The 144,179-nt window shown below is 47.3% G+C and overlaps 3 protein-coding genes across 5 annotated transcripts; 2 read left to right on the top strand and 1 right to left on the bottom strand.

The window, feature by feature from the left end:
• Nucleotides 1-7,865: 7,865 nt before the first annotated feature.
• SEPTIN11 (septin 11) lies at nt 7,866-78,520 on the bottom strand. 3 transcript variants are annotated; one of them, XR_002908112.2, is made up of 11 exons: nt 78,448-78,520; nt 40,901-41,015; nt 35,144-35,339; nt 31,045-31,231; nt 28,743-28,904; nt 25,533-25,629; nt 23,853-24,021; nt 20,069-20,201; nt 17,964-18,151; nt 11,402-13,832; nt 7,866-9,221 (listed from the first exon to the last, which is right to left on the bottom strand). XR_002908112.2 is itself a non-coding variant. In XM_024199920.2 (10 exons), the coding sequence occupies exons 1-10, from the start codon at nt 78,472-78,474 to the stop codon at nt 9,206-9,208; spliced, it is 1,290 nt and encodes a 429-aa protein (XP_024055688.1). In that variant the 5' UTR covers nt 78,475-78,520; the 3' UTR covers nt 7,866-9,205. The 3 variants fall into 3 exon arrangements, 2 of the variants coding, with proteins under 2 accessions (XP_024055688.1, XP_024055687.1); XM_024199920.2 differs by lacking the exon at nt 11,402-13,832; XM_024199919.2 differs by lacking the exon at nt 7,866-9,221 and having other exon boundaries at nt 10,284-13,832.
• An 18,202-nt stretch (nt 78,521-96,722) lies between these two features.
• On the top strand, nt 96,723-98,965 carry SOWAHB (sosondowah ankyrin repeat domain family member B). The gene has a single exon (XM_024199924.3). It carries the CDS (start codon nt 96,723-96,725, stop codon nt 98,658-98,660), a length of 1,938 nt encoding a protein of 645 aa, XP_024055692.2. The 3' UTR covers nt 98,661-98,965.
• A 32,339-nt stretch (nt 98,966-131,304) lies between these two features.
• LOC112106587 (16 kDa beta-galactoside-binding lectin-like) lies at nt 131,305-134,824 on the top strand. The gene is made up of 4 exons (XM_024199925.1): nt 131,305-131,392; nt 133,766-133,845; nt 134,084-134,255; nt 134,629-134,824. The coding sequence occupies exons 1-4, from the start codon at nt 131,384-131,386 to the stop codon at nt 134,773-134,775; spliced, it is 408 nt and encodes a 135-aa protein (XP_024055693.1). The 5' UTR covers nt 131,305-131,383; the 3' UTR covers nt 134,776-134,824.
• Nucleotides 134,825-144,179: the final 9,355 nt, after the last annotated feature.

Genomic DNA, 144,179 nt, shown 5'->3' on the forward strand with positions numbered 1-144,179 from the left:
CTCCCACCTTCTGGTTCCTTTCTCTCCAAATACAAGTGCAATCCTGTCTATTCCATTATTAAACATATATCTCTCCCAACCCCATCTCCCTCTCTTAACTACCATCTTCCCTCTTCTCTTCCCCCCCAAACTCACTGAACAAACTGTTTACAGCTATTGACTCAAGTTTCTCTGTACCAGCTCCAATCTGGATTCTTCTTCCTCCTCTCTATTGAAAATGAGGTTTCTAATAACCTACTCTTGGGCCACATCTCAAGGTCTTTAGTCCATCACTGCTCTCCTAGACTTCTCAGCTGCTTTGGAACTAATGCCCTCCTTCTGGACACATACCCTCTCTGAGCAGGCCTCGCTGGGACAGAGGTAAGAATGCCGGTGGCCAGTCGAGAGGAATGCTCCCATTGGTGGAGCTGCAGCTGTGGGTGAGTTCCCAAAGTCGGCCAGTGTGGATAAGCCCTTACACAGCTGGATGTAATTGTCTTGAGAACCACCAAAAGCATCTTCTTGAGGCTTCCAAAGGAAGTTGCTAGAGAGAAACACGCCGTGCTCTCGCTGTGCCGTGCATTGTCCCTTAAATGCGAGGCTGAGTAGGAGCAGATTCCGTATCAGCATATCTGTCAATACAGCCTTTGGGATTGAGCCTTTGGACACCCTTTCTGTCGATTGGCTTCTCTCGATTTCTTAGCCACCTTGTTCTCTTCCCGTGACCTCGTACTGATTTGTGGATGGAGCCTTGGGGAAATGTTTTACAGATGGAGGACGTGAAGGGGCCGAAAAACACGTGTTGCTGTTTCTCGATGCTGCCGGAAGCTTGACAAATGCCCAACAACCCGGAAAAGGCGATGTGGGGTCCAGAAACCAAATTGACAAGCTAAAGAAGCAGAGGGGTGAGAGAATGCCCCTGGGAGGGCGCCAGGCCCTGCGCAGAGCAGGGAGGGGGAATGCATATTTGTCTACATTGGCGGCACCATGTAGGGTGCGTGTCACTCCGCGCCACAGTGAAAAGCAAAGTAAAAGTAAACTAAAAGAAAAGTAAAAATTGCAGTGTAGATTTGGCAGGCCTTGCTTGAGAGCCATGGCTCTGGTGTGTCTTTACTTGCCTAAGCAATGCCTCACCGTCTACGCTGCTCTTTATACCGGTGCGAGGGGTATGCAGCGTCTGTCGTGTAGATAGTCATAGACTCAGCCCCTTTGAGCCCCTCCCAGTCCCTCTGCGCCCAGCTCTTATGCACTGGCTCATCCGTGTGTGTTAGAATACTGGTAATAAGCAATGCTTTATTTGAATTTGGGTGAATCTTTCAGTCGTTCTGCAGCAATACGATTCAGGCTTTTTCAGTCCGCACCTTTTCTGGCCAAGATTTTCAAATATGGGGGCTTAAAAACCTCGGAAGAGATGGGTTCGGTTCCCAGCTCTGCCACTAGCCTGCTGGGTGACCCTGAGCAAGTCACTGCCTCGCGCCATGCCTCAGTTTCCCCATATGTAAAATAGGGCTGATGGTATTGACCTCCTTTTAAGTGCTTTAAGATCTACTGATGAAAAACGCTATCAATGAGCTAAATTTTATTATTATTGAAGCTACTCAGTGGCCTGATTTTCAAAGGTTCAGAGCACCCAGCAGCTCCAGCCAGAGACCACTGGGGGCACTCAGCACTTTCTGAAAAACAGGGGTACCTCGCTGAACAGCCAAACTTTAGGCTACAATGGCTGGGACTGTTGGAGGAACCTAAGGGAGTTAGGGACATCACTGGGAATTGGGCACCTAATTCTCCTAAACATCTTTGCAAATCCCAGCCCAGACTGGAAAAGCATCTCTCACTGTGGCTATCTCCCTAGGGCTGTGCCATTCACGGCACGATTTTTCAGGATTGTATAATTTTGTTGGAGGGAGTGGCAGGTGAAGCATTGTGTGTTGAAATTGTATATTTAATCACTTAAACGCATTGTTTTATCAAATCTATATGAAAATCTCCCTCAGTCCAGTGATGAGGCTATGGGCCATATGCTCAGATTGGAGAAATTGGCAATGCCCAAAATACTTAAGAATTCTACAAACGTTGATTATTTAAGTAAAAGATCCACTGATGTGTTTTCCTTACAAAAGCATGTTGCCTCAGGCGTTTCTGCTCTTGGGTGACAGAGAACAGTGTTTTCAATATGTAAAAATAAGTATACTCAAGCCAGAAAGTTAATTTTCACAGTGGGGAAGGCAGAATTAAAGTTAGCGGTTAGCAGTGCAGTAGTAGAGTTCTCTGGTTTGCATGTGGAAACCAGTTCTGTGCCTATTGGGCAGGGCAGTTCTGGCCCAGCTAGTCTGAATGACATATTCTGAAAAGACCTACGTTCGTGTCACTCACCAGCAGGGAAATGCAGAGCTAGTGAGCCTCCGGTACTGTGCACAGAGCTGTGTTCGCTATTAACTCCTGAATTCAACTGCCTTGCTTTCTTGGGCGGAGCTCAGATCCCTGTTCTTTCGCTCAAGAGTTTAATGGCCCTGAATCCGTGAAGCAGCTGGGCTGTGACTTTTGAGAAGCACCTAAGTGACTTAGGAGTACAAAGCCCAATGATTGGCAAGGGGACATGTGCTCGTTTGAAAAGCCTGGAAGCACATGCTTAAATAAACCCCACTGACTTCACCAGGCCTTGCAACTGCTGAAGTGTTGCCTCTGGTCTTCTGGCTGAGAACAGGGGATTATCAGGACAAGCTGTCAGTGTTTCATAGGGTTGGACTGTACCCCTATTGGGCCTACTGGCATAGGGGCCAGGAAACTCCAGGAGGTTCCCCTGCTCTCAGGACTCTGGCCCACGAATGCTGCCAGGGTCAGGGTCCGGGCCAGCTCCATGGAGGCCCAGTGCCTCTGCTCAGAGTCCTCCACAGCTTTGCCCCCAGCTCCCTGCCAACGTGGCTGTAGTGAGCTGCACGGCCCGGGATGGCCCTGCCCTGCCAGTTCCCCAGTGCAGAGAAGCCACAGTAAAGCTAATCCAGTCCCATAGCGCTATTCGCTCCCTTCTGCTGTTCCCATGGGGTGCAGCGAGGCTGATGTGTGCTGCCCACGGCCTTGACCATCCTGTCCCCTACTCTGTGTTCTCTGGCTCCATTATCACTGTGATGTGATAGGAAGCATGGAAGAGCAGGGGCTCTCACCCAGCTGCTCAGCCTCTCTGAGCATCAGCGTATTAACATCACTCTCACACCATTGCTAAACAAGCTCCCAGCGTTGAGCCGGATCCTGCAATGCTTCCTCCGATGAAATGTCCCGTTTTTCTTCTCCTCCCCCCCCCCCCTTCCTCCCCGGAACTGGCCAGCTGCATGGTGTGCAGGACTGCGGGGAATGTTTACAGGGCAGTCGGAGTGATGGTAGCTCAGGTAGTCGTGCCCACGGGAGCGTTACTCTAGCTAGCACGCTAAGAATAGTAGCAACGATGCGGAGGTGTGGGCTAAAGTTCCAGGGTCTGGGCAAAATTGTACAGCCCACACCACTGCATCTTTAGGGCTAGCGGCACTGGCTCAATCGGAGTCAGCCTGGGCATGCCTACCTGCGCTGCAATCACACCGCCGATTGCCATGTTCCACATCCCCTGACCCTAGAACAGTGGTTCCCAAACGGGGGTTCATGAAATGTTACAGGGGGTTCTCGGGGGGAGAATTCCCTAATGGCGGATAGAGCTGTCCATAGGGACCCCGGGCAGCACGGGGCCAGCAGCCCCGAGCCCCTGGATTTCCAAGAGCTAAGCAGATCAAAGCAAGCATATCTATCAGGAGATTTAAACTTCAAGACTTCTTTTAAGAAATGGAAAGGGAGGTGGATATTTTTTGCTGTTTTTAAAATTAAAGAGGCTGCTAGTGTTTTTAAATTATGAAGAACAAGTTTAAGCTTTGTTGTAACGTGCGTCGTTTGCCTGGACTGCTCAAGACCTGAATGCTTGTGTAGGAGGAACTCTGAGTTGGCTTCTTAAATACCTTCCTGCTGTTTCACATCTGATACTCCTTAGGAGCGAGAGACGCCAGTACAGGGGGTGGGGGGCGAGGATCACGTGCCACTCCAGCGTTGGCGCCCCCCCCCGCGGGTTCCTCATTTTTTTCTTGGGGCCCCCCCACTTTTCCAGCAGTGCCCCCCCGGCCCTGGGGTGTGTGGGGGCTTTACCCCCACACCCCTTTTTTTCTATTGGCGCCTCGTCTTCTAACAGGCTTAATCAAAAGTGAGATCTTGGAAGAGTTGCTGTTTTCATAATGTAATAAAAATACTGTAGTGATAAATAGTAGTGTGTAATAAGCCTGTCATAAAAACAAATTTTATATTTCCAAGATCACGGCTTTTATAATTCATGCTGAGGTAAGGGAGAAAACGTCTGGAAATATTCATTTTTAGGAGGGGGGGGTCGCGAGACTTGACGTTTTAGCACAAGGGGTTCGCAGGTGGTTAAAGTTTGGGAACCACTGCCCTAGAATAACGGCTCAGAGCGCAGTTAGCTGAGAGTCACATAAGGCGTCTTTTGCAGCCTCTGCCTCCCTCCTGTGGCTGAAGTGGCTGTTACACTCTGTTTTGAATTATTTTAGGGCACGAAAGCCGCAGATTTTGACTTGGCGTGAACGCTTGTTATCCAGAGGGGAAAATAGTGTGGTGCCACTTTAACCATAATTATATGACAGCCCTGCTAGTTTACAAAGCCAAATGCTTCAGGCTGCAAAGGTGCGTGGGAGCTGTCTCAGAATGAAAAGGACAGCTGCTCTCGTACCAAGGAGCTGTCTTGCTAGGGGACTGACCGGGGCTACAGTTGAGTCTGGCGCGGAACATGTGGGTGGAGAGGGAACAGACGATGGTGTCTAGAATTCAGGCCCTGATTCACTGGTGCCCTGCACTCTTTCCCTTTTGATCTGCACCCACTTTGTGCTGATGTAGACAACCCCATGGGTAAATGGCAGGGGTGAGCTGTGTGCATAAAGCAGGCTCTGCCTTTAGGTGATCTGAATCCTAATATTTTAAATAATTCCCTCCAGATGTTTTCCAATTTCCCTCTGCACATATCCACCTCGAGCGACAAAACCAGCCCTTCCCCACAGCTCTCAGCATGCCCCAGGTTCTTAGTCTTGTACAGGCAGCAGCGGAAATGGATGTAAGGGGAAAGCAATTATACTCTAGTCCTTTTCCACTTCTTCAAGGTCTCTAGAGAAATTAGCGTCTCCCTACTTGGATACTCGCCTTTTATTTATTGTGTGAACAGTATAAATTCCTCATTTAAAAACCCAATTCCCTCTCCTTTCATGAAGTTTATCGTCTCTCACAGTGCAGCGGCGTGGTGATATCACACACAATGATGTCAATCAAATTGTGTTATGGGCATGGTTGCTTAGTAAATGATTCACCATCTACTTCCTCCAGCAGACAGGCGTGTCCGCTCCGAACCACACTGGGTGGGCACAAGCCCAACTCGCTTTTCCTGTGGCAATTTGTGTGTGTGTGTAAGTTTATTTTCTTTCTCATCTGCGGCCTGACTCAAAATCTACTGCAGTCAATAGGAGTCTTTACATTGGGCTCAAGGGTCTTTTGACTGAACCCTTAGTGCGGCTGAAAAGTACATTTTTATGCCCTAGAAGTGAGCCAAATCCAAGCTCATGTGTGTCACGCCGACAGGCACGTGTTCAGCAGAGGGACCGTGCCAAATGTCTCGGTACCATCTGCTTCTACTAATGTGCTGCAGCGGCTCCAAAAAAGTAATAATTCTTCTCTTCTAATGGGCAACGGTGCATTGCTTTTTGGTCCAGTCTTCCTCCAGCTCCATCCCCACAGCACAGGAGCAATGAAGCCCTTGCATGCCTGTGACCTGCTGGAGGCAGGGCAGCCCGCTGGAAGCAGGTGCTGCTAACGTGTGAGGCCCAACTTCATCATTTACGTTCTGGGCGGTGGCCTGGCCACACTTCACCACTGTGCATGGAAAAATGGGAGCATTTAAAAGACCACACAAGACCCGACAACCACATTTTTATTATGAATCACACACAGGAGGAAGTGCCTTGTGGACACGGATACAAATGCCTAGAGGAACCTGCACGTTACGTAGAGCTCCTGCCTTGCCAAGCCAGTCACTGGAGTGTCAACCTCACGGCAGCCTGTTGCACTGTTCACCATGAGGTTACCACGTCCAGCTCCTGTTACGACATTGACCTGTCATGCCATGAGTGTTCAGCACCTAGCCCCATGTGGGCCCCATTCTTGGTTGGCCCTTAGGCACGACTGTAATTAACATGATTAATAATTAATGGACAACAAATTAACCATCTTGCCACTTCTTCCTTGCCTTAGGGTTTTTGGCTGCTGAGCTTATCAAGCCTAGGGACTCCAGTACAGCAGAGCACGAGATGGGGGTTACTCTGGAAGAGAACAGGTGAGCAGCTCCTATTTCTGACCCTGTACAGGCTGCTTCACTAGATGGGCTGGCTTGGTGACCTACGCAAACTAAAGGGGAAGCGATATGTAGGGAAGTGTAATCTGTACAAGCATAGCATGGGCAGTCTGAGGCTATCTGTAATGGGTACAAGTCCCACCCTTGGGGGCTTTTAAAGTTAAGACGTTTAAATCCATCGTAAGGGACCTGATTTTCCCAGAGGTGCTGAGAACCTGCAGTGCTGACTGGTTGCAGAATAGCAGACCACTGCAGTTAACCCAAGAGAGCCTGACTCGCCTCTCCCTTCCTATTGCTGAGACTCAAGCGTTGTTACACTGCTTATAAAACCACCGAGAGCAGAGACTCCAGCACCCACTGTTAGATGATGGGGTAAGACTGGTTTCCCGGTGTTTACGTTCTCTCGGCGTTGGTTGTGGTGTAGCAGTGCTTGGGATCCCTGGTCACAGAGCAGGGCCCCATTACCTTTTTATTTTAAAAATACTCAAAACGGATTAGGCTATTGTAGGGACTCAGAGCATGCAGCAGTGAATGAAGGAGAAAAGGAGTGAGGCACAAGCATGGGAGCGGGGGCTAAGTAAATAGAACTGAACTTGTCTGGAAGGCAGGGCCATTATAAACTCCGTGGGTGAGACATCATCCCGTGGATCTGCACCTGTTTCACCAGGGCCTTGATGCTGCAAGGACTTCAGTGCTTTTGAAAACATTACCCTACCCTTTAAGCACATGCATATAGCTTATTGTTAAATGAAGGCTTCAGAGGGAGCTAAGTAATGTCTAAGCCTCTAGCTGACCCTCTGCCCAGGGGTGACTTTCACCTGGGCTCAGCTGTTTCTACTAAAGTCATATAGGCCATGGTCCTGTTCCTATTGAAATGAATGCAAGTTGTGGCATTGGCTTTCAGTGGCAGCACCATGAGAGCCCCGAGACCTATGCTTCATATAGATCAAACCAGTATCCTTCTACCATGGTAACATCACGGCCTGATCAAGCAGTGCTAGAAGATGGGGTTCAACTCTACTAATGGATAAGGCAATGGCTTTCTAAGTCAGAGATTGTGGGTTCAAGTCCCATCTGGGGTGAAAAACTACTTTCTTGGGGGGGAGGGAGAGATAGCTCAGTGGTTTGAGCATTGGCCTGCTTAACCCAGGGTTGTGAGTTCAATCCTTGAGGGGGCCACTAAGGGATCTGGGGCAAAACTGGTCCTGCTAGTGAAGGCAGGGGCCTGGACTTGATGACCTTTCAAGATCCCTTCCAGTTCTATGAGATTAAGAGGTATATCAGTAAAGGTCACATTGTTACCACTTTAGTAAAATCTGTGGAAGTCGTCAAAGAGTGGAGTCAGGCCTTAATCCAGCAATGCACTAACCCTGTGTTTAAACACTTCCCTCATTGAGGCCCGGTGTCCTAAACTTAATACATTTCAAACATTTTCTGAAGGTGGTTTCTTCCGAGCGAGTCTGGTACAGGGCCTTAACGCCATACTCAAGTTTTCTCCCTATCTTTGACTATTGCAAAATTCTTCTCCCACTCCTTCAGGAGGAGAGTACAGTTCACCCAATTAAATTGAATACCAGAAATGGTAAACATAATTTTGTAAGGCTGATCTAAATATTTCCTTGACGTATAAGCACAAATCCACTTAATCAGATTGAAGAAATGGTTGTTTTGTCACTCTAAGCCCAGCCCTCTCTCCAGCAGCAGGAGTCTGAAAAAGCATGTAAGCAAGTTTGGGAACGATGGTGCCTTTTATTCTGTAAACAAGAAAGGAGGCAACATAAAATACTCTGCATTCCCTTTGTCACTCCACACTGAAATGAGGTGTGGTCAGGAGCAATGAACATCCACTGCTGGGCAGCAAGTAATTAGAAAAACTCCCCCCCAATACACCTAAAATGAGGATCATAATGAACAGAGCCCACTGACACTAGAGGGCACTCGACTTGCATGTGTAAAATACGTTACAAGCTTACTTTGTTTTTAGCAAGTTTTTGGCACTTTTCAAGCTCTTCGCTGTTGAATCTGCTTCTGAAGTAAACAAGTGAAAGTTATACACATGTCCCACAGCAAGACAACATCAAGGATGTAAACATTACTGGATGGGCGTCACATAGTTAAAAATAGTCTTCTCCTCAGACAGCGATCTGTGTGGCTGGACTTCATAGTAAAAGATCCCATTTTGCACATGAAGAGGCAGAAGATCAGCTGAAAACAACTGAACAAATTCCATCAACACAACAGTATCAAATAGCAGCTCTCTCTGCTCATGCCACTTAATACTGAAAAATAGTGATCCCTGTCCAAGGAACTGTTTTTAATAAGTGGTTTAAAATGCACAGGAGCATACGCCTCATGACTGCACGGCTTTCAGAGTAGCCAGATCAGGTGGTTTGTCAGAGAGGGTTAGAGTTGGTGCTAGCTTAAGTCTACTACTCAGCAATCATCGCTTATTATTGGACACTCATTCTGTCCGTGGTCAATAAGCTTCTTATTTAATTGACAGCCGTGTGCAGGTGATGGCAAAAGAAAAAAGTTCCCAATGTCATATCTGTGATAGCATCCAAGTTCTCTAGTCCACTTATTCTCTCTCTCTTGGTGGTAACAAAAATCCTGGAGTTGACATACTGGTCAGCCCTGGGGAGCAAACAGACCCTTACAGCTACGTACTTCCCTGACCCACGCTTTAAAGAGCAAGGCGGAGCTCATAGAAGAATGAGGTAACTCTTCTCCCAACGGGTGCGTACATTTCCCGCTGGCTCTTCTAGTGCCCATTAGGAGAAAGGGAGTGGGGGCTTGGCAAGGTGACCGTTACATAAAGAAGAAGCTACAGAAAAAAGAAAAAGAAAAGGTTCAGAATCCAAATGAAAGGAAAAAAGAAAATGAAACATTTTAAAGGAAGTAAGCTGTGAAGGAGAGAGAGAAAGAGTGAGTGTGTGCGCGGGCGTGTGTGCATACGTGAAGGCTTTAATGTAGCAGGAGCAGTGCAAGGATCTGGGCCCATCAAGCTACTGTTTAGTGAATGGGGGAAGAGGAGCAAGGAATGGGGTAAAATGAATGCTGCCACTGTGACCCACCTTGGCACATCCCAGAAGCAATCAACCAAGAACAAGAAATGTCTGCCTCAACATCAAGCAAGCATGAAAACGTCACCCTTGGCGTTCACACATACATTCACTTCCTTTTTTCACCCAACAGCCAGCAACGACAACAAAAGAAAGTTACAAAGGCCACACAAAAACTAGAGTGTTTGGGTAAAAATATATTTCCCCTTTCCCACTTTGTGTGTTGGCACGATTCACATGTGCACCCCAGAGCACATACAAAAAAAAGGAACTGAACTGTGGCGGAAGGCTATGATTCATTTTGAACTTCAGAAATGAAATATTTTGACACCAATAAGACATCTAAGAGTCATACATATATACTTCTGCATTAACACTGGCTGGAGGTATACAGTCATTTGGACAAAAACATGGGTTATTTTCAAAGAGCAAGGTAATAATGTTCTACACCTCTAGTTTAAAGGCCATCAGCATATATTTAAAAATAAGTACACAAAATATTCCTACTGCTGTTCACAGCTTTATTTTCAGTTAGTTTAAAAAAACACCCTTCATATTTGTATAATCCCAGGCTGTCACACCCTGGCCCTTAGGGCCTCCTAGATGATCTATACTGTAAATGCAGTTGGGCTCCTTGGAGAAAGGATGTGACAGGAATAAGCTGTTTCTAACAGCTTGAGAATGGCAAATCACAACATGATTCAAATGGATAGATCTGATAACACACACAAGACATTGCTGTTTTTCATCACAACAGTTTAAAAGTAGAACAAGAACTACTTGAAAAACAAACAAACAAACCCTTGATTGTGTTAAATAAGGGTTTTGTTTGTTTGTTTTTAAAGACACAAATACAAAAGTCTTCTTGACAGGGTTATAAGCAGGTAACATATACAAGGCAGCAAAAGGGTAAGTGATCTTGTATTTAAGAAAACTCCCAGTAGCCCGTAGCTAGGAACACAGAGTCTGGCTTGGCAGCTGAGTGGATGCATTCTGCAGATCAGAACCATGGCCAGTTTTTACTAGCTGTTTCAGATTCCGGCCTGGAGCTGCCACTGAGTGGAATACCTTGTAATTCCCCCTTTCCCATCAGCCACAAAAATGACATGTCACTCTATACTGAAAGATGAGATGGATTATTGGAAGTACTCAGGTAGCCATAGTAACCACTGAGGATAACCACAGTCACAAGGCCCAGGGTAAGAAAGGGCACACTATTTACTTCATTCTTATATAAAACATTATACACAGAGTGGGATTTTTCCAGAGCCCTCAGTGTTGGCCTAACTCTGCTCCTCAAAACTTCAAGGGGAGTTTCCCCATGGATTTAAAGAGGAGCAGTGAGGCCAATATTGAGCACTCTTGAACAATGACCCCTTTATAACCAAGGAGATGTCAAGTCAGTAGAAATAAGGTGCCTAATCTGTGCTTTTGAAAGTCAACCCCCAATACTCACAGCAGTGCATTTTGGAAAAAGTATCAGTCGTCCCCGGCTGGCCAGTGTGTCATTCAGACTTTGCCTATGGGTTTTATTCCACATCCAGGGAGTGCTTTAATGCGCAGATCTGCACTCTCCATTGTTTGTTCCTGCTCATTTAGAACATCCTAAAAAGGGACATCCCAGCACCTCCGGGAAATGCAGCATTATCAGTGACTAGTCGTTGTTTAAACATCCTACCCTTCGCAGATCCTCACAAGCAAGAGTTAGGGTTATGTAGCTGTCATGAAAAAGCGAATGCTACCTTAAGCTGGAATTTTCAAATGAGTTGGGGTCCCTAATAGCCAATAGGAGCTGGTGCCTAACTCCCTTCAGAAATCCCAGCTGAAGATGGTTATTGTTTAATAAAAGTTTTTAAAGAACCCTCAGCATTGCCACTTATAGAAAAGTCAACTTTCATTCATTTCCAAAGTGGGCAGAGAGGTCTCTTGCTGCTGTACTTACATGCAAAGGTGAAAGAAAGCACATCCAACTAGATTTGAGGGGATCACTTATTCCGTGCAGAGCCAGGGACTACTGTGAAAAAAGGCATAGATACAGAAAGGAGAGAAGTGCAGCAGTAACAAGCTAAACATGGCCCAGGGATTCTTAAATCTTAGTGCGCCATTGGGAAAAAAAAAAAAAAATTTGTAAGTTTAAATTTTATTCCCGGCTTCTCCAAAACGATGGTTCTTTGCTAAAAAGGGAAACAAACCAATCCCTCCCCCCAGCATTTAATACATTGGCAACAGCTTTGTGTCCAAAATAAAAACACCTAGTCTCAACTAATTTTCTCTGCCAAGCTTCCCTTGAAAGGGTTTTTAAACTGAGCAGGAGAAACTAATGTTAAAATTAAGTTCTCTTACTTGGCACAACCCCCCCCCCCCCCGTGTTAATTAAAAATAGGACACACACAGACACAGCTGATGGAAGCACGCTACACAAGCTTCAAACTTGAGCATAGTGCATGATCAAATGCAGCCCATGGTTAGGAAACTGGTTTCATGTGTTCAATACCAAGTGAGTTTGTAAGGTTAAGCTGAAGCAAAACTGCAAGGATCTCGGATTTTTACTGCTATTTAACCTGGCTACTGCAACTGTCAGTCCTTCCAATGATTGTGATGTTCACATGACAACTTAGCTTGAATTTCAAAATAGTTTCTTCCCTGCTTTTCCTCTGCTTAAATTTATGCAGTTTGTCCAGCCACCCTTTCCCCTCCCCTAAGAGCCATGTTTACGCCGGGGGGGGGGGGAAGAACACAAAACAACCCCCCACAAACCTGCCTTTGTGAATGTAGTTACATGACCCCTGTGCTTGGGTAGAAACAAGCAAAGTTGGAATGTGTGGGATCAGGTGAAGAGGGTTAATTTCAAGAGTGCTTTAAAGAAAGAAACAGGAGACTACCTAGCTAGGAGCAGAGGGGAAGCTGGCAGAACATCAGCAGTAGAGAAAGAAATCCAGAAGTCAGAGGGTAAACATGGGTCGCCACTTCTTGGAATGTATCAGAAAGGAAAACACTCTGTCCGAAAAGGAATGGCATAGAAAATACAAATTAAACAGTTAGGTCAATTTTCACACCAAGTACGCCCTAAAAAAAGGCCTGGCTTATGCTAGATGTTCAGTCACCGTTTTTAAATGCAAATTATTGTTTGCATCCCAAGCCTTAGCCGGCTGCGCAAAGCTGATCAGTGCATTGATGTTACCTTTATTATGCCTTTGTCAAGCAAGATAAGCTACATCTTAGCCCGGTAAAGAGTGAACAGCCATATTCTCCACTTTAGGAGCACAGAGTAACTGAAGTTAATGGAGTTTTAATTTACTCCTTTAATGGTTCACTGGCACTTACCAACAGAAGACACTATATTCCAAGACTGATCCTGCAACCACATAAGCATGTGCAAACATTTACTCCCATAAGGACTTCTACTAAAGTCAACTGAACTATATTGCATGAGTAAAGTTACGCTTGTACTTATGCGTTTGCTGGATGACTCTTTTACCCAGGCAATCTGTGGAAAGTGTATTCAAGTTTTGGGATGGGTTTCGGTCACCTGGTTAGTTTTTGATGAGGGACTCTTGATTTCAAAGCAATAGAGGGGGGAAAACCTCCTGTCTTGGGAATTTGCAGCTCCTTTTGATGCACACTGTACAGCTTTTAGTGGTTAGCCACAGCACTTAATAGAGAAGAGTTATTGCAAAAATATTTAACCCGTTGGGTGAATAACAAAAAGCCAGGCCAAAAGTCATTATCCATAAGGTAAAAAACTCATGCAAGAATAAGCATGCAAGGTCAGTTGCTCTTTTGTTACCTACACACACAAAAACCTAACAATGGGATTTCTACAGTCTTACAAGTCAGCTATCAAAGAAACACTCATTTAAGTGGACGTCTGGGGTTAGCAATACACTGGGGAGACTCTGGCTAAGTTTGCACTGATCTTATTCACACTGAATAGTAACTCACTTCAGATTTCCATGGCAGTACTTGTGCTATTCAGTGCGAGTAAGGGGACTCTCAGTGTGGCCTGTTGAGAGCAGTGTGTGCAAACGAGTAACAGCAGCAAAACCCTTCCAATCTCTTTAAGTGGCCTTGGATCAAGCCAATGACGCACAAGTCTTGCTCTCAATTCAAAGCCAAGTGGCAGGTCTGATCTATTGTGGCTGTTCTTACCAGAGAGAAATGGCATCAACTTTCCAAACAAAAACACCCCCCGCCCTTCAATTTCCAGATGCTCACTGCTTCACCCACCTTTCTCCCACCCACTCCATTATTAAATGAGTTAATAGTTATTTGTGTTTAAAACAAAACCCAAACAGATGGAAGAGACGCGTTACTGCAAAAGCAGGTGAATGCAGGAACATCCTTGGCTTGCCAGGCTTTATGTGAAGCTTGCACTGCAAGTTAAAAAAAAACAAAAACAAAAAACATTAGAAATAATAGAAACCCAAAAGAAAGAAAGAAAAGAAAGAAAGATGGGAGAGCTGACACCAGCATTCTGCTTCGGTGGACGCCCATGCAAAACGAAATTAAAAAGGAGTGAAACCAATTTTAAAATTGGAGTCAATTCTATTCTATATGACAAGCAAAAGCAAAGAAAAACTGAGTGGAGAAAAACAAACAAACCACATAGTTAGTCCAAACTAGGTTACTGTTTGATAGTGACTTAGGCCAATATTTTCAGAAGTGGCTAGTGATTTTGCATGCCCAACCTAAGGGTACATCCAGAGTACCCGCCGAATCGGCGGGTAGTAATCGATCCCCGAACGTGCTCCCGTCGACTCCGGAACTCCACCAGGGTGAGCGGCGGTAGTGGAGTCGACGGGGGAGCCGCGGCCTTCGATCCCGCACCATGAGGACCCGAGGTAAGTCGAAATAAGATATGTCGACTTCAGCTACGCTATTCCCGTAGCTGAAGTTGCGTATCTTACATCAGGCCCCCCCCCCCCAGTGTAGACCAGCCCTAAGACACCTTAAAAGGGATTCTGATTTTCAGAGAGCAGATGCTTAACATTTTCTGAAAACCAGGCCCCTTTAAGACATCTCAAGTTGGGCACTTTAAGGTCACTCATCACTTTTGAAAACGTAGCCTACCGGTTTGATCCGGATCCCACTGAAATCAGTTGGAGTCTCTCTTCAGTGGGGGTTGTCCCAGGCCCCAACTGAACACCCTGCATGGGGTAGTTTAAGGACTTCTACTAGGACCGAATACGGCCTAGTATATTTGCACCGGTTTGAAAATTCCTTTCATTAAAAGGAAGTTGGAAGCGAAGTTTCTTGTACTGTTTTACAAAGTGACTTTACATTAAAGCAGCCAAACAAAAAAAGAGTTCCAACTCCTGTGCCTGTCTGAGAAATTGTAAGTAAAACAACGCACACTTCTAAGTACGCAGCTGATGACCTATTCAATGGAACAGGCAAGAGCCGAGAAGCATTTCACCGATCTTATTAAAAAGGACCTACTCTGGTTGTGCCATGACCACACTCGTTGCCAGCAACTGCCACTGGAACATGTAGGTATGAAGAAATGCCAAGGCCACAGCTAAGATTATGGGATCAGGATGGGATTTAGGCAAGCACTTAAGCATATGGTTGTACAGCGCCTAGCACACGGGGCCTGGTCTACAAATAGGGCCCCTAGGTGCTGTGGTAATGCAAAAGTTAATAATGATATACCTCTAACTCCAGGGGACTTATGCCCATGCTTAAGTGCTGCCCCCACTCAAAATTCTTTCCTTAACCAGGGCTATCATCAACAAAAAATGTTAGAAAAATGTGTGTGAATTGTAGATCTCATTTCACTCAGGAATCCATCAGAAAAACACAGTAAAAAGGGAGTAATAAGGACAGCTGTTTATTCTCATGGGATGGGACCAAATTCTCTCCAATGGAGTTAGGTGAGGAGAGAATTTGGCCCGGTTTCATCATGCTGGCTTGTGCAGAATTTTGATACGGTCTCAGTGGTCCAAGTTACAGATGTGTAATCCCACCTTTAAAAAGAAGCAGTCCAATAAATTGCATTCTGGGGAGGCTACAAGGGAAATCCAGCTGAGAGCATTTCAGGGATTAGCCTGATTTCCACTGGTAATTGTATAAAACATCACAGTCATGCCACCGCAGTTCAAAAAGAAGAATAAAAACCCTTACCTATTAAAACTGTAGCATTTCCTTAGAGTGCAAGAGGAAATTTAAAGGTTTTAGGAACCAAGATATGCTACAATGCAGATGCATCCGCATTTTCCTTTCCAGCTTCTGTTAGCAATTTTGAACATTATAAAACAATTTGAGCAACTCCCAACAGCTGGTGTGGAAGGATACTGAGAGGCGAGACTATTTTAAAACATATTTACAAAGCAAAGTGCATGTTCCTCATGACTGGATTTCTATGGCAGAATAGAAACCATGTGATTTGTAATGGCAGCTAGAAACAGGACGTATATAATACACCAATCTCATGCAGGTGCCAGAAGAATTCACAGGAACAACTAGTAGCTAACGTCTACTATTGAAAGTTACAAAACCAAACCCCACTGCGTATAGCTTCAGTCTGATACAGAAGAGATGAAGAAACCTATTGCAGATTTTATATAAATATTAAATTAGCAGCGCCATTTAAGAGATTTCTGAGTAGGAAAAGGTCATCAAAAGTTCCAAGTTACTTAGAAAAAGGCAATAATACTAGGGGAACACAATGTGGGAACAGCCATGCCAGGCAGGACCCTTGTTCCAGTCTATCCTATTTACAGAGAGCGCACAAGGGAGAAATCTCAGCATCCTAGGAAGGTTGCTGCCAGATATTATTAGTTCTGTACTGATCTGCTCTTTGGATTATTTAATTAAATGAGTTTCCAGTACACATGAAAATGCTGTATTTTCTCTATGCTGGTTTTTGCGTAAGCTTTCAGAGCCAGATTCTCAGCTAGAGTAAGCCAGCATGGCTCCCTAGGAGCTACATTGATTTACATCAAGTGAGGAACTGGCCCTTCCTTGTTTTAAATGTCTTTGCTGGGCGTGATTTTCAGAGCACTGATCCAGCAGCAGAAACGAGAGACACACACTCCGGCTTCTACTGGTACAAGGATGAGAGCACGGTGCCACTGCCCATTGTAGAAAAATACACTAGTGTACACGAAATAAAGTAGAAGCTCACTAGTCCACTTATGAATAGTTGAAGTTAGTCAATTAGCAAGTAAGGTCTTCCCCACACTTGAGAGTTAATTCAGATTAAGATAGGATGGGAATTTAAAGCACACCAGCCATTCCTGAATAACTCCACATGCAGACAAGCCCTAGGTGACCAAATCAAAAGCAAAAAATGCCACATCATTAATTGCACTTCAACCATTTTTCTTTTGTCAACAACAGCTTAGTGTTAATTATTTATGACTGTATTTCATAGACTACCAGGAAATGCCCTATGTATAATGCAAGACCTTGCAGGAGCATTGGCTATTAAACATTTGCTGAGGTCTGGAGACAACAATGTTTTGTGTGGATTAAAAAGTGTGTTACTCAGTGAGATTCTACAGTATCATTCTCTGTAGAGGGTATGTGATTTCAGTAAAATAAAGGTGTGCTTTTATCTCAGGCAACCTGGGAAAGAATCAAAGAGGAACCCTACCCTATCTGAGATTGGTACTTCTTACCTAAGACTGGCCTTTTAGAATAGATTGTCCTGTTCTGCTATACAGACAATCCATTCTTATTGTACTTCAGCTCTGTCAAACTTGTTTGGTTTCATTGTAAGTCTCCAATCCCGAGACAGTTTTGGGGGTTTTAAAGCAGTGTATGGAACAAAGCCAATAAAGGGACAAATTCTGCCCTTGGATACATTCTGCCATTCGGAAGCCCCGTAAGTATTTGAGTAGAATTGCCTCACAAGTGTAAATACATAATAGTAGAAAATACAATGCCATTTATCTTTTGCTAGATGTATCAGTTGTGCTATCTTATTATGCTGAATTGATACTACATGAATTAAATTAACCTGTAATTATAGGTACCATGGTTTAAAAAAAAAAAAAAAACACCCCAAGTATTCACTTTTTGGCACTAGAATGTTCCATGTCAAAATGACATGGCTGTTAAGCTTTTGGTTTTAAAGGCGTTTATAGCTATAACCGCAATCCTAAAGTATTTAGAATCAGGAACTATATTTAAAGTATAAATGGGGGAAGGAAGTACAAGTAGAGACGCTCTTATTGGGCTCAGGAGAATAAGTCTGACACCTTAGTGTCCCAAAGTTGGTTCCGAATATGCTTGAGAAATCACAGATTAGACCTCCACTTTCTGACTGCTCTCTCAAACCAGGCAGAGGGATAAATTAAACTTTACGGTACCCTTTTAATGAAACCTTAAAATCATCTCCCCGGCCCGCCCCTTGGAGATCATATTTTATTTGATCAGTCTGGTAAAAAGCCCAGTTTCCAGTCTGATGATGGGAAAAAGCAAATACAGACACGCAACAGAAAAAAAAGCCCACACACGCTGGAATAAGGCCACAAGGTTGTAGTGCGACAGCCCCTTACTTTTTCTTGTCCTTGTCTTTCTTGGTTTGTTGGGAACCAGCCTGTTGAGCCTGTGACTGTAGCAGCTGAGCGGCTGCCTTCTTCTTCTGGAAGTTGCTCAGCTCCTCCTCAAGCTCCTTCTTTTTGTCGTCCACTTTTTTCTTCTCTTCTTGGTGTGTCCGCTTGAGATGGTCAAACTTTTCATGGAGCTGCCCAGACAGGGAGGGGATGATAGAGTTGGAGGGGGAGGGGAAAAGAAGATTGCTTTTTCTTATTTGTATGTATTACAGCACTTCCTACAGGGGTCCCACTGGTCTAGGTGCTCTGCACGCACGTAAAGCAGAACTGCAGCGCCTGCCCTGAAGAGCTCCCAATTTGAGCAGACAAGACGGCCAAAGGAAGTATTATGTAACCGAGGCAGAGAAAGAATAAGGGTCAGATTGAAGGTCAGTGGGACTTAGGAGCCTAAATCCCATTTCCAAAATTTCTTATGCATGAAGAAGCCTAAGTCATTGAGGCACTTTTGAAAATTTTTAGCCTAGGTCCCACAGGAAGGCTGTGGTAGAGCTGGGAATTGGAGGCAGATCTTCCCCCTCCAGGGCCTTCACCACAAAACCAAGTTTTACTGATTTTAAAAAGAAATTTTCCTAAAGGGATTTTAAACATTCCTGGTATTCTACAAGGAGGGGCAAAGCATGAAGAGGTATTGCTGGGTGCTTATATACTAGTTATTCTGCCAATGGGCTTCAGGGAGTTAGGATTTCACCTTTCGCTGCAGGAAAGCTACGTGTGAGAACTGCCTTAAACATCTATTTCATTTAAGTACTGACATGGATTTGAGATGACTGCATGAAAGACCCAAGCCAACTAGCATTTCTCCTCCACCATATCTTCAGGCTTTTTGGGGACTGCTAGATAACTCATTCCCAATTCCGAGCACTGGGAAGGTTACCGCGATGTGTCTTGTTCGTTTTAATGAACAGACTCATACAATTTGTGTTTTCATGTGTGTGCAGTGACAAACTGTTGTACATTGGTGACCAGCAAAACTGCTACATGATCACCTGATGAAAAGCCTCCCAGAATCTCTCATAACATTCACAGATATCTGTGCACTTACACACACAGGGTTTGATTCTCCTCGGCCCTGCACCACGTGGAGACAGCTACATTCACACAAAGCGAGTAGACAGTGGGTGCAAAATGCTACCACTCTGACCCGGTGGCATGTTCCACCCCCTTTGCAGAGATACAACGGGACAACACAAGGTGCAAGGAAGCAGGGAATTGGGCCCTCGGCTTTAGACCTCCACAGAGCAGCTCCTGTTCACATGGACCTCTTGGATAACGACAGTTCGGCTGTGCCCTTTGGGGCTGCACTCTGAGAAACCCCGCCCCTGCAGTGGGTGGGAGTCCAGAGAACAGTGCTGAGCTGCTGAAAGGCTCGATGCAGCAGCCAGGTTTCAAAGGACTGTAATGGTTGAAACGTGGCCCCTTCAAAGCCAGAGAGTCTGCAGCGCTGGGTGCCATCCTGCAAAGCCATCAGCTCCCCAGACTGCAGCTATCCCCAGTGCTTTGGGCGAAGGGGAACCACTGAGCTGTATGACCTAGCACGTATGCCCCGTTCATTGGGCAGGAAGGACTCCCATCTGCAGAGCCGGCATTACATGGCGGCTGGGGTTTTACAAAGAAGCCCGAGAGAGTTCTCTGTGCCGACGGTATTTATGTGCCCCCCCGTGTCTGAACCCCTCACAGTCTTCAATGTCCGTATCCTCACAACCACCCTGAGAAGCCAGGAAGTGCGATTAGCCCCACTGTCCGGGCAGGGGAACTGAGGCACAAGGACCTTAGGTCAGGTGCTTAGGTTTCTAACGCCCACTGAAAAAATCAATTTAGGTGCCTAGACACCTTTAAAAATCTGACCCTAAGTGACTTGCCCTATGTCCCACAGGAAGTCTATGGCAGAGCAGGGACTTGAACCCACGCCTCCTAACACCTAGGCACATGCCCTAACCAGTGGGCCATCCTTCCTCTCAGTAGGATCCAAATGCCTAAGCCCTTTAGGCCCCTTTCAAGCTCCCAGTGTAAACCCCTGTGCGTAACCCTTTTGGTTAGCAATCACTCACATCTTTCTCCGCTTCTTTCAACTCCGCTTCTTTCTCCTTCACTCTCATGACGAACATCTGTCTCATTTCTTCCTCCTTCTTCTGCAGCTCACCCAGGAATTCATTCCTCTTCGCTTCATAGGTTTCCTGGAGACTATTACAAATACACAAGGGAAAAAAACAGTCAAGATTACACTTAGTGCATGGACCAGAGATATTTGCCCCAGGCTTTGGGGCTCTTGGCATGTCACCCCTCACTCAGCATTGCCATGGAATTTCAGAGAAGAGACCTGATCACATTGTCCGGATCTCAGTTCCAGTTTTCTGGAAGGCCGGATCTCAGTTCGTTTTCTAGAAGGAACTTCCAGTTTGGGAGGTTATATAACAGATACAGGCTTTCAGAGTCTGCAAGTCACTTAACAGGCAGCAAGAGTGACTCAGCTTCAGACGCAGCTACTGCATATGCATTTACTGCAATCCAGCTGCTATCATAGCCTTCCACCACTGATCAGTTATACATTTCTCTCTGCCCCCAATCTTCTTGCCTCATCTTCTGTTTGTCTGGCATCTAGCCTATGTAGGATCCATGGATCCAGGATTAACAGAACACAGATTCTGGGCTGGTATGTTTCGTAAAGGACTATTATTCTTCCTCTGAATCACCATCTTTTACAGCTTTAAATTCTTCATTCCTCCATCAACACAATGGAATCTGTTTCTTGACACTGATTTACTACCCAGTGAGGAGCTGCTGCAGCAGACCTCTGGGGGATAAAATCGGCCCACACACACCTACACATAGAGCTGCGATTTTCAGAGTCACTCGGGGGATTTGGAAGCCAAATTCCCATTAATTTTATTCCTTTGGTGGCTTTGAAAAATCTCAGTCAAAAGGACAGCTAGAGTTTGCTGGCAACTCTTTCCCCAGGTTGCATTCCTGAGAACAAACAATCCCAACTAAAGCTCCATTGATGTGGATTGTGGGTTTACACACAGGCTACGTTCTATGCATAGGCACAATGAGGAAAATTAAAACTGAGTTAGTGAAACATTTGCTCCTGCTTTGGGCCAGTGCTTTATTCTTCATTGCGTGCCGGGATTTTCTTCGTTAGTCCTTCGCGCAATCCCAATCAGACAGCCTTCAGATTGCTACATCTTGGGTTTAATCCTGCACACAGTGCTGAGCAACCCCAGCTCCCACAGCCCCTTGCAGGAATGGGTCTCTCAGGAGCTGCTCTTCTGCAGTATCAGACAGAGACAGCAGTCTCATGATGCCAGCTGACCTAGCTGGGTTCCCAGCACTTGAATGGTTGAAGTCTCATAAGGTTCAGTTCTTGTGAGATTCTCACCATCTGAGAATGGGAAAATGAAAATGAGCTTCTTTTGGATCTGGACTGGAAACAGTCCCAGACTGGTAATAATAGGTAAAGATCCAGAGAAACGAATCAGAATCTACCTGAAACTCAATTTTAGATAGAAGGTTCTGTTTGTGGCCCATCTCTAATTGAAATCCTTTAAGTGTCCAAGTGTAGGCTCTGGATAACACTACCTTCTTCAAGAAGAACAGGAGTACTTGTGGCACCTTAGAGACTAACAAATTTATTAGAGCATAAGCTTTCGTGGGCTACAACCCACTTCTTCATCAACAGAGCTGCTCCCTGTGCGTGCTTTCAGTTTTATCTGTTCATTTGAGTGAAGATTAGAAACTGCAGTTGCAATATAGTATTCTAGAGAGCAGCAGAACCTTACAAAACCAAACTGAAAGCACTCCATATCCTGCCTTGCGACCCACATCTTGGTAACCAACAAAAGAGCAGGGTGGTGTGGAAGGAGGAAGGCTGGCCAGCTCATGCAGGGTTTTTTCCGTCGACAGACAAAATTACTCATTTTTACTGATATTACCTTACTATTTTAGACTGGGATTTGCAGAAGAGCCTACCAAAGTTAGGCCCTCAACTACAGTTGGAAATCCCACCCTTCATGCGAAACTTTCAAACCACACAAAAGCCAGCAAGCTAAATTGTTTGTTGATGTAATACCACTGACTTCCTTGGAATTTGTTTGGGGCAAATTCTCTGCTGGCAGAACTCCATGACTTCCCCAGAATTCGCCTGGGCCAAATTCTTTGTTGGGGCAACACCGCTGACCTCTCTGCCGTTATTCCAGCGGAGAATTTGGCCCAGCAATTCAAAATTACATATGGAGAACTCACTTCCAGCCTGGAGGAGTATAAAAGCAAGGCCATTTGGGATTTCAGCAAGTTCTTCCAGTCGCAGCTCTCAAGAGACGCTGTAACTTCAGCTAGCAAACAAAGAGGCATAAACCTACATTCCAGAGAAAACTCCCAGAATCTGAACATTCACATCCAATGAAGGAAAACATGTTTCCAAATTACTGTCAATTTAAAAACAAACAAACATTCTAGCTTTTATTTTAAAAATCGATAGGTCAGTTAACAACCCAGAGAGGGAAAGGATTCCACAGAGAGGAGGAAAATGCACGAGAAGCAAGGGGAGTACAATAGTAAAGAGATGCTGTCTGTTTTTTGTGAGGAACAAACCACCTCTTCTCAAACAAAAAGACAAAACCAAAACCTTCTATTAAGGAACACAGACACTTCCTCCTATTTTAGCACCTCTTTGAGCCTACACAAGCAGTGGCCTGCATTCTTGCAATGAGCTTAATTGCACTGATACTGGCCTCTCATTTACATGCTTCCTTTCTGCAACATCCTGTTTAGTGTAAACAGTTTGCTGAGGTCTCCTAGCCAGCTTGGCTTAAGATTAATCGAATGCTTACTGCTCCTGACAGAGTAATGTGAACCAGCTGAGGAACCAGCAGTGCTGCAGACGTGCCCATTGCAGACCACTACTCAGACTCGAGGGAATGCATATTTGCTTGTCTTGGGAGGAATAATGGATACAATCCCTACACGACCGTTTTCTCTCATTTTGGAAATACAACTACTGCAGGAAAGGGAGTGGGCGTACTTTAAACTAGCATCCACCCGATGTATACAATTAGGTACTTTCCCCATTTCCTTTCTACTTATAACTTGGGCAAAAGTGGCCTCAAGTACACAGGAAGCAATGGAAATTCCTTGGATTCCTGAAAGGGAAGGGCTGAGCCCATCTTAAGTCATTGCTCTCTGGAAAGGAAATCAAATAAACTTCACCCTTCAGCTGGTTACAGAGCAGGGGCCCGGCTCCCTCTCACTCATGCCGGTGGAACTTCGCCTAGTCATTGAAGCTTAACACTGGTGTCAGTCTGGCCTTACCTTCCAGACCGGGGGCCTGACTCCTCTCCCCCACGCCACGGAGATCAATGATGTTATGTGAGCATTGGTGAGAGGAGAACAAGGCTGTAGCTTTTACCTCGAGCTATGGAACACACCTAGGTTTGTGTTGCCAAGGAGCAGAGAGAAATCCTGTTTGCATTGATGGGTGCCGGCAGACAATCTATTTGCAATCTCAAGGATTAACATGACTGTTTCCCTTCACAATTAAAACCGTCCCCTCACAATAGGTTACTCACTCTCAGAGGTGACTCAAAACATACACACATCTCAGATTTAGGCGCAGGCTGACTTAGTGGCGTAATAGTGGCAATGCAATCAGAGTCTAATTTTGGATCTCACTCACTCTAGCCAGGACTTGGGGTGCTGAAAAGGCAACATGCTTGGCTGTTTGGATGAGGGGGAAAGAAAGAAAAAAAAAAAAAGGCGAGTGTAGGAGGGTAGAGAAGGAAAAACAACTGCTGTCACTCACACCCACAAAGGAATATGGCCTTTGTTATGCTTTCATACCTGAATGGTTTACTATCAGGGTCAGTGTCTTTGAATCCCATTTCTTCTAGCTTACAGCGCCTGTACAATTCATAGTGCCGGGTGTGCGTCTGCTCTCTCAAGTCCTCCATGTTCACTCGGATCAGCATCTCACGCAGCTTCACAAAGTCACAATGGTTTTCATTTTCAACTGCAAAAGAAACGAAAAGAAAAATGGTCATCAAGGAAGAAAAAAGAAAGTTACATCCAGCATTCAGCAGATTTTCCCCATTGCTCTTTCTTCATGGTTTCAAGTTGCTCGGTGAGCAGCTTGTGTGATCAACAGGAACAGGAGGAAACTGCAGAAAAATGTTCTAACAGCTGACGAATTATTTTGCAAACACTCTTGCAGTTTGTTGTGCTGGGTCACTCACATGCTGCTTTCCAGTCGGATACCTCTACGTTTCCTGCCTGAGTGCGCACCAAGAGCAGGGCATCAGCACTATCCATGCTGGCAGGATTAGACAGTACAGTGGTAAAAATAACCAGGCCCTCTCCATTTCACGCCATCCACCATTACTACCACTTGGGGAGCTGCAGGGGGGTGAATTGCAGGGCGCACGCTTTACCAGTGTCTATACATTCTGGGCTGGTTTTTCAAACATTAAGGGTATGTCTATACTGCACACTAACACAGGGGTCTGACTCAGGTTCGAGTCCAAGCTCCCCTTCTGTCCACACACAATTCAGTCTACCTCGGATCAGCAAGAACTCAGGACCCGGGTCCGTGAACCCTGCCAGGGCAGTGGGTCAGAGCCCAATTCCTGCTGAGACTTGGGTCCAAGCCTGTCATTTTGCAGTGTGGACGCAGCTCAAGCTGCAGATCCGAGTCAGACGGTCTGAGTAGTGCAGCATGGACGCACACAGCCTGAGGACCCGGGGCCAGCAGTTGTAAGCCCAGGTTTACAATGCAGTGTGGACACTCAAGTGTGGGTGTGGAGGCACCAATTCCACAAGCCCGACTCCCACACACCCAGGCTTAGCATGCAGTGTAGACATGCCCCCAGAGACAAGTTCTATTCGCAGGTAGACGTGGGGCTTCCAATGACTTCCAGAGGGACCAGCACATCCAAGGGGAGAATTTGGCCTTTTTTGGCATTTTGTTAGAATTTCTGGATGAGAGTTTCACAAGCACTCAGCATTTGCTTAACTCCGATCCCATTTCAATCAATGAGAAAACTCCCATTGACTTTCATCAGAGAAGAGTGAGGCAAGTGCTGCATTCCTTGAAAATCCCACCATGTGCGAGCAAGAGAGAGAGAGAAAATAAAGCAAACCATTCAACTGGCTGACCATTCCCTGTTATTCAGAGTTAGTTTGCTGGCACTGAAATGCCAGGCACATAAGAAGAGACCATTTAAAAAAGAAAAATAAGTGACACATGAAATATTTGCTAACGTCTCTGAATTCTAACCTGCTCTTCCCCAGATCAGTCAGGTTGTAGGCTCACGCTTTTCACAAGTGACCAAGAGACAAAACTCAACTTTAAGAAGTGCTTACGAAACCCTGTTTTGTTTTGCTTTTTAAATGGCCTTTTTGACCACTGCCAAGTTCTTACTGCCCAAGGGCAGAAATTGGCCAAGCAGCCTCCACAGATCAGCAATTTTTGTTTTTAAACTGGATGGCATAAAACAAGGAGTTTTTGTTTCTCTTTGGACATACCCTGCACAACCCCCCATGGATACTGCCTGGCCTTGCTCGTCTTATTGCCAATCTTCACTTCTTCAGTGCTGCCAACAACAGCAAATGGAAGATGGACCTACAAAAGCAAAGAGACAAAGAGATTAGCGATTTCCTGTGTTGCTTTGCCAGGGAGTGTTTTTGAAGAAAACTCTATTTACTATAGCAGCTGTGATTTTTTATTTCAAGTTTCTAAAATGCCTTTGCAATCCAGCTGGTGTCTTTGGATGATCAATGGAGGCTCTAGAGCAGAGGCATGCTCTGACTTCAGATAGGAAAAATCTAAAGCAAATGAGCCACCTCCCACAAAAAAGTCCTAGTAAACCACAGCACTTGCATTTCGTTACAACATGGACTTGATATTTAAAGGTCAGTGCGCTTCACTGCAGCTTAATACCCAACATGTTCATTTTCATAACAAATTTAACCCCTCTGTTGTTTGAGATGGGACAGAGATGAAATCCTGCAAATAGGAGAGTCATTAATTTTCTTTTCTCTGTGTGTCTATCGGAGGACCATACGAATGTTAAACCCGGTACGGGTGTCCTTTGCACAAGGCAATCAAAATGGAAACAGATTTGAATGTTAAAAAAAAAAAAAAAAAAATCAAATGCCACACAGTAAAAACAACTGTGCTTCTCAAAAGAAGGGGCCAAGTTAAAAATTAAATGTTTGCCGAAGCCTTTTAATTCAGCCATTTGCAGTAGCTAGAAGTAACGGTTAGATCTTCCGGGCAAAGGGCTAGGCTGTGACTGCAGACACAGCCCTAAGCAAGAGGTGGTGTGTAAACTGCACCATCCCTGGAGGCAGCCTTCCTCACAATTCATCCCTGGCTTCCTACCGGGTAGGTGTGTGTTAATTTGCAGCAGCAGCACACTTGGGACCCGCTATGGCCAGTTGTGCTAGCCAGTAAGGAGCGCGCCAGAGATCATGCCTGAGTATGAGTGGGGAGAAGGTAGGGGGAGGACATTTCCCACCACCCAGTTGCTCTGGGAGAAGGGAGGAGAGAGACCAGGACGAAGGCAGCTGATCAAAGCCCTGAAAGGGGATTTCAGACAGTCCCGGCAGCTGGAAGAGATGCACAAAACCCCTGCCAAGAGGAAGCTGGGCCTGCACGCCAGCCTCGGGAGAGCTTGGCCAGGTGGTATTTTCATAGTCTGTCCTTTGAAAGGGCTGGTATGGACCAAGGGGCGAGTCCAGAGACCAGTGCCTGGGCAGCCAAGCCAAGAACGGGGCAGATGAATGGAAGGAGAAATTCTCCCTGCCTGGCCATGGAGCAGCTGCAGCTCCCTCGCTAAAACAAACTCCCACTGGCCTTTCCGCTCAGCCCCAAAGGGGTGCAAGTTAGAGAAGCAGGATGTGCTTCTCCTCCCCAGGCGCCTGCCTCTCCCCTCCCTTCCTCGCTGCCATGCGGACTGATTGCAGGGCTGGGCTCTGCACTGTGCCAGGCATGCACCCACTGGGATTTTGCGCCCCCTTCCCTCTCGGAGTTTTGCTGCCCCAGGGACACAGGGGCTAGATTTCACTCTGCTCACCCACTCCTGCTTTCCTGGAGCATCCAAACTCTCAGGCTACATCCACACTGCAGCCACGAGAGTGCTTCCCAGCCCGGACCGACAGACATACGCTAGCTCAGCAGCAGCGTAGGCAGCAGCTCAGGCTAGCCACCCGAGTACGTACCCAGGGCTGCGGGCTCGTACGTACTTGGCCAGCTAGCCCAAGTCGCTGCCCATGCTACCCCTGAGCTCCAGCAAAGCTAGTGCATGTCGGTCTACCCTGTGCTGGGATGCTTGCTCCCAGCTGCAGAGAAGACATAGCCTCAGTCACTTCACTGTGCAACTCCATGACCAGAGCTCCGGGACGGAGCCACAGAGGACAACTTGCAGTTTAGCGCTGGCACCACAGACAGCAAGGACAGCCTTCTGTTTAAGGCACTGCCCAGGTTCAGCTTGTGGCTCTGGGAAGGCAGCTAGACACAACATAGCCCTTAAGGTTTGTGAGGCGCTGTTAATACAGCAGTGGGCACCAGAGAAATTCCCAAGAAACAAACTTCAATATATTTTTTTTTAAATATAACAAAATAGAAATAGTTTTCTTGCACTAAGTGTGGCTAGAAACATACTCTCAGCCAAGCACAGCTAACGTGATTCTAGGCCGCCCGGGTTGTAACCATGAGCTAAGTTGTTAGAATGGCAAAAATGGCCGATCTCCTCAAGACAATGGTTCTAATTGCCAAAAAACAGAACAAATAAAATCTGTGTTCCAGGATACCAAGCAGCCAGTCAGCCCTGGGCTTCACCTGAGGAAGAGCAGTGGGGGAGTGTTGAACTTTTGCTCTCACCAAAGAATAACTGGGTTCAAAAAAGAACTAGATAAATTCATGGAGGATAGGTGCATCAATGGCTATTAGCCAGGATAGGCAGGGATGCAACCCCATGGCTCTGGGCGTCCCTACCCTCGGACAGCCGGATCACTATGCGTATGTACAGTTCCTAGCACGATGGGGCCCTGATCTTGGTTGGGGGCCTCTATGAGCTACTGTAATACTGTTAGAGGCAAAGGGCTTAGATTCCTCCTTTGCTTTTGCAAACAAGCCTCCCAGGGTGCACTTCATCTCTCCCTGCATAACGCTTGTGTAAAGGCCTGGCTACGCTAGCTTTATTTCCCTAAATCTCTCTTATCGCTACCACTGGTGCAGTTCGTGCTAGCACAGGTCAGTTGCCAGCAGTCCCCACCACTTTAACCACCGCACCACCCAGAACTGCTCCACACGGGACCAGAGCACCAGCTGCCTGATTCTAGTCCTCCTCCAGAAACTGAATCAAAGGAAGGTGAAGCGGATCACCCAGCAACAAGCCGCGAGTGGGAATAGGAGGCCTCACTCCAAGTCCTCTCCCTTGACCACTACATCACTCTGCCCCCCGGGGATAGGAATATTTAGTAAGGGGAAAGGCACATGGGAAAGGACACGATCAGCAGAGAAGAAATATTTTTTCAAGATTTTTAAAATAAATATCAGTGCCCAATCCCACCCCGTTCCATTAAGTCCTGCAGACCAGAGTGGAGAGGGGCTTCCATCAAACTATTTATTGGCTCATCTTTGAGTTTCAATGGGAAAAGCAAAAGGATGCAGCATTCCTCCTCCCTGGGGGTGGGGGATGGATGGGTTCAGAAAAAAAACACAATACTTACGCTCATTGTAGCATTTATCTCAGCCACTGTCTCTTCATCTGTCGGGAACTGATAGATCTGGACACCATTGCTGACCAGCTCGCTCATGATTTTACTCTTGAATTTATGCAACTCGTTTTTTGCAATCGTATCAGCTTTGGCTATTATAGGGATAATGTTAACCTGCAAGGCAAAGAGAGCGCTGGCATTTTACTTTGCCAATGGCCTCATAAAGGACACCTCCCTCAATATATTCAACCCGAAGAGGACAAAGAACATGGCACATAAAAGCAGTCATGCAATACAAACTTTCTACTAGAACAGGAATTGCCGGTCCATCCAATTCTTTTGATGTTTTTGGGGGTGTGGTGTGAAGCAAGCAACATTGGCTGAGACAGGATTGCGCCAATCGCGTTTCATGTGTAGAGAAGAGCTCCATTCAAAGTCAAATGCAATTTGGCAACACTTATTTCCTCTTCTGTAGCAGTGGTTTACTTTTTTAAATAGGGCGGAGAGAAAATGCTGTGTCACAGACTATCCAAACAGTTCCAAAGGAAATTACCATCTAGGCACTCATCCTCTTCAGACCTGTAGCAGACTTAACTACTCTAGGGCTCACCTTCAGAAAACAGCCTAGAGATTGATCCTTGAGCACCTCTACAGCCTAGTGTAGAAAGGAAATGTTCAGATCAGATGAACAAGGTGTAGGGATTGGACAGAGATGAATTGTCCCTGTATTGCATTGGCCTGAAATGAGCAACCTTGTCCCTCTCCCCCATTAAAGAAGCTTGCACCCCCTATATACTGCCTAGGGGAGTGGCACCAAATCTGGCAAACTTCAAGTACATACAGGGACAAACTGGACACAGAGCCAGATCCTCAGATGGAGCTAAACTGACTTACATTGGCTGAGGACCATGGGGCGATAGGAATCAGGGGGGCTTCATGCAGGCCACAGCTCTGCTGTGACAAATGAAGATCATCTGTGTATCCTTTCTTGGTCACTCTCTTGCCCTAGATTGCTGGCTGTTGTAACTTGCTTACAGTCCCCCAAGGGTCTGGCCGATCCAGCTCACCACAGCCATAGGTTAATGTAGCTCTTGCTACACAGTGCCTTTTAAACCAGCTCTGAAAAGACCATACTGCGAGGTGTGATCTAGGGCTGATTAGTAGCCTTCCTTCAGTCATTCTGCCCTGTGGCAATATAAAATGCTGCTACAGTAAGGAAGTCGTTAATATTGACCTATGTGGAGACATTTTAACTACAGTGCTTGAAAATCCTCTTCAATTACAGAAACTAATTCCTTTCTGAGGATGGCCCTGTAACAGCAACTAATCCCTGTCCAGGGAAAAGTTAAGACTAGTGCCAATTACAGGCAAATTCTCCGCAAATCTCTGCAACTACAGAACAAGCAGACTCCAAGCTTTACCCACATCATCAGGCAACCTGTTAGGAATTCTTCAAGGCTCTCGGGCACCAGAGTCACTCAATAGACGTGGAACATTCTACGCATATGAAATGAAGAGCTACCTGCTTTACTGTCCTGCACGAATTTCAAACCAGAATGCAAGCAGTTGACCATGTCACAGTGCTGGTGGGCAGAGGGCACTTAAGTATTTAGGAATACCAGCTTCCTTTCAAGTGGGCTTGGGTTTTCATCTAACTTTTCAATACTAAAAGATGCTCTTGAACATGAAACATTTGAACATGAGCTTCTCTTTACCCATCTGTGGGCTAAATCAGCGCCCCCCCCCACCCACCGCTCGATCCACTGGCTGCATCATCAGTAAGGATTGTTTAGCCTGCAGTGCAGAATTGCTGATCAACTATATCAAATAGTGTTTGGCTTTGAGGGGGGCATTTGCAGCAAAGCACAGGGGAGTTTTGACCCCCAAATGCCAAAAATGTGGCTCTATCAGTATGAAAGGAGGGCCGTCCTTGAGAGCAGACACTACAGCTTCATTTGCAGCAGCCTGTTTCAGGATTGCTGCTCATTTGCAGCTGGTGTGGAATAAAGTGGGTGATGTTATCATTCTAACTGGACATGATGGACCAGTTTGGATGAAAAAGAACCCAGATTTTTGCCCAATTTTTTTTGCACCATTTTATGGTGAGAGCCTTTAGAAATTCATTAGTGCTAACCTGCTCTTGCTGTCTAGAGATCTGACAAGCTCTTTTAAGCCTTCTCTGCACTCTTATCCATTCACAGCTGCTAGAGAGAATGGGTATTTTCCACACACCGTTTGTTAGATCCTTGGCAAGGTCGCCAAATTAAGTGGCAGCAGGAGAGCATTACAGGGGCATGACATGGGTAGTGCGTACCTTACTGTCGAGCTTCTTCATAGTGACCAGGTCTAGAGACTTCAGCGAGTGTCCCGTTGGTGCGATGAAATATAGGCAGGCGTGAATCCTTGTGTCATGGTAATTAAACAGGGAACGCTTGATCTTCAGCTCCTCCTGCAGATAGGCTTCAAACTGAGTGTCGATATATTCGACTATGGGCTTATAGCTGAAAATTTGGAAGGAACAGTTCTTTTCAGATTAGGGCATTCACTATTGGTAAGTTACAGTCTAACTGGCAGACACACATGAAATCTCCTTGCTTTTTTGGGGGGCGGAGGGAGGGGAAAAGAGTCTCATTTTAAGACACTGCCGTCAACCACCCTCATGGTCACCACGAGATTTTCTACTGGAGCCAAGCCCCATCCCCAGCCCACACGCCTTTCTGAATGACCATGTGTTTTACCTTAGACCACAAGAAAACGCATCATGCAAGAGCTCAGCTATGGTGGATTGAAGAGATCCTGGGCTTTCAAATCACTGAGGCCACAACACCCATCTACCCCAGAGAAGAACACACTTCCTCGACACACCCTACAGCACAAACCCTTTGCTTGTCTGCATCATCAAGAGAGACCAGATACGTGTGATGCCAAAAAAATACCAGCTGTTCCAAACTCCAGGCTGGTATTTTAGAGGGAAGAGAGACTTACCTGGGATAACTGCTTCTCGGGAGTTTAGATCTCAGAGCAAAGCTAATAGTAGTTTTTTGTTGTTGACAGCTTTACTGGAGATGCCGTCACGGTGCAATGCGATCTGATTCGTTAACTGACTGCGCTTTCAGAGAAGGGTATCATGGTCCCAGCTCTGTAGTTAGTGCTGTTCAAACCGCTTGTTGCTGAGGGCTAGCCACCACCCGCCTAAAGCTGAACTCGATAGGTTCGGGACTGATCCTTTGAGGTTCTGAGCACCCCTAGCTCCCAATAAAGACGACAAAAGTTGGCAACCCACAGCATATTGCAGGATCAGGCCCTTGAATAGCAGGCATTCGTTGGATTCCTCCTCCCCCAAACAGTGCATGCTAAGAGAGAGCAATTGTCCAAATTCTTATCCGCTGGTTAGAAAACTTTAAATGAAGTCAATTAAACAATCTTTCCTGCAGCTAATGTGCACTCACTCACTCAGTCAGTTGGACACAGTGGAGTAAATCCTTAGCTGCTGTAAATCAGCGACTTCAACAGAATGAGGCCAATTTACACCAGCTGAAGTTCTGGGCCTCATTTGCCAGACTGCAGCAAAAATAATGGCTCCGCCTACTTTCACACCCTCCCCCTTCCCTGGTTGGCTCCCTCCCGGGCTTTAAAAGCTATGGCCCATTAGCAGGTCCCCGATTTGAACACACTTACATTCACAGGAAATATTGCTTCAAAATCCCTGCTTTATAAAATCCCACATTTTAGAGCTCCTTCGAGACTGAAATTAGAGTCAGCCATTTAGAAGACACTGCCCAGATTAAAAGGAGCAGACCCTTGTACCTTGTTAAATGTTCTGCTGTTTAACCTGCCTTGGGACCAGAGAGCAATGCAAGGAATGGGTGTTTGTTCTGTTAAGTGGAGTTGCATTGAAATTCTGCTGCTTTCCTGCCATCTCATCTCCCTGCAGTCTCGGGCCCAAGAAAACACACTCCAAGAAGCGACGGGAGCACAAAGCCGAGAGATGTTCCTGACACTGCGGTCTCATAGCAGCCTCATGATGATAACAGCTGAAGGGATGAAGGTGAGCCCATTAGGGGTCACAGGCAGAGGAGCTGAAAACATTCCCTGCGCAGATAGCCAGAAATGCATCTTGTATCTGAATCCAGAGCAGGGAACCACGTCCGGCTCCAGATTGCAGGGCAGCTGTTTGAAGGCTGTATGCAGCAGTGCATGATTGGATTTGCGATACACCACATTCCTCCCTGGTTTACCTCTTGGAGTGGAGATTGGTGCAGAATATGGCCCAGGTGATCTAACAACCACCTGCGCAGGGCGCACTGTGATCAGCACTGTTAACCACATGGCTACAAAACAGCTGTCAAACATCTCACTAGGAATGCTCAGAACCCAGTCCTCCCTCCAGTCTCCATCCCCTGGGTAACACTGTCTGAGTGTTGATCCCCAAAGGATCCAAGGAGGCCTCAGACAATAGCGTATTGTAAAATTGGTTGTGGCTGTCTGCTTGGGGCCTGTCGTGGTCCGAAATTAGAGAAGACGCTGTACAAAAGGGTCACCAGAATGGTCTGGAAGGCCCTAATCTGGTAGCCCCCGTTGCTGTAGTCACGGGCGACATGTCTCGGATTGTGCTGCGGCAGAGTTAGAACAATGGCTTTCCTATGCCCGTCACACCATGGCTGCCTCTCTAAAGGAGCTCTGGAGAGTGAAGTCTGAGGGACTCCAGTCACAATACTGCCTGCTCTTGCTGTCTGTTCAATGAATCCAATGCAAAGTGACCCAGCAGTAACGAGCTGCCGTGTTCCCATGCTGAACACCTGCTCCTTCTCTGACTTGCCTTCCTTCTAGCTTGAGAGCATATGGCATCGCTCAAAGCACAGAGCTGCCTACAGTCAACACACACTTCACTTTTCATTTCTCCTTTGCAGGAAGGCACACGGTGCGTTAGTTAAAAGCTGCTGCAGAGCAGGAGGAGCGAAGCTTGGATAGTACACAACACACACACACAGCATTTTGGTGCACTCGCAGCCAATCGGGATGCTTTTAAAAACGGCAATGGCTTTCCAAAACCAAAAATAACCAACCAATGCCAAGAATCTCGAGAAGTTTTCCATCAAGGGATAGAAATATTAAGACGAGCCCAACAATCTTAAAATACTGACTGGGATTAGGAGATCCCAGGAGAAGGCAGACGTGTTTTTAAGTGTATGAATGTCTATTCGGACAGCGCAGTTGGGCATCCTGGAAATACTAAACAATAGTCTACGTAGTATGTTGGAACGTACATGCAGAACGTTTACTTCTAGTCTGAAACGGGAAAATCTGCATCCAAACTAAAACCCATCCTCATCCCAACATGGCCTTAAGAACCATGTGATCGGTGAGTTCTCTCTTGCTGAGGTCTGGAGGAACGAACACCGAGTCAGGAATGCCTAAATTCTAGTCCCAGCTTTGTCACTGACTTGAATGACCTTTTGACAAGTCACTTCACTCACCATATCAGGTTCCCATCCATCAAAGAGTGATAGTATCTACCTGCTTTACACGGCTGTGGCGTGGATTCCCTACTTGATGACTAAACAGTGCTTTCACCATGCAAAGCATTATCTAATTAAGTAATATTATTTAATACAAATTAAAATTATATACAATTAGATCAAATTAATTTACACTAAACTGCACAATTTAATACGCTCATCTGTGAAACCAACAGTTTTCAGAAGCAACTGGACTTTTGCTTGGCACAATAAATCTCCACAATCCAGTGCATTATTATTCTGCATTATTATTCCTATTACAGCAGTGACTAGAGGCCCCCCCAATCAGAATCAGGGCTTCATTATACTTGGCACTACACATGCACATAAGAAGATACAGTCTCCGCCCTGAAGAGCTTACATTCTAAATAGACCAGACTGATGAAGGATGGGAGGAGATAGAGGCTTAGGGTGTGTCTACACAGCAACTAGACACCCAGGGCTGGCCTGTGCCAACCGACTCGAGCTCACGGGGCTGTTTCATTGCTCCCACCTCACAGGGTCCCAGAGCCCAGGCTCCAGCTGAGCACAGAAGTCTACAAAGCAATTAAACAGCCCCGCAGCCTGAGCCCGAGTCGGCTGGCGGGCTAGCTGCGGGTTTTTCTTTGATGTGTAGACATACCCATAGACAGCTGAAGGGACTCACGCAAGGTCACACAGCAGGTCAGGGAATAGAACTCAAGTCTCCTGAGTCCCGGTCCAGCATTCTATCTGCTGGACTACGCCGTTTCCTTAAATCAGTGTGCCACTAAACCCAACTACAGCACCAGGTTTGACGCTGCAGTCCTCAAGGGCATTGGATACTAAATACCATTCCTGTAGTAGTACGTTCAAGCCCTTCCGGCCTGAGGATGGATCAGTGCGAGCCCCCCTTCCTATGTAAAAGCAACTTACCTGTCATCTTTATTAATCTGATCTCCAAATCCAACTGTGTCAACAATGGTCAGCTTCAGACGGACGTTGCTCTCCTGGAGTTCATAGCTTCTTGCTTTCAACCTCACACCGGGCTCGTTGTGGGTGGCTGGGTCACTTTCAAACTTTGTGTTAAACAGAGTGTCCATTAAGGTTGACTTGCCAATGCCAGTTTCACCTGAGCAGACAGAGAATGTGTTAGAGCTAGAGATCACTCCGCTCCCCTACCATTCTGTCCAAAGCTCTCTTTAGAGCAGAGAGACAGACAGACAGACAGACAGGACAGACAGAGTTACTTCTGTAGCACCAAAAACACAGCAGATGGTTCTCAGACAGCGAGATAAGCTCTTCAGGCCTAGATGCCTTATAAGATGGCTGCCATCTTGGTCAGCCACCGGGGATTGAACTGGGGACTTTCAGAGCTAAAAGCATGGGCTGCGACAGCTTGAGCTTTTGCTGGGGTTGTAACAGACTCATTTCCCCTGAAGATCAGGCAGTGAGGAGGATCTGTAAGATACGCTCATCATTGGACTACCTACATCTTCTGATCAAAGGAAGCTCGGCCCAAGCCAGCGCCCCAATCCACTATGCGATGGCCGCCAGTTTGGCAGACACCAGGTACCTCTAGACTAGAGCTACACGTATGAATTTCTACCGCTTGAGCCAGGCTCTGTGGCTGAGACCTGTAACCAACTCCCATTTCTGTATGGATCGGGCCCAGAGGGGAGCACCACACACACACTCACACTTACCACTGGGTTACGTTTACAGTTATAGACAATGTACAGACAAAGGATGGGATACCACAAATACTTAGGTAACCAGCCAACAGCATGGAGCACAATGATGTTTCATCATTTTTGGGAGGGGCAAAGGGTTAATATACTTTCCTGACAACAATTTTGTTAACACCCCTCTTCGGGGGGTGGAGAGGGTGAATTAGGCTTTATAGGCCTCCTGGACTAGGTATACTTAGAGAAGAGATTGGAAGTGTGGTGGGCTGAGTAGGATGCCGAAATGTGCAGCATCGGTCAACGGACCAGGTGAGTTTTCTAGGTGGGGCAAAGCAAGGGTCGCCTTCCGCTGAAGGAGCAGGAATCAGCCATTGCTGGAAGCAGGTTATTAGACTTGCTAGACCCAAGATGTAAATATGGCAAATCCTACATTCCTAAGTACGCTTTTCCTTTGTGTTTTCTTCTGCCATTGCTGATTATTTTTACACTAGACTGATTGGCTATGTAATATCCTCTCTACTGACTCATGAAGAAGTTAATTCTTTCCCCAGACACTCCTCACACACTGTTTATATGACATGTGCGTCCCATGGAGGGAGGTGTATATCGCTGGTCTAAGTCCTGTTGTGGCAATCAAATCAAAGCAGGCAAACCCCCGCATCCACGTAGATCCCCACAGAAATCAGTAATTATATGTTGTTTGAAGTCAATGGGGCTCTGCGTAGGTTCAGAGTCTGGATGTAGATCTAACTGCAGGATTGAGGCATTCATGACGAAGCCAACATATAGATATATAGAAAAGCAAATTATTTCTTAAAAGGTAACTTAAAAGGCAAATGATTATAATATTAAAAATCGGGCGTGTGCAGTTTTAGATAATTTATGGTTAGGCCTGGCAGAATTCAATTTTTTTTATTTATAATTTTGATGGATAAGATAGATGTTTATTTAAGCATCGTTTTCATTTTTCATCTATTTTAATTTTCACAGTTCCGCAAAGTTACGGGAGGGGGGCAGACAACAATTATTTAACGACAGCAGACGTTAAGATTAAAAAAAATAAAGTTTTTCAACCATTAAACACACAAATTGCCTACACTGCATGTCAAAATATACAAATTAAATAACCTTAAATCAAACAAGTTCTGAAGCAGCATTTTTCTTACTTTGCCTAGCTGTAAATTTCAATGGTCATCAATGGAAATATTTTTTCGCAAGGGGGGGGGGGGGGGGGGGGTGCGTGCGTGCGTGTGTGTCATTCACCAATAAAAATCTAATTCTTCCAAGCCTGATGTTTACAGAAGGACAAGGTTGGGGTTTGTTTGTTTTTTGTTCTTGAAACTGTTTTTCTACTTGCTTTTTAAACTTAAAGGGGACAAGAATAGCAAAACTTGGTCTTCTCTAGTTTTGCTGGAGGGCTTCAAAACCTGCTCATTGTGAGCACTAACACACTGGTAAAGAATCAACACTCCCTTCCGTTAAAGAATTCCTTTAACCAAAATGTTAGTCATGGAAGTTAACAGTAAGTAGGTATTGACAAAACTAAACTAAAAACAAACCACAGAAACCAGGAATTTAAAAAAAAAAAAAAAGATTCTGACTACCAATCTCTTCTCTCAAATGCTCAACTTTCACTCTTGTGACCTCATCATTGCACTGGTTATCACAGAGCATTCCAGGGCAGACTAGACCTGAATTTCTAATGTAAACACACGAGCAGGAAAGGGAGAAAAATTGTTAAAATCAAGACCATTCATTTTTAATATATTAAAGAAGCAAAAAGGGAATGTGTGGGCCCAATTTGTTTTCAGGTCACCACTAAGATACCTTGATGGAAGGCAGTACAGAGGAATGGTGTCTTCACAAAAACAACAGTGGTAATGTGAGACCTCCTTGTAAGAGTCGCCAGCAGCAAAGAGTAACACGTCTGTGATGGCTGTTTCCATTTAATAACCAAAGATGATCAGCCTATTTTTAAGTTAAGGACCTGTTTATTTGCCATGGTCCACTCCTTTCACATTTAGTGATACAGTGTCCCCTTTAAATAAAAAAAGAAGATCATGGTCTCTATTTGGCATGGACTATGGAAAGAAAGATTGGGTTCCATGAGAACAGGGTGTGTTGAACCGACACTCAAACTGAGTCACAGAGGGTCCGTCCAGACTACAATCACGGACTGTGACTGCAGCTACGGCCGACATACCTGAACCAGATTTCATCTGGCTAGCTTGGATACTGGAGCAGTGATGCCACAACAGTGTGGGCTAACCCCACGCGCAATTACCCAGTGACCCAGATGGGTTTGTACAGCCTGCACTGAAGCATGCCATAGCTTCACAGCACTGGGAACCGAGCGAGCTAGATTAAAGCTAGCTTGGGGTTTGCTGGCTCCGGTGGCAATCGCACCCAGCCATTGCACGCTAGACACACCCAGGGTCTCTGCCCATTCAGCGCTAGCACTGGACAGCCCGCATTCCAGGAGCCTGCCCAACACTAAGGATATGTCTATACTTACCTCCGGGTCCGGCGGTAAGCAATCGATCTTCTGGGATCGATTTATCGCGTCTTGTCTAGACGCGATAAATCGATCCCGGATGTGCTCGCCGTCGACGCCGGTACTCCTGCTCTGCGAGAGGAGTACGCAGAGTCGACGGGGGAGCCTGCCTGCCGCGTCTGGACCCGCGGTAAGTTCGAACTAAGGTACTTCGACTTCAGCTACGTTATTAACGTAGCTGAAGTTGCGTATCTTAGTTCGAAGTGGGGGGTTAGTGTGGACCAGGCCTAATACTTGAGAGCCTACTCTCTAAGCAGCTGATCCTCGCCTCCTCGCTATGCTCTAAGGAAGGGTCCCAACTTGCAGAGCTGCTCCTGGTAGGAATCACACCACCCCGCTGAACCCAGACTTGTACACCTTGGGTTTCATTCTAGCCCTCAGAAGGCTGTTTTGGGCATGCTCAGCTTTCTAGCTGAACCATTTGCTCCTAGCCATAATCCTTCCACCAAGGGAGCCTAAGATCTCTACACCTATTCATTATTGTTCTCTCATTGGAATAATACCACAACTCCTGCTTTTCTTGCATTGACTCACAGGCCATATGAATAAGTTTTGGTGCTTGCAAAGATATACAGGCAGGGAATGAAACACTGGTTTTGGGCCTAAAACTTGCAATATTTAAACGAGGACCCGTGTCCAAAAGCCCACTCCTAGCTTGAGGGATCAATCATCATTTGAAGGGGCCAGTAACCATCGAGGCTAGAAATGCTGGGATTTACAGATTTTCAAGGCGGTCCTATCCTGGAAAGTTGCAAGATATACAGGAAGCCTTAAAATCATGTCATTCTCATAGCCATCTGGCTTTCCCTTTTGCTTCTCTCCCTGCCTGGTTTTAGCTGCCAGTTTCTCAAACTGTTACGGCTGGAAAGCAATACTTTCTCCAAACCAAGAGCAGCTTGGAATCTCAGCTCGCAAAGCTCAAAGCAATAAGGCTTTTAAGAATATGTATCTATATCATAGCCACAAATCAGCTCAATGTGGTCCCCCTGAGGAATGCACAGTGCATGGAATTACTATTATTAAACAGTTCTATTGTAAATCACTAGAGCGGTGTTTGATGGCGAGCTGCTAAAGCAAACATAGTCATCATTGCATACTGTTCTCTGTGGCTCAAGACATGCTACATTTAGAAGCGTTACGTCACCATGCAGGAGCCAATTGTGCGCTTTCCCTCAAAGAGCTGCCAATTTTTTTTCTCCTTCCTTTGGACAATAGCAGCAACGTGTGTGTGAAATTTCTATTTGGAGCTTAACAAAAGTTGACCGGCACATTTTGAAAAAGAAAAAACGTGGAGCAAATTGCTACGTTAATGAAGACAAATTGAGTCATGCTAGGCTAGGAATGTTTACTGCACAAGGAAAAAAAGCAAGCAATTTATGCCATTTTGATCATCCAAGTGCTGGCTAATCGGGAAGCTCTCTGCTGAATTTTAAACAGCTTCATGCTGCTAAGGGACTCATGCAATGGTCGGTTGCTCTGGTCATATTTCCCCATGCTCATTCTCCTGTCTAGCTCCTGAACCCCTAATGCTGCGAGTACAGTCTAGTCTGGCTAGCCAGATGTGGATTCAGATAGCTGAAACTGCACTGTGGACAATATTCTAAACAGGACATGAAAGCCCCAGTCAAAGCATTTAAAAAAAAATAAACCTAAAGTCGTTAATCAGAAAAGAGAAAACATTTTGCTTCAACACATGAGCAATGGAAATAGATAGTTTATGGAACGTTCTGCCAAGCTAAGGGTTTTGTTTGTGCACAGAAGTGCATTCAATGTTTGAGCAACTTTAGATGATATTTTGAAGACGACCGAGATGTTAAAACTATTTTGCCACATGGTTGATTAAAATCAAGGCTTTCCACTTAGTGGAAAATCAATCCTCCCTGGTTCCCTTTTATAATGCTCACCCTATTGGTTTATGTCTCATCCATGTTACTGAATTGTAGGAATGTGTTGCTCCCTAATTATAAGCCTTGAAGAACGGCAAACTGTTCCCTTGGCAATAAGGCGGGAGTGACCTTGTTCTAGCGCCTATGTTTGGAAAACTTATTGGCAACAATGATATCATCTTTGCAGCTGGCTGTCCACGCGCTTAAGAGATGGGTTTGTAATCTCATGCTCATGTATACTGCCTGCCTTCTGAATGGGCAAGAATGTAACCACTCAGATAAGTTGTAAACAAAGTAAAGAGAAGAATAAAAACCCCAGGAAAGGTTTTTTCCTGAGAGGCTTTTTGCTTGAGGCTTTTGAAGCTCTCTGGCTACCAACAAACCTGGCGTTCTGTTTCCTTTCCTGCGTCGTCACCACAGCACTGAATGGAAGGGTTTTTTGTGTTTATTTACTCTCTCTCACACTCACAGACACACCCCCCCTCTTTGTTTAAATTAATAATTTTCTTGTCACATGATGCCTTGTTGTGAAAAACCATTTGCTCAGCAGTGCAGCATCACTTACCAACACAAAGAATGTTGAAGCAGAACCCTTGAGAGGTTGATTTGTTGACCAGCTGATCTGGAAGACTGTCAAAGCCCACATGACCGGAGAGGGACAGGTTTCGAAGCTCGTCATTCTGAAAATCCCAAACAGAAATATTTGTAACCAAGATGTAGAGCACCAAGGTACGCAGGTGAAAGTTACAGGAATACCAATCACTCTCAAAGGAGAGCAGAATAATCTCTCCCTGGGACCCCTTTTAGTCAAGGTGGTTGAGGGCAGGAGTGAAGGGAGAGAGTAGATTCTCAATTTCCTTCCCAATCCTCAGATGTCTTCCTTCCCTACTGTGGGGTTAGCTATCTACAATGCCCCCAAACCAAGTAGGCAGTTCTTCTGTGCCCGTGACTGGCAGATCAGCAAACATTAGCAAATTGCAGAAGATAAAACTGAAGTCCTGTGCCCCAAGTTTCCAACGTTCCTGTAGCCATAGGAGAAAAAAGTTAGGAGGTGACATACACAGTCAGACAACTAGGTACTGCAGGACTTCACTCAGAGTAGTACATCACCTGCCACGGACAGTACCAGTAGGCGTGAGCCAAAGTGATATCTTTCTCCCACTATGAGAAAGGGATCAAGTGACCTTCTCCGTTGGATCATATGAACTGGAACCATAAACTCCCTGAACATTAAATCTCACCAAATGAGGGTCAATCCATCCTCCTCATCATATCCACTCATTATACCCCACACCCGAACATAGCCACTCTATGAACTTCATACCCTCATATCTCAATGCCTGTACTTTGACGCATCAACCTTTTACCCCCAATTGGGGATATTGCAGATTATGTATTCCTTATGCCACCTGATCATAAACCAAACTTTGCACCCTCGATAATCTGTACGTTATTCCCTGATAACCAGAAACTTCTATGCTCAAACTCTGTTCACTTTTTTTTTTTAACATCTTAATACAATTTTTAAATATGTTGTGACCACACCCGACCAAGCTGCAATCTTAGCTGTGATCAGATGAGCCCCCATTACAATGCACCTGGCGAGACAGATTCTCTGCCTTGCTTTGTTACCATTGGGCAGCTCCGGTGATGCAGAGGCGATGGAAACTGGTTACCTCTTCCCTGTTGACGATTTCCCCTGTCTGGTTCAGAACCACTATAGGCAGCTTCTCCACCACTGCCCCTGCAACCCTTCAATGGGGGGGTGTTGGACTAAGAAGGGGTTGTGGCTGGATCATGCTGAAGTCTGGCTACCCCGAACTGGCCCCTTGGGATTTTGACTTCAATGTCATTAGTCCTGATTTAAATAAGTGGAGAACCCAGCTGGCTATTCCGTTACATTTGTCATGGAAAAAGGAACTTCCCAGAATTCTACTAATCTGCACAGCAACGTAGCAGAAATGGGACACTTTGTGCTTCAGCGCGGACTCTTGTTTTACGACAGCAGCAGGACATCGTTCACATTGTGCAGATAATGCCGCTAAAGCCAGCTAAATCCCTGCCGGCTTTGAAAGGCTTCGGCTGTGTCGTTCTGACAAGGCCGATGCGCACGTTACTCTCTGGATGGTTTGGTTTACGCACAACATCGGCGTAAGGTGAGAAAGCAGGGCCGTCATCCCTCGGCTTTTTCACATGACGCACAATTTCCCGTACAGAGCACATCTCATGTTCCATATCCCTGAAGGAAAAGTACAGTCACCCAAATCAGACGTATTCAAGTCTTCATTCAGGGTCACTTTAAGCACCTGGGAAGGTTTAACCAGTAGTTCCCGCCCCATCCATTTGCCTCTGCTGGCTTGGTCGGGTACCCTGAACTGAAAGACACCAACCGATATTTTCATGGGGTTTATTGTACCAGCAGAGACCTGGCCGGATGAAGAGTTGGAGCAGGTCCAATGTTATATTTAGAGTTTTCCACAACAGCTGTGTAATAACTTACATTTTAGTCTAGAAAAAGCAGCCACATTAGTTCGCTCTTCTGCCAAATCACATCGACTCAAATGCCTTGAAAACAGATGACAGAACTCCGTGAAACAGAAAAAGGTGTCGTTCCCGCAGCTCGTGTTGGGTGCCCCAGACTTCGGACCTTTCAATGTTTTCCAATGCCAGATATTTGCATAGGGGCTACTCAATGTGTGTTATATGTTTGCAACTAAATTATAATCCTGTACAGCCTGGGCCTGATCCAAAGCCCTCCGAACTCAATGGGAGTCTTTCCCTTGACTCCAACTGGATTTGGATCAAGTCCTTAGAGAAACGGTGTTTAATCTAGTTCTTAGGGATCATCCTTCTTTGCTGCTCTGTGTTCTATTCTCCCATTTGCCAGGGATTTGCTGTGCAACAAGGGGCAAGTCACTGACCTTTCCTATGCCCATTTCCCACCCAGAAACAAACAGCCCTATTGCTCAGGGGTTGAGAGACCAGGGCCTCGTCTACATTTCCAAGGGTTTGCTGGCTTTAAGCCACCTCCCCCCCCCCCACCCCCAACTCAAATACCAGAATGCAGGTATCTGTCAATCACACTTCACTCTAGTACCTCAGCTGCAGAGAATCATTAAATGCCTTTTATCCTCACCACACCCCTGTCCTCTGAACATCTCCCATTAGGGGGTGCACTCCGAGGGTAACTACTGGCAGGAATGTCTCGAGCAGGGAACACCAGAGCCACTGTCTCCCTGCCATAGCAAGGAGAGGACAAAGCCAATCAGCAGCCACTCTTTGCTGCTGGTGCTCTCCGCAGAGCCAGCCAATTCTACTCACTAGCATGCAGGGCCGGTGCAACCATTTAGGCAAACTAGGCAGCCGCCTAGGGCGCCTAGTGGTTGGGGGCGCCTAAAAGCCCGCTCAGGCCAGGAGGTGGAGTGGAGGTGAGCTGGGGCAGGGGGCGCACGGGGAGGGCCGCCCGCAGTAACGGGGAGGGGGGCGCACAGGGGAACCGCTCCTCGCCCCAGATCACCTCCATTCTGCCTCCTCCACTGAGCACACAGCCCCTGCTCTAATTCTCCTCCAATCGGCGCCGCAAGCCTGGGAGGGGAGGAGAATTAGAGCAGCACCTGTGTGCTCAGCAGAGGCGGCGGAGCCGAGGTGAGCTGGGAGGGGGGTCTCCCCAGGCGGGGTTAGTTGCCGCGGGGGGGGGGGGCTCCCCGGGGGGGGGGCTGGGTTAGCTGGGTGTGGAGGGGGACGCAAGCTGGCAGTTTACCTAGGGCGCGCAACTTCCTTGCACCGGCCCTGCTAGCATAGGAGTCCTACTTTAAAAACGTCTGCCTTTCTGTGCGTTAGAACCAGATGCCAATGGGGCCACCGGTGCTGCAGAGTGTGAACACCCCCGGACAAACGGGCTCACACCGCATGGAAACGCGACCGATTCTGCTGTGCACCGGGACGCCTACAGGGGGCTGGTCTGTGCTAGGAGACATTAGCCGCCATTTGTAACTGGGGAAAGCCAATGGCGACAGCCATTAGTCTTGCGGAGCAGAGAAAAGAGAAAGGGAGGAGTCCATACTGGCACAATGTCTAATGCTGAAGCCGATGCATTAAGCTTAAACAAAGAAGAAGCTGGATCTATTTTCCTCTCTACATTGGGCCAGCTTGTTCCTGTGTGCTTTAACTGGGACAGGACAGAGGGGAAGGCGCATGGACCAGAGAGCAGGGTGAGGGTACAGTCTGGGCCAATGCCATTCATTATCGTGCTCCCAGTGAAAGAGCTTGGGAGGGTGGAATGGAGAGGGGAAGATTCTTGAAATGGTTTTGTGGTCCTTGTTCAGGCACTTTAGCCAGATCCTCAGCGAGGTAAATCAGCACAGGTTGTCAATGGAGCTACAACAACTTCCCCCAGCTGAGGATCTGGCTCTGAATGTTGAACCCCAGGGTGGTCCATTGTGTTTGCATATAGCTCCCCCGATCAGTATCCAGAAGTCCCAATTACTGACCCTTAGGAATCCCAGGAACACAGGCAGGCAGTTTTGGATTATTAGCCCAGACCGGTATCAGCAGAGAAGGGAAGGATTACTACAGCGTGAAGACAAAAACTCCACCCTAAAGCCAGGCCAGGGAAGAGCTGCTTCCTGCATAATGATCCAGACCAACAGTGTGAGATCTGCCATGGGGCCGAAAACCACTTCGGGAATTACCCTCCCCACTTTTGCTGCTATTTAGAAACCAAACCAAGCTGCATTAACTGGAGCGAATACATGAAACTACACAACTGTGCTTTAGTCACTGGCCCTCGCCCCACTCTGGAGAAGGGGGTGGGGTGGACAAAAACTGCTGGGAAACTCCTCTAGCGCAAAATAGTTTGTGGCCTCAGATTTTATCAGCCTGGAAAGGAAGCCGCTGCAGTGGAGCAGTAAGTGTGACTATTTCAGCACATAATTATAAGACCGGGAGGATGATTCAGTGGGGTGTGGCACAAATATTTTAAACACGAAGATGCCAACTCAGATGGCCTCACTTATCTTGTAATTAGCCGTCGTGATGTATGTCACATTGGAGTCAGTGGGCTAGATTCTGCTCTCAGATACACTTACATAAAACCTGTTCAATGGACATAGGAAAGACTCCTGCCTTTGGGAGGGAAAGTTGTCAATATGACCTACAGTGATAGGTTTTTTTTCAACTAGAAAGAAATCCCGGCATTCTGATCCCCGTTATCCTGGTGTAAACATGGGTTTTCTCTGTTGCAGTTCATGGAGTCAGTCAAGTTTAATGCTGGTGCAACTCAGATCAAAATCTGGATCATTCTTTTTCCTTAGGTAAAGAGAGTCTTTCAAAGGGTGAAAAGACATCACTGAACCACTGCAGTGCAGGGGTTTGTTCCTAGATGGAAAGGTCCCTCTCTCCTGGTGCAGGATTCTCCCCTACATCATATGCACCAATACTTCATCCAAGCCAAGCCACTCAAGGAATGTGTCTTCCCATCATTTCCATGAGGTGATTTAGAGATCTCAGCACAAGGAAAAACTTCTTGAGTTTCAGCCTAAGTTTTCCCTTTCATCATCACCGCCACGGCAAATCCCAAAGCGACATGGCCTCCTTGCAAATCATGCACCACCCAGATCCATCCCTGGCAAGATGCTGAAGGTGGTCTGGCTGCACATTCCATTATTTCCTTGCTCAACATCATCCCTAGTACTACTTCCCCACCCCGAGTCAAAACAACACCTCTAACATCACTAATGCTGATGACTCGGAGGAGTATGACAACCTGGAATTAAGGGATGGGCCTATTAATACACAGCCATTTGCCAATGTTATTCTTATGGCATGAGGTTAAGGGAATGACATCTACCTGGCTCCTTCCCCGAGTGTATCATTAGGCCTGTTAGGCCAAATCCTCAGCTGATCTAAATCAGTGGAGCTCCTCTCATTTCAATAATTACACCAGCTTACAAAAGCTGAAGTTCTCACCTCTAACATCTAGAAAATCTCATGTGTTGCAGGCTTTTCAAGACATCTGAAGAGCAGGTAAAGGGGAATTTTCATTTTTAAACTGGTCCTTCCTGTAGGTGCGGGACAGAGTCACTGCTTAATCATTCTGTTGTTCGCCATCTTGGGTTGTTTTTGTGTAAGCTTTCCCCCGCCCCCAATATGGGGTGTACATTTGTATGATGCGATTTGTAGGCCATTAAAATTATTTTGTCTGATCCATTAACAGCTGTAGAGCAGAGTGAGAGAGAGACAGAAGATTGAGACAAAATTCAAAATGCTGAATATTGGAAAGGTGGAATGTGATGAGGCTACAATGGATGAACAGCTAGAAACTTTGATGAGCGATGATCTTCCTGGCTTCAATACTGTCACTTTCAGTGTTTCTTTTGGCAGGGTGAAGGAGGACAAAGTGTGGCAGAGAGGCACAAACCTTCAGAGGCTGTAAGACCTTCCATCTAACCAGGGCAGAAAGCCAGGCTCCATTCTATATAGCACTTAAAACAAAAACAGAACAAAAAGTTGAGTTTGTGATGACCAGGAGAACAGCATGGTGACTTGCCTGGTGGGTGCAAAGGTTGAGGACCTCTTGAGACTTATGTGCAGTGTTGGAGAGAAGCCGGTGGTCGTGGTACAAGTAGGTAACAGTGAGATAGGGCAAGGAAGGAGAGAGGTCCTGGAGGCCAAATGTAGGCTGCTAAGTCCAGGACCTCCATGGTAGCATTCTCTGAAATGCTGCCAGTTACACACACAGGGCCAGAAAGACAGGCAGAACTGCAGGGTGTCAATCAGTGATGACTGCATGGAAACTATTTAAAAAACACCATAATAGAGGCTCAGATTAAATGTATAGCCCAAATTGTAAAAAAAAGCGAGAAAAAAAATTGCCATGACTAACCAGCATAGCAAAAGAGGTGGTCAGAGGCAAAAAGGCATCCTTTAAAAATTGGAAGACAATGGAAAGGAGCATAAACTCTGGCAGTCAAGTGTAAAAGTATAATTAGGCAGGTCAAACAAGAATTTGAAGGGCAACTAGCCAAAGACGGAAAAAAATGTTTGCTGTTAATTTTTGTAAGTACATTAGAAGCAGGAAGCCTGCCAAACAATCGGGGGGGAAGGGGCCGGCACTGGATGATGATCAAGGTACTAAAGGAGCACTCAGAGAAGATCAGGCTATTGCAGAGAAGCACAATGAATTCTTTGCATCGGTCTTCGCTGCAGAGGATGTGAGGGGGATTCCCACACCTGAGCCATTATTTTTAGATGACAAATCTGAGGAACTGTCCCAGATTGAGGTGTCAATAGAGGAGGTTTGGGAATAAATTGATAAATTTAATAGTAATAAGTCACCAGGACCAGATGGTATTCACCCAAGAGTTCTGAAGGAACTCAAATATGAGATTGCAGAACTAACTGTAATATCAGCCTCTGTACCAGATGACTGGAGGGTAACTAATATAATACCTATTTTTAAAAGAGGCTCCAGAGGCAATCCTGACAATTACAGCCAGTAAGCATAACTTCAGTACCAGGCAAATTGGTTGAAACTATAGTAAAGAACAGAATTATCAGATGCACGGATGATCACAATACGTTAGGGAAAAGTCAACACGACTTTTGTAAAGGGAAATCACGCCTCACCAATCTATTGCATTGTGCAGGGGGTTAGACTAGATGATCATAATGGTCCCTTCTGACCTTAAAGTCTACGAGTCTATTAGAATTCTTTGAGGGAATGAACAAGGATGTGGACCAGGGTGATCCTGCTGACCTAGTGTAATAGGACTTTCAGGGCACATCTACACTGCAATTAAAAACCCATGTCTGGCCCCTAACAGCTGATTTGAGCTCGCGGAGCTGTTTAACTGCAGTGTAGACATTCATGCTTGGGTTGCAGAATCAACGGTAGAGGTCAATATGCTAGAGGTCAATGAAATCATGAATGGTGTGGAGAAAAATGTATTATTCACTCCTTTACATAATACAAGAACCAAGGGTCACCCAATGAAATAAATAGGCAGCAGGTTTAAAACAAAAGGAAGTCGACAGTCAACATGTGGAACTCCTTACCAGTGGACATCGTGAAGACCAAAAATATAATTGAGTTGAAAAAATAATTAGTTTCTGTTCATTCCTTCTGAAACATCTGGTACTGGACACTGTCAGAAGGCAGGATACTGGGCTAAGTGGGCCACTGGTCTGACCCAGTATGGCCATTCTTATGTTCATGGTCTCTGTTCCCGTCACGACCTTTCAATTTCAAGTTCACATGTTCATTTTACAAGTAAAAAGTCAGGAGAGTCTCTCTGACTGCTAGCCCTACAAACTCAACCAGGGTTCTTTTCTAATGCATCAAACATACCATCGGTTCTGCAGATCAAACAATACTCTCAAGTGACCACTTGTTGTTGCCAAGGGGTTTGCATGGGTGTAATTCATTGGAACTTAGTAAAACGGTTTGGTTGCTGAGATGAGTGAAGGAAGGGGCCCTGGTTCACTCCCTCTGAGCCGTGCTGGCTCTAGGGGGCTAACAGGAATAAAAAGCAATACAAACTTATTTTCCTGACTAGAGCAGGTATGATTCTCCATGCACGCGCGGGTGGTGGGGGGGGGGGGGGTGGAGAAAGGGAAGAAATCTGACCGGAGGATTGAGAAGGTGGCATTTTTTCTCATCCCTACATTGAATAAGGTAACGAGGAGAAACTTATTTTAGCAGAGTATATTGTTCTCTTCCCACAGGCAATGGAGCCCTGCCTCCAACATGCAGCTGAATCCGAGGCCCTGTGGATAATGTATAGATTCATAGAGATGAAGGCCAGAAGGGACCATTAGATCATCTAGTCTGACCTCTTGTCTATTACAGGGCAATAATTGAATTAGTTAACCCTGTTCTGAGCCCTTTATTTACAGAGAATGTACAACATCCTGTGTCTCTGAATGCAGAGAGAATCAGATAGCAGGAAACAGTTTCTTTTGCTCACAGCGCCAAAAGCCTTCTTTTCAGCCTGCACCCCGATCCAAAAACCTCTTCTCAGGTTTCTTCCGGAGTCGGCCACCATCTTTCAGCTGCTCCTTCAGGCTCTCTCTCTGTCTTGTGTGCGTTCTCCTCCCCCGCACACATCCTTCCAACACACACACACACACACACACACACACACAATACCCAGTCGAACCCCTCCCCCCCATCGCGCTCTCATTTCTGGGCAGAATCTATTAGGCTCTCTTTTAGGTGTGGCCCCTTACAACTGCCTTAAATGGGGGACTCATTCACTTATCGGTTTGACTGAGATTTCATGTGCCTTAAGAGTTAAAAAAAAGACAAATGAGCCGCAAATTCAAGGGGAGGGGGAAATTGCCAGTATGTAAAATACTGAGATAAACCACAAATATGAAGTGAGAGTTTAGTTATTTGAGGCCACACATTTTAGAAGTAACTTTAAAAATATTCCTAGGCTTTTATCAGAGTCAACGTTTCAAGCAGGCTACATTTTTGCATGATGACTAGAAGCGCATTTCCCAGTTTCTGATGTGACTTAGGATGCTGGATACAAAACTGGGAACCTCATGGATTCTTCATGCCTTGCATAGACAGAAAGTGCACTGGAAGTGTTCGGGGAGAGAGCAGCAGGAATGGAGGCTAGGAATACAGAGGGTGAAATCCACCACCACCTCTCACCCAGCACTTGGGTCAAGTGGGAATGCTCCAGAATGCTGCTTTGGCAATTTTTTGGCAAGCTGGAACAGTACATTCTGGCACTTGTTTTTTGTTTTTTTTAAGGACTGGAGCACTGCTCTCATCCACCGCTCCATAAAACCAGAGTACTCAGGGACTATACACATGGAGTGTGGAGGAATCCACCACCATCCCTAACACAGGGACAGTGAGCCAGGCTGCTGTGCATGTTTGGAATAGCACACACAGATGATCCCCACTGGTTCCCGATGCAGGCTTTAAGTGATGCTGAAAGCCTTGCACCATGAGGGTATTCCATACAAGAGAACCCATGCATAATACTATGGAGAAAACATCCAATAGACTATTCCTTCCTTCCTTCTAGAAACTCTCAGTTCTCCAACTTGGACATAAATCCACCCATGCCATCTGAAAAACTAATCAGTTATGCATTCATTAACAATGACAAGAAAAGCATCTTCATTAAGGATTCAGAGTCAACATCGCACAAAGACTAATGGAGGCTGAGACGTTTGTGCTGCTAAGAGCTGTTGTTGCAGGCTGTCTGCAGACTCATGTGGACATCTCTGCAGGGTTACACTTGCTTTATGTTTGGAAGGTTCTCTGTGAAACCAGGAGGTCTAGAAACACCATTTAAAAAAAAGAAAAGAAAAAAAAAAAAAAACTTAACATTCTGCAGTTTGGGAATATGCCACATGGGCCATACAGACATACAAAGCAGGTGTACCAGCCAGACTTTCAGCACCTCCGCCCTACGACAATCCCATGCAGTGATTCGCTATAAACAGGTCTTTTCCCTCTAGAACAGGGGTCGGCAACCTTTCAGAAGTGGTGTGCCGAGTCTTCATTTATTCACTCTGATTTAAGGTTTCGCGTGCCAGTCATACATTTTAACGTTTTTAGGTCTCTTTCTATAAGTCTATAATATAGAACTAAACTATTGTTGTATGTAAAGTAAATAAGGTATTAAAAATGTTTAAGAAGCTTCATTTAAAATTAAATTAAAATGCAGAGCCCCCCGGACCGGTGGCCAAGACCCGGGCAGTGTGAGCGCCACTGAAAATCAGCTCGCATGCCGCCTTTGGCACCCATGCCATAGGTTGCCTATCCCTGCTCTAGAACTTCTGCAGCCATCTCCTGTCTTTGCCAAGACAGTGCTCATCAGTTGGCCCATGCTGCTGCTGCCCTACAAGCATGTAACAATGGGGCGAGCCTCCCCTTGGGACGGCCCCACTACTGCTTTCTACGCTGATAGGGAGGAAAAAGGTCTCAGCCATCTCAGTGAAAATTAAGACTCCCAAACAGGAGGATTTCAAAATATTAAGCTAGAGTTGGCTCCATCTCAGCATAGCCGCTGAGCTCTCGGGGGATGGGAGACATTTCTCCTTGAATATAGTTACTGTTTCCTCTGTTTATCCTGGAGCACTTGGACAGTGAAAATTTGTTATTTTGTGGAAGAGAGGCAGGAAGGGAGCTGGCCGATAGCCAGACCAGAGCACACACAGTATGTAGTTAGATACTGTGACCAACAAGAGCCGTGGAGACGAAGAGACAAAACTGGTCTCGGCTGCAGACAGAATTGCTCCCTGGTTCCATCAGTTTAAACTGGAGCAGCCTTTGGCCCCAGGAGGCTGCAAACAGGCAAAACAAGCAACTCTGCTGCAGAGATGTTCCTATTCGAATAATTCCACAAACGGGGGTCGTTTCAGAGACGTGTTTTAAGAAACAACTCTTGGAGGCTGCAAGATCTTGGACAAGCAGGTAGGCCAACAACTACATGACCAGGGAGTGATCGTTAGAGCTGGACAGATTCCACTTGCGATTGGTGGAGAGGCTCTTTTTACACTATCAAGGCGCGATTCTCTTTTAGTTTGGATTGTGAACTCCTGAGGGCAGGGAATCTTTACTTCCTCAGGGTCTGTCCAATGCTGACTATACCAGCGATAATCCAACGAGAATATGGCTGCAGATTTGCACTGGGGTCAGCCTAAAATAGCTGATATTCGCCTAAGAGTATATATGGAAGCTGGGGGTAGGGCACAAAATGGGAGGGTTCCCTCATGCAAGTTACAAGCACAATTAGACATTCAACAGCTCCTGCCTCCTAGAACCAAAAGGCTCAGCAACTTCGGAGCTGGCTGGAGACACCAGGTTACTGGTCTTCGTTACCTTTACCACAGCATCCATCAGCAAATGCTGCTTTTCCCTCCCCGATGCACTGACTATCCCCTGGGCTGCAGTGCCTCCATTTTTCTCCAGACGTCTCCCCCACCGTTTCCTAGTTAGCAAAGAGTCTCATTTTCCTGAACGTAAATGGCCCAATTCCCAGGTGTAGCTTGAGCGTGCTTGGTGCAGAACCCAGAGACAGGGAAAGAGGTCCCTTTCCGCCTCCCTCTTCTGGCCTCTGGCACAAGTTAAAACACCTTCAGGGCTGCCCGAGCAGGTGCCCAGCTATGTATGGTCCCAGGAGGACAAAGAGGCAGCCAGAAACAGCCAGAGTTCAATGGGGCTGTGTGTGTGTGTGTGGGGCAGAGGTCAGAGAATTCTTTCACATACAAAAATTCCCCAATGGCTGGATCAGCCCAATTGCACTGCCAGAACTGGCTTAGATGAGCCCTAGTGCAACAATCTATCAGGCCCATCAAGGGTTCAGCTCATCCTTGGAATCAGGCTACAAATATCCAAAGCAATCACGTGTCGATTTTAAAAGCTAGGAGTACCTTGGACTTTTGAATGCTAGCACAGTGCGATAGTGAATTTCTCCCCCCAAATCTCTCCCCATGCATACTGACAAATGGCTAGAATCCGTGCACCATGCTCTGCTCAGTGTTACAGTCCAATGGCGTCATTCCAGATGGACACCGCTACTGGAGAGCGCAATTGGGCCCAGTATCCATCATCTCTGCAGTAGCCATTCCTAAAGGGCCCCCCTCTTGGTTCATCCTGTGACACGTGTCAGACTGCTCTTCCCTCTACACTCCCATTCTGGCTCTCTCCTCAGTTAATACAAATTGTAAATGTTACTGCAAGTTGCCACATAGACAAAATGTACAAAGGCAGCCACAATAGGAAAGCCCAGCAGGGTGGGGCCTTTATTTTAATTTTCAAGTTCTTCGCCTCCTCTTTCTACTGAAACCCATTATTCTCCCCACCTCCCGCCCCTAAAGAAAATAAGAACCAAGAGACATTTAACTCTCTCCCTAATAGCCCAGCATCAAGGGGCTTGTTAATTTGTATTTGGGGAGAGTGAATTCTGAGCCAATCAGGGCTGCTGAGGACCAAACCACAGCCTGTGACACACACACACACACACACACACACACACACACCTGCAGTTGATAGAGCCCACGTTGCTACTATCTCAGACAGCAGTCTACAGCATAAAGACACTTGGAGGGGAATAGCTTACCGTGGCATCCTTTAAAAACTGAGCGAGGGGGGCTGAGAAAAGGGTACCGTTCACATGAGCTGTAGGAGAAGAGTCAGCAAAATGTGACAATTCACAAGTGGCTGTGAAGTGGGAACAAACATTTATCTCCAAGGCAAATTGTTGAGCTTAAAGGTCAGTGCAAACTCGGAGCAGTAACATCTCCCTTTATGCCAAGAACGGACATAAAAAGCATTTTCCTCCTTAGGTTTCCAAAAACCACGAACATTTCTATTTGGAGTAAGTGTGACTAATGCCTCTAACAGCCCTAATGTCACAAATTGCTAACCAGCAGAAAGCTGAAGTTTGGGAATTGATAAGGACCATATGTGCATTCCGGCGAGTCTTGTAAACTTACTGAAGGGAACGAGAGAGAAAGAGACAGTAATGTGACAAACAAGCATGAGGAATTTCCAAAGGCAAAGTCCAATGAGAAACAGATGCTGTTCCCCTCACTGGCCCAGGCTCTGTAGCGTCAGGCGGATAATGTGCAACACTGCCATTCTGAACTGCTGTATTAAGTTGATGAAACAGAACAGAAGTCAGTCAATTCCAAGCTTCCCAGTTTGGGGGAAGCGGGGGGAAGGGGAAAGCTAAATTACTTTGTTCCACAACCGCCTACAGTTTGTTTTTAAAAATAAATTTCCCCCTTGACTTCCGAAGTGTCACAAGAGGAGAAAACAAGTACGGCTGCTCTCAGGTTGTGTCCCACACCCATCCTTCCCCCCCCCACACAAAGCACAAAAGAAAGCTGTGGGGCCATTCATTCAAAGACTTTTTACGAAGATATACACAGTTAGGGCCAGATCCTCTGCAGCACAGTGCTATTGACTCAGTGCAGCTACACCAATTTGCACCAGCTAAAGATCTGGCCCTTAGAGTTCAATAACAAATCAGAAGGAAAGAGGCATAACCGGGGGGGGGGGGGGGGGGGCAAGTTTTCAACACGGGAGCTGTGGAAAACAATTTATTTTCAGTTATTCGGTCACCATTCAAGTTTCTAGCCCTTCCTGTAGTTCAGCCCATATAATCAGAGAAGCAGACTTCAGCCAGCAAGGCAGTGGCAAGAAAAATATGAACCATTTCCTCCTAAACAGGGCTGCCACCCACCCAAAAGGGCTATTTTACATACTCGCAAATAAATGGAGGTAGCCTCTGCTAAAAAAGAAAAACCCCAAAACCCAGAGGTGGAGTCAGAAAAGAATGAGAAATTAACCCAGAGAGGAAAGTTTGATCTTTGCAGCTATACAGCTGCAAATCTGGTTTGGTTCAAAAACTTTTGATTTTGCAGTTCGCCCCGATATGACAGCTGTGTGTGTCGGTGTATAATTCACGGTGATATTTTGAAAGCAGTGTCTGAATCTTGGCCAGCTTTCCACAACACCACATACATCAGTCAGGGGTGAAACACAACCAGGGTGAAATGCTGGCCACACAGAGAGAGAGAGAGATTGATTTAGGAAGTCTTGTGGCTCATCTGGGTCTCTTGTAAATCTGTGGGCGTGTCTACACTACAAACTTTTGCCGACACAAGTTACCTCGGCATAAAGCGTTCATTTTCTAGAATTAAAGTTGCAAGCTACCTTAAGATATAATATTCTGAACCAGTCCTGAATTTTCTAAAACTTTTGTGTATTTATATTTTACTTGGAATATTATTTTTTAAAAAGTTTTTAGTTATGAGGTCATGGTGTGTAGGAGTGAGGTGCCAACCTTAGCTGATTTTTTTGTGTGGACGTGCTAATTATGATTTCAGTGGTTGCCTTTAAAATTGGATGGATGACTCTGCCAATTTGAAAATGTTAATTGCACATCAACGAGAGATCTTCCTGTGGAAAGGCATACAAGCCCGAGGCATAGTCATAACATTGGTGTATTTAGAAAAAGTCAGAAGCAGAAGCACGAGACCATATTATAACATTCTTCCTCATCTCAAATTTTACTGTGCTGATAGATTGTTACAGATATTTAACATTTCTGGACTTCACCAGCAGCAGAAGACAAAACATTCTTTTCAGATACAGACTGCATAAAAGGAATGTTCCCACAGCACTCCCCACATTTGTCACTTGCAAAGGAAGCATTTGATCAGCGCTCTCATCATGTTGATATTCCAAGTTTTGAGTGGGGCACTAGGGAAAGCCTACCAGACACTCTAAAATGTTAAATTCCTATTACATCTTATAATGAGACTGATAATCAAACCTCCACAGCAAAGGAAGAAAAATAAATAAATACTTTCATAACCAGGCAATGCAGAGACCGCAAACAGTCTCATTTCGGGGTTGCTGTGGGCATTGTCCTTACATAGCATGGTGCTGAAATAACCATGATCAGGTAGATTTTCTCTTTCCATTCTTTCTATTTTATTTATTTGTACTGAGCAATATAAAAGAAAGCCCGTCCTGGACTATAGGTGACCCTGACGTCAATTGAAACAATACACAAATCATTGCAGAACCACAATAGCTGTACACTTTCGTCCTCGCCTGCTCCACCACATACCAGCCACCAGAACATCTTACAAATCGGCAGAATTGCCTTCACATTCCCCCCCCCCCCCCAAAAAAAAAAAAAAAAAAAGTCTTCAGCTTTCCCCAGAAGCCCACTCAGACAGACAGGCTACAAGAGGTCACCACATTCCCAATGCATTCACAGAATCATAGAATATCAGAGTTGGAAGAGACCTCAGGAGGTCATCTAGTCCAACCCCCTGCTCAAAGCAGGACCAACACCAACTAAAGCATCCCAGCCAGGGCTTTGTCAAGCCTGACCTTAAAAACCTCTAAGGATGGAGATTCCACCACCTCCCTAGGTAACCCATTCCAGTGCTTCACCACCCTCCTAGTGAAATAGTTTTACCTAATATCCAACCTAGACCTCCCCCACTGCAACTTGAGACCATTGCTCCTTGTTCTGTCATCTGCCACCACTGAGAACAGCCTAGCTCCATCCTCTTTGGAACCCCCCTTCAGGTAGTTTAAGGCTGCTATCAAATCCCCCGTCACTCTTCTCTTCTGCAGACTAAATAACCCCAGTTCTCTCAGCCTCTCCTCGTAAGTCATGTGCCCCAGCCCCCTAATCATTTTCGATGCCCCTCGCTGGACTCTCCAATTTGTCCACATCCTTTCTGTAGTGGGGGGGGCCCAAAACTGGACACAATACTCCAGGTGTGGCCTCACTAGTGCCAAATAGAGGGGAATAATCACTTCCCTCGATCTGCTGGTAATGCTCCTACTAATGCAGCCCAATATGCCTTTGGCCTTGGCACACTGCTGACTCATATGCAGTTTCTCATCCACTGTAATCCCCAGCTCCTTTTCTGCAGAACTGCTGCTTAGCCAGTCGGTCCTCAGCCTGTAGCAGTGCATTGGTGGGGGAAAGAGTGAATTGCAGTCATAGGGCCCGCACAGAGGATGCCCTGCCTACTGGACAGCCCCAACCAGGGGAAAAAAAGAGGATCGAAAGCACAGATTCTCCCTGACCAGCCAGAATTATTAGATGTGACACTGGCTGACACTCACGCAGAGAAGTCCCAGTGTTTTTCCTCTTTAGAGGCTCACCCACCTCCATGGCTGCAGACAGTGAAGTCTGGCTACGATCGATTTTATCTGCAAATTAACTCACGACGGGAGCAGCACACATGAGCGACCAAGTGAAGACAGCCTAGATTAACCAGACTACCTACCACCTGGAACAAATCAGCTGTGTGATGCTAGGCAGATACTATGGTGGAGGCCAAGAAACATTTCACTGCCTCCTACGCAGCCAGGGCAGAAAAATTCCAAAGAATCTTTACGATGCAACTGATCAGCCTCAGCATGAAACTTCTGCCACAGGCTCTGGGTCTTCTCTCATGCTTGATCTGGGACAGGTCATCCATAAACTGTGGTGAACCGAGGACGGAGAAGGGGTAGAGGGCACTGACGGGGCACATTATTGGTTGTAGATAATGAAAGGTCACTATAAATTCCTACTAAGCCATTCACAGAGTGAGTCAGCAATACATTACTGCTCTTATATAATACAAGCCATTTATATTTAAGACAAATCAAAATCTAAACCCTGCACAACAAACGTTGCCCCCCACCTCCCCCAGACAGGTCAGACAGAACCTGCATTTTGCAGTGAACAGGGCAGCAACACACCCATTTGACCACAATGCAGGCCCGATCATGACTAAGAGGAGGTTTAGTTTAGTGCGGTAGTCGTGGCCACAGCTAAGACCAGAAGCTGTTTGACAGTTTTCTGCCTTTCTCTGCTCTCCCTCTCTTTTGCTAGGCATTGACAAGCTTCCTGCCAGACGGGCAGCCCAGAGGCTAAAGATTTCTGGATCACCTGTGGCAAAATGGAGGCCCCACAAGTCATCCTCAGATTTACCCCAGGATACTTATGTGGTTTCCAAGCTTATGCACGCACAGGTTTGGACAGCCTAAAATTTTGACCAATTTCCATTTAAAAAAAAAAAAAAAAAAGCCATGTAACGGCACGTCTTTAGAAGCTGGAAAGTGCTGGCTTACCATGGTAAGTAGGGCTTTTTTGGTAACAGCAAAAAGGGATTTAACCAATTCTACATTTAACTATCAACCATTTATATTTTTAGCTCCGACCCTCGGTCCCTGCCCTGAAGGGTGTACAATCTAGGCACGACACACCGGGCACATCACCACCACCATTTTACAGAGGCACAGAGTTTACTCAATCCAGACTCCCTACCCTTGCCAACGAGCGATCACACGCACCACCCAAAAATGCCCCTCCCGAGAAACGGGGACAGTACAACGGAGATTGTGAATTGTTACAGGCTGAAGCACGAGCAGAGGTTTCGCCAGGGTGCCTTGGAGTGGCGGCAATATGGTGTGCAGTCCAGGGAAGTTCAGGGACAGTCTTGAAACTGCCACTTCCTGGGCTAGTTAAAGCCAGGGAACAAGCCAAATCCTCTGCATCAAGGTTATACATCAAGCGCGTTTATTTTTGCAACAATATTCTGGTCTGCACACAGAGAAAACAAGTCCTGTTAAAATGATTCACTTTACACCATGGTCTGTACTTTACATGTGCTGTAAAAATCCCCAGTGCCGATTATCAAGGCAAATGTCAGCCTTGAAATAAATGCTAACCCATGGATGAGGGCCCATCAGAAAAACAAAAGATTAGCACAGAGGAGAGGCTTTACCGTCAGCCCCACTTATGGTTGAGTAGAAACTGAAGTTTCTCTATGCTAAAGGCTTTGTGCAAAGACCAAAATGTTTTATGACACAAGGTGCAAAGCTTTAATATTTAAGGCCTCAACAAAGCCAGTTCTGGGAATACCAGGGCTGAGTCTCAGCTAGTGTAGATCGGCGTAGCTCTGATTTATACCAGCTGAGCAAATCTGGTTCCAGGATTTTTAAATGGTTTCGCAACACACAGAGGGCCACCTCCTGTAGCCTCTGTTTGGCGGATACTGACTTAACCTAAAAGGCCCTCTACACTTTCCCTCTCCATCACCCAATGGCCTCGGCTAAGGATTCTGATCTGCAGAGAATATCAGAGTCAGTAGCACTGAGAGGGGGACTGGCTACTATTTTATAATTGGGAGAATTAAAAATATGGACGTTTTGTGTAGTCCTATCAAGCAGGAAGTCGAATCACCGATTAAGGTGCTAAAAAGGACACACCACCTCAGGCAGCAGTTACAGTCCTATAATAAGAGCTAGATCTGCAAAGAGCAACGGCCAACTGAACCAAGAGAAGCGTTGCTCTCACTGGCTCGGTGAGCATGAGCTTTTTTGCTTATTTAGTAGAAATCGGGCACGATCCTGCTCAAACTTGCACCAGTTTTACCCTGATGTAACTCCGTTGGGCCAGATCTTCTGCTGGTGTAGGTCACCATAGGTCCAGCGAAGTCAATGGAACTACACTGATTTACACCAGCTATAGCTCTGACTCATTTAACTCCATCAATGTCAGTGTCAGGAAGAGGTGAGTGACAGCCTGCCCTCCGTGCGCTGGGGCTGCACAAGAATCAATCTGGCACTGCGGGTTTTCTGAACAACATAATTACATTTAATGCTCTGTCTGTAACGTCTGACTGCCCACTGGGCAACTATGCTGTAGGACCAGAGTGCAAGTTGGCAGTACTAGATCGCTACAGATAGTGGACGTAACATTCATTTTGTCTTTTCTTGTACTTAAAAGGTCCAAGTCCCACTTGTAGGTCTACCATGCCTTTTTCTGCAGCGGTGCAGTTTGAGTGGACTCCTCACGATTCTAAGAATGTTACTTCGGATTCAAAGAGAAGAAGCCTTTTTCAACACTTAAGGCTCACCAAGTTCTTGAACTTTGCTTCAACTGCTGACAAAATCCAGCAATATATGCCAGCATTCTTTAGAAGAATCAGCCACATTAAATGCATTCTTAAATAGGACACCAACTTGAAATCTAATTCTTAACAAGTAAATTAAAAAAATAGTTTCAGATGCTAAGCATACCCCCCAGAATCCCTAAGCAGCTTTTGTGGCTTTTACAACCAGATCTTCCTATTTTGTTAAATATTTTTCTCTCTGTTGTTAATGTGTGCAAATAATCCACACAAACAAGGGAAACTGACCAAGAGTGTGGGAGACACAATGAAACTGACCATACACCAAGAGCATTCAAATGTAGTGTACATGAACTGGGAAGAAAAAAATAAATAGGGTTTTTTCCTCCATTTTTGTTCAGTTGGAGTAACCTAAAGTGTAATTTGAACAATTGCAGGTAAAAAAGTTTCAAACAGAAAGTCTGATTTCCAGTTGACAGCATCACTATAAATAACCCTGAATTAATGGATATATTCCAAAAGCTAATTAGATCAGTGGTCACGCCGCTATGCAACCATATTCATATTGTTTAATAAATAATGTTTAGAGTTTGATCCAAAGCACATCATCAACTGCAAAGTGGCTGATCCTTCTTTCAGATATGCAGTAACTGTTGCACATGATCCCTAAGAAAAACAAAAAAATAAAAAAAATAAGCCCCCAAAACATAAAAATATCTCACAAACCAGGATGGATAAAAATGGATGATTTTGGGGAAAAAATTGATTTTGTTATTTAAATTATAAGAAGTTTTTCTTTTAAAAAAATAAACCGGTTTTAAAATGAAATCTAAATGTAATACAAAATATGTTCAGGCCTAAATTTATTATAATCTCTTAAAACATTTAAATAAAAAATAAATATGCTGAATTCATGAGTCTCTATTAAAAAAACTGAGTTAAAAGCTGTTTTCTATATAAAGAAAGAATTGGGGGGGGGGGGAAAGACATCTAACTTTTGAGGTCAAGCTTTATAAATATGGCAGAACAGGACAGCCTAAGTAACTTAAGCTCCAGTCACTTTCACTTAAGCTCATCTGAACATTTTCCCAGGCTGACCTGAAATAAATCAGTCTAATTCACTGACTACAGTTGATCCCTCTGTTTAATAAACCATTTAGTTGTAAATATTAAACATGTTTTGATAAAGAGAAGTTTATGTATCCAAAACACACAAGGTTGTTTTGTTGGATAAAAAACACATTTTATATGCTGTTTTGTGTGTTTACTTAAAATTGCATTAAGATGGAATTGACACAAATCATGAGCAAAAAGTAAATTATCTAGTGAATAAGCAATATATCATTCACCATTTTCTAACATACTAAAAATGTACAATTAATAAGAACTTCAAAATATTATGCTATATAATTGCTTACATAAATGTATATATTTATAGCGTGCATGCCTAGATAGCAAAAAGATGTACCAAAGCTAATGTAAAGGTTCTACTTAATTGTAAATGAACATGTTTTAAGGATTATACCAACCAATGAGAATGCACCTTTCTTTAGAAAATTACTGACGTACAAATGGAAAGGTTGATTAAAATCGATGATGTACATGGAGGCTTTCCACTTGATTATTTTAATTAATCCATCCTGCAACCAACACAACAGGAAGGAAACATCTTGCACAGAAATGTCACAAAATTCAAGGCTTTCCAGAATTGAGACGCATGCTCAGCAAGATTGCTGTTCCCAAAGGATGAACCAATAATCAGAGGGCTGGAAAGAGAGACAGTATTGACTTCAGTGGAGTTACTCCCAATTTACACGACTGTAAGAAAGAGACTCAAGCCCCCATCATGTTTCAATTCCACGTATCCCTCCAGATCACTACTGCACACAACCCAGATGTTCCAGTGAGATGGTAGATATACTGTTGAGGCATTTAGCTGGGACCCATCGCTGGTGGTAAGTTCATCGAGTTTGTATATTCCATAAAGGACTATCAGGTACTACTAGTGTCACAAGTTATACTTAGAAAGTCTTTCATGGCATCTACTTGATCTGACAAACCGCTAGGATTACGCTGCAGTCGCTTAGAATTTGCAGAGATTATTCTGGTACCACTCAGATAGAACATTTAATGTTTCTGTGCCTCTGAAAGAAATTATGTTTGAAGTCTAGTTCCATTTGCCACCCTATAAACCCAAGAGGCTTGCTTCTTCATTGCTCTGCACCTTGCACTGGTGTAAACAACTATGCAAAGTGAGTGCAAAACACTGCCCCTCTCACTTGTACAATCTTATTAGTACAAAGTGCTACCAAGTTGGAGGGGAGAATCAAGTCCAAACTCCCTTTGTTCAGTTATTAAATACAATCTACACCTACAATTTGAAGCAATTAAAGAATAAAGTCAACCTAAGAGTTATGTGGGTTCCTTTAACTAACACCCACACCCTCATCCCCTCTCTCTAAAAAAAGTTACTGGGTTGTTTCAATACCTCTTGCTACTACTACAATTTTGTTCAAGCAGTTGTTACAGAAGTGGCCTCTTTAAGCATATTTGAAAGGCTCTTGGTTTTACAATACACTTGATTAGAGTTATATGTCTGGCAATCTCATGATGCATTTCAAAGCTCAAGAACCTTTTGGGATTGTACTGCATTTTAGTCCATCAAACACAGAAAGCAGTGCTATTTGTAACAAAAAGAGTAGCAGCAAATAATCACCTAGTAATAAATACTGGCCTATGAGCCAAACTGCTTTGACCCCAATACCCATTGAACTGTTCTCTCCGGACAACTTCAAACTTGTCCCTCACGCTGCTCCAGGGCAGGGCCTATTCTATCTAGTGGTTGTAGCCAACGTCAGTGGGCACATTGCATCATCTAATAAATGAGAGCAAGTCCCTTAAAGGCTGCTGGGCACGCGAGGTAATGCTAATATTAATTATTCACACAGCTCAGTCATGTAGAAGGCACTTGGCAAAAAAGCAGAAGATGACGCACGAAAGTCTTGTGGGGACAGCTGCCACCTCTGGCACTCCTGAAGCAGCTAAGCAAGAGGACATGAAGGATGGCTTTGTGGGTAAAGCACCAGGCCAGGAGCCTAGAGACCTGTGGTCTATTTCTAGTAGGATGGATAAAAAACAAAACACGATTTTTGGGGGACGGAAGAATCAAATATATCTGATTTTTAATTGAATTAGATTTTTATGCTGTTATTAATTATAATAGGTTTTTCTTTTTCAAAGCAAACCTGTTTGCAATGAAAACATGTTTTGTATTAAATTCAGATAAGTCCTAAACTTATTATCTCTTCAAAGTTCTAAATAAAAAATAAATATGCTGAATCCATGAACCAGTATCAAAAACTTTGTCTTCAAGGATACTTAACTATGCAAAGAAAGAATTGGGGGGGGGGGGAAACATCAAATGTTTGAGGTCAAACTTTATAAATATGCCACAATAGTTCAGCCTAAGTGACTTACGAGACTTCCTCATTTTCAAGAGACTTAGGTGAGTAGAAACTTAAGCCCCAGTCACTTTTACTTGGGTATATTTGAAAATTTTCCCAGGCTGACCTGAAACAACTGGTTTAAATTCACTGACTATCCCTCTGTTTCATAAATCATTTCATTGTGAATGTGAAACAAGTTTTGAAAAGAGAAGTTCACGTTTCCAAAAGATGTAAGGTTGTTTTGTTTCATAAAAATAAATTGTGTGTGTTTTGTGTTTAATTAAATTCCAGTTACCATCCTAATGCAGTTTGACACAAATCATAAGCAAAAAGTTAATTATCTAGTAAATAAGCAATCATTCACCATTTGCTAACTTATTAACATTGTACAACTAATAAGAATTGAAAAATATTAAGCTATATAATTCCTTAAACAAATGCATAGTTATAGTGCACCCTCCCAGGTAGCAAAAAGATGTACCAATTCTAGCGTAAAGGCGCCATTTAGCGGTCAATCAACATGTTTTAATGGTTATGTCAACCAATGAGAATGCACCTTTCTTTAGAAAATAACTGATGCACAAAGGGAAAAGTTAATTAAATTCAATTATTCAAATCAAGGCTTTCCACTTGTTGATTTATACCATGATTTCAAATCACGGATTTAAATCACCTTGGTTAATAAATAAATAAATAAATAAAATCCATCCAGCCTGATGTCACAGATCCACAAGATCCCCCAGCTGGTCTACAGTCCATAGGAGGAACCCCTTCAGTATACCAGACCCTCAATGGGTCTCACTTTTCCTCCAAGGCAAAGCATGTGGCATCACTGCCTCCTTAGACTGAACCTCTGGGGCGTCAGCACTCTGGCTTCACTCCGCCGCTCAGCGAGTCCAACCGAGAGACACGCCTGGCAGAGACTTGGACACTCTTCGGATTAATGCCCTTCACCAAACATTTGCAGTGACACTCAAACAGCGTCGTCAAAACAGTCTGGTTTATCTATCAACTGGAACCCAGCATAAGTCCTTACGCTAGCAGAGAGGAAAATGCACAGCTCTAGTATTTTCTGCTTAGCCCAGAGCCCAGCCAAGCTGTAGTGAATCCCCCTGTTCAAGGGGTCTCTGTCTGACCTCCTTGATCAGATCCAAGGTGAGAGCTCTGACGCCTTCCAGCAGCCAACTCTTTTGTGCCCCACCCCACCCTTTCGCATCTCCCCTGTTCATTTCTCTCGAGCTGGGGGGATGCTGCTCAGCGTCCCTGCTGAGCGGTGGGGAAATCCATCTCCCTTTGGGTCGCTGGTTGCTAAGTGTCAATGGCCTGGTGACTGTCGTCGAGGATATGAGATTGGCCTTGGCCAGTTCCTTTTAATGCCCCACCCGGCTCAGATTTAAATTTTATTAGAGAATATTTAACTAAGTGACATTCATTCCTATGACTCCTTAGCCTGCCCTGAGAGCAAACAGTCCTTTTCCACCCACTGGGACACAAATCAGCATATTGGGGAAACTGAGGCATACACGGGGGCATAAATGTATACCAAAAATTCCCCATGGTCACATGATTTCTAGCTCTGTTACTCTGAATAACACTGGACACGTCAATGGGCCCTTAGGCATGTCTGAAAATCCCACTAGCCACCTATCTGCATCTTTAGCTGCCTCAGCACCTTTGTAAATCTGGCCCTTAACCTGTCTGTATTTCAGGCCTGCTCTACACCCAACACTGCACCAGTTGAAGGAATGGTGTGATGTTGACCAGGTGCAAGTTTGTATGTGGTATAAACCTGGCTTATATCAGTTCAGCTTGCACCTGTACTTCTGGGCACGTAGACAAGCCCTCAGCCTTCTCATCCCCATTTCACAGATGACACGACTGACCTAACCTCAGCAGTTGCGAGATGAAGGGATTCAATGCCTGTGGGGCACTCAGAGCTGGTGATTTTCTTGACAGTGAACAACGTGGGGTCAGGAAGACCGAAGCCTTTCCCTGCATGCTCCTCAGTCCTTTGCTTCCCACATCTTACGGCATGCAAAGGCTGCAAGGTTCTGAACACGCCTCCTTTCACTGCCACCCTCAAGCTGCAGAGCATTCTTTCCACGGCACTTCACTGCTCTGTGAAAGGAACAGATCTCAGGCGCAGGGGTGTGACATCTGCAGACATTGCCATCTTTCCCCTCTAACAGTTTCCCTGTAGTGCTCCCCACGCTCACACAATACTTTGCTGGGATCTGGGAACCACCAGCACTCATCTGCATGCTCTACCGAAGGGCATTCTTTTAAATTCATAAATTATGCCACACACCGTCTGCTGCAACATCCATTAGCTGTCAGCGGAGCCCTGCAGAAAGGTTACACGAGAGCCAGCAACCAGCCCTGCAGCTGCATTGTAGAACTTGCCACCAAGTTCTGCTTTGAATGTCCAACCCAATCTTAAAAAAAAAAAAAAAGTCCAGTAAAATCTCTATGCTGAATTAGCTCCCTTTGCCAAGGCTTGTTGTGAGGTAGCAGGCTGTCCCACTGCTCTTAGTGAGGAAACATTAAAATAAACTCAGCCATTTTTAATGCAACATTTTTCGTGATTTATCCCCAAGAGAAAAAAAAGAATTTTCAAGCTATTTTTCAGATGCTTCCAAACACGTATTCCAGCTACAACAACATGCTGGAGGAAAAGTCTAGATCAGCTATTCAGAGTCTCTTCCTGGATACTTCAGCTAAACACATACCTGCCAGCATTTGAAATCTTATGACCTTATTTATGAGACAAAAATAGGGCCAAACCTCCTCACTTTGTTGAAATATCCCGTAAAAGGAGGAGAGATTTTTGGAAGGACGAAAGGGAAAAGACGGCAGCTCTACTGCTAAACAACAACAAAAACCAGGGGACTTGATCCTCCATTGCTTTGTGCGTCTGTAGTCGCCTACCCCTGTGCAAAGCAAGTCTAGTATATTACACCCACTTTGCATTGGAGTAAAGTCATGGAATTACAGAAATATAGGGCTGGAAGGGACCTAGAGAGGATATCAGTCCATCTCCCCATGCTGAGGCAGGACCAAGTATACCTAGACCAGCATCAGGAGCTGTTTGTCTCTCTAACCTAGTCTTTTAAACCTCCAGTGAGGAGGCTTTCACGGCCTCGTTAGGTGCAGGTGAAGCTGAGAATCTCAGAAACTGTTACACAATGACAGCTTCATGTAGGTATAATATGCGGTGAGCTATACAGCATGTGACCTGCGTTACCAGGATACGCTTGTAATCTCAAACAACAACGTTTCAGTAGAGATGCTGGACGCAGACAGCCCAAGCCAGGTCGCAGTCCTGCAAACTGCATCCACACGGAAAAGAATCAGACCCTTGTGCCTGGGCAGAGTCCCATGAACTTCAGTGTGGCTCCAGCTAGGAGTCAAGATATTCCCAGCTGACTCCATTTGCACAACCTGGGCCTCATTCTGTAAAAATGAGATACTAAAGTAGGTAACCAACACAACAGGTACCCCATTCGAGTCATGGCCATTCATTTTCTAGCGTGGCCATCGACAACGCTAGCAGATCATTGTGAAGCGGGTAACGGCCTAGCAAAAATCAAACAAAAAAGGCTGCATCACAGAGACAACATCAGACAAGACAAGATGCACAAAGTTAGTAGGGACAGACACTATCCCATTTTGCTTCATCTCCTCACAACGGTGTGGATTAAAGGACCTGATAAAGATGCACCATAAATCCACAGCCTTATGAGCCATACCGATCCTAGAAGACAAACCCACCCAGAGGAAAGTTCAACTTGCTCCAGAGAGGGGAAGAGTAGCTCAGTAGAGGGGATACAAATGAGCTCCCTGCATCCCATGCTCACAGGCTTACTAGTTCTCTGTCCCCATAACTAGGACACTATTCCCACGTGTGGCCCAAGCTTTACCTTTGGCTTGACTTATTAAAGACAGATATAGATGTTACTAAAGTAAATTATCTGTTGTTAAATGTTTCTTACTATTTGGAAACAGGTACACTTGCAAATAAAGTACCGACGTCTGTATTAGCGCAGTCAAGGGCAAGTCAACTCAACTGCAGATTCTTCTCCAGCTGGCTCAGTTTCGTCAACTGACTGAAGAGCCTGGTTAAGCATCAGGAAGTTGATGTAGGTTCCTGTGGTCCTTTCCAAGAACAAAGCTCCAAATGGTCCTCTTAGGAATGGAGGTGCCATGGACCACCACAGAGGGCATTCCACAGTCAGGAAAGAGGCATGGGCATTCTCCCCTCGAGACAGGGGACCATGTTCGCTAGCAGCTGTGGAGACTCATCTCAGCTAGATCATGCCCAGAGCACCAGCCTCGATTGTAACGTTTCCTGGTTTTGAGCCCAATCTGAAAACATCTACTCCCAGGCCTACTTCCTACAGTAGGACTGGTCCCGTTGATTCCCATGGGAAACAAGTGCCATTTTTAAATGGGGGGGCAGGAGGAGTATTTTGTTCTCATTTCAGAAGTTTGTTTCTTAAAAACAAAAAACAAACAAAACAAAAAAAACAAACCACCACACACACACCACCTATACAAACCCCAGTTATGAAAGGGTCTCAAACATTTATGCAAGAGATGGCAGCAGCCCCAGCCATTGGTTACATACAGGCAGGTAATGGAAGATAGTAAATTTTATAAATTTAAAACTACTTATACACTGGACCATAACTGCTTGGGTCTAGTGTATAAAGTTACTCTGGACACTTATTGTGCATTTAGAAGGGCACACAAGTTCCTTATTAAGGGCCTGATTCTGCTCCCCTTCCCCACATCCAGCCATGCTTTTTATTATGCAGATAAGTCCCACTGAAATCAAGAGGAGTGCTTGTAGTAGCCACATCCTAAAGTCTTATTTCCCTACTCATGACACTCATCATTTATTGTCGTTTAGCTGCTTGGCATTTGTTATAATCATCACATCAAAGTGCTCGATGGTGCCACTTCGGCAGAGCCCGGCAGGCACACTGTGACTCAGAGGGAGAGTGTGCTGCTGGAGATGCCTGGCATGCAGATGGAGTGAGCTCCACACACCCTCTCCCAGGGTGCAGCATGCTTCCCTCCATGTGGCCAGCCCGCTCCGCTGCCCAATGCGGTGCCATAGCTATTCCCCATCGCCTTTGGAGCACGATGCAGTCCTGAGGGTGTAGTGACAGATGCCCAGATCTTCCCACCTCTGTGTGGTTCAAACCCCCATTATTACCGCAGCGAGTAGGAGGCCCAGTCATGGAGCAGGACCCCATAGTGCTAGGGGCTGTACAAAACACAGAACAAGAGGGTCCTTGCCCTAAAAAGAGCTTACAAGCCACGTAACAGTGACCACTAAGAGTCTGGTAAGTTATTTCAGCACAAGTGAGGACTGGAAAGAAACACGTAACAGCGACAGTCGTTTAGTTTGGGTAGGAAACCCACGTCCCTGCACTAGGATCCTCCATGCTGTATTTCAACCAGGAACCAACCACTAAGAGTCACTCCTTGAAATATTTACACGGCTGTAAAACTGGCCAGTGTTTCTATTGTAACATATTACATAAAATTTAATATAAGGCTCCCTGGATTTATACTTCAAAATTTCTGGCTCATTTTGTTGGAAGAAAACATCTGTTTGTCAGGATTTTTTTTTTAAATGTTTGAGAGTTAAATATATAAAAATAATAATAAAAAAGAACTCACACCACATGGAAAAACGGCACTCCTGAGCCTCCAGTCCCAGGAAGCATGGAAAAATCTTTGGGGGGCAATGGCCCCCTGTTCGATACCAAATGGTACCTACCCATTGTACTAAATAATTGACATTCACTATATAAAAGTTTGCATTGGGTTTGACTGGCTCAAACTGAAAACCCCCTAGTGTTTTGTTTGAAATGTTTGGCCAAATCCTGCCGCCAGTTACACTAGTGGAGCTACTTTGGATTTTCACAGGGCAGGTTTATTATTCGTTTGATTCCAGTATTAAGTCACTAGAAGTTCAACAGGAACTGGCTCAGGTTCTAAATAATTTATTATAGCACTTTTCATCCATAGATCTCAAAGCATTTCACAAAGGAGGTCAACTGTCTCCATTTTACAGATGGGGAAACCGAGGCACAAGGAGGCAATGGGACTTCGCCCAAGGTCACCCAGTAAACCAGTGGCAGAGCTGGGACTAGAAGCTAGGCCTTCTGAAGCCCAGGTCAGTGCACTGTCCACTGTGCCCCACTGCCTCTGATTACATAGGGAAGAGTAAATACGTACTACCTAACACGGAGTACTATTACTAGCTATTCCTACTTCAAACGGGAAGGAATAAATTGCTTCATTCGGGGGGGGGGGGGGAGGAGGAGGAAAGAGACACACAAGCTCAAGAATAAGAGAAACTCTAGATTTGTGAAGTCTGCTTAACCAACATTCCTTGTCACTATGACAATCAGTGCGTGTCCGGGACGGTATGGCACGTCTCTGAGAAACAGCTTGGTTTCATCTTTCAGCTCAGCTTCCTTGTAAATTCAAAGCATCAGGAGGGCTTTATTACTGCTTTGTCACAGTGGTGGCGCAGAGCCAAAGTTCAGACCCACACCTGAACTTTCCCAACGTTAAGCCGTTTCCAGGTCCATGTTTCCCCTCCATGGGATGTGAGTAACTCTTGTTAAAGTCAGTTACTCATGTTCACCAGCAACACAATGACAGCCCCACAGTTTCATTCCAGCCTGTTACAGAGTCTGGGCCCACAGCTAGTGGGTGTTTGAAACTGGGGGTGTATTTAGGGCTCATCTCAAACTTTTAAATGAGAAACTCGACAGACATTCACGGACCCGGAAAGCACGTTCTAACTTCTTTCGGCCCATCCACGTCAAGACATTCTCCACCCATCAAAATACACAGCTCATCCCTGTCCCTGAGCTTGGCACACAGTTCAGGGGAGAGGGATGGAGATGGAGCTTCGTGAGACCTTTGTGTCCCCTTACCTTGGGCCAGCTAGGGACCATTTCAGCAAACGTAAGCTGAGCACTGCTGCCTGTGGCCCTTAGGGGCCACTACAACAGCCAAATCTCCATGCCCCACTATATCCTCAGCGTTGGCCATACCAACTTCATACTAGACATACAGATCCGCTGGGTTCATGCCCCCTTTATGCCAGTGGAGCTCTTCACACCATTGCTTTGGGACTCCTTGTGAGAGTCAGTACTTGAACAGGAGTATACACAGCAGAATCAGGCCCTACTGGGGTGGCACTCAAAAGTGCTGGGCACCCCCAACTCTTATCGACTTCAACAGGATCTGTGGGTGCTCAGCACCTTTGAAAATTGTGCCATAGGTTTGCAGACACTGAATCTGACTAATCCAGGGTTCCAAAAACAGGTTAAAAAGGGAATTGTAAATTAGGTCAAATGCTACTGGGAAGTGCGAATTATTTTATATACAGCAGATTGCACTAGAATGCCAGTTAATTCTCAGCTTACAGTTGTCAGATAGTTGCTGAAATTCTTGCTTTGCTTCAGCTGCCATATTAAAGTGCCACATACTCAATATTAATGAGACAGATGAAAGAGTGAGACTACGTTTGCTCTTTCTGTGATAAAAGATACTTTGTGGCAGACATAAATTCCTTTAAATATTCAAAGCATTAAGGATTTCTTAGACTAGATACAGTATTACCTACAGTATATTGGAAACATACTTGGAAAAAAAAAAGACATTTTCAGTACTAAACTGAAATCTAATGCCTTGAAAAAAACTAAAACCATGGGCTAAAGCTATCCCGCACCCTCCCTATTTGTCAAAGCCCTTAACTTCATTACTTTCTTTGGACACAAGCAGGGAAATGTTCAAAACTGAAATTGTTGGCCTGGATTTTGAAGCGACTAGTGATTTCAGGTACTGAATTTAAGACACCTTAAAGGACCTGCCCAGGGAGACGATCTAGAGGCCTCTAATCTAGCACAGAGATCCAATGGCCGGAAGCTGAGCTCAGCAAAGTTCAATCTGGAAATAAGAAGTATTGGCGGGCGGGGACGAGGGGTGTTCTGGTTTGTAAACAGTATGTGTAATTAACCAATGGAACAGATCACCACGGGATGTGGTAAAGTCTCCATCATTGGAAGTCTTTAAATCAGATCAGAGGTCTAAGATTAGACAGAGAGAGAGATAATTTTTTCACATCTGACACACACACACACACACACACACACACACACACACACACCCCCTTCTACCCCAGGTTAGTGGGCTTAATGCAGAGGTCACTGGGTGAAATATGGCCTGTGTTACACAGCTGGCCAAATTAGAGGATTATTATGGTCTCTCAACCATACATCTACAGGGGCCCAATGTTCTGAAAGTGGGTGCTCAGCACTTTCTGAATAAAATACGTCTCAGCTTGGGAACCAAAAAACTCTGAGACAAACGAATAAAAACTAGCCACTTTCTAAAATCTTGACCCAAATTACTAATAAAGTTTTTTTTTAAATGTGTGTGTTATAGATCAAATACTATTGATCTATAAAAAAAATCAAGACAAGAGACTCTCAAAGATATGAAGCAACAAACAAAAGAAAAGACAGTTCCAGTTTTGTGGCGCCTCAGTAGCTACCAGGTGACAATCTGTTTCCTGTACAAGTCTGAAATATCTCGGGTAATCATTATTACAGTAGGTGCCAAAAGGTGATGCCAATTCAACGATAGCCAGATGCTGCTGCCTTTCCAGGTTGCAAGTCTCTCACTTGCCAAACCAGGCCGTTGCCTGCCAAACACTATACTGGAAAAAAAGCCATAATTGTACCTATGGTATTCTTCATTCACCTGTGTGCCCCCCTCTCCCCCCAAAAAAAACCTGTAATTCTTACAGCCTGATACTGACACTCAAATTCCAAGGGGTGGGTGTTCAGATCAGTTGAGGAAGAGGATTTGAAATGCAAAGACTAGGTTGCGGGAGGAAGCAGTGTATACAACCATCTAACAACGTAATAAGAGATTTTCAGTTCACTTTCCAGTGCAGCTTATGCTCTGCAATTTATCATGGGGGAAAAAAAAGAGAGAGAAATGGAAAGCTGCTTTGTAATTATCAAAGCAGTCTTCATCAGGCTGATCCCTGCCTCATCTTTATACTGTTTAAAAATATAAATTGATGATGCCATGGGTAGAGATCTTGGAAACTTGACTGGAACTATGTTCAATTGTTTGAGTCAAGCTTTTGATATACTCAGCCCAGACACTGAATCGCTTTCTCAACTGCAAAAGGTAACTGGGGCCTGATCCTATTCTCATTGAACTCAATGGCAAAACTCCCATCGACTTCAATAGAGCTGGTGATCAGCCACTTAATGGGAAAAAATATCAGAGTGGAACTGGTCAACCATTTCTGAAGACTCCCCTCAGGATTCAATACATGGATTCAGTGGAAGAATTAAAAAAAGGGAACATTCTTACGATACAAGAGCTATTACTGTTCCTCAGGAGTGCAAGGGACCAAATACAAACAGATTTACAAAAGGATTTTGCTGCTGTTCAGGAATCGGTTTTGAATAACCAATTTCCAAAGAAGAGGATGTTTTGATCAAAAAGCCAGATTTCTAAAATGAGCTCTTTGCATGTAACTACGGCTGGAACTGGTCAAGTAAATATTTATGATTTTGAAGCAAATGGACTGTTTCTTTAAAAAAAACCATTAATAGATTTTAAATAGAATCAAACTAAAACAAGGACGCAGAAACAGAAAGACGGTGAATTCACATGTACAAAAACTCATACAGAGTTAAGGAAATAAGCAATCAGTTGAGAAAATCCCTGGAGTGTCCCTTGACATGATGTTATCAGCGATTACCGGAGATGAAAGCAGAAAATAGAAGGCCCAGTCCTGCAAACAGATCAACATGCACTAGTCCTAACTCCCACAGAGTCCCGTTGACTTCAATAGAGCTAGGATACACAGTTTGCAGAATAGGACTCTCTTCTAAACAGAATGTGTTTAGATTTTTGGATAAGAAATCCCTAGGACATTAGCTCAGTACATTATCTTGCAGCTCTCTATCAGTGAAATGGTGATAATAGTCTCTTGGCTACTTGTCTGCTGTTCCAACAGTTGGTAGAATTCACTTTGGCACAGCTGAGGCAATTTCAATGGAAGACCAAAGAGATGCTGTGGGGGTACACAGACAAAAATTTACAGGAAAAACTTAAAAAATTGCAGGGAATTGATGCCCCTTTCTGTGGATTTTTTTTTTTTTTTTTTTTTTTTTAAACAGCACACCACAGTGGTCAGTCAGACCTTGTCTACCCTAGAGTTCAAATGATGTTAACCCGAACTGTGTGTGAAACTTGCTCTAGAATGATGAGAACCCTGGGCCACACACTGCCCTGGGCTATGGTGTGTTGAGGAGTGCAACATGGCTTAGAAGAGCCTCCAGACATTCAGTGGAGCAGAGAAGAAATAGCATCTCAGCGGCATGGTCTCCTCTGGCCCAACAGGCCCCTTTGCACAAGAACCACGTGGTCAGGGCCCAGAGGATGGGCATGGGATGACTGGGGCAGATGGCAGAGCAGGGGAAGCAGTCGCTCTCCACATCATGCTTTCCTATGCACCATTTGGGTTTCTGCTACTAGCCTCTAGGCCTTCACCCTCCAGGCGTGGGGAATAATAAGGTGCAAGCAAGGGAGGGAAGCCAATGTCCCAGCAATCTTCTGATCTCCTTGGAAGAGAGCGCTCTGAAGAGTCATCGAGCTCTCCCCTCTGAGGAAGACACACCCTTGTCTGTTTCAAATCCCAATGCACATTATAAATAAATTTAAATTAATGGAGATATCCTATTTCCTAGAAGTAGAAGGGACCTTGGTCATTGAGTCCAGCCCCCTGCCTTCATTAGCAGGACCAAGTACTGATTTTGCCCCAGATCCCTAGGTGGCCCCCTCAAGGATTGAACTCACAACCCTGGGTTTAGCAGGCCAATGCTCAAACCACTGAGCTATCCCTCCCCCTAAGGGGAGCCATGTGATGGCACAGTCTATAAAACACTGTTGTAACTAGTGATCTGGGAATCTTTTTGCTCTCACTTCATTTACTGTGAGAACAATGCTCCCTGCAGCATACTTGTCTGTGTGTCTCCCCCATCCAATCAGGAGGGTGCTTCATTGGTATTAATGGTGAACGCTAATAGCACAGGTGTATTCACTGGATCATCATTGTGTACTTCCTGGAGAGGGACCCATCTATGCTGGGACCTGAAATCGCTTTAGCACCTTGCTGGGAAGAACCACTGGGCAAACATGGTTCAGAACCTAGAGCAGATCCAACCAGAGAAGACAACGGATGTTGCAAAGGTAGACAAGTCTGCTGAGGGTCAGAACAAAGGGTAAGCCTGTCTCTTCCCCGCACCTCCTCCCCCCCCCGACAGGATTTGTGCCACTAATTTAAAAAAACCCAACAAAACAAATAAAAGCCGTGTGCCCATCCTGCATCTGCAATTGTTAGAGAAGAAAAAGATTCCAAGGACGAAGACGCAACGAAGACTCACGATTGCTTCCAGTGCGGGCAACGAGCCAGAGAAGCAGAGTCTGGGGGCGGGGGAGGGGACATTTCAAAATGCCTCCTCTCTAAGCAAAGATTTGTTTCTCAGACAGAATGAGCGTTGGCATTTCGATGGTCCTCCTTAGAGTTTGAAGCCAACTGCTCTGTGGCAAGGGACATCTTCCAAGAGTTTCCCACAGTTGCTTCCCTAGCCCTAGGGAAGCTGACCTGCTGGGTGCCGACATCACTGCAGTTCAACCTGAGATAGCACTGGCAACAGTGTATGTGTGTGTGTGTGGGGGGGGGGGGAGCACACTATTCACACCGGGGTTCTTGCCATTGCTAACACTGGAGCCCATCTGGAAGAGTGGGAGCAACAAGGAGGAAGGTTTGAATGAATTTCCCTAGTGGAGACAGGGCATTCGAGGTGAATGTAGAAGACTGCAAAGCAGAGTTCACACCTCTGCTGTGTGATTTGGCTGGAGACCTTTACCTGGAAGGGATAACGGCACAAGAATGCAAAGAAACTTCCCGAAAGAATCACTGCATTAGAAAAATGTAAACAATTAAAAAAAAAAAGGAGACGGCAAGCGGGGAGAAGACTGATCTAGGCAGGGCTTTGGAGCGGAGCCCGGAGCTGCAGGTTTTTGCCTGGAGCCCTGGTAGGGGTTAGGTGCTACTCCCTGGGGCTCGGCAGACCTGGGTTCAATTTCCTGCTCTGCCAGACCTGCTGTGTGACGTTGGGCACTTCCTCTCTCTGGGCCTCAGACACACCCCCCCACACGCCCCTATACAAAGGTCTGGGAGCTAACCACATTTGCTTCTGGACCCATCTCCCTACTCCCAGGTGTCCAAGCCATCTGCAACTCCATAACATCTTCCATAAACTACTCTTCCAGTTGTCCAAACAACTAAGACGCCATACAGGTATGAGCACCCTTCCGCTAAGGCACATGGGAGGCCGCGCTTTCCAAAGGTGGTGAGCACCCACAATTCTGACTGATGTCAGTGGGTGCCATGGTCACTCAACACCTGGGATCAGCTCGATGGTTTTTGTTTTTAAGTGAAGTCTGACATTCTGCCAGCAACAACAACAAATACCCAAAGATCCTAAAAGAGGTCACAAATTCTAGTACTCCATTAGCTGTGCTTTTGTTCTCTCTCTCATTTTTCTCTGACGGGTGTGATTGGTAGCCCTTTTCCTGTATATTTAATATATTTTCAAGGATAAAGATAAAACCATTTTAAAAATGGTTCCGATTATAACATCTTCCAAAGCCCGTGTGTAAAACGTGCACTCAAGTAGTGTTTCATCCTGCACAGCATTTTTGGACATAAACTATTGGTCTTCCTACAAAGTTAAGTCACGATCCTGAAAACACTTAAGCACATGCATAATGTTAAGCAGATGCAAAGTCCCACTGGAGTCCCTGACCCTAATCTTGCAAAAACATATGCCCGTGCTTATCTTTACACATTGTAATTAGTACCACTGAAGGCAATGAGATTGCTTGCAGTGCATAAACTGCATTAGCGTTTGCTGGATCAGGGCCTTAAAACCTTTCATCTTTTCAGAACTTGTAGCCAGCCTACTAGACTATAATTAAATATAGTTTCTTTGGAGTGGTTGGTTAGATACTATTTGTTCTAGTTATTTTTTTATGCATGTTTTAAAATTAACAACGGTCACATCCTGCATGGGCCATCTCAGCCGTAAAATGTTATGACTCAAGAATGCTATCTTGGCTCATTAAAGCAGATTAAGTTGTTCTTAATTTCATTCCTTCAGCTTTCATTTCCCCCCCAAAAAAATCCTTTAAAAAACCCCCCAAAAACCACAAATTAGCCAAATTCAGAGCTTGAAAGGCAAACATTTAACAAGGGGAACTTCACACACCCCTCATGTATAATGTGTTAACAATTAACCATTTCTCCAGCTTTCCCTCCCACCAACCCAATACCCGAACACGTGTAAAGGTATGGGAGAGAGGATTAGCTAAAAGGGGTTGCACATACCCAATGGTCCACAACTTTTTGCATCAGTTTAACTACATCAGTTCTATATATCACCTTACGTTGAACTGGTGCAAGTCTGTGTGTAGACAAGCTCTGAGCCTACTTAATGAGATGGCCCTGGAAGAATCTGATCCTTAGGCCCCCACTCAGCAACACACTTAGGCTCATGCTTAGGTCCCACTGATTTCAATGAGATTTAAGCCTGTGCTGAAGTACAATCTTAAATTTAAGTACCTGCTTAATACCTTGCTGAACTGGGATCTTAGAGAGGCATTTCACAGCCAGCTCTGGCTCTCTAGTAGCTAGTATAAATTATAGTTGTTCTGTTATTAAACTTCAACTCTTGTTTTGTTTTCTTTAGCAGTGTAACTTCCCCTTCTACAGCAACACTGCTAAGGAACCTTATACATTTACTCTGCTGCATGGAATATACAGTTTATTAGCCGGTTAGATCCATAATTAAGTAATAAATGCTAACAGAAACTGTGTGATCCAGGTCACATCTTGAACACAGACACCATTTTCACATTATGAAAGTAGCCACATTTAAAATCTTCAGCTCCATGTGCAACATCTGTTTTACTGATACAGCACAGGAAAAAGTCAATCAAGTTTCTTTCCCTTCCCCCTCTGACAATGTATGAAAGCGCATTCATCTGGTCACCATTTCATTTCTCCCACATTTCTATGAGTTAGACATAATAAAAGCATTTTTGTAAGATCACTTCTAATGCTTTTGTACTTCCCAATATGTATGAAAAACTTTGTGGGAACCAGAGATCAAAACAAACGGGTATACATCAAAACTCGCAAAAGCTACAAACTTGTCCTAAGAAATAATTGTAATGTATGGTTTCTAAACTCAGTGATTATCCATCAGCAAAGTGTCGAAACAAACCAAAAACCCTAAAAGAAAATCTGAAATCCCGGGCGTTTTCCCCTCCCTAATTAATCCTAGACACAATCTACAGTTGCACTTAAATCCAGCAGCTGTAGGTTTTCTGACTGTGGGAAATTGCTTGGGAGAAGCTGTAGCTGCCAAATGACCACACTGAGTCACCATTACCATTTATTCTTTAGGGAATAGCTGGGGAGGAAGCAAAGAGGGCCTTTCATGCCGTGCTAACCCAGATTTCAGATTCATTACACTTCTCTCTCACAACACCTCTGTTTTCCAGTACAACGCTCCCCTTTCTCAGGTCACACAACACCAAACGCTTTATCCAGAGAACAAACTATTTGCCTAACTGTTGTATGAAACAGGAGGAAGACGAAGGCGTCTCCACTCGGTGCTCAAGTTACCGCCACTGCTGCTAGGACAGAGGATGTTTGAAAACCTCCCCAAGGATGTCAAGGAGTCGCCGCCGCCCCTGCTGGAAGCCCAACGCAGGAGCGAAGTCCGTGTCCTGGGCTGGGAAAGCATCCTCTATACAACTATTTCCCTGTTCGGCTTCATATTCTCCTAGGGCTGGGAGTGACCAGGCCCCCGCGGTGCTCGGGGCTGTACAAACACAGGGCTCCAGGCCGGATCCGGATCGCGCCCCGGGTTCGCAGAGGGCTGCCCGCCCCGCGGATGGACACCTGGTCACCACCGAGCCCCAACTTCCAGCGGCCAGCCCCGCTCCAGCCGCCCCGGCCCCGCAGCTCCTCCCGCGGGCGGGCAGGGGCTGCTCGGAGCCGGGCGCCTGGTTCCCTTCCCGGGGAGGGCGGCGGGTCTCCCCGCCGCCCGGCCCCCGCACTCACCGCGGGTCTCTCCACCGCCACGGCCATCCCGGCGCTGCGCCGCCCCTGCCCGCCCGGCTCCGGCTGCTGCTGCCGCGGGTCCCGCTGGCGCTCTGCGCCCCGTGCGCCGGAGCCGCAACATGGCCACCCGGCTGGGCGGGCCCATGCGCGGCGCAGGGGGGCCGGCGGAGGGGCGGGAGGCCTGGCCACGCCGCGGGGAGCCTCCCCCCGCCGCTCCCCGCGCAGGCAGCGAGCCTGGGCCCCGGCGCAGCCCCCGGGCCCCTCCCGCGGCCCCCCGGGGGCAGAGCGAGCCCCGGGCGTGGGGCGGGGCGGGACGCGCCCTCCCCTGCGCGCCGGCAAGTGCCCGAGTCCGCCCGGCCCAGCAGCGAGGCGGGGGAACCCTGCGGGCAGGGGGAACCCAGCTGTGAGCCTGGCTGGGAACCGCTGCCAGCGCCGGGGGGGTTGTCCCCTGGTGACTAGGGTCACAGCGACCCGTGCCCCACACATGGCCCCCGACAGAGAGCGGGTGCCTGGGGACTGGCTGCACACAACCCCCGCTTGCAGAGCTCGCTGGGACCGGGGGGATTAAACCCCAGCAAGGCTGCACAGCCCCCTCTTGGGCAGCTGCGTGGCTGCAGCGGGCTCTGGTGCTGGTTCACACGGTCACACCGCGTTCCCTAAGCCTGGAAGGGATTGCCGGACTGTCAGGTCTTCTGCACCTGGAATCTGTGTCCCTCCCTCCCGCGTGGGGCCAGACAAACACGTGCCTGGGAAGGGAACCTATCTCTCATGTGCCACACTAATTGACCCTGTAAGATCCTTGGGGCAGGGACCACGTCTCTCTGTGGGTATGGACAGACCCAGCACTCACACTGTGCTTTATAAGCAATCCTTCCTAATCCTAGTGAATACAGCGACAAAGAGTCCTGTGGCACCTTATAGACTAACAGACAAAGTGGGTATTCACCCATGAGCGCCAATACGTCCGTTAGTCTATAAGGAGCCACAGGACTCTGTTGCTTTTTACAGATCCAGACTAACACGGCTACCCCTCTGATAGTGAATCCCAGCTTAAACCACCACCCAAGGGTCCCACCCCAATTTTTCATTTGGCAGTAGTACCTAGGAATCCCAGTCCTGGACCAGGCCTCTGCTATGCAAGCACAGATCATTCCTGACCCCAAGAGCTGTAAGTAACATTTACGTGGAAGTGGCCCTCTCCTACAGGTGGAATAGAATCGCTCATTACATGGGATGCACTGTGGCAGAGTCTCTTAAAACAGGAGATTACCTAATAGGAAACGATCTCTTGTACAGGTTTCCCTATAATTAAAGTGCGTAAGGAAAGGGGTGGAGATGTGAAAGAGAACTGTCATTACTCTCAGCTGGAGAAGACATCCTCTTTAATCGGGCACTCCCTTTTGTATAGTAAATGGCTTTGCAGTGTTCATAGATTCATAGGGACCATTGTGATTATCTAGTCTGACCTCTTGTATAACCCAGACCATAGAACTGCCCTGACATAATTCCTAGAGCAGATCTTTTAGATAAACATCCAATCGCAATTTCAAATTTGTCAGTGATGGGGAATCCACCATGAGCTTGGTTATATTGTTCGAATGGTTAATTACCCTCCTTGTTAAAAGTTTACACCTTATTTCAAGTCTAAATTTGTCTTGCTTCAGCTGGGACATTCACATTCACAGTCTCACTTGTTTTTTTAAGATCACAAACGTGGAGATGAGGAAAGGATTTGAAAGTCGATGGACATATCACTGCAGAGCCTTTGCACAGTGAGGTCAGCGTCAGCGCCTGGCTGGATCCTGCTGCTGTTTATAGAAGGTATTGATCACACTAGAGCAGGGGAATTCGATAATGAGGGGGACCCTGATTTCATAAAATATTAGAAAGCACATCACAGCTGGAGCTGCTTGTGAATGGCAGCTAATGACATCTTTGCAGTCTTAAAGGTGAACTGTACAACAAGGAAAAATTGTGCCAGGTGCTGTTCCTTTATGATGTGAAAAGATGGCCTCATCAAGATTTTTTTCTGCTTTTAAACAATCTTACTAAGTAATAACACTGCATTTGTGGCTCCTTGCTCCTGCCTGAGATTTCCAAACTCATTACCCTAGGCTCACTCCTACATAGTGCTCAACAGTCTGCCCCCAATCAAGCAAAGCACTTAAGCACCAGTTTAAGCACATGAGCAGTACCAGTGACTTCAATGGGCCTACCCAGATGCTTCAAGTTTGCTGGACCAGGACCAAAGTATGCAGCATTTTGCAAAATTGAGCCCTTAAAGAGCTTACAGTGTAAGGACCAGATCCTGAACACATTCCCATTACACATGCAAGTAGTCACACCGAAATCGATGGCACTACAGCAGTGCATAAAGTTATACATTTGTGTGCTTCCAGGATCAAGGCCAAAATCACACACCAACAAAGGATAGGGGAAAAGGGCACGACGAAAAAGCAACTTGGTTAGGGTGGTGATTAACCGTATCTTGGTAACATAATGCTTAACAACACAATGGTGTGTGTATATCTGTACGTATGCATACGCCTTTAACTAAATATTTTATCTCTTTATCCAGAAAGTTATCTACATACTACTGTGCAAGGAGAAGCACACCACACATTGTAATGCACACACAATCTCTTACAAAAGGCTAGATCATAGGCCAGACTGCACGCTCCAGGGGCAGCAGGGGGCGTGAGCTCACATCTTGCTTTCCCTGTACAGGTCACTCAGGTCCAAGTGGTTCTGTACACACAGTACACTCTCTTACTCTGCACCTGGAGCACATGGGGAAAGGAGGGATATGGGCAGAGTTTTCTGCCCCCCAAATGCTCTGGCCAGCAAAGCTGAGCCAGGAGTAGCAGGGGATTGGGAAGGAAAGGGCAGTAGTTAGCTGTCAGCCTAGGCTCTAGCTGGACTATCCTGCTAGATCAAGAGGGGAGCAAGGAAAGAATCGCAGCTCCCTGAGGCTTGGTCTACACTTACCCCCCAATTCGAACTAAGGTACACAACTTCAGCTACGTGAATAACGTAGTTGAAGTCGACGTACCTTAGTTCGAACTTACCTCGGTCCACACGCGGCAGGCAGGCTCCCCCGTCGACGCCGCGGTACTCCTCTCGTCTAGCTGGAGTACCGCAGTCGACGGCGATCACTTCCTGGTTCGACTTATCGCGTCCAGACAAGACGCGATAAGTCGAACCCAGAACTTCGATTCCCAGCCACCGAACTAGCGGCTGGGTGTAGACATACCCTAAGATAGGATGCTCCCTGGAGGGGTGCAGCAACATTAGAGTCCTAAGACAGTCCCATGAAGTGTGAATACAATGCTATTTATCACGGTATTTTCCATTTATAGTCAGGATGTGTAATGATGGCCTCAAGGTTCTTGCAAAAAAATGTCTCCATTTTGGGAGGGGGTCTGCCTTTTGTTAATTAATATTAATTATTAATTCATTATTTTTAAAGGAATATCTGGGTCTGGCTGCTTTATTTCCTCAAAGATTTTCATCCCACTTTAAGGGCCTGGGAACCTGACATGGGAGGAAGCTGAAACCTAGGCTGCTGCTCTCCCAGAGGAAAAGTATTGTGAGTTTCAGTTCAATGGATGTCGATTCTCAGGTCTTGCCTATACTGGGGAATGTAGGTGGACCAAGCACAACCCCCTAGTGCAGATATGTTGCTGTGGTCTAAAAAGGGACTTGCTTCTGTGCCACTTACCTCCTTTGTACACCTGGGTCAGCTACACCAGCGGAAGTCTTGTTTTAACACCTCTCTGAACTAGGAGCTTCCACTGTGCTGCTACAGTGTAGCTACACCAGTGCACAAGTCCTTCACGTAGACAAGCCTTAGGATGACTCATCCCCTTCTTCCTCAGCTACGAGAGCCGTGAATCAGGTTTCTCTCTTATAGTATCACCTAGATGACTTCCTGGACACAGTTGTTTAGGGCAGAGAGTGTTAACAAATAAATAAACCAACAATAAAAAAGATTTTCTAGAGTCCGTTTGTGATTTGGGTTATCATAGTGCAGTGCATGGTGTCTCTAATGTTCAGTTGGAAAGGGGGAACCACATCCGACGAAGTGGGCATTCACCCACGAAAGCTTATGCTCCAATACATCTGTTAGTCTTAAAGGTGCCACAGGACACTCTGTTGCTTTTTACAGATCCAGACTAACATGGCTACCCCTCTGATACTTGACACATTTTTAAAGATTTCACACCTTCGTTTCATCAAATCTAAAATTACATTGGTGCAAAGAGAACTGCAAGTTATTCCTCCTAAAGCACACAGGGGTGAGCAGATCACGGCTCTAACAGAACTTCCCTAGTTCTATGATTTTGCAGATAAGGGGTGCCCTGGCCTATTCCTTTAATAGTGTTTCATTGTAACTATGGGACTATTCTATTTTTCAGATGAAACTGAATGAGAAAAATATACATTTAAGATAAGTTGACATATTATTTGCTATTTGTTTAATCTCAGTGCTTTAAAATCCAGGAATATGGGTCCCTAAAGACAGCCCTGTTTGTATAGTACATGTGGAGGAGTTTGTATCATTAAAAGGGGAGTGGCTAGAAACCTGTGTCAAGGGCTAGAGCTGTTTTTTAAAAAAAAAGGTCAATTTATTTTTGAAATACTGATTCGTCTCTTTTTCCATCATTTTTGACCAGCTCTACTAGGGCCTTTTTTCAAATTTCTCCAGAACAGTCAGAAATGACCTTTGGAGCCGTAGAGTTGCCCAGCAACTGTGAAGAGCTAAACTTTATTAACTTCAAGAATCTAGAAGGGTATGACCAACAAGAGAGAGAGCAAACAATTACAAACTGCCAAGGACAGACAATAGTATCTCTTTAAACCACTTAGCTTGGAATAGACAAAGGAAGAGATTATAGGTGACAGGACTGTACTAAGTGTTTGTCTACATGGCGACATAGCCACTTGTCTACATTCAATATGCATCATCGGCATGTTCACTACTGTAAAACTTCAATACCTACGAAGATAGGAGGGAATCTCCCATCGGTGTTGGTAATCTCCCCTCCCCGAAAGTTGGCAGCTAGGTCAATGGAAGAATTCTTCTGCTGACCTAGCACTGTCTACACCAGGGTTAAGTTGGCTTAACTACACCTCTCAGGGGTGTGAATTTTTCACACCCTTGAAGAACGTCTCTGAGTCAACCTAACTTTTTAGTGTAGCTCAGGCCTTAGTGCATGGCAAGCTAGGGTGGGACTCTACAGTGCACTAGCTGCATGTACTCCCATTTCAAACAGCAGTATGTCAAAGCGCACTACAGACCTTTTAGTGGACTGTAGCAGGGTCCACACAGCAATTTAGTGCATGGCAAGCTACAGAGCTATAGATTCATACCTGGTTTGCTGGACAATAACTGTACACAAGCCATTATCTTTGCCTGCCTGCAGCATTGCACCAGGTTAGTCTTGGGGTGTGATTTTAAACTGATTCAGTAAACCAGTGCAAAAGGCTGCAGGGACACTCATGGTTTGGTTTAAACCAGGCTTATTTTGAATCAGCGTGAATCGTTTTAAGCTAACCTGAATTTAGCCACTTTGAAACCAAATTAGAAGTATGTCCGCGCAGGGGTTTGCACCAGTTTATCTAAAGCAGTGCAAAATTATACATATACGTGGCTTCATGATGCAAATTTGAGTATGACCCCCATCCTGAAAACACTTATGCAGCTGCTTTACTTGTAGGAGTAGTTCCATTGACTTCAAGAGCAGGCCTAAGTGTTTGCAAGATCAAGGACTATCTGTGTAAGAGGAGAGAGGAAAGTGATGCACTGGTATAAAAAGAAGAAGTGGGTAAATTCCTGAACTAAACTCCACAGTCACCAAACGAGAAGTGGGTAAACTCCACTTACCCATGTTTATGCTTGGCTGTATTACTGATGGCAATGTTCTTTGCTGGTTTTGATCAATTCTAAGCTAGGAACAAGCCTGGTTGGGAATGATCCAAGCTGAGAATGAACAGGATGTCTGAGTGCTGTAATAGACTATATATCAAGCAGGAAAATGCAGCCAGAAATTATTAAGGGGAACTACCGCATCAGAAGGGGGGGGGGGGGCTTTAAAAATATATCCTGCTTACACATAACTCTATTAAAACTGTCACCCTGCCTTCATAATTAAATATAGGTCGTTTAATTTTTTTTTACCCTAGTAACCTATCATTCTCTCCTATTTGATCCTGTAGTTATGAGATTAGGCAGCATTAGTTGCATCTCAGTCATTTCCTCAGCAATGCACTGATGTCATAAGCACAGGATTATGACTTCAGTGCAGGACTCATCAGAAGGAAAAGCTGGTTGAGGAGGGAGAGTGAGATTATTGGAGCTATTTTTGTTTTGAATTGTGAACAAGGGAATGCAGAAAAGTTGCATCCAAATTAATTGATTTTGATAAAAATATTAACTTTTCACAGTAGTCTCATGGAGCAATCCCTTTGTAACAGTGCATACTCTCCATACAGATGAATGTTGGTAGGATGTAAATGTATGTGCATAATATATACCCTGGGCAAGAACGAAAGAATATATGGTACAGACAGATAGTATCACACATTGCTATCTATGCAGCAGAACCTCATGAAAAGTGCTGACAGATTCTTGAACAGTTCTGCTATTTGTTGCTGAACTGTAACGTTTACTGTAGCAACTTCAAGCTTCTTTATAGTGACAGTGTTATGCTTAGAGAGATACTTCCACAAATGCAACAATTGTGATTAGGGTTTCTGTGTAGTACAATGTGTTACATCACCCAGTATGATAGACTACTGCAACTGATACCTAATGGTATAGAATCAGTGGCGGATTAATAATTTTGCCGCCCCTAGGCCGGGAAATAATTGCCGCCCTGGCCCCGCCTCGACTCCGCCCTTTTCCTGCCCCTATTCCAACCCCCTCCCCAAAGTCCCCATCCCAACTCCGCCTCCTTCTTTCCCCTATTGTATCCCTTCCCCAAATCCCCGCCCCCCGGCCCCGCCTCTTCCCCCAGCACACGGCGTTCCCCCTCCTCCCCCCTCCCTCCCTGCCCCGCGAAACAGCTGTTTCGCGGCGCAAGCACTGGGAGGGGAGAGAAACAGGACGCCGCGGCGCGCTTGCAGGGGAGGCAGAGGTGAGCTGGAGCAGGGGGGCGGGGAGCGGAGGGGAGCTTCCGCCCCTGCAAATTTGCCGGCCTAGGCCTTGTCAGCCTAGGCAATAATACAGCGCTGTATAGAATCAGTCCCCTGAATGAATACAAGTACATAGTTTACCTCCTTGAGACCCGGGCCTGCAAACACTTATGCCCGTCTGATGCTGATAAATTTTTGCAGGGTCTGACCCTTAATTGTTATAGCCATAGTTAAAACAACCAAAAATAAAAACTGCGTGTGTGTGATTGTGATTTATCATCATCATGATATATGTATGGTGTTTGCAAAGACTGCATGTTTCATGGTTCATGATGGTGGATATGTGGTTATATAATCCAAACACCTAAAAGATCTGCAGTTATATGGGATACCAGCATGCCACTGACGCAACGTAAGACATGACGGGCCTGTCTTGCCGTTAAGGCTTGGTTCCATTCCTGGTTCTGTCATGGACTTCTTGTGTGATCTAGGTCATAGAACCTAGGGTCTGATCCAAAGCCCACTGAAATCAATGACTTTCTATTGACTTCAATGAGCCTTAGATCAGGGCCTCAGTCCCCCTGTGTCTAAATTCCCTATTTCAGTTACCGTCCCACCCTTTGTCTGCTTTGTCTACTTAGGGTACGTCTTCACTACCCGCCGGATCGGCGGGTAGTAATCGATCTATCGGGGATCGATTTATCGCGTCTCGTCTAGACGCAACAAATCGATCCCCGAACGTGCTCCCCGTCGACTCCGGAACTCCACCAGGGTGAGAGGCGGAAGCGGAGTTGACGGGGGAGCCGCGGCCGTTGATCCCGCGCCGTGAGGACGGGAGGTAAATCAATCTAAGATATGTCGACTTCAGCTACGTTATTCTCGTAGCTGAAGTTGCGTATCTTAGATCGATCCCCCCCCCCCCCCAGTGTAGACCAGCCCCCTGATTGTAAAGTTTTCGGAACAGAGACCCACTTTATATAAACACCTAGCACAGTGGGGCCCCAATCTCATCTGAGCTTCTAGGTGCTACTGTCATACATATCAATAATAATAAAGATTAAGGACCCCATTCTTTACTGGGAGATGTGCTCCAGCGGCCTTCAGCCACGCGATAAATGCAGGTATCTAGTATAATTTCACTTTAAGTGGTTTTGATATTTTTGTTTCAATGCAGCAAATTCAGGGGTGGCAGGTTTGTAAAAAATTTGGTGGTGCTCAGAACCCGCCCCCCCAATTCTGCCCCCCACCTGCCTAAGGCTCTGGGAGGGAGTTTGGGTGGGGGGGAGGAGGTCTGGGGTGCAGGCCCTGGGCTGGGGCAGGGGATTGGGGTGCAGGACGGGTGAGAGGTTGGGCTCCGGGAGGGAGTCTGGAGTGCAGGCTCTGGGATGGAGTTTGGGTGCTGGGTGCAGGCTCCGGGCTGCAGCAGGGGGTGGGTGTACAGGAGGGGGTAAGGGGTGCAGGCTCTAGGAAGGAGTTTGGAGGCCAGAGGGGGGGTGTGGGAAAGGGGTGGAGGGTGCCGGCTCTGGGAGGGAGTTTGGGGGCCAGAGAGGGGGTGTAGGAAAGGGGTGGGGGTGCAGGCTCTGGGAGGGGGTGGAGGGATGCGGCGGTTACCTGGAGCTCCTAGGCAGGGCAGGTCGGGAGTCTCCATGTGCTGCTACCCCCAGGCACTGCCCTGCAGCTTCCCATTGGCTGCAGGGGTGCTTGGGGCGGGACACAGACCCACCCCGCCCAGGGGCTGCAGGGTGGGGCCGGCAGCCACATGGCGCGAGTAGGCAGGAAGCTGCTCAGCTCCGCTGCGCTGCCGGTCGTGGGGGTGGGAGGGTGGGGGGGGCAGGCTGTTTTAAATGGCCCGGGGGTGGAAGGCGGGGCCGAGGGTGAGACCCGGCCTCATACAGTGCTGGAGCCAGGCCCGTGGTGCCTGGGCCCATAGAACTCGCCACCCATGAGCACATTTATAATACCAGATACATACCAGTCCCTGCATCTGTAACACCAGATATCCTTGCAAGCATGAATTCCATCCATCCTTTTTTATGCTGTATATTTTGTAATGGACAATAGCAACCCACTCCCTTGTGTTATCATGCCTCACTAGGGCATTGGCAAGACTGGTAGGCCCAAAATTTTGCCTATTTGTTTCCTATTATCACTTTGCAAAGAGGCCATATAATACTCTCTGTTTTTTTCCCCTGAAAGCAAATATTTCCATGTTCTTTTTATTCCCTTTTGAAAAACAGCAATATATTTTAACTTTGTGCATAATGAAAGGGAAAAGTCATCAATGAAAAATAATATTTGAAACTTCTATGAGACTTTTAAAATATTATATATTTTAAAACACTTAATATTTACTGTGTTATTATCCATTAATTAACACAAGTTTACAGAATGTGTACATATAAGCTCTGGGCACCCTACCAATTGCATTTACAAACAAAATATCACCTAGCACCTAGCACAATAGAAAAATTAAGATGCCAGTGTGACACTCTGTACCTCAGGGGAACACCCTGCACCCCCATGTTCATCTTTATAAAATGATTGTGCGGTATCCAATGCGAAGTTTGTCATGACGGGTGTCTTCGGAAGGCTCATGCTGCACTGAGCATTGTATAGTGATGTTATAGGTTGTAATTTCATGTATATAGTTATGAGGCTGAAAATGTGTTGTCGTGGCTTAAAACAAGCCCAGGCAAAACTCTCCAGGAGCAGAGGGGTAGTTCACACCTCATCAGGGCATGTATGGGACAAACCCAGCCTCATAGGAACAAAGGACACTGGCCTAGGTAGCAACAAGGGATCTGTTGGACTCTCGAGTGAGTCACCCCCCTTGGTCAGTGTGGGACTGCGATGAGATAATGCTCACCTGACCCTGAAAGGGGGGCAAAGTCAAGAGGGAAGAAAGAACATGATAAAAGGGAGAGATGTTTATGGATCTTGGGTAGCAGATAGAATACCCCTGGTCGGGCCCCCCAACCTGAAGCAAATACTCACCAGCAACTACACACCACACAACAGAAACACTAACCCAGGAACATATCCCTGCAACAAACCCTGTTGCCAACTCTGTCTGCAAATCTATTCAAGAGACACCATCATAGGACCTAACCTCATCAGCCACACCATCAGGGGCTTGTTCACCTGCACATCTACCAATGTGATAAATGCCATCATGTGCCAGCAATGCCCCTTTGCCATGTACATTGGCCAAACCGGACAGTCTCTACGCAAAAGAATAAATGGACACAAATCAGACATCAAGAATTGTAACATTAAAAAAACAGTAGGAGAGCACTTCAATCTCCCTGGACACTCAATAACAGACTTAAAAGTGGCCATTCTTCAACAAAAAAACTTCAAAAACAGACTTCAATGAGAAACTGCCAAGCTGGAATTAATTTGCAAACTGGACACCATCAAATTAGGCCTGAATACAGACTGGGAATGACTGGGTCACTACAAAAAGTAATTTTCCCTCTGTTGATACTCTACTCAGACCTTCTTGTCAACTGTTGGGAATGGGCCACATTCACCCTGATTGAATTGGCCTCGTTAGCACTGACCCCCCCACTTGGTAAGGCAACTCCCATCTTTTCATGTGCTGTATATTTATACCTGCTACTGTATTTTTCACTCCATGCATCTGATGAAGTGGGCTGTAGCCCATGAAAGCTTATGCCCAAATAAATGTGTTAGTCTCTAAGGTGCCACAAGGACTCCTCACTGTTGTTCCTAGGACCGGAGATATTGGCTGGTGTCATTCGGTTGCACAACCAAAGGAGCAGCTTACATGCCAGAGGCTGTGCGTGAACAGCCCCAGGAGTGGGAGTTCTCACAGCAGAGCAGGGGAAGGCTGGCTCACAGAGTCGGGGATTGGAGTGACCTAGCAGATCACCGGTCCAGATAACACCAGGGGAACATCACAGCCAGCCAATAAACACAGCAGCAAACTTCATTCCACTCCAAAGCCCCACACCCTCACCCATTCCTGGAAACCTTATCAAACAGGTGGTTTTTAAATACTGCGATATAATAGATGGTTATATCACCTACTTTGTTCAAAGTGCTTTCCAAAGAGAGAAAGACTCGGTCTCTGTGCTTTTAAATATTATTGAAAGCAAGAAAAAGATCTTTGTAGTCCCATTGCTCTATTTCTTCTCTCTTCACCCTGTTGGATGTTATGCTGAGTTACAGATAGGCTAAGGCTCCTATCCTGCAAGTTGCAGACCCCTGCCCACCCTCTACCCCCATGGAAATCAATAGGGCTCATGTGCGCACACATGAAAGGATCTCCCCAAGTGGGCAGCTTGCAGGATCAGGGCTAAAATGAGCAACTTCTATTTTGTCTGAGACTAGAGTTTAACTAAGCTACAAGACATATGGCTTATATGGATTTGGGGGAGAAAAATGTCAAAATTGGAGCTTAAAATGTACATTCTGATACAGCCATAACTAACATTGTGAATATCACTGTGATAACAAGTATCAGAGGGGTAGCCGTGTTAGTCTGGATCTGTAAAAAGCAACAAAGAGTCCTGTGGCACCTTATCGACTAACAGATGTATTGGAGCATAAGCTTTCGTGGGTGAATACCCACTTCATCAGACGTATGTAATGGAAATTTCCAGAGGCAGGTATAAATATGCAGGCGAGAATCAGTCTGGAGATAAGGAGGTTAGTTCAATCAGGGAGGGTGAGGCCCTCTTCTAGCAGTTGAGGTGTGAACACCAAGAGAGGAGAAACTGCTTTTGTAGTTGGCTAGCCATTCACAGTCTTCGTTTAATCCTGAGCTGATGGTGTCAAATTTGCAAATGAACTGAAGCTCAGCAGTTTCTCTTTGAAGTCTGGTCCTGAAGTTTCTTTTGCTGTAGGATGACTACCTTAAAATCTGCTATTGTGTGGCCAGGAAGGTTGAAGTGTTCTCCTAATACACAAAAACCTGTAGGAGAACACTTCAACCTTCCTGGCCACACAATAGCAGATTTTAAGGTAGCCATCCTACAGCAAAAAAGCTCCCAGGCTCCTCTTTCGAAGGTGTTGTGCAGGTTTCCTTTGAGGCTGAGGACTGAGAGGTCAGATATAGAGTGATCGCTTCATGAAAAGTGTTCACCCGCAGGTGATAGGATGTTTTTGTCTTGCATCATTTTCCTGTGTGAATTCAGTTGAAGGTGTAGGGATTGTCTAGTTTCACCCCCATAGTTGTTATTGGGTCATTTAGTGCACTGGCTGAAGTACACCACATGTTTTGATAGGCATGTATAGGACCTGTGGATCTTGAAAGGGGTGTTGTGGGGGTGTTGATTGTTGTTGCAATGGAGATATGTCTGCACATAGGTGCCGACCCCATGGGTGTTCCGGGGCTGGAGCACCCACAGGAAAAAAATGGTGGCCGGCAGCCTCCCTACCAGAACCTCCCCCTTCCCCCAGCACCTCCTGCCCGCCGGCAGGCCCCACAGATCAGCGCCTCCCCTCCCTCCCAGTGCCTACCGTGGATCAGCTGTTTCGTGGTGTCAGGAGGCACTGGGGGGAGGAGCAAGGACACAGAGGGCTCAGGGGATGGGCGGAACTGGGTGGCGAAAGGGCGGGAAGAGGTGGGGCGGGGGCGAAGCTGGGGTGTGAAGAAGTAGGGCAGGGGTGGGGCCTTGTGGTGGAGAGGGGGCAGGGCCTGGGCAGAGCCAGGGGGAGCACCCCCGGACAGATTAGAAACTCGGCGCCTATGTGTCTGCAGGTTTTGCATCTTCCATTCTGGCAGGGTCTGGTGCTACTTTGAGTTGGTATGTCCTGGCCAGTGGAGAGCTTGCTTCTGATAATGAGCTTGAAGTGTTTGGGGTTTTTTTTGGAGGGGGTGGGGGGTTCAGATAAAGATTTCTTTCAGGATGTGGTCCCCATCAACTATGTGTTGTGATTGTTTGGTGATACCCTGTATGGATTCCAGTGTGGGGTGGTAGGTGACAACTAGAGGTGTGCAGTCGGGCGGGGAGATTATTTCTGTATGGAAGCAGGTTCTCTCAGGATTTTTGGGTGGCCCATTCCATGATGTGATCTACTTCTCCGGTGGAGTGCCATTGTTTGGTGAAGACAGCTTTAAGTGCGTTAAGGTGTGTATCCCAGACTTTTGCCTTGGAGCACATTGTGTGGTATCTGAGTGTCTGGCTGTAGATAACAGATTTCTTGGTGTGACTGGGGTGGTTAGTGAAGGTAGCTGTGGTGATCCGTGGGTTTCTTGTGTGTAGTTGTCTGTTTGAGTCCATTGTTGATGCTGATCATGGTGCTGAGGAAGTTGATGCTAGAGTGGGAGTGTTCCCGAGAGAGTTTGGAAGGGTGATGGTTGTTGAAGTTGTGGTGGAAATTTATGAGGAAGTTTAGGTTGTCTGTCCAGAGGATGAAAATATTTTTGAGGTAGCTCAGCTATATAATTGGTTTTGTGGTGTATTTGTCCAGAAATTCTTCTTTCAAGGCCCATGAAGAGGTTGGCATATTGGGGGGCCATCCTAGAACCCATGTCTGTTCCCATGAATTGGATAAAGCGTTGTTGTATGTAAAATTGTTATGGGTGAGGATGAAATGGATGACTTTGGTGATGTGTTTGGGGTGGATACCTGAGAGTGGTCCATTATCCTATGGATATTTGAGTCAGGCAGCGATGCTGTCTTTGTGAGGGATATTGGCGTATAAGGAGGTGACATACATGGTGGCAAGGATGGTGTTCTGAGGGAGGATGTTAATGTTGCAGAGTTTCTGGAGGAAGTTGGTTGTGTCCTGGAGGAAGCTGGACCTTTGTGTGGTGAGTGGTTTGAGGATGGTTTCTAGGAGTCCCGTTCTTCTTTCAATAAGAGTGCTGTGGCCAGATGGGTCTGCCTGGGTTCCTTTGTTTGTATATTTTGGAAAGTATGTAGAAGGTGGGATGGGTTCATGGGGGATGACATTGTAGAGTTTCTCAAGGACCTGTTTGGAGAAGGATTTGATGATATCCTTAAATTCCTGGGGAAATTGTGGTGTGGGTTCTTTGCGTTCTTTATAGTAGGTGGTGTCGGAGAGTTGTTGGTTGGCCTCATTAATATAGTCATCATGGTTGAGGACTATGATGTCTCCCCCTGCTGGTTTGATCACTATTTGGTGGCTGAATTTCAGGGGCTGTAGCGCTGTCCTCTTGGCCGTGGCGATTGTGATGGATGTGATGTTTGTTAAGGATTTCACAGTCCATTTTTTTCGGAACCAATCAGTGTAATGACCAAGAGTGTGGTTTCATCTGTTGTGGGATGTCCAGTCAGATGATGATTTTCCTTATGACAGTCAATGGGAATGTAGCAATTGTGGGTGGTATTATCATTGTTGTAAAAGAATTCTTTGAGGCAGAGTCAGTGGAAGAAGTCTTCTAGTTCTCCACATATTAGTATGTATCAGGTTCTGTGGTGGGGCAGAAATTCAGTCTCTTGCAAAGTACAGATAATTCAGCTCCACTTAGGGGTAGTTTTGGTAAACTGCTGACGTCGGGGTGTTGTGTAGTGTGTATGTGGTGAGTCCTGGTGCCATGTTTTCTGATGGAGACGCTGTTCTATGGGCTGTGGAGTTGTAGTTGGCTCCACTTTTTGTTTTAGTGGTTGGATGGCTGTCATGAGTTATTTTTTTCCTAATTGTTTTGGGTTTCTTGTATGATTTCCAGGCAAGTTTCCTGATTTTTTTCTTCCAGTGTGTGGGAGAAAGTGATAATTTCTTGTCTCAGGCAGTCCCTTCTGGAGTATGTGAGGGGCAGTATGTGGTTCCTCAGTTTTCCTGAAGTCTGTCTACAGAGCTGTTCAGCATATTTGGAGTTGTATGTAGTGGTCAAAGGGGAATTTTGTAGGTTTTCTATCAAACTAGTCCAGCAGCACTGGGAGTTCACTTTAAACTCTTTCCTGCCAACTGCACTCCTAGGCTGCAATCTTGTAACTGATAGCATGCAACTCGAGTGCTAAGTGCATGCCGGGCCCCATTAACTTTATGAGGCTCACAGCAATCTGCCTATACGCTGTCAATTGCAGAATAATAGTATTTGTCAGCCTTCCTTGAAATACTCTCTTGAATGCCAGTATCCTACACATTAGACATTGTGCCTCACATACCTAGTGTCTTACGCAATAGGAAGGAATTTAATAATAAATACTTATGAATGAGAGTCTCTCTCTCCTCGCGTCTTACAATGAAATCTGGCATTAAAATATAAGAGCGGAGTGAAGGATAATGGGATGAAGTTTAACAAAGACAAATGCAATGTGCTCCACTTAGGAAGAAAAAATCAGTTTCACACATACAAAATGGGAAGAGACTGTCTAGGAAGGAGTACGGCAGAAAGGGATCTAGGGGTTATAGTGGACCACAAGCTAAATATGAGTCAACAGTGTGATGCTGTTGCAAAAAAAGCAAACGTGATTCTGGGATGTATTAACAGGTGTGTTGTGAGCAAGACACGAGAAGTCATTCTTCCGCTCTACTCTGCTCTGGTTAGGCCTCAGCTGGAGTATTGTGTCCAGTTCTGGGCACCGCATTTCAAGAAAGATGTGGAGAAATTGGAAAGGGTCCAGAGAAGAGCAACAAGAATGATTAAAGGTCTTGAGAACATGACCTATGAAGGAAGGCTGAAAGAATTGGGTTTGTTTAGTTTGGAAAAGAGAAGACTGAGAGGGGACATGATAGCAGTTTTCAGGTATCTAAAAGGGTGTCATAAGGAGGAGGGAGAAAACTTGTTCACCTTAGCCTCTGAGGATAGAACAAGAAGCAATGGGCTTAAACTGCAGCAAGGGAGGTCTAGGTTGGACATTAGGAAAAAGTTCCTAACTGTCAGGGTGGTTAAACACTGGAATAAATTGCCTAGGGAGGTTGTGGAATCTCCATCTCTGGAGATATTTAAGAGTAGGTTAGATAAATGTCTATCAGGCATGGTCTAGACAGTATTTGGTCCTGCCATGCGGGCAGGGGACTGGACTCGATGACCTCTCGAGGTCCCTTCCAGTCCTAGAATCTATGAATCTATGAAATCCAGTTCTCCCCTCAGTCAATCCTTCCATCTCAAACACATACATTTTTCAGATTAAATCCATCTAGTTGCAAATCACGTTCCTGTCTGAAAATTGCGTACCTATAAGTAACACTTAAGATAACTATAACTGTCAGGAGTTACAGAAATAAATGTATTTTACTCTGATGTTTCAAGTTTTTAAACTTTATTTTAGTTTGCTCTGTTTTCCCTGTGTTGCCGATCAGTTACATTCTAATCCTGGAACAGGGTCTGCTAGTATGGGCCCATACTTCACCCTCTGATATCAATGGGATGCAATAAGGATGCATGGGACTCGGCCTGGGTGCTGGGAAAACATGCTAGTAGTGCCCATTATAGGAACAAGGTTTTCAGCCCTGATTCTGCAAATACCTAGCCACCCAAGTAACTGTCATTCATGAAAAAACAATGAGGAGTCCTTGTAGCACCTTAGAGACTAACAAATTTATTTGGGCATAAGCTTTCATGGGCTAGAAACCACTTCATCAGATGTATGAAGTGGAAAATACAGTAGGCAGGTATAAATACACAGCACATGAAAAGATGGGAGTTACCTTACCAAGTGGGGGGTCGGTGCTAATTAGGCCAATTCAATTAGGGTGGATGTGGCCCATGGACACAAATCAGACATCAAGAATTGTAACATTCAAAAACCAGTAGGACAACACTTCAATCTCCCTGGACACTCAATAACAGACCTAAAAGTGGCAATTCTTCAACAACAACAAAATTAAAAAACAGACTCCAATGAGAAAGTGTGGAACTGGAATTAATTTGCAAATGTGACACCATCAAATTAGGCCTGAATAAAGACTGGGAGTGGCTGGGTCACTACAAAAAATAATTTTCCCTCTGGTGATACTCGCACCTTCTTGTCAACTGTTGGAAATGGGCCACATCCACACTAATTGAACTGGCCTCATTAGCACTGACCCCCTCCCCACTTGGTAAGGCAACTCCCATCTTTTCATGTGCTGTGTATTTATACCTGCCTACTGTATTTTCCACTCCATGCATCTGATGAAGTGGGTTCTAGCCCACAAAAGCTTATGCCCAAATAAATGTGTTAGTCTCTAAGGTGCCACAAGGACTCCTAGTTGTTTTTGCTGATACAGACTAACACGGCTACCACTCTGAAATGGGTCACTCATGAGCTACTCAGTTGTGCAATGTTGTTACACCTAAATGTTTTCCTGAGGGCCTTAATCAGTTTCTCATGGAAAAAACCCTTATGCATACCTAGTGCTTGATCTGAAGCCCATTTGACTTAAAAAACCTCTAATTCAGGCCCTTGAACTTCATCAGAGGAGCAGAAAACCCCTCAGAGCACATTTTAAATGTAATTTCATTTTGTTCATATAATTTTACGCTGTGTTGTTTTCTGTTTACACATCAAATCACACACCTTTTTAAAACTAAGTGGTTTGGGGTTTTGTTTTAAACTCAGGCCATACTACCTTAAGAAACTAGATTATATTTCAAAATGGAATTGACAGCAACCCTTTAACCTGCAGAAATGCCACAGAAAATGGGGGGAGGGGAACATTTCACAAAATTTGTTCCCCCCAGATTTATATTATCCCACCACCTCCTCCTCCATATGAAACTTACTTGTGACACCACTTTGACTGACCGTCAGGCAAAGCAATCCAATTCAACCACAACATTCTCGCCACCTTCTTTCGGTGACATCAGGAGGGTGGCTGTGATGAAAGGAAACGGGAAGAAGCAGGTAAGGTGAAAGTAAAAACAACAACTTGCCTACAAGTGAGAGCGGAGTTTCTCTGCCTCTTTCCCCTGCTGGGCTCACGCCTCTACACACACTCGGCATGACCCCCGCCTGACTCCTCCCGGGAAAGCAGGAGAGTGCTCATGCCTGAGAGAGGGGAGGAGCTGGCTGGGTGGGCGGAGCAGAGGGAGCAGGTGAAACTGACTCCAGGAGGAACTTTATCAGGGACTGGTCTCAAGGAGACGGGGAGCGTTGCCAGCACCTGCCCAGGAAAGGGGGTGCAGGCAGGCAGGCAAGGGGCCATGCTATGCTCGCTGGGCAGGTGAGAGCCCCCCGCTGCTGCCCTGACACGCCCCGAGAGCCGGGGGCAGAGCCATGGCCAGGGAGCTGAGCCAGGAGGAGCTCCTGGATTTCCTCTGCCAGGCTGGGGGGCGAGTGACCAACGCCGCCTTGCTGGGGCACTTCAAGCGCTTCCTGCGGGACCCCGGGCCGGCCGGGCAGGTGCAGCAGCGGCGGGAGCAGTTCAAGAGCCTGGTGAACTCGGTGGCCACGGTGAAGCAGGAGGCGGGCGGCGGCCCCAAGTACGTGGTGCTGAGGAAAAGGTACCGGGACCTGCTGGGCGAGGAGCTGGGGCCACCTGCCGCGGAGCCGCCCCCGGGGCCCGGGCGGTGCCAGGGGCAGGGCCTGGCCGGTGCGTCCCCTGGGAAGGAGGCGGCTCCTCCAGCCGCCCAGCCGGGGAGCGGAGCGGGCTCCCCGGGGAGCGGGGCGCGCTGCGGGCTCCAGGAGCAGCCGCGCCCGGCACCCCCCGGCCGCCTCCCCCGGGATCGTCCCCGCTCCTGCCCGGGCAAAGCTGAGCCGCCTCCTGCCCCGGCTTGGGCCGGCGGCGGCCAGGGGCACCCCCCGGAGCGCTGCGCCCCGAGCCCCGAGCTGCGCCGGGCTGCCCCGCACGGCCTCCCCGGGGCGCCCCGGGCTCACGGCCCCTGCGCTCCCGCTGGGCTCCAGCAGCAGCGGACCCAGGAGTGGGTGGAGAGGAGCCGGGGTGCGGGGCAGCCGGCCCCGGACAGCTGCTCCGCTCCTCGCTCGCCCGACGGCACCTGCCCGGCCCCAGCCCCGCCGCCCCCCGAGGCTGGCTGGAGATGCCCCCCGCCCATCTTCCGGAGCATCCGCTGCCAGCTGGCCCTGCAGGACCTGGAGGACTTCGTGGAGCAGGCGAGCCCCGGGAGCGAAGAGGGCGGCGGGGGTGGCACCGGCAGCGAGGGGAGTGACTCTCCGCTGGAGGCAGGGGACAGGGGTGCCAGCCCCGCCGGGGGAGCAGGCGAAGGGCCCAGGGACCCAGGGGCGCTAGACTCACGCTGCCAGCAGCTCAGCAATGGGGCACCCAGCGACCGCAGCCAGCGCCGAGCCAACAGGCAGGTGGTGGAGGTGAATGGCACCGTGCCCTGCACCCGCCACTCCTTCCGGAGCAAAAGCACCCACGGGAGCAGCAGGGTGTCCTCCTCCGAGGATGAGCTGAGGGACCAGGACCAGGGGAGGAGAGGCCGGCGCCCCCGGAGGTCCAGGAAGATGGCCAAGGGGGCAATATTGGCTTCCCCAGGTGTGGACACTCCCATCACTTTCCAGTACTTGGGCTCTGTGCAAAGACAGACTTGTGTGCCCACAGAGGAGGCGCTGCCAGTCCCCCACTGCCCTCTGGACCCCAGGCCCTCCTCCGTGCCGCTAGACCCCAGGGAACACAACTGGATTGTCATGGTGGCTGCTGGCTCCTGGGGGCAGGTCCGGGCGCTCTTCCTGGAAGATCCCCAGCTTGCTTTGCAGAGGGACTTTATCTCAGGCTACACTGCGCTCCACTGGATCGCCAAACATGGAGCCAACCAAGTGCTCCAGGACTTGGTCAGTGGGGCCGAGAAAGCGGGCACCCCCCTGGATGTGAATGTGAAATCCAGCTGTGGCTACACCCCATTGCACCTAGCAGCCATCCATGGACACCAGAGGATCATGAAGCTGCTGGTCCAGAAATTGAACTCCAAGGTCCATGTGCGGGACAGCAGTGGAAAGAGGCCTTGGCAATACTTGAGCAGCTCAACCTCTGGAGAAATGTGGCAGCTGCTGGGTGCTCCCAAGGGCAGGACAATCTTCCCTACCCAGCCCTTAGTCAGACCTTCCTCACCCCACAGAAAGGCCAAGAGCCAGGAGGTGGCCAGGAGCATCAGCAGGAAAACCTCCCTTGCGGCCTGCCTGAAACCAAAGCACATGAAATGGAAAATGGGTACCAAGTACCCCGCCCTGAGGGAGCGGGAGGAGTATAGCGACTGACAATGCAGCAGAGCCAGCCCAAAGCGGGGGGCACATGTACAAGACTTGCATATATGCTACAGAGCCCTTCTAGGCAGGTTGTTTGTTTGCACAATGCGGGGTCAGTCTAGAGGTGGAGGAGAGGGGGCACTTTCTGGTTAACTAACTCTTACACTTTAACTACTTCTGGATCCTTTTCTGGCCTATTTTTAATAGAAAATCCATCTAGAAACCTTCTGTCCAATGAGCTAATGCTGTGACAACTCCCTGCCATAGGAGATAGCCAACTTTGGGAGGCAGCTGGGGGCACTCGCTCCCTCCCTGAAACTTAGCCACAACCTGCAACTGAGATACTTGAGATCTCAGACTCCCTTCCCCCCCCCCCCCCCATGACCCCTAGTTCTGGCAGTTAGTCTTTAGATGCTGGAAAGGTGGGGTGGTGAAAGATCTGCAAGGGAGTAAGTAGTGATCACAGGAAGAAAAGATTTGAGAAACCCTAAATCATTCCTATTTGACCTGGCCTCCAGATTGAGCCAAAACTCATCTTCAGGTACTTCCTGCTGCGGAGGGAGATCATCACCCAAACAATAACAGAAACATTCACGTGTCAGGGGTGGGGGGGGAGGGGATGATAAAGCTGTTAAGTTGGAACATCATGTGCACTATGCAAGTTGCCAGCTAAGATAAATTATTTGCCTACAGAAGGGTGTGTGAGGAGAGACTGGAGACTCTTTCCTTGGGAATGTTAATGAGAGATGAGGAATCCTTGGCACCTAGAGACCCAACCTTTAAAGCTGCTTTGATGAAAATCCAAGATTTGTTGTTTCAGTGTAGATCAAAAGAGTGACTGAAAAAGGCACTGTCACAAAGATGAGACATATGGCTAATCTGGTTAAAAAACAATGTTTTTAAATTAACAAGGTTCATAAAGCTTTTTTTTTTTTATTTTTTTTTTAAATAATGTGGATTCATTAGTCATTAATCATGCTGCCAGTTCGTGTTCATTTTCTTTCCAGAAAATGTTTGATCAACAAAGCAGGGTGTCTGATGTTCTTATTCTTTTCATCCACAGCTGAGGAATCTTTGAGGGCTTTCACATCTTCCTAACACAACACACACACAAGCAACAATCCTGCTACTTGTCCAATGCCAGCTTTGTTAGTGCTGTTGCATTTATGCCACCTGCCTGTCTTTCATATTTGCCCAGGCATTTATTCCTAAATGCACCTGGCTGGTTTTTGATAGTTTTGAAAATTAGAGGAATTCTCCATTTGAATATTCTATGCAACAAGTTGTGGGGTGGGTTTTTGTTTTTGTTTTGTTTTTACACAGGAAGTGTGTAAAACATGTACCATAGTTAAACCTGACAAAAGAATGTTAATCCTAGTTACGGTACTGCATGGCTGCTATGTGTCTAGCAGTTACACTTCCTTCATGGTGGGTAATGAAAACAGACCAGCTCATTTCTGTTATAGGTTTTCTCTGACAGGCACAATGCTCTAAAATCTTGGGTTGCATGCAGTGCTGGGGGAGCTGTTGCTGTTTACATGGGCTGGTTTTTTTTTCTTTTTTTTTTCTTCAGTTTAAAAGAAATATTTCATGGGTCTACAGCTTTGGAATAATATTTTACAAAACCTAAAGTGGGGGGCAAGTTTAGACATTGGCCCTTTAACCTTGATGGATTTTAATATTTCAAGCAAGGCCTTAACTCACTTTTAAAGCCAAAGCCTTAAAGAGCGTGTGGAGAGCACCCTGCAGTTCCCAGGGGCCTTTGGTCTGTGAAGTCTCTGGGTGGGGTGGAGGTAAGAGCAGACACGCTAGGGTGTGACATTCATTCCAGAGCTGGTTCATTCCAAGCCACTCCACACCCATCTTCTTTACAGACTTCAGCACCACGGGGTGTGCTAACAGTCTGCTGCTGTACCTCCCTGCTCACTTCAGGGCTGACGCTCACATATTGTAGATGTGGGGGGGCCCTGACCAGTCCCCTGAAGGTGGAAGGCCGCAATAGCAGCCCATGAGGGTCACGGCCGCAGCAGGGCTATGGACCGAGACAGACATTTATGCAGATTTTTCTATCACATAGGTTTAGTAGGGTCAAGGCAGCCTTGATCACTTACCCACTTATTCCCCGACAAATATCCCTGCAGTCAATACTGAGCCTGGGCCTGATTCCCTTCCCCCCACCCTCCCCATGATATGAGTGACTCCCACTTCCTGCTTATGGAGAAGGGGTCCCTGTAGCATTCACTCCCGTGGGCCCTGCTTGATCCCGGCTGTCCCTGTTGGGGGTAGATGAGCAGGGCAGAGCTACAGCCCAGAGGACAAGGGCCATAGGGGTCGATAAGGGCGCCAGTGAAGTCAGCCATCCATAGCGATGGCTTGGCTCTCCCTAGAAGCCCTGACCCTTCTAGGCAGCTGTTCCGAGGCTGCCTGGACACTTGTACATACTGAGGTGTGTGCTTCCCGCCCACGCTGGTGGGCGAACCGTGCTCATGTGTGGCAGGCAACAGCCATAACTGCTAGATCAATCACCTGCCGAGGAAGGGCTAGAAACCTTGTCCTTCATCTTACAAAAAATATCCAAACCCACAGGCTTCCATCACCTAAGCGCAAGGATCTCTCTCCTGGCTGAATACCAGCTACCAGTGGGTGATATCACACAGACCCTGATCCTACAAACACGAGCTTAACTTTACTACCATCACTAATCCCACCCGAGTAGTAAAACCAAGCGTTTCCCATAACTTATGCACTGACCCAGGCATCTCAAACTCAAATCACCACGAGGGCCATACAAGGACTAGTACATTGGCCCGAGGGCTGCATCGCTGACACCTTTTCATAAAAAGATACAAAAGCCCCCACCCCCATTCCACCCCTTCCATGAGGTCCTGCCTCACCTCTTCCCACCCCTTCCCTGCCCCCATTCCAACCCCTTCCCCAAAGTCCCCACCCCAACTCTGCCCCCTCCCTGCCCCTATTACAACCCCTTCCCCAAATCCCCTCCCCGGCCCCGCCTCCTCCCCTGAGCGTGTGGCTCCCTGCTCCTCCCCCCGCCACTCCTGGAAAGTCCTAAGTGCCACCAAACAGCTGTTTGGTGGGACGCACTGGGAGGTAGGCAAAGGAGTGGGGAGGCGATGCACTCGGAGGGGGTGAGGGGAGCTATGGCGGCCCGCAGGAAATAACTCCGCGGGCCACGTGTTTGAGACCCCTGCACTATACCCTGTCAGTGTGTAACCTCAGGGGCTTTATGAGCATGAACACACAAAACTTCTGACTTGACTTTACCCGTTGCATGGATTTTTCAGTAGGACAAGGCCATGATCTGCCCTGTATTTGCAACCCAGCGGCTGCAGCATTGTAGTAGAGCATTAGTACTAGAAAGTGAAATTGGCTAGAAGTGGACTGTACTGAAAGTGACACTGCTGAGTCTATTTTCATCATCCAAGCTGAACAGACGTCACAAAGTTAAACCAAGAGCGCATAAAGAGCAACTTAGTTTATTAAAAATGAAAAAATATTAAAAAGCTAAGATGTCATCCAGAACCAGGGAAGGAACTTTTAAACTGGCTTCTGGAAGTTCAGTCTAGGCAAAAGGAATGGGCCCAGCAAGAATCAAGAACAACTGAAGAATCATATTAATAAAACTTCACCTATTAATTCCCTTAAGAAAGTCTCACACAGCCACTAAAAACAAGTATAGTTGAACCTTGAGGGAAAATTCCAAGAAGCATCTTCCAGCAGCTGCTGAAGAATGGCTGTACAGTTCTGCCTTGTTAGCTTTTGCTTGGTTATGTTTATATTTCTGTGGACTAAGGGTGAGATTTTTCAAGCAATGGGAGGGAATTAGGTGTCCAGCTCAAGGGACCAGACACCCATGGGTGTTTTTGAAAATCTCAGCTTATATGAATGTTCACATGCCAAACGACAGCATTTGAGTAAAAGCTGAAATCCTTCCTTCCTGCTCCCGGCCCTTTGCAGCAACTCATTGTATCGGATATGTGCACTGTTCTGAGTCCCTGCCAACATCAGGCGTAGGATAGGGCCCTGCATCAGCTGCAGGAACTCTGCTTCTAGGCCGAGACCTTGTTTGAACTTGAAATACTTAAGACAGGTTTTGATGGACCTCTCCTCCATTAGCTTATCTGGTTCTCTTTTGTACCCAGTGGTACTTTTGGCCTTCACAACACCCCCTGGCTAGGCATTCCACATGTTAATTGTACAAAGTACTTTTTCCACACAATGCAAAATTAACTTGTGGCACTCAGGGCCATGGGCTGAGGTGCTGGCCAGAAGTATAACTGGGTTAAAAAAACAACTAGGTCATTTCATGGAGAATAGATCCGTCAATGGCTATTAGCCAACATGGTCAGGGATGCAACCCTCCGGTTGGGGTATACCTAAACCTCTGACTGCTAGAAGAGGAAAATGGGGTGGATCCATCCAGCTGCCCTGTTCTGTACACTCCCCCTGAAGCCCTGGTACTGGCCATTGTTGGAGACCGGCTACGCTAGATGGACCATTGATCTGACCCAGTATGGCCGTTCTTATGTTCTTAAGTGTCTGAAAAAGTGACTGTATAATGGGAATGCTGACAGAACCTTCACTCAAATGGGGCCGGCAGATGGATCTCTTTCATCTTTTACTACAGGATTGCTTATGAGCCCAGTGGCTGCTGCCATTAATAATACCTAGCTCGTATGACACCTTTTTTAAAGCATTCAGTCATTTCATATAGGCACAGACATTCACTTCACCCACGAAGTCTGAGTAGTCAGGCTTTCTGCAGGCAAAGTCTACAGGAGTGAAGAGGGTGAAATCCATCCTTCAATCCATAGGTGCAGCATGGGGTCACAAAACAGTTCCTCTCCCTGCCCCACTCCCCCTTAGCTAGCAATCCAGCCTATAGTCTGGAGTAGCTGCTACAACTGCAGCACCTTGCCTCTCCGGGAACTAGGACCAGCAGATCTGTGGATCTGAGAGCATCCCCCACAGCATGCAGAATGTGGAGATTCCCCAGAACCCCCATGCCCATCCCTCTCACAGGGTGCAAATGTGAGGCTTCTGGGGCACATTTCACACAAAGAATTAAATGGATTTTGCAATGAAAGGGAAAAATCCTGATTCTGTTGAAGTCAATGGGAGATTTGCCAATTACTTTAGTGGAGCCAGGATCTCACCCACCAGATTTAGAGTCTATGGCGACTGATTTGACCGCTGCATCTTGGTGCTGCTGCCAGCACAGTCTGAGAAGCAAGTGCTAAAGAATCTCCCCTTCGGGCTGTTCAAACAAAATGCTGCTTTGTCTTTGGCAAGAACCTGTGATGAAGCTCAAGCCAGAAAGATCCCAGCTCGTTTTCCAGAGCCGGGGAGCATACAAGGCGGTCCAGTTAAACTTGCTGCCCCTTTATGTATAAAACTGAGCAAACGTCCCATGAAGCCATTGAGACACATGAACATGGAACCCCTACATACAGTCACTTTTCAGATTAAAACTACACTAGCAAGAGATGTATGAAAACAGCCTAGACAAGTCAGAGCCTTTCGGCTTTGCGAGAGTCCATGTAAATGGTAAGCTGCTCTCTAAGTCCTAAGTGTACATTCTGAATCAAAGGACTCCAAGCGGGTAACGTATTGCCTTGTCTCAGCTCTATTTTTATGAGCAGGGGGCTGGGGCCAACGACTGGGGACTACCTCAGAAGTGGTGAGCTCTCAGTACAACAAATACCCTGAAAAGTTTTAGTGCAATTGGAAAATGGTTCCTGTGCAAAGAAATACAGTGAAACCTTCCTAATTCCCCTCTCGTGACTAGGAGATTCTTCGCATATTAACACATTCTGCGAAGCAGAGAGTAAGGGAACAAATGCAATGTGAAGATCTGAATAAATCAAGGAAGCTGCCTCATAAAACGTACTTTCTTCTTTGACTTTGACAAATGCTGTTTGGTTTAAATTATTGATGCTGGTACTTGGTGGTGCACTAGTGAAGGTATTGCCTGTTTTGCATGAGCAGTGGTTTCTTAAGCGCCGGAAGCCTCATTACAGCTCTCTAGGAGATCTTGTTAAAATAATAGGTTGAGATGACGGGGATGTTGTGAAAATAACTAGGGTGGCAGATTAGCAACGTGAGTAGTAGCAAGGCTCCATTGTACAAATAACAGGGCAGTAACCCGTGGCACTGAGTCTCAGAGCCCGGGTCAGGTGACTCAGGCTTGCAGGGCTAAAAATAGCAATATAGACGTTCGGGCTTGGGCTGGAGCCCGGGCTGTGAGACCTTTCCCCCTCGAGGGGGTCTCAGAGCCCAGGCTCCAGCCTGAGCCCTGTGAGTCCGAGTCAGCTGACCCAGGTAGTGTAGACATACCCTAGTAGGCTAGATTGAGGCTAGCCTTTCTGAGTGGGATTTGCAAGAATGCTTAAGTGACTTAGAAGCACAAATCCCACTGAAAATCTATGGGACTTGTGCTCCTACATCACTCAGGTCCAGATCCTCTAAGGTACTTGCGTGCCTAACTCACTGAGGATCTGGGCTCCAGGGACTTTGGAAAAGCCGTCCTCTATGGCCACACATGGTAAAGAGAGAGAGCAAACCTCTTTCCCCACAACCTTGCATGGGCCATGTGTTGCCAGCCAGAAATGCAGCTCCTGAACATGGTAGGGGGGGGAGCACTGGGGCTGCTATCAAGTTGCTTCCCCACTCCCCTCTGAGCAGTTTGTCTAAAAGTGGGTGGATAGCAGGCAGAGCTGGGGTCACCCCTCACACACACCAGCTGGTGGAGCTGGATGGCCTTACGCAGCACCCTTTAAAGCGACAGAGCAAGTTTACACCCGGACAGAGTACAATATGGGAGCTCCAGGAGGGATCAATAACTAGAACTGCTTGAAAAATAGGAAAAACAATTTTGCAAAAAAGTTTAAGCTCTTGAAGCGGTTTCAGTTGTGCTGGGTTTGAAGCAGCTCCACCTTTCATGGTAGTTCTCAATGTGGTTGTCAGAGTTTCTTGTTTATCAAAACACACATTTTCTTCCCAGGTTTTTCGTAAGTGGAAAAATCTCAAGAATTATTTTTAAAAAGTTCTATAAAATTAAAAGCATTATGGAAAATTTGGGGAAGGGAAGGAGAACCAGAACGCGTCAATGACAATGATATTTCATGAGAAGTTTCACTTTTGAGAGAAGACCATTCTGGAACAAAGAAACTTCTGCAGTGAAAAATTTCAAGCAGGTTTATAAATAACCATTTTGGGCTAAGGGTGAGGTGAGATCTGGAATATGAGCTGGGGCAGCTCCGAGTCACTGCAAGGGGATGCAGGAGATGGGAGTTTGCAGGTGACAGGACAATGAGGGAGGGACATTGCTGATTACAGGAAAGCAGCTGTGAAACTGAAAAGAAAAAGTTGTTCTATTATTATTATTTTAAAAGAGGAAACGGCAGGGAAGGGCAGGAAAGAAGGTGAAAATGAGCAAGCCTTTCCCCTAATATGAATATGCAATTAAAACCTTTTAAGCCACTAAAGCACAGCTGAAAAATGATACAATTTCATGCACAAATCCAGTGTTTTCCTTGGCCACCTGTCAATATTAGCAGACAGAGGTTGACATCACTTGTGCTGCAGACTAGTTCAGTACACAAAGTGCTTCTGACATGTGATTTGGTGCCAAGGTCTCCCTATGGTCATTGACCACAGTGAAGAGAGCGCTTCCTGATGCCATAATGTGTGTATATTTACTACACCTAAATATACAATCCCGATTAGAAAACCTCCAGGGGACACGCTTCAGAAGGTGTGAATTGTGATAGCACCATTCAAGTCAGCAGGCCTGTGACTATTTATACCATCTGAGGATCTGGCAAGCAGTTCTTGGGCATGAAACATTGCAAATACATCCTCCAGTATCTGACTGTCGCTGGGGGCATGGAAGTCAATGGAGCTGCGCGTGTGAATAAGGGTAGGCACGTGTGCACATGTTTGCAGGATCAGGCCCTTAGATCAGATGATCAGGATTTCAAACAACAGAAGTGATTTTCAGTAGCATTGATCACTCCCTTCTCCTCTCCTCCTTCATGGAAATATCCACCTGAGAGGATCTTGTGGATAGAAAACTCTCCTGCAGGGATCCTCCGTGGGAAATGAGGCCATGTGGCCGTGGAGAAAAATTGCAAGGATGAGCCACTCTGAGAGTGGTGAGCTCCCCCCCAGGACACGCCCTCACCTTGGCTGGGGCCCGTAAGTGCTGCCAGTAAATCATTTGCACCTTAAAACTCAGATCCACACAGCAGATCTCAGTGCCGACAGTCCTGCTTCTCCTCAGACGCCTGGGCAAGGTAGGAGCAGCTGCGGAAGCAACTAAAGCAGGAACCTTCAGACATTCAGGGAACTTTCTACCGTTTTGACAGACCTCTCTCTGCTCTGTGCTGATTGGCTGTTTGCTCCAACCCTCTCTCTCTTTCACAGTCTTTTTACCTCATGTTCACTGGACACCTTCCTGGTCCCCCTTAACTCTTCCCTTCAATGTCCCCCCTGTCTTCGCCTTTCTTTCCTTTTAGCTGATCCCCTCCTAACTGAAATCGACCCCAGAAAATCAATACCATTGTGCAACTAGCAGGACGGTGGCTGCTCTCACATAGTTCACTCTGCCTGTGTGCTCTACCCCTTCTCCCACCCTGTGTCGGTCTTGTCTATTTAGATTGCAAGTTCTTCAGGGCCATCTACTACTGTTTGTTCAGTGCCTTGCATGACAAAGCTCCGTTCTTGGCCAGTCCGTAGGCACTACTCTAATAAACATGGAGTACTAATAATAAAAGTAGAAAATGGAGAGGCTCCCTCATGAAGGTAATATTGGTCAGCTGATCTGGCCTCATGTCATGGACCTTGGAGGCCAGCGCTCTGTTAAAGAAATGAGGATTAGGTAATCAAGTGTGCATAGCACTTTAAGGGAGAGTTACAAGTGGATGGGATAAAGAGATTCCAATTTCAAAACTCCCCCAGGCCGCAGATATTCTATAGATCGCACTAGTCATGCACAAATAAAAAATAAAAAAAATCCATACTTGGCAAACAGACTTTTTGCCTTACTCACATTGGTGTGGCTGTACCACCAGAAACGGCAACGGGTCACAACACGGGGCAGGTTTGGTCTGAGTAAGATTTTTCTATGAAATGTTTTTTATCATCTTGTCTTTTAACGTGACATTATTCCTTTATCGGATGCATCGTGTGCACTCGATCGTGGCAGCTAAATGACAATCGTGCTCTTTAAAATGGCCTCTTGCTGTTTTTACCTAGAAAGGACATAAAAACCCCAAAAGTCCCAAGCCCCAGACAATTAAACACGTAATTCAGTAGGACCAGTTTGCATTACCTTCCAATGGGTCACAGTTACTGGTCAAAACCCACCCTAAGTCAAAGCAGCTGCCAATCTGCACCGGACCCCCTCACAGAATTGTTTATTGGGGTTTTGTGGCCAATCTAATCTTTCAGATCTCTTGGCATCATGCTCCATAGCTCGGCAGAACAGAATGGCAAGTCTGACATAGCAAGATATTTTACAGTGTCTTACATGGTGCAGAATCTTCCTTATACAGAAAAGGAGACTGATTATCAAGCAATGTGGATCCCATTATGGATGACAAGGAAACAAATGATCCTGTCTACATTGCATAGCAATAAAATTCCCACGCAGCACAGAGGAGATGTTATCACAGCTTGACCAAAGTCCTCAGAGCAGTTAGCAAGAGTGCACAAGTACATGGGCTTGTACAGGGAACTGGGAGAATGACGTAGTTCTTGTTTACATTTACAGAAAGGGAAGAGAAAACTCTTACTGAAGAGGGAGGATGAAGGGGAAATGTGGACCCTGTTATTGTCAGACTAGATGATCTAATGACTAGAACTGGATTCACGCCACTAACTAGCACTTTGCAGGAATGGATACCGTAGCTGCAGACCATGATGGGGTCTAAAATGGAATGATTACTCCCCCCCCCCCCGTTTACCGCCATGTGTGTTTCTATCCATGAAACTGCCTAGTTCCCGAGGACTGAAATCAGTCATGGATCGGGTCAATGAGTTTCAGTGTACTCTCCCATTGACATCAGAGGCCAATAGATACTGCGGTTATTCCTCTCTCCTGCACAGCCCTGAAAGCACAGCAATGATGATAATTAATTTCATGGCCTAAGGGCAAGGTCTTCTCTCAGACCCGCCGGGTGGCCTCGCCTCTGCTTTTCTCTTCTCCCTACTTGCCCAGGCGTCTGAGGAGAAGCAGGCTGTCGGCACTGAGATCGGCTGTGTGGCTCTGAGTTTAAAGGTGCAAATGATTTACTGGCAGCGCTTACAGGCCCCAGCCAAGGTGAGGGCCTGTCCTGGGGGGAGCTCACCACCTGAGCACCCCGTCCCAAACTAGGGCCCAGCATTGCAGGGCGTTCTTCCACTCTAGCACGCCCTATTGTCTGTTCTGGTTTTGCAGTAGCCTGCAGTTTTCATGGTCCAGCCCCCAGCCAGGTCATCTTTCAACTTCAGTCCCCTCTCAGGGTAATAAAAGTCCAAACCAACCTCCAAACAAATGGTTCTTCCGCTCCGGTTGGCCTACACACCAGTCTGCCTTCTGGGCTCCATTCTTAGCGACCATTTTAGCCACTTCTGGGCTACTTTGAAGGCTTTCCCTACTCTGTCAGCTGAGCACAGCCTCTCAGGGCTTTCTCCTGGAGACCCTTTTTCGTAGCAGGTTCCTACTGCCTTGACTCTGGCAGCGTCCCCATGGGACTTTCCTGCTTTTTATAGCCCCCTACCTCAGGGCCTCCTACAGGAGCCTGACTTGATTCCTGTAGTCTCCTCTCCCCTGCCCCCATTTTTATGAGGTCCAGATGTTCATGAGGCTAGTCCCTGACACCATTAGTCCTGCTCCCTCATGCTGGGATGCAGCGAATTATGGCACCCATTTCCCCTTAAAGGGGCCTGCCACTTAGACAGAGCCCCACTGGGTAGGCACATACAGAGTATTGAAAGACAGGCTCTGCCTTGAAGAGTTGACGGTTTGAATAGACGAGGCAGCCAAAGGCTGAGGGGAGAAACGAAAAGGTCCCTTAGCAGGGCAGCGGCAGAGTCAGGAATACGGTCCTGGTCTCCTGCTGCCCAGTCCAGTGCCCAGAGTAGGGTGACCAGATGTCCTGATTTTATAGGGACAGTCCTGATTTTTGGGTCTTTTTCTTATATAGGCTCCTATTACCTCCCACCCCCGTCCCAATTTTTCACATTTGCTATCTGGTCACCCTAGCCCAGAGCACACGGTCCTCTCCAGAGTCAGCCCTAGCGCAAGGACTGAGTGCATGGGGTTTGCACAGGGTTTGTTCATGCCGTTTGGATGGGGGAGAAGAAATAACCCCTCACCTTCCTTAAAAGCCTCTCCCAAAGCACCATCAGAGAGCTACTCCTCAGCCAATTCCACAGCCTCAGCTCCACTGTTGGGGCCCCACTGATTACACTACACTATCACCCCACTGCCTGGTTCGTCCCACAGCAACCTTCTGCATTGCTGCAGCGAGCTCCAGGAGGCCACGCTCCCTGGACCACAGGAGAAGCAGAGGCCCCGGCCTGGCTTTTTGCCCAGCCCAGGCAGCAGAACTTCCTTTTCAATGCACTCCGGACCCTGTGCTGAAGGTTTTCCCCCCAGCTAGAGCACTGGGGAAGGCGGTAACTATAGCAACACTCTCTAAAGGCTGGTATCCCCGACTCTTTTGGCTCAGTCCCAGAGCCTTGACCACCTGCTCAGTTTTCCGCTGCGTAATGATGAGGAGTATTTATTATTTGCATACTGGAAGTGCCCACGATGCGCTAGGTACCATATTCATGCACCCTGATGAGGACCCTGTTCCTCCCCCGAAGCTCTCACCAGCAGCTGCTCAGTGTATGGAAAAGGGGAAGCAATGGGGCTCCATCTCTGCAGCAGGAGGCTGGGCGGGGGCCTTAGAGATTACCCCCCTACGCACACACACTTTTTGATGTACGAGTCAGTGTGCCCTGAAGACCCATCTCACTAAGCCCCTCCCAAACCCTGAGGCTGGCCCTGGGCATGGTGATGTGGTTATGGCGGGCAGGGATCAGCTACGTTTGGGGGAGTGGGAAAAATTATTTCCCGGGCTTGTCCCAAAATGCTAATGCATGGCTGTCCCTCTGATGCACCTCAGCTTGGACCTAGGGGGGTGAGATGGAGGCAGGGCTGGGGGCCCACTTACGAGCCAGCCATATTTGTGCCCTGGCTTTTGGGGAAATACAAGGAGGTTCTTCAGATACTTTCCCCTTGGGGGGACAGCAACTGGGCAGGGAGGAGGTGGGGAGAAGCAGGGAGCAGCAAAGACATAGTGCCACCTCACTACACATTGGCAAATGGAGCTGACTGGGGGCCTGGGGAGGGTGTGTTACACCCCTGACAGGTGTAGCCAATTACTTCCAGTACTAACCCCACTCTGCTGCCCTGTGCAACCCAGAAGACACTGTGAGTCTAAGGCACAATGCCTCCTGGTGGGGCAGTGCCCCTCTGCACCCCTCTTTACTTGGCTCTGTGCTAGAAGAACAACCTTGCTCTTAGTGTCTGTAGAACAGGCAGAAGACATACAGCCATTATACCATGCCTGGGCGTTTTTGCAATCTGACTGCTGATGCTGGACACGGGAAGAGGAGGGGGGTTTGCTCCAGCTCAAACCGCTGTAGATAAAATCCCCAAATAACTCAAATGTACAGGAGATAAAAATCTTCCCCGCCCGACTGTTAGCTGGGTCCTTGCAGGAAAATGGTTTGTCAGCTGGATTCGCGGCTACGCTTATGAGTCATAGTGTTAGTGACAAGGAAGGTAAAGTCTGAGTCTCGCTTTAGCATATTTCTTGCCAGAGGTTCTAGTGCTGCAAGCCTGTTATCTCGTATTTGCTCTTAGAGTCAGAGCCTTGCTTGATAAGCTGCTACAGTTATAAGCACGGGCAGAGGCAGCAATGCCTAGAAATTCACTAGGCAGAATCGTTCACCACAAATACAAGAAGCTGATGACAACAACAAAAGCTTTCCATATACTGTTTCCTTTGGGTCTGGAGGAAATGAACGACATCCTAGCCCCATTTCATAACATATACTAGGCACACGTCAGAACACATCCTTTTCCAGGAAAATGAGCAAACGGGTGAAACGGGGTGAAACGGTAGCTCCTTGAGAAGATGTGGTTTGATAGGTATGAAAACAATGAAATGCTCTTCACAAGAAAGACTCCAGGGCAAGTCCCAAACTACAGAGCAGCTTTAATAAGAAATACAGAAAGAAGACAACAACTGAAGTAGCCTTGCAGTAGTTATCTAGCTTGTTTACTTCTCATATGCAATAGAGACAGACAGATACATCTACTGGGAGATATAAGTATCTGGTGTATAGAATATTCATTGGAAATACAATACTTTTTCAGTTCATGAATCATGTGCAAACTCATCCTCATTTTTTTTTTTTAGTGCATTATTTGTAAATATTGGATGGACAGGTTGAACGAACAACTCTAAGCTCCGGTATTTTTGCAAACTAATGGGCAGTAGTGGATTTCCGGGGCCTTGCAGGTCAGTTTTCCCAGTGGAGGAGAAATTAGTGACACGGAGTCTGGGAACGTTGTAAGTTTAACTTGTTTCATTTACACTATATAAACCCAGCCTGGAACAGAGATGGTTACAAACAGCATGCAAGCCAATCCCTACTTCCAAGACTCACAGTCCAGCACCTGTGCCAGCTCTCAAGGAGCAACTCTGCCTCCACAGCTGACCCTAATCAGAGTCGAGGTCAGAAAAAAAAGGCACTTGTTGCTTGCCAGAACCCAGAACCTTGCATCACATGCTACATTAACAACACAGCAGGTCTTCCCAAGCCTGGACCACATTAAGAAAAAGACTATGGGGACTATGTTTAACAGTGCCATCTGGTGACATCGGCCAGAACACTATTCATTATGATTTATTTACTTACTTGTTATTCATGATGATGGGTCACTGACATCACATCATTTCTGCTCCCTGGGAAAAGAAAAAAAAACAACACAAGCCTTCTAAATTTCAACAGCTTTCAAAAAATATTTTGAAAAAAAAGATCTGTTTCAAACCCTGCAGAATAGAAATCCCTTTTAATGTTGATATATTTATGTGTGTGTGTGTAGGTGTGGGACATAGTTTTGCTACTTTTTGGACTCACCCTATACCTCACCCACTTGTTGGGCTTGGGGCTGAGAAGCCATGCCAGAGGTTTCTACCAAATTAACCCCTTCTCCATGTTTCCAGCCTCTCTGTCGTACAGCATAACAACACTAAAGAAGCATGAACTGCTCTGGATAAACCGTGATCAACCTGCAAACTTTAGCCAACGACTCTAACCATTTTTACTTTTTGTTGAGCTTTGAAAAATATTGGTTAACATTTTCCTCTCCCATTTTAAATTTTTTTCCATCTCGTGGTGCTTTTTGGTTCTACCCAGCAAGGAAGATGCTGTGGGGAAGGGTGCTTTCAGGCTATTTCTGGCCCATCCAAAACCGAGAAGCACGAGTAAACTCATGAGCAAACCTGTCCTTGTGAGATTTCCAGCCTAATAAGACAGACACAAGGGGATCAGATGAAGCATTGTCAAACCGGGTGCTTATTCCAGCTGACCCTGCAAACCTTTGGGGTTCCCCCATCACTAACTGGCATGCTTGGTAAGAGTTAGAAAGGGACGCGACACTGCTCAAGGAGGGTGAGTATGCATTGGCATGCATGATTGACATGCTGGTATGTGCTGTAGGCTGTTTCCCTTGTGTCTTTCTAAGCTACCCTCTCCTGGGACTCAGGTTCGTTGACGCTATTTTAACCTGTTCCCCAACAATCCAAGAAACTGGGTTTACTAATCCAGGCACAGCTATTGGGCTTGATTTACCACTGCAGTAGCCCTCAAAAGTGTTGGCACATTCTTGAGGTCACACAGTTTGTGCCAGGCCAAGATAGGTAGGCCTGGTACAAGGGCACTGTGCCGCTGTGGAGTGGGGGTTGAAAGCCGCTTGCAGCCACTGGGGCCTCTAGCAGCCAGAGTCTCTCCCTCTCCCTAGCCCCCTCTTCCCCCGCAGAGCAGCGTGGCACAGTGTTTGGGTCCACGTGGAGCCCGCAGCTCTCCCTCTGCCGGGGGAGCGGGGGAGCAGGGCAGGCGGGGGTTGCAGAGGCTGCAGGGCGAGGAGGAGCAGGGCAGGCAGGGGCATAGAGGCTGCAGGGGCAGGGAGCGCAGGGGGCACAGAGCCTGCACGGGTGGGGGGGTGCAGGGGCTGCAGGGCGAGTGGGGAGCAGGGAAGCACTTAGCAACCCCCAACCAAGATCAGAGCAGGAGGGAGAAGGGGGAATGCGGGGTGCTCAGGGGAGGGGGCAGAGTTGGGGCAGGGACTTTGGGAAGGGGTTGGAATGGGGGTGGGGAAGGGGCGGGGCCAGGGGTGGAGTTGGGGCGGGGCCAGGGCGGGGGCGGGGCCCCGTGGAGTGTCCTCTTTTTAAAATGTTTGAATATGGTAACCCTACTTCCCTGCATCTCCACAAGGGGCAAACTAACCTAGCACAGCATGGGTTTGGACCCCCTTTTAAAAAGGAAAGTTGGGACAACTGCACCTGCAAAACAGATACCTGGGCTGGCTCTTTCTAGCTGCTTCTGCCCCAGGCCTGATAGGTGAGTTCCTGTGTCGTTTATCCATGCTGCCAGGAGCTGCTGGTGCACAGGTCGGGAAACCATTATCTATCAGGGCAAAAAAGCTGGACAAGCAACAGGATTTGCACAAGCAGGATCTATGCTGCGGGGGCCAACTACCAGCAGAATTCAATGCCAGGTGACACGGGGGAGGAACAAATCAGGAACCAGACCTGTGAAAAGGGACAGAATACCTTGAAAGAAGCTGGAGCCTGGGTAAGTGCAATGGCCTGAAAGCAAAGAGGCCTTTGGCTGAGTGGGCAGAAGCAGCGCCACATTCCCAACCAGGGTGGGTGAAATGCAGCATGAGACTGTTTGCACTGCCTCCAGGGCCCTCCGCCACTGCAGAGGAGGAGTAACGTAACTGAAAAATGAACGGCCAGTCCTAGAAATATCAGCCACCCACTTGCCCTGTGCCTTGGCCTCCTTCCACGGCTGCTCTCTGACAATCCAGTGTCGCTCGGCACATAAGTTCTCATGTATCAATTTAACATCTGATAGCCAGGGCCGGTGCAAGGAAGTTTCGCGCCCTAGGCGAAACTTCCACCTTGCTCCCCACCCCGCCCTGAGGCGCCCCCCCCCCGCGGCAGCTCCCCCCCGCAGGGAGCCGTGCGGCAGCTCCCCACCCCAACTCACCTCTGCTCCGCCTCCTCCCCGAGCACACCGCCCCCACTCTAATTCTCCTCCCTTCCCAGGCTTGCGGTGCCAAACAGCTGATTGGCGCTACAAGCCTGGGAGGCGGGAGAAGTGGAGCGGCGACTGCGCGCTCGGGGAGGAACACTGTAAAAAAAAAATCGGGGGCACTGCTTTTTGGCGCCCCCAAATCTTGGCACCCTAGGCAACCGCCTAGTTCGCCTTAATGGCAGCACCGGCCCTGCTGATAGCCTTTAGCTCAGTGTTTCTCAGACTTTTGTATTGGTGACCCCTTTCACACAGCAAACTTATGAGTGTGACCCCCCCTTATAAATTAAAAACACTTTTTTTGTATTTAACACTATTATAAACGCTGGAGGTGAAGCGGGGTTTGGGGTGGAGGCTGACAGCTCGCGACCCCCCATGTAATAACCTCGCGACCCTCTGAGGGGTCATGACCCCCAGTTTGAGAACCCCTGCGTTAGCTTCTGCCGGATGGTAAGTGGGAATGTCTGTGCAGTGGCAGTGACATTGGGCCAGAGAAATGAGCGCCTGGCATTGGCAATTTGAGCCAGGGCCGGCTCCAGGCACCAGCCCAGCAAGCAGGTGCTTGGGGCGGCCAAGGGAAAGGGGCGGCACGTCCAGGTCTTCGGTGGCAATTTGGTGGCGGGTCCCTGGGTCCCTCTCGGAGGGAAAGACCTGCCACCGAAGTGCCGCCGAAGAAGAAAGCGGCGCGGTGGAGCTGCCACTGATCGTGATCACGGCTTTTTTTCTTTTCTTTTTTTCCCGCCGCTTGGGGTGGCGAAAACCCTGGAGCCGGCCCTGGTTTGAGCGAGACAGGCAGTTGTGTCTGGCTTAATTCTGCTGATGTAACAAGGCTCTGAAAGAGGGAAGTCTCTCCCTTGCAGCTCCCCGCTATTTGGGAGTTGGGGGGAAACTTATCCAGCAGGGTGAGGGACCTATCCAGGGAGGGAAAATGGTTGAACGCTGGTTCCGTTCCAGCCCAGCTCAGATGTGGCTGACTAAGCATTGTCATTACAAACCACTGTCACAAATCAGTCCCCTCCTTGGCAGTCTAAGCAGAGAGGCCAGTGGCTGAATGGGCCATGGACCATATAGGAAAGTCAGGTCCTGAAGTTTGGATCTGGTTCTGGATATGAACTTCCCCTTGGTTTAGACCATTTGAGAGAAAAGAGCCAGTGGCCAAGCTGAGATCTAGTTTCAAACAGGCGTGTTCTGAACCAGGATTTTGGCTCAGGTCCGTTTCTGATGGAACCTGAACTACGGTGTCTCTAGAAGTGACCCCTCCAGTTCAAGGTTCGGACATGTCAGTTTGGGGAAGCTGGCACTGTTCTGGTCCGTTCCCCATTTGTGTTTCTCACAGGGATTTTTGGATGTCTTGTTCCTATTCACCCACCGAGAGCTCATGTTCTAGGCCTCTGAAATGACCTGTCATCAATTATGGAAGTCAACCAACTGAGCAATTCTACTTTTGATGGAGTTTCCTTAAGAAAGTCAGAGAGTGCGTTATGCTCTTGCATAGAGCGACGCACGCAGGAAAAGGAGGCTATCTGGGAAATTTTCAACCACAAAGTTTCTCAACAAAAGCCCCCAATGATCACTTACATTGTTAACAAAAAGTTTTTCCCTTTTCTCACTGGTTCTGGCTGGCTTTTCATGCGTCGCTTTGGCTAACCCTGAGCAGAGCAATTTGAAGCAGCATGCTGCTGAAAATGCTGATGGCTCTCTGTACCCTCCGTGAGCACTCTGCTGGAGATGAACCGGTGGCAGCAGCGGTGTGACATCGGGGGAGAAAAAAGAAAAGTTTAGACATGGCCTACGGGTACGTCTGTCTTACAGCTGGGGTTGTGAATGGCTAGATGTATCCACGCCAACTGTACTCTAGCTAGCTTATTAACTACAGAAGCGAGGAAGCCACGGTACAGGTGCGTCTCCACACGCTGCTGTTCACACCCCTGGCTGCAGTGTACATGCACCCTCTGAGGCCCACTCCTTGTTCCTGCAAAGCTTTTAGCCCTACGCATGGCTTTCAGCCCCATTCCTTGCAGCGCCCAGACTGTCTTGCCCTGATGATCTTGCAGATAATGCCTGGAATTGTTAGCAGAATGGTACTGTTGGCTGATGACGCCGTGTGCTACCAAAGGCCTTTGCTCATTATCCCGTCCTGTCGCAACGCATGTCAACAATGTCCTTCTGCAGTCCGGTATTCCCAACAAGAAGGGACCGGCAGCACTTAGAGTGAATGCGCCTCTGCTCCGCGGCTCAGCACGAAGCTCCAGAACAGAAAAAGGCCAGTGCATTAAATGGCTGGGCCCCCGCTGCTGTTATTTTTCATTTCGTCTCTGGAACAGGTTAACGTGCAATCCTTCCACAGAGTCATTTCAATTTTCCTTCCCCAGTTTCCTAATTCCACTGGGCCGGCTGGGGTGGTGCCCACTCAGGGGCAGTCAACTCCAAGAGGACAAGGTTTGCCCCCTGCAGAAAAAGCCATTTTTCTGGCCAACTTCCCAAGCTCTGCGGGGATCTTGGGGTTCCTCTGGAAGGGACACGGGGTGATCCATACAGAGCCCTTGTACCTCCACAGTAGCATCAGCCCCTGCAGTTCTGCTCCTATTTCCCAGCAGCATGTTCACTAAGGATTCTCCTAGTCCTAGCGCTCTCCTGGACGCAGTTTAATTGGATGATCCTCACAGCTGCATCACAGTTCCAGGGATTCTCTCCTGAGCACAGGGGGGTGAGACATGTCCCCCGGTCCTGCCCGCAGCCTGCCAAACCCTGACCCACAGGGATCCCTGAACTTGTAGCAGTAGGATGCTATTGCAGGGGTGGACTGGCATGCGTGGGATGAGAACCTGAGCATTACTCCCTCTCTTCAGGCATGGATCAAAAGGCAGTTATCTGGCCCCCTGTTACCGAGACATGCTCCCAACTCCCACACTTGGCTTTCTTTCATCCCTCTGCTCTTGCGACCCCCCCCACCATCCTTTTTTTTAACTTCCTGTCTCCACATGTATGACCTCTTGAATTTCATGGCCCGCAGCCAGAATCCTTGATTCTTCCCAGCATCTGTTTAAACATCTTGTTTCCTGGGCCAGTGCCCTTTGGAACGCTGGCCCTTGGCAGCCCTTTGTTCCAAAGCTGCTGTCACACATCCTCGGATGGCTGGTGTGTGAGCCAGGCCACACTGGATTATGTAATATGATTATATACATATTGTAAAGCATTTTCTGAGGTCAGGAATAGGCTTTTGAAAAAGCTCCTATTTTCAGGTCTATTTGCAGTCCTTTGCTTTCGGGATAGGCCTGAAAATGGAACGTGTCAAATGGGCTCGTTCAAAGAAACGTGTCCTACAATTGGCGCGTGTGTTGACTTTTATTTATTTTTCTCTGTGAGAGTGTGTGTGCCTCTGTGCACATGGATAAGATTTCCTTGAAATGTTTCAATCAGAGGCGTAGCGAGCGCCCTCCGTACCCTCCGACCGGAGGGGGCCCCGCAAGGAAGGGGGCCCCTAAAAGTGGCAAAATAAATACCGCATTCCAGTTTCTGCATTGTAAGGGGCCCCGCCCGGACATATGTTCGGAGGGGGTGACCGTTCGGAGGGGGCCACGTTCTTTGTTGCTACGGCCCTGGTTTCAATGCAGACTATATTTCTGTAGCGATAAAGGCGTCAAGGCCAGGTTCTCCCTGGTGATCCAACCCTACAGCTGGTTGAAAAATTGAGAGCGGGGGGAAAAGCGGGAGTCACCAAAGAGATCAAAATTGCAAAGTTGTTTCCATCTACCAGGGTTTGGATCCAAAATTTGTGGGTTATTTCCCTTCATTTCAAAACTTGTTGCTAATTTTTTTAATCACTCATGTTATCAAAAACATTCTCAGACTGGTCAGCGACACTTTGCTTGCTCTGGAAACTGAGTTTGAAAAATCCCAGTCAGCTCTATCCGGCCCCTTTTCCATGGCTGGGGTGGCACAAAGGGGCTGGATGCCGGCTATAAACGGCCAGCAGCAAATTCTCCTTGTGAGGAGGAACTTTCTCCCGATCTAATTCCGATAGAGGTGGCTCCCCCGCACCTGTCACATGGGAACGCTAGGGAGGGGATGTGTTTGGGATGGGCCAGAGCACTGGTGCTATAATGGATGCTGGCCCGACCAAGAGCTTAATCCTGCTCCATTCAAGTCAACGGGTGTTTCAAGCCCCAAATCAGGGAGCTGTCACTGACTCCTTGACAAGGACTTTTTTTTCTACCATGAGCAACACAAAGGAAATCAAACTTCAAAAACCTGTGTGAGGTCTGACCCACTTCCCCCTCCCCAGCTGCACAGGAGAGATAAATGGGGCTTGTTGTGCCCTTTATTGTGTCGCGGCGATAAGGCTGAAAGGGTTATTCAGACATGGGAGGCTTTCCCCCCCGCTTGTGTTTTTACATTCCCAGGCTCTGATCATGCCTGCGCTGTCTTTCCTGAAATGCTCAGTGGAGGACTAGCGGGCTAGGGGCCTTCTGACAAGTGAAATATGACCAGCTGAATGGAGAAGTGAGTTTTATTAGAGCCAGCTGCTGGTGCTTTAACTCATGTGTTGTGCTCAGAGCAGGGCACGGTGGCATGGGGCTAGTCTTATGTAAGGGCAAGCTGCTCTGGGGAGGAGCTCTGACTTCCAGGTAGGACCGATTCCTAATGTTACCGGACACCGCACCTTGGATGTGATCCAACACCCACCGCAGTCAATGGGACCCCCTTCTGGAGGCATTGGCTCAGGCCCGTAATGCACCTCTCTGACTGAGCAGGATCACGCGTTCTGTAGCTGACACAAGCGAATATTTCTGGCTGTCCTCCAGTCCTGCTGAAAGCGCTCAGACACTGTGGAACGTAATGCAGGAAATAACGCTTCCGGCTTATCCGTCCTTACGGTTGCGCTTCTAATCCTTGGGGATGGAATTGTGCAAATCTACAGCTATCTTCCTGTAAGCATCCAGCTATTCTTAGACTAACCAGGGGGTCTGGCTCTGTAGAGAACTCCTTCTGAATGGCAAATGCTGATTGATAAAGAGGAGCACAGGTTGTATTTTCTTTGCTGGGGAACGATCTGCATTCTGGTTCATTATCTTAGCTCCTGCTTGGGGATTTACACTTCCTGAGAAGCAGAACAAGGGCCAGACATAGGAGGGCATTCCTCAGAGGCACACTTCCTCCCAAGACACCTTTGTTGCACTGAAGCAGGAGTAATTTACAATTCCCCCCATCCCTCCTTTTCAGAGTGCACCATATTTTCCCCATGTGCAGCCAGCCAACCAGCTCTGCTGGCCAGTTAGGGTGACCAGATGTCCCGATTTTATAGGGACAGTCCTGATTTTGGGGTCTTTTTCTTATATAGGTTCCTATTATCCCCCACCCCCGTCCCGATTTTTCACACTTGCTGTCTGGTCACCCTATGGCCAGTGCACGGAGAGGGGGAGGCGGAGCCCTAGTTCCACCCCTCCCTTGCTCCCTATAACGGCATCTAGCCCCTGTGCTGCCCTAGCACCTAGAGCTAATATTCCGGTAGCCCCGACATGGTTGGGCATGAAACGAGGGGTCAAAGGTGATGGGGGGGGGAAATCTCATTTCCTCACTCCCCTCCTCCAGACCAGCTAGTCACAATTAACAAGTCAAATCGAGCCTGTTCAGTCCATACCCAACATTTATGACGGAAGAACCAATACCTGTTTCCTATTCCAAACCATGTGAAGCCGCTGGAATCACAATGAAAGCTAGTTCAGAATCTGGCCTATGTTGTAGAAGTTTGTCACCTGGAATATTCCATTGTCATAGCTGTAAATTCTATTGAGCTGCAAAAGACACACCAGATTTTGTGGTCGGATGTCTTGGGGACCAGGCTATGCAGTTCTTATAGGATTTGTCAATTACAAGGTATTTGTTACTTATTATTTCTATTGTGGTATCACCTCGGAGCCCACATCATGGACCAGGGTCCCATTGTGTTAGGTACTGTACAAACACAGAGCAAAAAGATGGTTTCTGCCCCCAAAGAATTTACAATTCAAGGATAAGCCAAGCTACAACCAGCGTATACAGACCGATGGAGGAATACCAGGAAACAGTGAGATGATACTGGTCAGCATGATAGTCTGTGGTGTCAGCACACCAGCTGCCTAACCAGTGTTGAGTTTATTGCAGGCATCATGGCAAAAGAGAGCTTTAAGCGGGGTTTATTTTCCCATGGCTTGGTGTGCTGCTTAAGGAAAGAAAAGCTGACTCATGATTTGGAGAAAGGTTTAGAATTACACACAGTGAGGTGTCTAAGGGTATGTCTACACTGGCAGAGTTACAGCGCCGGCAGTTACTGTTACAGCAGAGAGTGCTGAAGGGAAACTGCTGTGGTGTGTTCACACTGTCGGCTACCTGCGCAATAGCGTGTTCACACTTGTAGCACTTGCAGCGGTATTCGGAGGGGTACATTCTGGGCAGCTATGCCACAGAGCACCTCTTCCTCTTCTGCCGCTAAGACTTGTGGGAAGGCGGAAGGGGCATGCTGGATCCTGTCCCAATGCCCCGTGATGCATCGCTTCACATCCCAGCAATCCCTGTGCTTTCGTCCGCATCTTTCAACGGTTTGTGTACTGCGCGCTCTGCTTCTTCGGTCTGCAGGAATGGATCCCGAACTACTGACCAGTATGCTGCTCGCTCTCACTAACACGTCACGAGTGGCAGTGGAGTTATTCCTTAAACTACAAAGGCAAGAGGAGTGCGACATTGATCTTGCCATGCGTACTTGCTACAACATGAGATTGCTTGTGGCATTCACGGAGGTGCTGACCACAGTGGAACGCCGCTTTTGGGCTTGGGAAACAAGCACTGAGTGGTGGGATCACATCGCGATGCACGTCTGGGATGACGAGCAGTGGCTGCAGAGCTTTCGGAGGAGGAAAGCCACATTCATGGGACTGTGTGATGAGCTCGCCCCAGCCCTGCGGCGCAAACACACGAGAATGAGAGCTGCCCTGCCGTTGGAGAAGCGGGTGGCGATTGCACTGTGGAAGCTGGCTATTCCAGACTGCTACCGATCGGTCGCTAACCAGTTCAGAGTGGGAAAGTCGACCATTGGAGTCGTGTTGATGGAAGTGTGCAGGGCCATTAATCGCATCCTGCTCCGAAAGACCGTGACTCTGGGCAACATGCGTGACATCGTGGATGGCTTTGCACAAATGGGCTTCCCTAACTGCAGAGGGGCGATAGATGGCATGCACATTCCAATTCTGGCACCAGACCACCTAGCACATTAATCGCAAGGGGTATTTTTCAATGGTTCTCCAGGCGCTTGTGGATCACCTTGGGCGTTTCACGGACATTAACTCAGGCTGGTCCGGAAAGGTGCATGACGCATGCGTCTTTTGGAACACTGGCCTGTTCAGGAAGCTGCCAGCAGGGACTTTCTTCCCAGATCAGAAGATCACCATAGGGGAAGTCGAGATGCCCATTGTGATCCTGGGAGACCCCGCCAACCCCTTAATGCCGTGGCTTATGAAGCCATAAACGGGGCACCTTGACAGCAGCAAGGAGCGGTTCAACAACAGGCTGAGCAAGTGCAGAATGACTGTTGAGTGTGCTTTTGGCCGTTTAAAGGCCCGCTGGCGCTGCCTTTATGGGAAGCTGGACCTGGCTGATGACTATATTCCTATGCTTATTGCCGTGTGTTGTACACTGCATAATATTTGTGAAGGGAAGGGTGAAAGCTTCACTCTGGGCTGGACTACTGAGGCTCAGTGCCCAGAGGCTGAATTTGAACAGCCAGAGACCAGGGCTATTAGAGGGGTGCAGTGCAGGGCCATAAGAATCAGGGATGCCTTGAGGCAGCAATTTGAAGCTGAAAGCCACTAATATTTGTTGCTAGGTTCAGGATTGCAGTGCTTGTAATGCTAAGAGGTGATTGTGATTGATGCAGCCGATGCAATATGGAAGTTCAAGATAATTATTGCTTTGCAGGGCTCTGTTTGCTTTCAATTAATAGAATAAAGATTTAATTAAAACCAACACAATTATTTTATTAAAAAACAACAACTGGAGGAGAGAATCAAACAAAAAATCATACCAGCACTGAGGGAGATGGCGGAAGGGAAGGTCCCAGGAGGAGGTGGAGTCCCGGGATGGCTAAAGATTTGTGTATGTCCAGGGATCATATCCAGCCTTCTCCTTTGGAGTACAGTGCAGCGGGTACTGAACTTCAGCAGGGCCAAACTGCAGAGAGACGGGTGTTGAGTGTAGTGGGTACTGGGAGTACACAGTGCTGGACTGTGAGGGGAGAGGAGTGGAATGCCGTGGGAACAGACTGGAGCCAGGAGGTTGATCAGAGTGTGTTGGAGGTGTCTGGGGGGTGCATGGGAAAGAGTTTTGCGACAGCGGCTGCAGAGGAAGGTGGTCGCGGAGCTGCTCGGTTTGCAGTGCTAGTATCGCCTGGCGTGTGTCCGCTTGGCGCTCCATAACATTTAAGCCGCTCCGCATTCTGGCGCGCCGCGTTCTCCTTTCAGTCCCTCTTCTCGCTGTCCCGCCACTCCTTCAATTCCTGTTTTTCGGCCGCGGAGTGCATCATGACATCACGCAGAAAGTCCTCCTTAGTTCTTCAAGGCCCCTTTCTAATTCTGCGCAGCCGTTCAGCAGGTGATAAAGAGGGAGGCTGGGCTCCCAAGGTCATCTCTGTAAAGTTTAAATGCAACATTTTACAGAAGCGGTATTGTTTGCAACACAGACAATGCTGATTCAGTGCTTTAAAACACAGCCAGTACTCACACACCTGTCACTAACTGGCTGATCCCAGGCAAGCACACATGAGCCACAAGACCCCCAAAATGGTGAGTAGCCACGGGGGCAGGGTAAATCAGTGTTCCCCAGACCCTGCTGTACACTGGGCACGTGGCTCTTGGGGAGAGCCAGCGCTATAGGTGGGACCTGATAATCACTCCTGTCCCCACACTTTCCACAGGAGGTGATCATTATGGAAGATATCTCACTGCTGAGGGTGAGCAGGGAATCAAGGGAGGGTCTTCTCCAAGCCTGCGGCTTCTGCCCTGTCCCCTATGCGGCTTGCTTGTGTGCAGCAATGGTCCCCCCCGCCCTGTGACGGCAGAGTGGCGCGGGAAAGTTACCCTTAATGGGGCAAGAAACAAAGCAGCTCTGCCAAAGAACCTGCGGTAGCAGATTGCCCAGTATCTCCATGAGAGTTTCCTGGAGATCTCTGAGGCAGATTCTAGTGAAGTGAGGGAGTCAATCAACAGCCTGTTCTGCCGCTCAGACTAGGCATATGGTGGTATGCGCATCATACAGACATAAGCCTGCTTTCTGCAACCCTTCTGCCCCCAACAACTCACCTCAGCGATTCCCAAAATCAAATCCACTTACCAGGGGCCTCCTCCTGTTTGCGCTTCGCCAAGCTCCAAGAGCTGTGACTGGCTAGCCGCCTCTGGGATAGAGAAGAGCTCCTGGCTGCATGCATCTCTGACCTCCGAGTCATCCTCTACCTCTGGGTCCCCCTGCCCCTCCACATCCTCATCCAAGATTTCCTCCTCCTGGCTCGGTCCACTCTCGACTGGCACAGGAGCCACTAAAGTATCTACAGTGGCCTTCGCAGTGGAGGTGGGGTCGCCACCGAATATCGCGTTCAGCAATTTGTAGAACTGGCAGCTCGTGGGCGCAGGACCGGAGCGGCGGTTTGCCTCCCGCGCCTTGTGGTCGGCGTTCCGCAGCTCCTTCACTTTCACCCTGCACTGCAGTGCGTCCCAGTCATGGCCCCTTTCTGTCATGCATCGTGAAATCTGTCTGTAGGTATCATAATTCCTACAGCTGGAGCGCAGCTGGGACTGGACAGCCTCCTCTCCCCAAATGCTGATGAGGTCCAGCAGCTTGGCATTGCTCCAATTGAGGAATCGCCTGGTGCATGGAGCAGGCATGGTCGTCTGGAAAGATGCGCTGAGACCACTGCACGTGTCATCGAGCAAACAGGAAGGGGACTTTCAAAATTCCAAAGGAATTTAAGGGGTGGGGTTCACGGTTGGTCACCTGAGGGCAGGCCAGTAGAGTTCAAACCGATGACCAGAGACGGATGCCAATCGCAGCATTGTAGCCCCGGCGCAGAAAGCTCTACGCCTCTCATTGGGGTGTTTTTTTTACAGCGCTGCAACTGCGCGGTTTCTGCGCGCTAAGTGGCCTGGCAGTGTGTACACCTCGGGAGTTACAGCACAGAAAGCTGCTTTACTGCGCAGAAACTTGCCAGGGTAGACAGGGCCCAAGAAACAAAAGCGCACAGTCCATTTGCCATGGGAAAATAAAGGCTGAGGGTGTGCTTGGCAGCTGCAAATTTATTAGGTGTGCAGAGAGGTTCTGAAGTTAAAGAAACCCAAAAATAACGGTGACATCCACAGTTCCTGTGGGTTGCTAACCCCTTGTTCTGATTAGCAATTCTGTCGCGGGGGGATGGGATTTAAACCAAACCCGTGTCAAGCTGGGTCAATATTAAGGAGGGAAATTAAAAAAAAAAAAAAAAGAGGAGGGAATTTTTCAGTATCTTGGAGAATAAGAGTCAGCCAACTCCTTTCACCACCAGTGAGATACTGCAGAAACTGCCTTATAATTAACCTGGGTAGCTCACTCTTTAAGGGCTGGAGCTAACCACCCCTGATTACAGAAGGAGCCATACCATGGAGCGACCGGGGTGATTGTCCTGGGATTGGAGACTGCTAGGAGCCAGCAGGCTCTAGCAGAGGGTCTTGGGAGTTAGGACGGAGGCAAAGCAGGAAAAGCCTGGGAGGAGAAAGAGAAACTTCTGGTTAGCGTGGAATCCTGGCTGGCCTGGAAAACGTGATTTGGGATGTTGGTGAATTTAATAAAGCAGAACCCGAGAAGGGATTGGAATGGACAAAAGTGGGTTTTGAGTTTATTGAACAGGCCAAGAGAGGAAACTGAGGCAGGAGGACTGTAGCACGACCCCCAACCCCGAGGGGGCCGGCCTGGTTACATCTGGAATGAAGGTGTCCTGCTTCTAACACAGGGGGGAGGTGGCATGTTGGCAAATCCTGCTCCGTCACAGCTGGGCAGCCCTGTTGGCCTCAGCCAGGTTTCACGGGGGTGAGTCAGAGCAGGAGCTGGCTTCTGAAAATAACTCTCTCCTCTTCATTAGGGATTACACAGCCTGCTGAGGAGAAAGGCCTCAGCCCTGTCTACACGGTCTCTCGTTATTTATATTACAGTAACACCGAGGTGCCCCAGCTGAGATCAGGTGCGAGGTGCTGCACATAAACATAGTAAGAGACAGTCTCTGCCCCACAGTCTAACTAGACAAGACAGACAAAGGGTGGAAGAAAGGAAGGATTAATTATTATGCCCACTCTACAGATGGGGAACTGGGGCACAGAGAGGTATTAAAACCCCCTGCACATCTGGGCCATAGACTCTCTGTGCCCAAGGCCTGGTCTACACAAAACAACGCAGTAAAAATATGGTGGTCAGGGGTGGCAGCGCCAACTTTCTCTGGTGCCGGTGGGTGCATCTGAAGAAGTGAGGTTTTTACCCACGAAAGCTTATGCCCAAATAAATCTGTTAGTCTTTAAAGTGCCACCAGACTCCTTGCTGTTTTTGTGGATACAGACTAACACAGCCAACTCCTGATATTTGGTAAAACTGGGACTTGAATGCCGCTCTCCTGAGTCCAGTGCCTTTCGCTACAAGCCCAGCCTCACCCTGCTGCTGCAAACCCCACCGGGGCAGAACTGCAGGCTGATTGTTTCCTAGTGCTCACAAGGCACCTGTGACGAGCTAAGGGAGTAGAATTCCCTTTGTTACTCCAGCTCTAAGGAGCCGCCGAGCCGGCAGCCACCCCCCTCAGCGCAGCTTGTGAAGCATGCCAGCCCCACCCCAGACGTGAACAGATGCAAAGGAGGATGCAGCTTCTGCAAACCCATTGGTTTTTTTTTTTTTTTACAAGGAACGGGGCCTTTGTCCCACCTTTGTTGTTTCTTTTTCAATTTCAGTCAATTAATAATTTAGAAAAAAAATGCAAATAAACAAACAAGTGGTGCTGCGTGTGGGCGCAGCACAAAGCAACAAAGCTGGGCGTAGGTGCCGGGGAAACAGATGGCGCCTCTGAGGGCGGCTGCTCATCTCGGATAATGGTGATAAATACTAATAGTATTTAGTGATAAATACCACCTAGCTCTTATATAACACTGCTCAGCGGCAGCTCTCCAAGCGCAACCCCCCACATCCTCCCCAAGAGCTGCCTTGTGGCTCCACGTGAACCCCCCTCCAGGCAGTGGCTCCACGAGTGGTAAATGGTGCAAGGGGCCCTTCCGAGCCGGCCCCCTCAGAGAAGGGGCTAGGGGGCTGAGGCACAGTCCCAGGAGGTGAGCAGCAGAGGGAGCCCGGAGGGCGCGGGGAGGCAGCCTCCATTTGGATGGCTCCGGCATGCAGCAGATTCCTCTGAAAGCCGCAGGCATGTGGGGATCTGTGCATTGTGGGGGTCCGAATCTCCTGTTCCCCTTGCCCCTGAGGAAACACTCAGGAAACAATTTGCCTGAGGGAAATCCTTACTAGCCCTGTGGTGGGGATAGTTTGGGCCTTTGGGGAGGTGCCCAGAGCAGTATGTTAGGGCCTCTGGTGTCTTCAGTTGTGTTTATGTGAGGACTGAATTTAGTGCCACACACAGTGGGAATGTTGCATTTTTCTCCCTGGCAGCAATTGTGGGTGGTTTACTCCAGGCACCTTTGCACTGAGGCTTCTTGCTGCAAGGGTGTTACGAGGGGCTCTTTATTTCTTCTTTGCCTCTCTGTTCTCCATATCCTCACCCAGCTGGTGTTTGCTCTGAGAGTGACACCTATTGGTCACAGCCAGCAGCAACAGAAAAGCTTCGTCCACTCACTGCTGGTGGGGCTGTCTACCTGGCTGGCATCCCCAGGCACAGAGCCACCCCCAGCGGCAGAAGGAGTCTGGGGTGTGGGTGGAAAAGGGGCTTTGGTTTAGTCCCTTTTCCCCCTGGATGGAGATGAAGGTGATGGGTTCTCCCTCCCTTCCCTCATGCATGGCGCAGAGGATCCAAGGTGCTGAGCAAATTCTTTTTCACGCGGAGAGGAGGGTTCCCCATCTGTCCTGCTACAAAGCCCTTGGAGGGGATGGGGAGCTGCCAGGGGTCCTTTTCTTTCTCTCACCCTGTGGAAAAGTGGGGAGGGGCGGAGTTCTTCCTTCCCCTCCCCACGGAAGAGAGGTTTGTGGAAGAATCTTCTAGGGAGGAGGGAGCCAGTCTGGCATTGCAGACACTTCCGGGTTTCTTCTCTGACCCCGCGCCGAGTGCTTTGCTTCCTCAGCCTGGCATGAGAGCGGTGGCACATTACATTAGCACAGAGCAGAGGGTCTGCCGCTGACCCCGTTCTGGTCCTGAACATCATTCCAACCCCTCGTTGCCACTGGTGCGCTGAGGAAAATCCTCAGTTCGGTTTGCCTCTGCAATTATAAAGCTATCGCCTTGTTTAAAGGAACAGCCTTTAAGGGCACGGGTAGCTGAGGCTAGACCAGCAGGCTGTTCATGAGGAAGATGTGCTTTAACAGTGAAAGCAGTGACACCAGCAAATCACGGCTGTGGCACCACAGGGCCGGGGGAAGGAACAGCCTGGTTTGCAGAGACAATCATGGCAGAGCTCCAGGAATAGTGAAGGGAGGGAGCAGAGGGTTAGGGAGAAGAGAAAATGCTAGTGGCAAGGCCTTTCCAGGTTGTTTAGGTCTTGTGCACGTGACACAAAATTCACCAGCATAGCTATTCTGGAATAACTATTCCAATATGATTTAGCTATTCCAGAATAACTCTCCTGTTCGGGGATAGAAGTGACTTTATTCTGGAATAATTACACTGATTTGGCCATGGATTTGAATGTAAAACACCACAAAAACCCGGACAGAATTTATAGTGGGCCGCACACATCCAACCACCACCAACCGAAATCAGAGCACTCAGCCTCATCCACACACAGACTTCACGCCGGTTTAATTAACGTTGGTTTGAAAACCAACTGAGTTCAACTGGGGCAAACCCCCATCTTGAAGCTTTTATATTGGTTTAAAACAGTTTTTAATCCGGTGAGCTTGTGCCTGTAAATTCACTAATGCAAGTTAACCCCCTATAAATCAGACAGGCTGAAACTGATTTGAGTCTCCACACGGGAGAATGAGACTGTTTAACTAAATCAGTTGAAAAACCACACCTTTAAGGTTAAGCCAGTGCAGCTTTGGTGTGTAGATCAGGTCCTATGGGCTTTGGATCAGGCCCTAAGCAGGCAGGAGATAGGTCACTAAGGCTCTGATCCTGCAATGAGCTCCACACACAGAGACCCCTTGTGCCCATGCAAAGCCCTTTGATTTCAGTGGGGCATCTGCATGTGTGAAGAGGCCTGCCCACAGTCCATCTTCTTACATCCCAAAGTATAGTTTCCCTCAGTATTTCTTCTAGTGCTTTGTCTGATGGGATGTGGCTTTCAGAAGCACTTCCCATGGGGGTGGGAGACTTTCCCAGCTCAAAGGCAGTACAGGCGTGATTCCCACTCTGTCATGGGGACACTTGGACATTCAGATAACTAAGGTTTGGGATTTGAGGGTGATTAATAGAAGAGGGAGTTTGGGACACTTGAGTTTGATGTAGACGCCACTGGCAGGACATTTCCCTCTGCTATTCAGCCATAAATTCCTTTGCTCAATTTCACCCACACCCTAAACAAGTCCAGTGTTGACAGCCCTTCTGTGACTGTGGATAGCCATCTCAGCCATTAGTCATTGCTCACCAAACAGATAATGGTATTTTGCCCTTCTAGAGCAGCTTCCATCTGAAGGGCTCACAAAGCACTTTGCAAAACATTAACCAACTCTTACACCACCACTGTAAAGTAGGTCTAGTAATCCCCAAGGGGGAAATCGAGGCACAGAGGAGTTAAGGCCCAGATCCTCAAAGGTATTTAGTTACACTTAACACTGATTGTGGCAGTTAAGTGCCTAAATATCTTTGGGTATGTCTACACTGGAGCCGGGACCATGCCTCCCATCATGGGTAGACTAGACCGATTGATGGGCAGCATCAGCGTGGATGTAGCTAGCCACCTGAGTTTGGTCCCGGAGTGTCAGGCTGGCCCACGCCACAACCTCCACATTGCTATTTTGAGTGCACTAGTCCCTGTCTGGGAAGCTGGCTCCCAGCTGCAGCGTGGATGTCTTTGTGTGGATCTGGGCCTAAGTGACTTGGAAAGCCCACGGCAGAGCCAGGAACAAAACCCATCTCTCTCAACTCCTCTTTGCAGAATCCTGATGGGGCCACGACATTATGGCTCTGCCAAGAGACCTGTACAGGGGAATAACGTGTGGTAGCGGCTCACTGACAAACAATCCTTCCCTTGCTGGCTGCATTTCCTTCTGCCACGTCTTTTCCTCAGCTCACACCACAGCCTGGCTCCTGCCCACCCCCGGATTCTAGTGCAGGCAGATCAAAACTGGCTAGGCCACGCTGTGTGAAAAAGCTGGAGGCTGGATTCCCAGTTTGTTTTACTGGTGCCCCACACGAACGGCTGCGATTTTTAGACACACTTTTTAATACCATCCTTGTCTATAGCCATACTTCTATTTAATTGCCAATAGCAATAATACTTTGCACTGCTATAGCCCCTTCCACCGAAGAATCCCAGAATGCTTTGCAAGCATCAGGCCTCGTTACACACATTCTGTCAGCGAGATGAGAATTATTTCTCCCATTTTACAGATGAGTAAATGGAGACGCAGCAGCAAAGCCAGGATTAGAACCATATCCTTTAGACTCCCACATCCCTGCCTTAGCCAGTATGTTTTCAAAGGCACAACACTGCACGCATGGAGCTGGCTGGCCTTCGAACTGTAGGATAGGTGCCACAATACTCTGGCATAGCAGCTGCTGGAGGGATGGTTATGCGTGGACAAGCTGGCTTTCAGTTAGCTAGCATGGGTGCAGTGAATTGTTCCAGGAGCGAACGATTCTATAACTACCATCCCTGAGATTCATGCATGTTCTCTGTCTCTTTAAAGCACACTGGGGATATTGATCAGAAACAGCGCTGCTGCCAGCCAGTGCAAATGCTACTGCTCGGCTGAAAAAGCTCAGCCTTGCAAACCTAATACTGTATTGATGCTGGTCTGCTATTCTCTCTTTGTATGCCTGAAGTTTGGAAGAAGAACTGACTCTCCACCAGCCCCACCCACCCATTTAATCATGTGAGCCCTTTGCTGCCCAGGCCAGCTGTTTAAAGGCCCTGTAGAGAGAGTGCTGAGTCACACAGCTGAATCTTGGAACTGGAAAGCAAGCAGTTGTCCTAACTTTGGTGGCTTCAGTCAGCAGCATGGAGTGTGTGAGTCTTGTCTCTTTGTAGCTGAGACTGTTGAGCTGGAAAGGGTTCGGGTTTTACTTGCAAGACAAGGGGATAGTTAGCTAGGCGTGGAATCCTGGAAGAAGGTTAACTGCTGGCGAGGGTGTTTGGGAGAGCTGTGGATCACATGCTGGGTGACCAGACTTCTGGTACACATACACCCCACTCATGTGACTTCTCTCTTAAGGCTCCCCCAGGGTGAGCTGCAGGGCTCTTATTCTGTTGCATCATGGAATAGAAGAATTTCTCTGAGGGGAAATGTGGGTATTGGGTTGGGCCATATGTCAGTGATAGTAGGAAAATGCACGATTGGACTATGACGTTGGAGGGAAGGAACACTAGAGACGGATGAATTTTTATTTTGCAAGATATTTCCAAGTAGCTTTTGTTTTAAAGTGTTCACGATGGGCCACTTATTATTTATGTTGACAGTTTTCAGCACTTGTGGTGTCAGTAACTATACTAATGTTTCCAATGTCTTAGACAGTCTGGAAAGAAGATCAAAGTACCATTTTTTTTCTTGCGAACTCTTACAAAACAGTTGTTGAAGATTGTAAAACATTTCATGCCGGTATAAAGCTTTTTTTTTTTTTTGGTTCTTTTAACTTAAAATAAAACCCCTTCAACTCAGCCCTTTTGGGAACTACAGGTTCCCAGGGGCAGGTGATCGACCCAACCTTGGCCTTTCAGCCCTCTCTAGCTCAGAAATGCCGCTCTTAAATATTGCCTACCTTCCTCAGTCTTGGTGGCTGCCTCCTCCCTGATTCTGCGATCGGACCATGTTTCAGCCTGTGCTCCAGAAACAGAATAAAAGGGGATGACTAGGGAGCCAGGATAAGTAGGGCTTAGATACTATGGTGATAAGCTGTTTAGCAATCTACAGATAGTAGCTGGTCTGAGCTCAGCATTCCGGTGAAAATGGGAGATCTGGACAAAACAGAATAGACTATGCAGGTGGCTGGATATCCTCTTGGCTGATCCCACTGAAATGAGGACAGTTCAAGTTTCCGGAACAGCCAGCGCCTAGGGCAGCTCCACTAAATTGAGAGATCTGGCCTCTCCATTCGTCACTGACTCTCTGTGCCCTGTAACACAGGGGTTGGGAAGGTCTGCCTGGCGGTGAGGGGTGGAGAGAGAAATGTCGCCGCTGTTCCTAGGCTCTGAATTGTCTCGTTCCCACCTCCTGGAGGAGGGGGTAAAAGGGAAAACTGTATCCAAATGAAGGAAAATGACCCTCTCTCCAAAACTGGAGGAGGTGATACTGGTGCAAATGCTACTGTTTCCACTGGTCTAATGCAATATAACCCCGGCTGTGACAGGTCTCTGTCTTAAGGTCATTACTGAGGTATGTTTGGAGCTAAATTCCAATAGTTCCTCAGGTGAGGGCACTTGTGTTTCTGATGCAGGGGGTGGAATGGGGCCTCTGTCCAGACACAGGCTGGATATGGAGGTTGTTTATCTAAGTCACCTCCCTTCAGGATTAGCGGCTGCCCCTTGCACGGGGAGGGTGGCACCTGGTGGAGACGGGGTAGCGATGGGCTGAAGGTGGGTGTTTTCATGTACTTCATTTCCTCCTCTGCAGTGGAGGCTGGGATGTATGCAAGCAAGCTGGCTGATGGGCAAGCGCTTTCAGCTAGCAAGCCAAGCCCCACTCCAGGGCTTCCAGTGCGCAGGAGCAGCGTCTAGACAAGACCGTGTGCACAGCAAGCTGGTGGGCTGTAGATTTGCACCATGGCTGGCCGCACAGTAACAGCCGTGGCTTTAAATGGGGGAGGGGAGATTAAAAGAGGGTTAAGTCTCAAATTCCTGCGGGCCGGGGAAGTTACCGCTAAAGGGTCGGGTGCCTGAGAAATGAACAGTGGCTTCTTTTAGAAAGGCAGACTCCCAGGGAAGAATTGAGCCCTCTTAACTCCAGTGCAGGGAAAGCCTAAGTGGTAGCAGGAGCAGCAGTGCAGGCTTCCCGGTGTGTGTTACATCCCCAAATCCCCATGGGCTGCAGCTAATGAGGGCACCTCTAGTCCAGTCTCTGGCCCATTCAGTCCTTGACCTCTGGACAGACTGCTAGCCATCAGCCAGTTAGTGCCTGTGGCTGGGAACACTTGGAGTCCTGCCCCATGGGAACTGGACGGAGACCAACAACCCTCATTTCATAGGTCACTGAACTGTGGTTGCATGTTAATGATTCTGGTCGCTGACTAACATGGGAGGTGGTTTGGAACTTGTCTGGCCTCCAGGTCACGCTCAGCACTTATTTCTTGTGTCCCCTGTGGTATTGCCCCTCCCTTCAAATCAAGAAAGTAGGTCTGTTGATCCCCGAGCGGGCAGGCTAATATGTTTGTGGCTTGACTCCCTTAGGGACTGGTTGCTACTCACTTGAATATCCAGGCTGGAGAGTGCATCAAAGTGAAGGGGAAGATCTTGCCGGAAGCCAAGGGGTGAGTTGGGAAGCCTGGGAGGGGTTAGATGTTACATCATCGTTTAGGTAACCACTGGGGATTGACTTCTTCCCTTAGCACATGACAAGGGTAGGTGCTAGAGGTGAATCTGCCTCCGGCCATCTACAGCTCTCTCTGTTGTTAGGTCCGTCTCTGCATTACAGAGATGATGGATCCAGACTCCGGTGGGAGGGGCTGCGTAGTGTGATTGTGTGTCTGATTGTCTCTTCCACGCCAGGTTTGCTGTGAACGTGGGGAAGGACCGCAGCAACCTGGTGCTGCACTTCAACCCACGCTTCGACAGCCACGGGGATGTGAACGTCATTGTGTGCAACTCCATGGAGGATGGGATGTGGGGGACAGAGGAGAGGGAGACGGACTTCCCCTTCCAGCAGGGTGACAAGACTGAGGTGAGGGCCCGGGAGTGGGGAACAAAGCTGTGCTAAGAGGGCACTTGATTTGTGGAGCCGGGGTCCTTCTGGACCCAGGGGGTTCCTAGCCCTACATTCCTGCAGCACTTTTCATGCCATACAGCAAAGCACTTCACACTAATTAAATAGGCCTCTCTTCACTCGGGCGAAGGCACCAGTGAGGCCCCTTGAGATTTTGGGGTACCCTCTAGCCAGATCTGGGGAAGATCAGGCTTTCTCCCCCTCGGGACAGACACTAGTCAAGGGAAGAGTAGCTAATGCTGTCTGGGGAGGCTCCTGATTAACACAGCTCTAAGAGGTGGTGGGGATTGGCTGCCTGCGTTGTTGGTTCTAATGTGCCTACTCCTTGCAGATCTGCATCTCCTTTGACACAGCAGAGCTGACCGTGAAACTGGCTGGTGACAAGGAGATCGTGTTCCCCAATCGGCTGGGCCTGGAGAACATTGAGTACCTGGCTGTGGAAGGTGACTTTGCCATCAAAGCCATTAAGTTTAGCTAACTGGTTAGTCCTATTCCTTCCACCTCCCTGCTCAGTGAAATAAATCTAAACTTGCCATGTCTGCTCGCTCTGTGCCATTTCCTCTGCTCTAGCCAGCTTGCCTCTCCTGCACTAAATAGGAATGGCTAATTGCACCAGGAGCCAACTCTTACCTAATCACCAGCCTGAGACACCTATTCCCCACTTAAAGAAAACTGATGGTATTCTAACAGTCCTGCTGCTGCCTAGTGTAAATGTTGCCTCTTAGCTGAAAGAGGCAATTAACTCCACTCATCTTCCCCCCTGCACACCTCCATGAACTTTTCACTGTTAAAGGATACTGCCCCCACTTCCTGCAGTGATCATCTGCTCAGCTATTTAAATGCAGTTGTGGAGTTAGGGCTGAATCCCCGAGTTGGTTGGCTGTCCGTCCTAGCTTGGTGGATTTCAGGCAGCGTACAAGTCCTACCTCTTTGATAGCTGGGGTTGTTAGACCAGGAGGCACGACAGGTAGGTATGGTCTGACTGCAGTCCTTGACAAAGTGGCTCAGGCTTTGAAGGACTGCCTTTCTCCTCACAACTCTACTAGTGGTGTTCCTCACTGGGAGGGAGGGCAGCATAGGAGTCTCTTATGTATCTCCTGCCGAGGGGAGAAAGTCGGGGGTTAACTGGGCAGGTGTCAATGGGGACTTGTCATTGGGAAAGTGCTCCAGCTCAGGGCTGGGGAGACCCTGTTGGTGGAATGGGGCTCTGGGAGTGGGAATTAGAGTGGAATGAGAACCTGTGAAATACTTTAGGGTGGTTTTTTTTTTTTTAAACCACTCTAGTAGTCAATTTCGGGGGGGGAGACACACCAACTCTGGGAGACTTTTTAAACCACCTCTGGTGGAGCTCAAAGGATGGGGGGAGAGCATGCTGCTGTTCCCACTTTGCTCTTCTAGCTTCGGCTGACTGAAGTGTTGCTTAGCCACTGCCAGAGGCAAGGTTTCTTCTTGACTCTGCTAAATGCCCTCTTCCAGCTAGTGCCCCAGCCTCCCTCACAGCAATGTAGCCAAATAAGAGTGGGATGGCTGAGGAGCCTCTGTGGCCACTACACACAGCATTCAGAGATTGTGGTGGTGGTCAGCACCACAGCAATATGGGGGCAGGGGTTAGAGCTGACCTCCCCAATAAGCAGAGCGGAGAGGAGCTGGGAAAGGCAGAGAACAGACTGAATGAATGCAGCTGGCTAGTTGTTCTCCTGTCTGTGCCCCTGAAAAGAGGGAGAGGAGTCAGGATAGGGGCTAATCCTGCTAAACGGGGACCCACTCAAACTTCCTCTCCATATCACCTGCCTTTGCCCCCTGACTTAGGCATGCAGCACGAATACTTACAGCAAAACTGTCTGCTTCCCCACAGCCCAGACTGAACTCCCTCCCGGCTGCTGCCTCGAAGCCAAGAAAATACCCCTCTCCCCAGAGCTGGAGGAGACAATGCTGAGGCAACTGCTGCTGGGGCCTCTGGCCAAATAAGGCCCAATCATGCCTTGGCTAGGCCTTCAGCTGAAGGTCATTATCAAAGATGGGGGTTCCAGGAACATTCTGGCCACGCAGCTGGGCCTTTCACAGCAGAACACCCCAAGCCCTTTGGGTGGGAGGCGCAGCAGAATGATCTGATGTCCCCAACAAATGGACTATACCTGGATCTTCCACTTAAATCAACTCCTGGAGGGCTGGGCTGTCTTGGAGGAGTGTGCTGGGGAGAGGGGGGCCTAATACACTTTATCTCCTCCTAGGATGGGAAGCTGGAGGTTTTCTGTCCAGCTGAGCTGGTGTCCTACAGCAATTGAGGTGCAATTTTTCCCAAAGAACCTGGGGCTGGAGGGGAGAAGGCTGTCATACTCCTCAGGACCAGAGACACTATCATTCTGGCTGCCGGATGCCCGAGTCACCGGGGAGCAGGCTTGCTCTTAGAAATGCCTGTTTCCTAGGGCAAGGATGGGGTCTGCCCCTCCAACTAGCCCATTCAGAAACCGCTTCCCAGAAGCTACACTCTCCCCTCCTCTAGCTGTGTGGGAAGCTCATGGGCAGCGTGAGCATGGAGCATTCTGGGAGCTTTCTCTGCCACACCAAAAGGTATGTTTGTTTCCATGGCAGCCCAGCATGGGAATGGCTCCAGTGCTAGGAGCTGTACAGTGCAGGTCTCTAACTCTCTGCTCCCTGCCCCTCCAGGCTTGCTGTGAACGTGGGGCAGGACTGATGCTGCACCTCCACCCACGCTTCGACTGCCAGCAGGGTCATAGTGCGCAACTCCAAGCAGGCTGGGAGGGATGTAATCCAGGCCGGCTAAGCTATGGCCTCCATCCTTGTATTGGGGGAACACTGGCTGCTGCTCTCCCACTCAGATTTCCCCTGTGCTTTAAGCCAAAGCCGAGGTGGGGAAGGAGTCTTAAGAGAGAGACCAGAGGAAGGAAGAGAGGAAACCATGGAAACTCCTGTCCCCTGAGGGACAGGCGAGACGTATCCCTATTGCCCTTCCCCAGGTGCTCAGGAGGTAGCTCTTGGTGCATGCATGGTAGGTGCCTTGCCCTCTCACCCTTTAAGATCATACCTATTCACTTGACCCATCTGGGGCCAGCTGGTACCACTCCCTCTCTCACTTTTGGGTTTACTGACCTGCTCACAGATGTTGGCAGCTTCCAGTGCTCTGAATACAACAACTGCAAAGAGCTCGGGGGGAGGGAACCGTGTGGTGTGCAGTACTTCCTGTGGGAAGCCCTGAGGGGGGAAGTGAGGGGAGATGGCTGAACCTCCAGAGCTGTAACTACTCCTGTTGTTACCAAGGAGGCTGGTGTATCGAGTTAACAATAGGTGTCTAGGCTGGCTCGTATTATACTAGCAGCATACTAAAACCTTTGCTAAACAGAACAGGATAAAATAGGTGAGAGAGAAATATTACACTCAACCGCTGCCCATGCTACCCAGCTCCATGACTACTTAGACTCCTGCTAGCTCTCATTGAGCTAAGGCAAATATGTGTCCCCAAGCTAGGAATCGCTCCTAGTGTAGACATAGCCTAGCCCTGCCACTAGAGGGCATTCAAAATGTGTCCACAACTGCTGATTTGACACTCACCCCGACTCCCATAATCTACGACATTCCAGTCTTGGTTCCGGTAGATAGGTCCACGACACACACACACAGCTACTCTTGCCGCGCTTCATTTATTTATATGCAGCTTAACTCATGGGACATGCAGAATTGCTACATTTCAGACCCTTGGTAAATCCACTTCAAAGGGTAAAAACACCTGGTTCCTAGAGACATTTTCGCATGTGACTTAAGCCCTTAGGCCCAGAACTTCAAAGGTACTTAGGCACCTAACTCCCACTGAAATGGGAATGAGGCCCCTAAATACCTTGGGAGGATTTGGGCCCTAGGCTCCTAGCTCTCTTAGAAAGTCAATGGGCCTTAGGCTCCTAAATCACTTAAGTGCTTTTGAAATTTTTACCCTAGAGCCCTGTCAGTCTATGGTTGCGCTCATGCTTTGGAGTCCCACTCAAGGTGGGGACTATGGTGTGGCTATCCAACAGGGTTCTCAGAAAAGTTTCCCTGTCCAATCTGCTCAAGGAAACTGAGCCGCAGCCCAGTTCGTAATACTGTGTTCGTACATGGTCGTGGTTAGCCTGGTTTCAATCATAGCGCTAAAAAGGCCTACATTCAACTCAGCGCTTTCATCTCTGGGCAAACTCAAAGCACTTTATTCTCTGCCCCATCCACAGTGGCTTGTGATTGACGTTAACCCTCCTAATGCATTACAGCAGAAGGGCCTTGTTCCTTCAGCTGTTCCAAGTTTGATGCTTAAGGTGATAACAAGAACATCCAGCAGTTACATAGCACTTTTCATCAGTAGATCTCAAAGTGCTTCACAAAGGAGGATGGTAACACTAGCCCCATGTTACAGATGGGGAAACTGAGGCACAGGGTGGTGATGTGACTTGCTCAACATCACACAGCAGGCCGGTGGCTGATCCAGGAATAAAATCCAGGTCTCCTGAGCATGAGTTCAGTGCTCTGTCCACTAGAGAACATTGCCTCCAGGTAGGCCACTCTTAAGTTCTCTAGGAATCTTGCAGAACTGCATAGTCTACTTAACCCCTGGAGAGTGTCTGGAAAAAGTGAAGATAAGTCACGGCAGGGGAGAGTGAAGCCTGCAGGGGAAGTGAAGATTAGGAAGGTATGATGCTGCTAGCCATGGCTGAAAACATTTAAACAAGGAGGAAAAGGGCCTAGCCACCAATGTAACATTTAGCATTAACTAGACATGCTGGTAACTGGAGCTGGTTGACATATTTGCACAAAAAAAAGTGTTATTGAAAAACAGCCTTTACAAAATGAAACTTTTGGAAAACATCGTCAATATTATTGAAATTTTCAATGTTTTTTTTAAATTATTTTTATCCAAATAATGTTTTCATTTACCAAAAACTGTTTTTGTACTGCAAACTGCATTGTCAGTACACAGACATTTTTTGAAAAATTTGGTAAAACAAATGGAAAATGTTGCCAAAATTGGCAAATGGATCTATTTTGAATCCTGCCAAACGGAAATGTCAACATTTTTTATTACCTCCCTTCTCCCGTATTTTGACCTCTATTAATAACTCTTTAAGCCGGTTCCTATTTACTCCAGCTGAAGATTTGATTCTCTGGATTTCAATTCTAAGACACATTTTTGCACTGGAACAAATGAGAAGGAAAAAAGTACCTTTACTTTCTCTTCCCCCTTCATTTGATTTAAGAGACATCAGTTTATGGAATATTTGGTAGCACTTCTTTTATTGTCAGTATCAGTTAAGTGGTTCTTACATGTCAACAAATACGTATTTCAAGTAATAATTACACATAATGCTATATGAGAACAATAACCTTAAATTGTAAACTGATTGGCAACCTCTGGCAACCCCAACATAGGAGGAAAAAAGTCATTTTAAGAATCACTGAAAGCAGCTGAAAATATGACGTGTAGCCAAGCTGTGAAAAGCAAGTAAAATTGTACGCAACAATCAGATTGACTGACTCAAACTTTCAAAATTTCCTTTATGATCAACTGGAAAATAATTGTGCCCTTATCCCTGGGTCCAAAGAGTCCAAAGAGGCATCTCTCTCTCTTCTCCCCCGAACCCCCTTCCCCTCCAACAGACTGCAAAAGGGTGACAGCAACTAATGCAACACTATCAAACAACAAATCTAGCTAAGAACATGTGCATCATCTTGGCACTACAAGCAGGCTGCTCCAACTCTTTTTTTGCATGGTAACATGGCATGGAAGAGAAGGAGGCATTCGTTAAGATTTCAGTGTTGGTGCACGAGACGCTAAAGAGCCTCAATGCTAGCTAGAGATGGTGTTGGCCTCATGTGGACAGGCTGCTGGTCTGGCTATGGCCTAGCTGAGCAGATTGTTCCTGACCTCACAGGCCAAGTTCTACCCTCAGTTAAATGCCGGCAACGTGTACCGAAGAGTCGTGACTAGCGAGGGCAGAATTTGTCTCCACCTGTTGGGGGTAAGTGGGGGATCCCGGTGCCCACATTAGCCGCATGAATACATACAAATACATAACACGAGTGAGCTTCATGAGGCAGTGACATTGCATTAGAAAACCCCTGAGTGTTGTGCTCTGACAAGGGAGGCACGGCCTACCCAAGTGTAAGTGCAGTCTGAGGGAAAACGGGAGCACCGAGGCTGCAAGAACACGGCCAATCCGCACTGCCAGAATACCGAGAGATTGACCTTGGGGTTTGTATTACACACTTTAGGTTGGTTATAATGGAAGCACCTTTCGTCTGTTAATCGAGGCTAGCCTTCAGGCCAGCCTGGGAGAGGGCAGTAGGAGAGGTGGGGGAACCTGGGTATGAGAAACAGATATGCCCCTAATCTGCTCATTTTCATTTATTAATATTAGTATCTATCATTTGTATTACTGTAGCACCTAGGAACGCTAGGCATGGAGCAGGGCCCCACTGTGGGATCCACTAGGAAAAACGTTTGCTCTCTCCTGTCTAGGAAAGGCCCTGCCTGGCTCCACATGCAGACATTTAGAACTTGTGCAAAGCGGGGGTAAAATGCTATCGGGTTGATCTGCTGGCTTTTTACATCCACTTTACACAAGTCACACCAAGGAGAGGCCAATGGCGAATCAGGCCTGGCACTACAAGGCATTTGCTATCAGATGGTCTCATGTCTAACGTTCACAGAAAATGAAGTCCCTTTCATCAGCCAACCTGGGCATGGTTTTAGTCCTGGGGAAAATCTTGTACGTGTGGTTGCCGAATCCACCGCCCCATCCTCCACCATTGACTTTGTACTGTCCGTTTTTAAAGGAAGCAAATCCGAGTTTTGATGACTGGGACTGCGTTGATTTCAGGCCACACAGCCGAAAGCAATTCCAGCCACCCCCTGCAGCATGTAACTAGTCTGTTAATGGAGGTATTTGAGGATTTACCAAGCGCTGATTTAAAAGTCCCGTTGTAATTACGCAACACACTGCAGGATTGTGCTGTCTGACACACGCCTCCATCCTCTTCCAATCTACAGCACTAGCCCTGGCTGCCGTGACATTTACACAGTTTCACTGCTTTTCAAAAATACCCCCTCGAGATGTAGGACACTAATTTCTTTCACAAGGCCAGAACCTCAGCTGAAGTCAATGGAGCGGTGCCGATTTACGCCAGCGGAAGGCCTGACCTGCATTCCTTACCGAGAGAACCAGCAGAAATTGGCCAACAAGAAGTAGGCCACCATTGGAAGAGTTAAAACAGGAACATTTGCATCCCAGTCCACTGCATAGAGACTGTAGTCCCCTCCCCCACACCTCATATGTCTCATTAGTTAAAACAGCAGCATTCTGTTGGGGGCTCTTCAGAATTGTTGCTTTAATAGCAGGATCGAATAAACCAGCCACTGCCCACAAGGAAAGATGGGCCATGTTAACCCATCATTGGACCCTACACAAACGTACATTTCAGGTTCGGCTCGGCCGCCCCTCTGTCGTGGCTTTGCAACCTGGCGCGCAGAGTCACGGTGCCGCTCAGGTCTGGCCCGTCCATTTTGGGCTCCTCCCAGGAATGTGGGCCCTAGGTACATGCCTTGGTTGCCTATGTGTTAATCTGGCCTTGAGCATTGTCTGCTGAGAACGAGAGTCAGGGAAATATGGGCCATGACCCCTTAGCACCAAAATAAGCTCCAAAACAAGCCAAGGGCTGAGGCTTGTGTTCCGAAGCCAGGCCGGGGAGCAGTGGGCAGAAAAGGAAGAGGTGTGGGCAGGAGACGTGCAGGTCCCCCACCAAGGGGCTTCCTCACTAGGGAAAAGCAGGATGTTCTTAACGAAGCTGAGGTAAAATCCTAGTGAAGACGAGGCAGTATGTAGCTTTCATGAGTTAGCAGGTCAAGATAAAGACTATGGGGGATCTTAGGACTTACCTTGACCTGATAACCAAACTGTGTGGTCTTCACTCAGATTTTACCTCACGTTACCTAGGAGGGCGGGCGGCACAGCCCCAGCCCCCCTCAGCCCCAGGAGGGTGGGCAGAGCGGCCCCAGCCCTCCCCCAGCGATGGAGCACGAGGGCAGGTGGCCCGGCCTGAGCCGGGGCCACCGCACGGGGGAGCCGCAGAGCAGGAAGCAGGAGAGGGAAGGCATGGGGGGGCCAAACGTGGGCAGGGCCCCACCTGTCTGTTCGGGGAGTGCAATGATACTCACCTGACAGCCTGCCCCAGAACGAGCACAGATTAGTGACACCAGAAGCCAGGCGTTACGGTTTCTCTACCTTGGGGGCTGCACTCACATCCACTGCCAGCAGGCAGTGATTTGCAAGAGCCCTGGTGCTGCTGTCTCCACAGCTCGAGGATGGCTAGGCACAAAACATTCCCAATGGCTCAGCTTCCCCTCCCCCCTCTGGTTCGGACAGCTGGGATGACTTAGTCCAGATTTGTTCCGCAGGGAGGAAGATCAAAACAGAATATGGAAGATATCAGATTACAGAATGAGTCAGCAGCAAGATCACTCTCTCCAGGGCCAAAACCACGCATGTGAGCCGGGAATGTAGTGCAAAGGCACCCAGGAGAAGGAAGAGCACCTGTACCTTTTCCCTAAATCAGTCATGATTCAGCTGGCAAAGGGAGAACAGAGTGAGTGTTTGGATCCCAAACAGGGAAGTTGCTTTAGAACTGTACATGAAAATACCTTATTTAGTCCTAGCCCAAAGCTGTCAATTATGTTTTCACGTGGTTGACTTAAGTTTTGAATGGAATCCAGCCTTGTAAAACACAACATGGTGAATCTCTTCTGAACAGGGAGAAGATCTGTCTGCTTGTCACCACCTGAACTTTTGGCTTCAGCAGACTTGCCCAGAGGAAAGAAAGAAAAGCAAAATTGCACCACTCCTGGCCTCCTCCCATCTCTCGCTTGTGACAAATCACCCCAAGAAACCAAACCAAACCATGTCCATCACAACACACAGGCCATGAATATGTCAGCATGTGAGAACATGCCAGGGGACCTTCACAAGCCTGTCCTGGAAGGTCCTGCTACAGTTGCTCCCAGAAAACACACACTAAGCTGTTTCAAACACAACTATTTTGCCAAATGTTTACATGTTTGCTTGTTACTCACAGGTCTGGCAAACAGAGAGATTGTTCAAGGCTATGTGCATATTGACCCTTGTGAAAGAGCATTCTAAACAGTTAGTAAATACAGCCCCACCCTCTGACAGCCCCTGAAACTCTATTCAGAGATACAGCAAATCAAAAGAGAGCTGGTCAGGGAATTATTTCCCCCATGAAAGATCTCGGGTAACATTTTCAAAAGTACCTAGGTGACTTTAGGAGCTGAACTGCCATTGACAATCAGTGGGGCATAGGCTCCTAGAGTGACTCCGCTGCTTTGGATGAAAATTTCTTAACTGTCTCTAGTTTTTAGCCACTGGTGGAGGTGTGCTGCTGCAGCTGCATCTGTTCAAACCCCAAGTCTAGACGGGCAGTCCGCGATACACTGTGACGGGCATCCTGGGTAAGCTACCCCGTGTGAGACATTTTCAGTGTGTCTACACTAGGGGTTTGCACCAGTGCAGCCACGTCACTGTAGCTACACTCATGGCTGAAAGCCTAATGTTCTGACTTGTTTCAATGCATTGCAATGTGCCTCTGCACCGGGCCCGCACAGCTGTTCCATGTATGTTCTTCTCTATACAATGAAGAGGCTTCCACTTTATGCTACTTCTAATTAAGGGAACAGGAATGCATTGTGGGAAATGAGGCAATAAATAGGTTTCCTCTCTCAGCTAAAGGCACTTAGAAGCAAACTCATGGAGACTGATCAATGTTTAATTTTCTCCAGGTACATGTCAAAATGTTCTTTCCCCAATCTGCTGACTCCGAAAACCCCACAGA

This window comes from Terrapene carolina, unplaced genomic scaffold, assembly GCF_002925995.2.
Source record: "Terrapene carolina triunguis isolate 2854851 unplaced genomic scaffold, T_m_triunguis-2.0 Scaffold136, whole genome shotgun sequence".
Classification (NCBI taxonomy): Eukaryota; Metazoa; Chordata; order Testudines; family Emydidae; genus Terrapene; species Terrapene triunguis.

Coding starts and splice junctions, on each gene's coding strand:
- SEPTIN11 (XM_024199920.2), bottom strand. CDS start 78,474: ATGGCCGTGGCGGTGGAGAGACCCGCG. Junction 35,340..40,900: donor CTTCAACATTCTTTGTGTTG/GTAAGTGATGCT, acceptor CTGTCTGCTCAG/GTGAAACTGGCATTGGCAAG. Junction 28,905..31,044: donor TGAAGAAGCTCGACAGTAAG/GTACGCACTACC, acceptor TTTGCCTTGCAG/GTTAACATTATCCCTATAAT.
- SOWAHB (XM_024199924.3), top strand. CDS start 96,723: ATGGCCAGGGAGCTGAGCCAGGAGGAGCTCCTGGATTTCCTCTGCCAG.
- LOC112106587 (XM_024199925.1), top strand. Junction 133,846..134,083: donor ATCTTGCCGGAAGCCAAGGG/GTGAGTTGGGAA, acceptor CTTCCACGCCAG/GTTTGCTGTGAACGTGGGGA. Junction 134,256..134,628: donor AGCAGGGTGACAAGACTGAG/GTGAGGGCCCGG, acceptor TACTCCTTGCAG/ATCTGCATCTCCTTTGACAC.